The sequence below is a fragment of the Dipodomys spectabilis genome, unplaced genomic scaffold (assembly GCF_019054845.1).
Source record: "Dipodomys spectabilis isolate Male_0828 unplaced genomic scaffold, ASM1905484v1 ptg000295l, whole genome shotgun sequence".
NCBI classification, from domain to species: Eukaryota; Metazoa; Chordata; class Mammalia; order Rodentia; family Heteromyidae; genus Dipodomys; species Dipodomys spectabilis.
The window spans coordinates 5204850-5349028 of NW_024870972.1; the positions used below are offsets into that span (position 1 = coordinate 5204850).

Below are 144179 nucleotides of genomic sequence, written 5' to 3' on the forward strand. Positions count from 1 at the left end.
GTGATTTGTCATGGGCCATAGTCTTCATCCTTTATGTCTTCTACAAATGCTGTGATCAGAGCTAAGTGGAACTTAGGATTGAATGCAGGACATCATGGTCACTCCTGGAGTCTTGGTGCGCTCAGCCTTTGAAACATTGCTGCCTGTGTATGGCAATAGTGATGCTACCCTTTGGTTGTATAGTGCTGGACTGATCATTGTGTTCTATATGCAGCATCTCATTTAAGCAGCATGGTTTGGTTACCTTTTTTTTAAATTGCTGGTTTATATGTGGAAATCTAAGAATTGGAAGAGGAAAGGGCTAGCCATTACATGATACTTTTATATGCATTCTCTCTTTCAACCTTCATAATAGCTTTTGAGGTAAGCATATTCCTTCCTTACTAGTAAAATACTAAAGGTTCGTCAAGAGTGTGGTGGTACATGTGTGTAATCTCAGCAATCTAGGAGGCAGAAGCAGGAAATAGTGAGCTTGAGGCTAGCTTAGGTAAGCTTAGGGAAACATTATGTCAAACAAGTGGTAGAGTGCTTGCTTAGTATGTTCAAGGCCTTGGGTTAAATCTCCAGCCTAGCCAAGCTATCAATTGATTAATGAACCATTCAATCAAATCTGAATTTCAAAGGTGCTAATTAATGTTTGGTGCTGGTGGCTCACACTTATAATCCTAATTACTCAGGAGGCTGAGATATAAGGATCACAGTTTGAAGCCAGCTCTGGTAGGAAAGTCTATGAGACTCTTAATCCAGATTCCACTTGAGCTGTGGCTCAAGTGGTAGAGCACCAGCATAAAAGAGTTCAGGGACGGTGCCCTTTTTGCACCAGCAAGAAGAAAGTGCTAATTTAGTGTATGATTGAATTGATACTTAAACACTGGTACATTGGGCAATATAACCAATATTCATTGTGTTATCTAGTGGTGGGCCAAACTGTATTATTGAATCAATGTAGTAGAAAGATTTTACTTCTCAGGATTAAAGTTGTTGTTTGAAAGCTCCAGAAACACCAAAATGAAGAAGTGCTGGGGGACAGGGGACATCTTATACCAGCCCTCCTGTGCATCAGGTCCACCACAGAGAACTCATTCTTTACCATCCCAGTGTGCGCGGTGGCGGAGTTCAACACAGACAATTCACACATGGTAGGGCTGGCATGTTTGTTACTCCGCAGAACCCCTAGCTCCAGCAGTACTTGATAGTGTAGCTAAACTCAGCACCGCTCCCCAGTTCCTCTGTGCAGACAGAATGCCACAGACCTCCAAGAGGTAGTTCAGGAATGGCTGAGGAAGAGAACAATGGCTTTCCTCCCAGATGCTCTAATGCGCATTTCCAGGAAGTGTGCTCCCCAATCCTGAGAAATGACCCAGTTGACCAGACATGTGTTGGCGTCGGGGGGGGCTCTCCCACATGGGCAGTATCCTGCTTCCCTCCCCAGGTGCATCCCATCATTGCATGCTGAAGAGCCTGGCCTGAAGGAAGAATCTGGGCATGTGGTCAAAGTCATTGCTTGCTACGTCAAGAGAAAATTCATTTTCCTTGAGGTTTTTTTCTCCCCCCAGTCACATTTTATGGCTGGAGTTACTCAGCAAATTACTAGGTATAGAAATGCAAAGCTCTTATTGCATTCTATCGATCTGATTGCAGTGTCAATAATTGAAAGATGGGGGGGGGGAGCGCGCGGTGCTCTGCCCGGGTGCAGACCGAGGCTGCGGCCGAGGAAGGGGAGGAGTTCCTGGAAGATGGCGGAGAAGCTGGAATCTGAACAAGCTCTTGCATAGAAAGCAGTTTCAGTTCCAATGAACAGTCCCAAGCCAGAGAATCACACCAAGTGTGCCATCACAGGACAGAGAGTTAGTCAAGAGAGGGGAAGCCAAGCAGACACATCTGAGCGCTTGCCAGCAGCTGCACAGGCCCATATAAAGCATTGAAATAGAAACAGCAATAAGAGACCTCCCAGTTAAGAAAAGTCCAGGACCAGATGGTTTTACAGCGGAATTTTACAAGGCCTTCAAAGCAGAGCTCACACCAATTCTCCTCCAACTCTTCAATGAAATTGAAAGAGAAAGCTCACTACCGAACATATTCTATGAAGCCATCATAAACCTCATCCCAAAACCAGGCAGGGACTCATCAAAGAAAGAGAATTATAGACCCATTTTTTTGATGAACATTGATGCAAAACTTCTCAACAAAATTTTGGCCAACCGACTTCAACAATTCATCCAAAAAATCATACACCACGATCAAACAGGATTCATTTCAGGGATGCAAAACTGGTTCAATATACGCAAATCAATTAATATTATTCATCACATCAACAGGAGCAAGAATAAGAACCACATGGTTATCTCAATAGACGCAGAAAAAGCATTTGACAAGATCCAACACCCCTTTATGATGAAGGTTTTGGAAAAATTAGGAATCCATGGAACATTCCTCAATACAATAAAGGCTGTATATGACAAACCTACAGCCAGCATTATACTCAATGGTGAAAAACTAAAGCCATTTCCTCTTAACTCAGGAACAAGACAAGGATACCCACTCTCTCCACTTCTCTTCAATCTAGTATTAGAATACCTAGCTACAGCAATAAGAAAAGATGCAGACATAAAGGGGATCCAAATAGGGAAAGAAGAAATAAAACTCTCCCTCTTTGCAGATGACATGATCTTGTATTTAAAGAATCCCATAGACTCCACTCCCAAATTACTCAAGCTGATTAAAAACTTTGGCAAAGTAGCAGGTTATAAAATTAACCCCCAAAAATCAATGGCTTTTCTATATGTCAACAATGAGAAAAGTGTGGCTGAAATTAGGAAAGCAACTCCATTACTAATAGCCCCACAAAAAATAAAATAAATAGGAATTAACTTAACTAAAGAAGTGAAGGACCTCTATGATGAAAACTTTAAAATCTTGAAAAAGGAAATCAACACAGAACTTAAAAAATGGCAAAACCTCCCATGCTCCTGGATTGGAAAGAATAACATCGTGAAAATGGCAATACTTCCCAAGGCTATCTACAAATTCAATGCAATACCTATCAAAATTCCACCCTCATTCTTCAAGGAAATAGAAGAGGCAATCCAAAAATTCATATGGAACAATAAAAGACCCCGAATAGCAAAAACGCTCCTCAACGGAAAGAACGCTGCTGGAGGAATATCAATACCAAATTTCAAACTCTACTATAAAGCCATAGTAATCAAAAGAGCTTGGTATTGGCATAAGAACAGACCTCAGGACCAATGGAATAGAATTGAAAGCCCAGAAATGAACCTACAGACCTATAGCCATCTAATCTTCGATAAGGGAGCTAAAACAATAGAATGGAAGACAGACAGCCTCTTCAGTGAATGGTGCTGGCAAAATTGGTTAACTACATGTAGAAAACTTAAGCTAGATCCTTATATATCACCCTGCACCAGAATCAACTCCAAATGGATCAAAGACCTCGAAGTCAAAGCAGACACTCTGAAAACATTACAGGATGGAATAGGAGAAACCCAAGGTCTCCTTGGCTCAGGCCGAAATTTTCTGAATAGAGACCCGGAAACACAACAAATCAAAGAAAGGTTGGACAAATGGGATTGTATAAGGTTGCAGAGCTTCTGCAGGGCAAATGACATAGCTAGCAAGATCAATAGAAAGCCCACGGATTGGGAGAAGATCTTTACTAGCCATACAACGGACAAGGGTCTCATATCTAAAATATACTTGGAACTCAAAAAATTAAACCCCCCAACAACAAATCCTCAAAGAAACAACTGCCCAGTAAGTAAGTGGGCGAAAGACTTAAAGAGAAGCTTCTCTGAAGAAGAAAGAAGGATGGCCAATAGACACATGAAGAAACATTCAACATCCCTAGCCATAAAAGAAATGCAAATCAAAACAACATTGAGGTATCACCTCACCCCAGTTAGAACGGCAAAAATCAAGAACTCTAACAACAACAGATGCTGGAGGGGATGTGGACAGAAAGGAACCTTACTTCATTGTTGGTGGGAATGTAAACTTGTTCAACCACTTTGGAAAGCAGTACGGAGGTTCCTCAAAAGTCTTCACATAGAACTCCCCTATGACCCAGCAATCCCACTTTTGGGCATTTACCCTAATGTTCACAAAAAAGACCACACTAAATCTACCAGCACAACTATGTTTATTGCACCATTATTTACCATAGCTAAGATCTGGAACCAACCCAGATGCCCCTCAGTAGATGAATGGATCAAGAAAATGTGGTATATATACACAATGGAATTCTATGCCTCCATCAGAAAGAATGACATTTCCCCATTTGTTAGGAAATGGAAAGGCTTGGAAAAAGTTATATTAAGTGAAGTAAGCCAGGCCCAAAGAAACATAGGTCCCATGGTTTCCCTTATTTGCAATATCTAGTATAGGTATGAGTCAAGCGGAAAAAGTCAGATAATGTGATGTTAGGAAAACGAACCCTTAAATATGTATTTTAATGTTTTTGTTTCTTTCATGCATGTGTTTCTAATGCATTTATAATATTATTTCTTTGTTGCTTAGTATGTCCCTCCCCCACAGTGTAACCCCCGCTTTCACTATATTTGATGTCAGTATAACATGTGGAGGAGATGGGTACAAACAAGTCGTTTAAGGATTCAGGTGGACCTGTTGCAACAATGAGAAGTACAAAATGTCATGTCAAAACCAGCTTTACAATGTCGGTGGGGGGGGGAGGGCGGTATGATTGGGTGGGGGGGAGGCTGGAGGCTGGGAAGGGAGGTGAAGGGTAAACAAAGGAGGAGGCTGCAATGCTTGGTAAGAAATGTATGCATTATCCTGCCCATGTAATTGTAACCCCTCTGTACAGTATGCTCTCAAATAAAATAAAATTAAATTAAAAAAAAGAAAAAAGAAAGATGGGGTGAGCATGATGGATAGTTGAGAACAGGATTTTACATTCCTTTTGGGCTATTGGAAGAAAGCCGCATGGAGCAGACAGAAGAAAACCTTTAGGTCTGACATGAATGATTCTTTCTTTGTCAGTTCTTGTGAGAGCATTATTCAGCCCTAGTGAGATTTACAATGTGAAAGGGTGAACTGTGTCTGCCCTGAAAGGAAAAATCAAAACCCAGGTTGCTTATTTCTGGAGTTGGAAATAATCCATGTTGTATAACTTCCTCTTAGTGAATCCTTATAGATCACATTTACAACACCCCAATCTGACAACAGCTGATTTTAATCCATTTCACTTGTAATATTGCAGTATTTGCATTCATCCTCATCCCTATGACAGAAGTATGTGAAACTTTAGGAAAGGTGGTATGTGTTTGGGGATATTTGTTTTTAACGTTATTTCCCTTATTTGATCACTTGACCTACTATTCCTTGGAATTTGCCCATAAATTCAATCGAGGAGTTTTGTGTGTGTACAGAATTGTCTCCATACATATTTCATGGCTAGTTTGTGTGTGAAGGAAAAATTCTTCAGATTGGAAAAGAATATGCCAGATTATGTTTCACCTGTTTGCAAAGGCAAAGAGCATGTCTTTGCTTCCCAATTGATTGCATGTTAATGAGTCTGGGTAATTTTCTGACCTGTCCAGCAGGTTCAGTTATTCCTTAGGCTCGAGGAGGCGCCTCCTAAAAACCAATGGGGGTGAGAGAGAAAAGAGACCAAGCGCATAAAGGAAGACAAAGTCAGTCTGAGTCGCGTCAAGGTCTGCTTTATTAAAGTGAGGCAGGGTTTATATACCCGAAGGGACAGGGGAAGGGAAAGAATGAAAAAACTTTGCAGAAGCAAGTGTGAGAAGTCCCGGGGTCAGGGATGGGTCATGCTTTTCCTTTGGCTGTTGTGCTAGTCTTTCTAAGAAATATTTATGGTTAGCCAGGCGCCGTTTGCTTAGTGCTGGAGATGAGAAATATTTATGGTTAGTCAAATGTTGTCTGCTTAGGGCTGGAGGAATATTTATGGTTAGCCAAATGTAGTTTGCTTAGGGCTGGAGGAATCTTATCTTTCCATACACTTTCTTGGCTCCCAACAGTTTTCTGTTGTGTTTCTCATGGTAAAGATTTGAAGCTTGGAGTGAATGGGAGGAACAGCTACATTTAAAGCACATCTAAATAGGCCACAGGTCTTCATCCACTCTTCCTGAGCCACGTGCCTTTGAAAACTTGCAGAGTTTGGTCCACATTCTTAATGACTCACTTCCTGTCTCCTCCTCTTGGCCCTCCCATCCATGTTGTTCAGCTTGTCTCTCTCCAGGTGTGTGTTTTTTTTTGTACCTAGCTGTTTGCAGATGTGGGTAGGTAGGATGCAGACAGGGTCATGCCTGTGGCATGGTGTCTCTTTGGAGCACCTACTGAAGATGTAAGGACAGCTTTCTGAGCAGAGACAATGCGTGTCGGCTGAGGGTACCACCTCCCTGACCTTAAGTTTGGTGACAAATGGAAACCATTTCCTCTGGCTTGTCAGCTGCTCTCAGAGTGGAAAAGAGGCTGCACTCACGTTGGGAGGCAGATTCTGTGGCTGACTGCACAGGCTGCCTTCCCCATGAGATTGTGTCTAAAAAATACCTCCAGCAACAGGCAGGCATATGCTGGCGCCTTGGCGTGAAGGAGCTCACACCTGTGTTTCTTGCTCTTCCCATCCCAGTTCTGGAGTGAGGGGTTAAATGATCCCAGAAGCCCTGCCAGATTTTGATTTGCTATTGTCTCAGCTTCCTCATAGGTTGTCTTTCAATGGGACTAACAGGAAGTGGCCAGGCAAGATGCAGCTTCCAAGGAGACATTCCCAGCCACCCACTTCCTCCACCCAGACCCCATAATTTCCACCAGCTCCCAAGGGTCTAATCAAATCCTGAATCCATCAATAATTAGATCCACTGATCACATCATGATCCGATGAATCCACTGATGATCAGATGTACACTGATCACATCATGATCTGATGAATCCATTCACGATCATCACCCTGATATGATTGGATCATTTCAAAATCAATCACTGACATGGGCAGAAGTGAGCCTCCCCAGTCTCCCCCAAGCCCTATCACTGGGAGAGGAGGGAGGGGATGTGGGAGTGGTGATGAGGAGGATAGAGAAGAGGCTTTACAAAAAATGGTGTTCAGTAGACAGAAGTGGAGGAAAAGTCCTGGGAACATTCTATTAAAAATTAGGAGACAAAACCTATAGATTCAGAGCCAAGTCAATGAGAGACTGGTGGGAAGTAAGGGGGCAGAGGGTCTTCAGGTCTGGAGTCCCAGGCACTGAGCACAGGGCAGGAAGGCAGGACATCCTGTCTAGGGGCATGGGCCAAGATGGACACTGCAGTCCAGAGTGAAACTGCTCTAGGCCTCCCTGAAAAGGCAAGGAGAGGAGTTTATTCTACACAGCTCCCCACCACATGGAAAACATATGTGTGAGCAGCTCAGGCAGCCAAAGCCATGTCCCACCCCACTTGAGATGGAGGACTGCTGGGGATCTATGGAGGACTCTTCCAAATGCAGCTCCCAAGGCCAGCACAGAAGCTGCAGCACAGCCAGAGTGCCCTGCTAAGCCTCTTCCATAAGAGCTATTGGTCAATTTGGCTGTCCTCAATATATTACTCGGTATGTATTGATAGCACAATTGTCAGCCCAGCAAACATTTCCCATTTTAATAGTTCACATGAGATGCTTCATTGTTGATCGTACAGCACTAAATAAAAATCTCCTTTGTCAAGGGAACATGAAATGGCTTTTAATGAACACAGCCAAATACCTGCTACTAGTTATGGGAAGAAAAATAATCAGCCTGATAGAGGAGATTTGGCTTGGGATTTTCTGGCCTTTTGGTGACACTGAATATTCCTTCCTCAGCCGACCATCCAAAGGCTGACTCTCAGTGAGAGGAGAAAGAGGAGCCATTGGCCCGAACTTTGCAATGTGCAGGTGGCATGTTTTCTATGCCTCATCTTCCATAGGTCCCCCCACCTCCGTTACAGCCCCAAATGCATGATTCTATCCCCAATAAAAGCAGCTAGGCAGTGCAGACATTAACTTCTCACTCAGCCAAAATCTGTTAGTGGATGGTTCCAGGATAGATCCTTCCACTCCTTGGGTTTAGATCTCTGAGTCCCTATCTCTGCTGTCCTCTTGATTTGATCAACTGGTCCATTAGGACTGCAACCAGCCATCTCTGCCATCCCTTTATGTCATCTTCTTCATCTGGGAAGCATGAATAGGGTCCAAAGGCTCCTGGGTTGAAAGCTTGCTGCCATCTGGAGATGAGAGAGGTGATTGGGTCATAGAGGTTCTGACTCCACCAATGGGCTCATCCACCAGACATCATAGCTGAATGAACTGTCAGGAGGCAGGGCCTTGATAAGTGATTGGATTGAGGGCTCTGACTCTACCAATGGGTTCATCCATCCAGGATGTCACAGCTGGGTGGGATCTGGCTCCTACTTGAAAGACAGGGATCAGGAGGCTCACAATTTATAGCTAGCTCAGATACACACACACTCCCACAATTGCAATCAATAAGCAGGTTGTAGTGGCACCTATGCATGTGGGAGTATCAGACAAATAGGAAGTTCACACCAGCCCTGGCAACATGAGACCCTATTTCAAAAGTAAACACCCCATCCTTAACCTAAACAGTAAGAACTGGGACATGGCTCAAGTAGAGCATCTGCCAAGCAGGTGAGGCCCTGAGTTCAAATCCTAGTACCACCAAAATATAATAATAATAACTTAAGGTACCCTTGGAAAGTCTTGATCAACGTATGTTCTTCCTGGACATCTCCCCTGGGCTCCTCACTGAGGATAGGGGACAGCTTAATTTCCTGAGAAGGGATTAAGAGTTGTGCAATCTCCCTGGCCTTAACTAAAAAAAGACACTGAGCAGATAAATTTTACAGCAATCAATCTCATCATTAACAAGTGGTGGCCATTTATCTCCAAGATAAATCTCATCATTATAAAATGTTTCTTCTCCTTATGGAGCTGTTGAGTCATAACTCAGAGCTGAGGCTACATGTGTGACTTACATAGGGCAACAACACTCCTGGCACCTTATTTCCAAATGGAAGAAACCTGCCAAGGACTCTGGAACTTTACAAACACAAATAGACCCCCCGAGGCAGGAGAGATGCAGAAACAAGGAAATTGTATCATTTTTAATAAATATTAAAAGTGTCAAACTCAGAAATCAGAACAAAAAGTAGTTAGTACCCTTCCATCAACTCCATTAAGATGTCAAAACACAGCCCAGGGCACCTGTGACTCACACCTGTAATCCCAGCTACTCAGGAGGCTTTAATATGAGGATCATGGTTTGAAGCCAGCCCAGGCAGGAAAGTCCATGAGACACTTATCTCTAATTAACCACCAAAAAGCTGAAAATAGAACTGTGCCTCAAGTGGTAGAGCATCATCCTTGACCAAATGAAAAAAAAAAAATAACTAAGGGGCAGCACCCAGGCCTTGTGTTCAAGCACCAGGACTGGCACGAAGAAGGAGGAGGAAGAAGAGGAAGAGGGCAAAGAGCAGGAGAAAGGAGGTGAGGAGGAGGAGCAGGAGGAGGAGGAAAGCTCCAGTGACTGAGGGATCCTGTATAGTTCAGACCAGAGGCAGGCTCAGCTGACTCCCTGACAGAAGAAGGATGTTTCAGACTTTTATAAGTAGCCCAGACTGTCCTAGAACTCTTGATCTTCCTGCCTCAGCCTTGCAAGTGCTAGGATTTCTGGTGAGTGCTATCAAGCACAGCCCTGCCTCCCCCCCTTCCCTCAGGATGGGTTACCATAAGCAGTGAGACAGGCTGAGCCCATTCTAGCATCATCAACAAGCGGCTCCGTGAGCTCCCAGGGAGGAGAAAGGATAAAGTATGAAGGTCACTTTGGACCCTGGATCTCCCAAGGTCACACAGTGCTTAAACCAGAGCCAAGGGCCCCAAGCCACAGCACCAGGAGCCCCACATTCCATAGGGCCACTAGCTCCTCTGAGCCAAATAAAGACGTGTAGCGAAGGGCAGAAAAGGGATGTCTGTGTCAGGTAATAGATAATGACAGCTCTTCTGTATGTCTTCGGCCATCTTTGGAGAGAGATGTTTGCTTTAGGTTCAACAGAAAGAATCAGGGCGGGAGGAGAGGAGGTGAGCAGAGGGAAAGCAGGGCCTGGTCACCAGTGCATTCAGAGCTGGCCAGAGGTGGCTTCAGAAGTGGACTGACAGTTCGTGGTCTTAGGAGAGGTCAGGTAGTGGTCCATGGTCTCAAGAGGGGTCAGGTGACAAGCAGCTGCACCTGGCTCTTCGGATGTGAGGAGCCAGGGCCCTGCTGTTCATTGTGAAGGACGATCCCTACCCACTGCCATGGCCACGGTGCTCCAGACTCTATACCCACTGTCACTCCATGGCCACACTCTCCTAACTCCTGACCCACTGCCATGGCTAGAGCACTTCTGATTCCCCAACAGGTGACCATCTTCCTTGATAGCTGTTTGCAGCCATGGGCTCTGACCACCAAGCCCACCCCAGTCCCAGCCCCCCTGTGTGACCCTGGTTCCCATCGCCAACCCCTACACATGGAGTTTCTTCTGGGCAGAGCTCACCCCTTCTCCCCGTCCGGGCACAATGGATACACTAAGCGGACACCGAAATGCATGGGCTGGTTTTCCACAGACCTCATTTATCCTAATGGAGCACTAATAACCATGTTTTAAATGTGAATACTGTACTATATGTCTCCATTAGCTTGCTGTGAGCAGCAAGTACATGAAGGACAGGATTTTAGGGCATAGAAGGATGGGGAGCAGAGGAAGAAGGAACCCCCCTGGTGGGGGAGGGAGAGTCTCAAAAGAGCCACGTGGAAAATTACTGGGTTTCATTACTCTAACCTCGGGGCCTCAAGGACCTCCTGTCCTTACAGGAACTGCCAGTCTCAGCAAATTCTCCAGCTGCTGTTTCTTGAAAGTTCATCTTAATACCAAAAATGTCCCTTAGCAGGGCTAAGAACACAGAGGTCTCCAGGGGCCCATTCACTCACCCGCTGGCTTGGGGCTGGGGGGGGAGGGGGAGGGTGCTGTTTCATCTCTGTTATTGCATTAAAGCAGGTAGAAAAGAAAACAGTGGCAAAGAGTGGACCTCTGTTCTGTCTAACTGTGTGTGTGTTTATAATTGCTCCCCACCCCATCACCCCAAGCAAAGCTTCATTACTTAGTGGGGATAAAAAAAAGCTAGATCAACCTAACAATAGTCTATAATTACTTTGCAAATGGTTTCGCAGAGCAATTATGCCATTACTCCAAGTGCCTTTGACTTCAAAGAGTTCTCTCTGGCTCTCCTCCACACTAGGAAAGGAGGCTCCAGAGGAGCATAAATGAGTGGCAGGAGACCACAGCATGACTGCCATCCCTACACACATACACAGGGGCACAACATCCTGCAGAATCCCCCATGGGAAGGAGACCAGCAATGGCTCCAAGTGACAACCCAGTAGGGGTCTCAGCCCCTGGGAATTTCTGGCCACAGGACAAAGAAGGTGCCATAGATGCCCTGCTCCCAGCACAACTCTTCCATCATCCAGTAACTGGTCTTGGCTGATCCCACAAACTGAAGCTCAAATACGCACATATATATATATATATATATATATATATATATATATATATATATATACACACACACACACACACACACACACATACATATATACATATACATATATATGTACATATCCTGTAATTCTGCAATTCCAGCCACTAGGGAGGTGGAGTTAGGAATGTGGCTCTCCTGAGACATAGACACTGACACTGCTCACTGCCCTCAGAGCTCGGCACATGTGGCAGGATGGGAGGGATCCAAGCAGATGTTCACCCCCTGCATCATGGGCAGGAGGGTTGTTACACGGAGTACCAACTGTTGAATGTTGGGTGCTACAATCATAGTATCTACTTATGTGGTAATCTCCAATCAGTGTAAAAAAGGCGGCACAACCACACTACCTTGGCTACTAAGATGGGAGCCTATCACCACCAATCCACCCACCCACCCATTGATTGGTTTGGGCTAGCTGTCCTCTGGAAACCAGTGTTTTACACCCCAGATCCAAACCCCAAGAGCTCCACTCCAAATAAAGGGACACGGTGAGGGGCATATAAAGGACAATTCTTCCATGGTGGCCATGGGGTGGAAGACAGCTTGGGCACATCTTCAGCTATCTTTGGGGTACAGACATTTGCCTTAGGTTAAATAAGGAGACTTGGCTGGGAATGTGGCTTAGTGGTAGGGTGCTTGCCTAGTATGCATGAATCCCTGGGTTTGATTCCTCAGAACCCACACACAGAAAAAAAACAAAAGCAGTGCTGTGGCTCAAGTTATAGTGCACTAGCAAAAGAAGCTCAGGGACAGTGCCCAGGCCCTGAGTTCAAGCCCCAAGACTGGCAAAAAATAAAAAATAAGGAGACTTGAGGACAAAAGTATGCCAAGTTAAAATGGCCACCAGTCCCTGTGTGGCCTAGGTGGTGATCATTCTGGTCCTTGTTTCTGGTGGATTCTGGAGAGGCATGATGGCTGTCTCAGCTGGTCAGGATGAGCATATCCTGTGTCCTGTGGGGTGAGCTGTCCTGGGGGGCTCTGCCAGCCCTCAGTGGTGGCTTCATCCCTTGGCATTAAGAAATTATCAATTTGTCTGGTCCTTCCTGAACCCTAAAGTGATTGCAAAGCAATTGCTGGAAAAATGGTTCAGAGCAGAGACACATACAACATGAATTAGAGGTGCGAGACTCTGCCCCCACTTTTAGTTCATTTGTGGGCCCAACAAAAGTGGCTTTGAAGCAACTGTCACTTGATGCACAATGGGAATTAGTCATTTTTCTTTTTTCTTTTTGGCTGGTCCTTGGGCTTGAACTCAGAGCCTGGGTGCTATCCCTTCACTTTTTTTGCTCAAGGTTAGTGTTCTACCACCTGAGCCACAGCTCCACTTCTGGCTTTTAGGTGGTTATTTGGAGATAAGAACTTCATGGATTTACCTGCCCAGGATGGCTTTGAACTTCGATCCTCAGATCTCAGCCTCCTGAATAGCTAGGATTACAGTGCACCAGGGCCAGCAGAATCACACACACACACACACACACACACACACACACACATACACACACACACACACATTTAAATGGGCTTGTCTGAAATGTTTTTGGGGGCCATACTGAGGTTGTGCTTAGGGCCTCATGCCACACTCAAGTTCTCTTCACTCCAATTATCTTTGAGATGGGGTCTCAACCAATCATTTGGCCTGTCATAGTCAGTGGTCCAGCCCATGTAGGCCACCTCCCAAACTCCTGTAAACTTCCTTTAACCCTCCATGGACACCATCAGAGGGTTCCCTAAACAGGGGAAACTGATCCTTTCTCTCTCAGCTGCACATTTGAGTGATCAAGCTGAGCAGGACTGAATTTCCCACAGCCCCATGGAAGGCAGCCTGGAAGACTACTTCCCACCAGTGGCCTCAGGGGGACCCTGAAGCAGCCATGTCCTTTTGGCCACACCCCCACACAAACCCCTCTGAGAATGTCTCTTTCCCCTCCCTGTCAACATCCACCTGGGGCTTGACAGGACGGACGCTGTCAGTGTGAGCTATAGCCCCAGGCAGTCCTGGAAGCTGAGCTAAATTGCCTGTGCCACTGTGATGATGGACTCATTCTGCAGGGAATTGGATATCAATTCTTGTCATCACCCAACAGAGTTCCTTTATCAAGCAGTTACTGATAATGTGACCGACAACAAGCTGAAGGGAGACATGGAAATGGGGGGAGAGGAGGGAGGAAACAAGCCTCCATGTGTGTGTGTGTACATGTGTGTGTGCATGAACTGTATGTGTGTTTGTGTCTGTGCACATGTGTATATGGATGTGTATATGCCCATATGTGCATGTGTGCATGCTTGTGTGTGCATGCATGTGTTTGCGTGTGCTTGCATGTTGCATGTATGTGTGTGCATCCCAAAACACACCCTGATCCAATGCTATCCCACATGCTCCTCAGCCTCCCATCTGTAACATAACACCTGAGGTAATTGGCCTACAGGATGAAGGGTTTCTTTTTGTTCTTGCCCACTTGGCCCTGTTGCTTTGGGTTGTGGAGGGGTAGAACACCGTGGTGGAGATCACCAGGTGGGGCAAAATGGCTTCACCCCCGCTGGAGACAGACAGAGGAAAAGCAGGGCCAGGCTCCTAACAGCCCCTGCGTGGCCACATTCCAATGACCTCACTTCCTCCCTGTGGACCATGCCCCCATTAGCCTTTCTTCTCTAGGCCACACCCCCATGGCCTTACTTTCTTCTCTAGACCCCAATGCTCTTACTTCCTCCCTCTAGGCCATGTCCCAAATGCACGGCATCTCTAGGCCACTTTCCCAATACCATCACTTCCGCCTCTAGGCCGTGCCTCTTACAGGTTCCACTGCCTGCCCATGGTGTGGGGCTGCTGGCCAGGCTGTCAGCCCTGGGCCTTTTCTGGACTGGACTCAGGCCTTGCCCAGCCTCCCCAAGGGACACCTGGTTGGTGTGGCCCACGCCCAGCCCACCGCAGAGCTGGTATCTGGAAGCCAGCTGAGCTGCCCTGGCAAGCATCCACGCCCCATGCCTCACTGCTCCTGGGAAGCGGGGCAGGCCTGGATGCAAACTGTCTGGGCCCATATCATTTCAACTACCGGCTGAGAACTCTGAAGCCCAAGGCGAAGGCATCAGCCAGGGTCAGCCAGGCTAGGAGCTGCAGGGACAGTGCCCAGGCCCTGAGTTCAAGCCTCAGGACCCGTTCTCCCCCCTCCCGGCCCACAACTAATCTTCCCTAAGGTCATTTTCTGCTGCACTTGGATAAGTAATTTGTCTCCATTGTGCATGTCATGCAATCCTGGTAGAGCTGTGCTCATAGTAGGTCTGCAAGGAAGATCCATGACTCAATAAAGAAGAGACCAGGCTGCAATAATAAAAATAGCAACACACACAGGGCCAGGGCCAGCCTTGGCTGTTCTCCTCCTCAACACACACACACACACACACATAAGCTTTCCAGCCTCCTGAAGCAAAATCTGTAACCCAATAATGTCAGCCCCAACAGGGGGGATGAATTTGATCCAGGAAAAATACCATCCCTGGCAACCCTGAAGAATATTAAGGTCTTAACAACCCTCAGTTTAGAATTTTCTTGAAAGGAGATCTGGAAATAATTACACACCTGTTACTCAAAACTCAGCAGTAAAAAGGAATTTACATGAGTGTATAAATTACCTTCCCAGCGATATAAATTAAGATTTGAGGCCTGAATGACAACAGTGCAGGCTGAGATTTCCCAGGAAACTGAGTGGCTGGGGCCCATCCCCCAGGCACCTGAGGACCTCAGCTGAGGAGGGATCTAAAGACCACTGTCACCAGCCCTGCTGGAAGGTTCCATGGCTCCACAGACCACCCTTGGAGAGGAGTGCTGGCCCCTCAAAGTCCAGCCTGAGCTTTGCAGAGAACAAAGCAGTCTTCCTCCCTCTCCTCCAGTCTCTCCTGGACAGAGATTCTCCCAGGGTTTTTACAGCTCTAAGTTCACATTATCTACACTTCCTTACAGATGTCTGGGGACTGTCTCCTGTGGTTCGAGCTACCATGATGATATGGTACTTGAGGTGGGCTGGTTTATAAGACATGGAAGTTTCTTTCTCCAGCATTCAAGGTCAAGGGCAAACTTGCTGCACCAGGCCATGGCAGAAGATGCCAGATCAGATTGCAGGACAGAGGTGAACCTCAGCCTCAGGAGCCCTCCTGCCATACCTGACCCACTCTGCTCCATGGTAGCAGCATTAACGCACACCACAGACCCACTCTCCTCACTTGGGATTCAGTTCCCACCTTCAATCCTCAGCCATGACACCAACTGCCACTGGTCTGACTCATGGCAAGCATGGACCAAGCAGTTTGGAATCCCAGACTGTCCTTTGCAGGAGCTTCGGAGTCTGCAGAGGCATTTTCACTGGCCTTCCTTGGGTCTGCAGGAGACATTCCCATTGGTCCTCCTTGGGTCTGCAGGAGAAATGCCCATTGGCACTCCATGGGTGAGCAAGAGGTATTCCCATTAGCCCACCTTGGGTCTGCAGAGACATTTTTATTGGCTCCTCTTGGGCACACACCCACCTCCTGGACCAATCACTCCTTTTTTTTTGTTGTTTATTTATGCGGTGCTGAGGAATGGAACCCAGGGCCTCATGCAGGCTAGGCAAGTACTCTACCACTGAGCCACCTTCCAAGCCCCCAATCACTCTTGAGTGGGGCTGGAGTGCTGTGATTGGCTGGGCTTAGGTCACATGCCCCTCACTGGTGATGCTGGTGATGGGAAGAATGGTTTTGTGCCACCACAAAGGTGGAGAAATGGGACAGGACAACACCCAGAGGAAATGGGGCTGGTCCTGAGGCAACGGCCAACCCAGGTGCTCGGGGCATCAGTGAAGAAGGCAGCACAGGCCTCTGCCCTGTGGCAGGGTCCTTTCCCATGCCATGGCCACAACCTGGGGCCCGCCTGGTCTGAGGCAGCCAGCCTCTCTCCCAGGGAGCCTGGTGAGCCAGAGAGTAGCCCTGAGCTTGGGCAGGGGGCTTGTGACCTTCAGCAGATCCCCAGGATGCCCTGGGACAGAGCCATGTGGAAGGCCATCCAGTTAAGCCTGAGGCCCTGCATGCATTGCCAGTGGAAGGGCAGATGTGGTGTGAACTTCCTGGGAAGCTCTGCACAGAGCTGGGGGCATGTGAGCTGGGTTGAAAGGGGCAGACTGGACGTCTTAGTAGGGATTACTTACAGAGCAGGAGACAGCTATGAGCCCCTGGCCTGTGCCATTGAGAGAGTCATTACTAGGACCCTGGAAGATAGACACCCATATACCACCACCCCTAAATTCTCCTGTGACTGTGTCTTTAACAGAAATCTAGGTCAGAGCACCACCTAGTGTCAAGCTCGCAGAGTAGCTGCAGGTGGAATACGGGATGGCCTGCTTGAACCCTGCTTGCTGTCACCCAGGATCCATCCAAGGGAAGGAGGTCTTGTGTGCTGCAGTTCACCTGGTCCAACAGCTAAGTAATGACTTGCTACAAGATGGTGTTACTCCAACTCCAGCAAGGACAGGACCTATACACCTAGAGATCAGTGCTGTGACCTGGAGCTCAGCAGTCCTCATGGATAAACAAACCCCTAAGGGTTCACCTAGCCTCACAGAACGACTTCTCTGGGAAGAGAAGGCTGGATGGTGAACCCAATTTCAGAGGTGCAGGATAAGCAGAGCTTAGTTAAGGTCATGACAAGGACATGACTGCAGTGAGTCTAGATTCCTTCCTGACACCCATCTGCAAAACGGGAGAGGGGCTGAGCACATCAGGGCACACCTGTTATCCCGTTTACAGAGAGACATAGGTAGAAGGATCTCAGTCGGAGGCTGACACTGGGCAAAATTGCAAGGACTTTCTGAAAAAGTATCTATAGCAGCTGGGCACTGGTGGTTCAAGCATTTCATTCTAGCTAATCAGGAAGCTGAGATCTGAGGATCATGTTTCAAAGCCAGCCCAGGCTGGAAAGTCCATGAGCTCTTAACTCCAATGAACCACCAGGAAGCCAGAAGTGGTGCTGTGGCTCAAGTGGTAGAGTGCTCAACTTGAGCTGAATAGATGAGGTACAGCCCCCAGGCCCAGAGTTCAAGCCCCACAACTGACAAAACAAAAAACAAAAAAACTTAATGAAAACTGTTGCTGGTGTTCCAATGCTTCCCGCCACCATCCCCAGACTTCACCCCACCAGTCCTTAGAGAGATACCAATTGTCTTCCAGGGAGGATATGAAGTGTTTAACATGCTCTCTCCTAAATGACATGAATCTTTAACACATTATACCTAAAAAATAAATTCATATAGCACTTTTCTGAGAAAAAGAAATGCTCCAAGTTTGGATCGATGGATGGATGGATGGATGGATTGTGGACAAATGGAGAATGAATGGATGGATGAACAGATGGTAAAGAGGGGGATAAGGGAAGGAGGGTAGAAAGATGGATGATAGATGAATTGATGAGTGGGTGAATGGATGGATGGGTGGATTGTGGATGGATGAGATGGATGATAGATGGATAGATGATGGGTGGGTGGGTGGATGATGTGTAGATAGGGGATGGGTTAATGGATTATGGATGACTGATGAATAAAGGGGATTGGATTAATGATGAATGGATGGGTGGATGGACAGATGGCGGAGAGATGGATGAGGGATGGATGGGTAGATATATGGATAATGGATGAATTGACGGAAAGTAGATGGAAATATATTTGATCTTTGCTCCCCCTAGCACAGAACTTCAAAAATCTTCTTCAAGAAGATATTAAAGTGAATCATGTTTTGAGGATGAGATTCTTGCTAAGCCATCTTGACAGGATTCTTGCTAAATCTAGGTGATGATGTAAGGATGAGCGAGCGACCTGGAGAGACTTCAGAAAAGCCCCTAAACTTTGGTGCCATTGGGTTATTGTGGGGGAGCACTCCCACCTAGTGTCCACAGAGGTGAACAGCAGGAGCCTGAAGAGACCATGAAATGGTCAAAGCAGTGTGGTTGCCAAAAATATCCAATGAAACACTTCTTGCCATGTTTTTGGTGTGTGTGTGTGTGTGTGTGGGTGTGGGTGTGGGTGTGGGTGTGGGTGTGTGTTCTGAGCCTTGAACTCAGGGCATAGGTGCTCTTCCTGAGCTTTTGTGTTCAAGACTAGTGCTCTACCACTCAGTCCACAGCTCCACTTTCAGATTCTTTGGGTGGCTAATTGGAGAAGAGTCTCACAGACGTTCCTGCCCAGGCTGGCTTTGAACCGTGATCCTCAGATCTTGGCATCCTGAGTAGCAAAGATGATAGGAATGAACCATCAGTGCCTTGCTTTTGCCACTTTTTAATATTTGCAACTGGTTACATTTTTTTTTAACTTTGTTAATTTAGAGGTGATATACAGTGGGATTACATTTACATACGCCAGGTAATAAGTGCATTTCCTTTCACAGAGTATCATCTGTTTCCCTCATCCTCTCCCATTCCCTCCCTTCTATCTGCACCCACGAGTTGCATAGTTTGCTTTCATCCATGTTTAGTACACTCCACTGCCGCACTTTTTCACCCTTTTTCCTCAGATTCTATGCCTTCCGCTCCCCTTCCACAGATGTTCATGTGAATACACTATCTATAAGGTAAAGAACACAGAGTCATCATATAAATAAAAAAAACTAAGAAAAAAGTTAGTTATTTCCATATCTTTGGAGTTCATTTCAGTATGTTTATTATATAAATAAAAAGAGGTGCTTGGGTAATACACCTTTGTGATTCTCTCCTAAGGCGATCCTCTTTTGGTCTCACTGTATGCGAGGATCTGGAATTCTGTATAATTTGTCATATACCAGTGTGTTTCAGATCTAACCCACATATCAGGGAGAATATGTGCTATTTGTTTCTGTAATCTTGGCTTACCTCACTTAACATAATTTGTTCTAGTTCCATCCATTTCCCTGCAAATGATATTATTTTCCTCTTTCTGATGGTTATGTAAAATTCCATTGTACACAAGTACCACTTTCGTTGTTGTTGTTGTTGGTGGTGGTGGTGGTGGTCATGGGGCTTGAACTCTGGGCCTAGACGCTCTTCAGCTCAAGGCCAGCACTCTTACCACTTGAGCTACTTCCAGCTTTCTGGTGGTTTATTTGAGATAAGAGTCTCATGGACTTTACTGCCTGGGCTGGCTTTGAACTGTGATCCTCAGATTTCAGCCTCCTGCATAGCTGGGATTACAGGCATGAGCCACTAGCACCCAGCACCACATTTTTTTTTGATCCATTCATCTATTGTGGAGCATCTGGGCTGTTCCCATATCTTAGCTATTGTGAATAGTGTGGCAATAAACATGGATGTGCAGATGTCCTAATCATGATGTTCAGGGTAGATGCTGGGTATGGCTGGGTCATAGGGAAGGTCTACATTTAGTTTTTTGAGGAAGCTCCAGATTGCTTTCCAGAGTGGTTGTATTAATTTACATTCCCACCAGAAGTACTGTAAGGTTCCCTTTTCCCCACATTCCCCCTACCCCTGCCCCAGCATTATTTGTTGTCCAAATTCAGAATATTGGCCAGTATAACCAGGGGTGAGATGGTATCTTGTTTTTTTTTTTGTTGTTGTTGTTTTTGTTTTTTGGCCAGTCATTGGCTTCAACTCTGGGTCTGAGCACTGTACCTCAGCTCTTCAGTTCAAGCCACAGCGCCACTTCTGGCTTTTTCTGCTTATGTGGTGCTGAGGAATCGAACCCAGGGCCTCATGCATGCAAGGCAAGTACTCTGCCACTGATCCCCCTTCCCACCCCTTAGGGTTGTTTTGATTTGCATTTCCTTTATGGCAGGAGATGATGAGCATTTTATCTATGGACAGGGATGATGAGCATTTCTTCCTGTATTTCTTTGCTATTCTTACCTCATCTGAAATTCCCTCTTTTGCTTCCTTGCCCATTTAGTGATTGGTATATTAGGTTTAACAGCAGTTGGTTTCTTGAGCTCCTTGTATTTTTTTGGCTATTAAGCCTTTGTCTGATATATTTCTGGTAAAGATATTCTCTCAGTCTGCTAGCTGTCTTTCTAGGTGAATAACTATGTGCAGAAACTTTTTTATCTTGATGTAGTCCCACTTATCAAGTCTCTCTCCTCTCTGTTGTGCCCCTGGGACTTTATCCAGGAAGTTTCTGCTGTACCTGTAAGTTCTAATCTGTTACATTTCTTTAAAGACCCAAGCAAAAGTCTTTTAAAAATGCATACCTTGTTCTTATTTTCATTTTGTATTTTGAGAGGATGTTTTGTTATGTAGCCCAGGCAGACCTCAAACTCATGACCCTCCTGCCTCAACCTCCCAAGTGTTAGAATTTCAGATGTGCCCACATCCAGCTCCCCAGATATTCCTAGGCAGGACAAGCCAGTGGTTTAGAAGGAGGTCTCTTGATTTGGGTTTGTTTGGTGGTTTCACAAAATATGAAGCCAGGCATGGTGGAGCATGCTTATAATCCCAGGAACCCAGAGGTGGCGGGAGGAATTTAAAGACAGCCTGGGGGCTGGTAATGTAGCTCAGTAGGAGAGCACCTGCCTAGCATGCCTGGAGTTCTGGGTTCAATTTCCAGCACCACAAAAAAAAAAAAAAGATAAAAAAGAGATCTAAGTGTTTGCAAGTAGAATGTGTCTTAAAGTTGTAAAGTGCTAGCCTTGAGCACAAAAGCTCAGGGACAGCACCAGGCCCCAAGTTCAAGCCCCACAACTGACTAAAAAATAAATAAAAAATAAATAAAAACAAATCAAGCCAGCTTGGACTAACTGAACATTTCAATCCAGTTTCTATACCCCAGTTGGGACCAAAAGGTTTGTTGTTTTTTTGTTTGTTTTCTTTGTTCGTTTGTCTTTACCAGTCCTGGGGCTGGAACTCTGGACCTGGGTTCTATCCATGAGCCTCTCTGTGCTCAAGGCTAGCACTCTACCACTTGAGCCACAACACCACTTCTGGCTTTTTCTTAGTGGCTTATTAGAGATAAGACTCTCAAGGACTTTCCTGCCCAAGCTGGCTTCCAAACATAATCCTCAGATCTCAGCTTCCTAGAGAAGCTAGGATTACAGGCAAGAGCAACTGGCACTTGGCTTCAAGGATTTTTTTGTTTTGTTCAATGAGATTGCAGAATATCAAGAGTGGTAGTACATGCCTGTAGTATCAGCAACTCAGGAGACCAAGGTATAGTAATATTTAAACTCAAGAAGTCTACGGCCTAGCCTAGACATTATAGGAAGACCCCTTCCCAAAAGAAAGAGCTTCAGGGTGTACCCATGTCTGACACTGGGTGTGGAATGAGCCAGGTTGGTGAGCTGCATGGATGGTGTATGTCTGCTCTTCTAGACTCAGTGCCCCTTCCCCTTCATTTCATACTGAAATGCAATAGCTAAACTCAGATGCTCCTGACATCACTAACAGCATGTCTAGCAGCAAGGGACCAACTCAGACTCCTAAATACTTTAGGACAGCACCCAAAGAAGAGTTCCAAATGCTCAACATCAGAAAGTCCTTTTTTGTGCCAATCTTGGGGCTTGAACTCAGGGCCTGAGTGCTGTCTCTGAACTTTTTTTTTCTTTTGTTTTTGCTGGTGCTCTACCACTTCTGGCTTTTTGGTGGTTGATTGAAGAGAAGAGTCTCACTTTGGTGCCCCAGCTGGCTTCAGGCCATGATCCTCAGACCTCAGCCTCCAAAGTAGCTGGAATTCCAGGAGTGAGCCGGCAGCTCTGGACTGAGCATTAGCAATTCTTAAGACACTTCCTCTCCTGGGGGACTCCCTCGCCAGATGTTAGCTGTAGCCCCAAACCAAGCAAGCAACCCCCATTCCTCCCCCTGTATGCGCCTCATAAATATTTTATGCAGCTGTTCAATTGCAGAACGATGTAGGCAATTAACCTCCATCCTGGTTTTATTAAGGGAAGATGTTGCAATTGCAAGAACAGAGCAGGCATCCTTGGGTCAGGAGGCAGGGCCGCCGAGCCCAGGGGACAGGCTGAACAGGTACACACAGGCTGGTGGCTCCTGGCTAATGGGCTGCTGGAATCTGGCCCTCAGAAGGCTGGCACGCAGCCCTGGCAAAAGTTCTGGACAAGCTGGACTGAGCCACCTCCCCACGTAAGATGGGTGAAGGCGAGTTCACCCCCAGTGGGGTTTGAGTCATAAAAGTCTGCCTTGTTGCCTTTCTGGCATAAACTCGTGCTGGCACACATCCCTTCCCCCCATGCACATGCAACTTCATGTCAGATGTATCTACAGGGAGAGGGAGAGAGAGGAGGGGGGGAAAGTTGGAGAAGTGGAAGGAAGGAGGAGATAGGAGAAGGAAGGGAAGGGAGAGGAGAGGAAGAGAGGAAAGGAGGGAGAGGAAGAGGAGAAAAGAGGGAGAGGGAGACAGGGGAGAGAGGTAGAGGAGGGAGAGGGAAAAAGAGGGAGTGAGAAAGACGAGAGGGAAGGAGATAAAAGAGAAACAGAGAGAGGGAGAGGAAGATAGAAGAGAGGTAGAGAAGAGAGAGGGAAAGAGGGAGGGAGGGAGAAAGAAGAGAGAAGGGGAAAGAGAGAGGAAGAAAGAAGAGAGGGAGAGAGGAAAAGGGAGGGAGGGAGAGAGGGAGGGAGAGAGAGAGGAAGGGAGAGAAAGGGAGGGAGGGAGAGAAGGAAAGGGAGAGAGGGAGAGAAAGGGAGACAGAGGGAGAGGAGGAGAGAGGAGGGACAAAGGGAGAGAAGAGAGGAAGAGAGGGAGCAAGGGAGGGAGGGAAGGAAAGAGGGAGGGAGAAGAGGAAGAGAGACTGAGAGAGGGAGAGGGAGAGGAGATAGGGAGGAAGAGAGAGGAAAAGGACTTGAGTCCCTGGAAAGTTGAGCTCTGAGGCAGGCCAGCTGGGAACCCCGCCCCTCTCGCTGTAATTTGCATAGGTGTCTGGTTTCCTAGCAATGGTCTCTGATTGGCCCCAGCCTGTCTGCCCGCCCACCACCCGCCCCTCCCCTAGGGCGGGGCTAGTAAGGGTGACTGACACCAAAGCTGGGAGGCCTGGTCCCGCCCCAGAGTCCTGGTTGCTATCACCAAGAATCCTGCCAATTCCACAGGGTGCAGCACCTCCTCCTGGTGCCTCCTGGATGTGGGGGGAGGGAGGCACCTCCTGTCTTGCTGGGCCCAGGTTGGAGTGAGGCTGAGTTTGGGAGGCCCAGCGGGGAGGCTCAGCCAGGGAGGCCAGGCGTGGGAGAGGAAGGAGAGGGGGACTTTGCTGGGGTTCCAGAGGCCGAAGTTGGGGGCCTGGACTCCCACCACGCCCTCGACCTGGGAGGAGCGAGTGAGGCAGTGACAAGCAGAACCAGGACCACTGGAGCAGGGGCAGTGGAGAAAGAAGGTCCACATCAAATCCCCTCTTGACCACCTCTTCCCATCAAGCCAAGGGCATGTTGGAAGGAAGGGTGAGAGCTCAGCATGAGACACTTCTCCCAGTCCTGGACAACTAGAAGGCTATCTGCTATTAGAAGTGTGTTGTGGGGGGGGGGGGATGGAATTCCTGGGCCAAGCTTGGTAGCACATGCCTTTAATCCCAGTTACCATTGAGGAAAAGGGTACTAAGGCTCCCCAGGAAAAAGCATGAGACCCTATCTGAGAAAGAATCTCAAATAAAAAAGGGCTGGAAGCATGGCAGAGCACATGCCTAACAAGCAAGACATCCTGAGTTCAAACCAGCAAAGCAAAAAACAAAAAAGTCTGTCACACATGCTCTCCTGGCTCCACTGTCTTCTTACCCTGCCAACCCTTCCCTGATGCAGCCATAAAGTCCTGCAGTTCAAGAACACTGCTTCAGCACCCAGAGCAGACACAAAGACACTGGCTGTGTTCAAGGCCAGCTGCCAGGTGCTCATCCAAATCCACACTTTGGAAATATGACTCAGAGAGAGAGAGAGAGAGAGAGAGAGAGAGAGAGAGAGAGAGAGAGAGAGAGAGAACCAGTTAAACACAAAGAGAATAAAAAGAAGAGCCAGGCAGTAGTGGCTCATGCCTGTCATACTAGCTGCAACTCAGGAGGCTAAGATCTGAGGATCAAAGTTTGAAGCCAGCCAAGGCAGGAAAGTCCATGAGACTCTTATCTCCAATGAATCAACAAAAAAAGAATGAAGTAAGGGATGTGACTCAAGTGGTAGAATACCAATAGAATACCAGTGAAAAAGCTAAGAGACAGTGCCCAGGCCCTTAGTTCAAGCACTAGGACTGACAAGAAGGTGTAAAAGGAAGAGGGAGAAGGAAGGGGAAGGGAGGGGAGTGGAGGGGAGGGGGGAGGAGGGAGGAGGGAAGAGAAGGGAAGGGAAGGGAAGGGAAGCTGCAGCTCTGTGGGCCAGGGGCAAATACATCATGCTGACCACAAAGGGCAGGCCTTGGAGGCCAGAGGCAGCCAGAGAACTCTGTGAAGCCTGTCCCAGGAGGGAAGGAGAGGGGAGGGGAGGGAGGGGAAGGGAAGGAGAAAGGAGAGGAGGGGAGAGAAGGGAGAGCAGGAGAGGGGAGAAGAAAGGAAAAGAGAGAGGGGGAGGAAAGAAGGGGAAGAAGGAAGAAAAGGGAAGGGGAGAAAGAAGGGTTATAGGAGAGGAGATGGGAGGAAAAGAAGGAAAGAGTGTAAAGGGGGAGCAAAAGGGTGAGAAGAAAAGAAGGTAGGACAGAAGGACTGAGTGGCATGAAGGGAGCTGATAGGAGGAAGGAGAGGGTGGGGCTGAATGGTAGGGTCAGTGGCCTTAGAAGAAGAGACACAGTTCAGGCATGGTGGCTAGTATCTGTAATCACAGCTGTGTGAGAAGTGTAGGTTTGGAAGATCTCAATCAAGCAGAAGGGTGAAACCCTATTGGAAAGAAAGTAAGAAAGGAAAGAAGGAAGGAAGGAAGGAAGGAAGGAAGGAAGGAAGGAAGGAAGGAAGGGAGAGAGAGAGAGAGAGAAAGAGAGAGAGAGAGAAAGAAAGAAAGAAAGAAAGAAAGAAAGAAAGAAAGAAAGAAAGAGAAACAAAACCTTGCTAAGGCCATGGCTGAGGAGATGAGGGCTTGGTTCAAGGATGTTCCACTGGCAGCTGTGTTGACCCTGGACTCCTCAGAGTGAGGAGCCGTGAGAAGCTAATGTGTTCAGTGCTGAGCCAACCTCTGACCTTGTGACAGGAGCCCCAGCTAAGAGACCCCATCACATGGGGTACTGCTTCTCCCAGAATCCATTGGTGGGGAGGGCAGGCAGAGGGCAACATGACCCAGAAGGATCTCACAGTGAGGGGGGAAACAGAGCTATGGGCTCTTCTTATCTTCAATCAACCAGCAAAAAGCCAGAAGTAGAGCTGTTGCTCAAGTGGTAGAGCACCAGCTTTGAGCAAAAAAGCTCAAGGACAGCACTCAGGCCCTGAGTTCAAGCCCCAAGACTTGCCCCTCCCCCAAGAAAAGAGAATAAAAGAATCTGTCACAAGAGCTCCAAAAGTGACCTGGGCCCTCAAAGAGCAGCAGACCCTGGAGTGGGAGGCAGACAAGGCCAGGCTGCCCTCCAGGGCTGCCACTTTGGGACAGGCCTTCCCTGTGCCTGGGGTGGAGGGGCAAAGGCTCCTATGTGCCAAACACAGCCATGGTCAGGGATTGCAAATCTGCTTGACATTGTCACTCATCAGTTTTTTTTGGGGGGGAGAGGGGTTTTTTGTTTTTGTCAGTCCTGGTCTTGGACCCAGGGCCAGGCCACTGTCCCTGAGGTCTTTTTGGGCAAGGCTAGCACTCTACCACTTTGAGCCAATTCAATTTTCCAGGAGATGTGCTGTTCCATGTATCCCCAGCCCTAGCTCCACTTTGACTCTCTGGGGGTTACTTGGAGATAAGAGTCTCTTGGAAACCCTCAGATCTCAGCCTCCTGAGTAGCTAGGATTATGGGCAGGCATGAGCCACCAGCACCTGCTTGGCTCCCTCCTCAGCATTTAGCACTAGGAAGCCACATGAGCAGGAACCCAGAGCTAGGGGAGTACAAAGCAAAGGCAGATCACAGTCCAACACCAGCTCACATCTTCTTTACATATGGAGCGCTCTGGCAGCCCCTCTTCAGCGTTTTGGGGGCCACCAACTGTGCCAGCAGGCTGGGCCATAGTCTGGGATTAGCCACAAGTGCTGGGCTGGGCTGACGGGGACTTGAGCTGCCATTTCAGAGAGGCACTAGTCTATCAAGTGGCAGGTGTTTTCCTAGGGTCTTGATCCAGTCTTCCAGCCCCCTGGAGCACAAAGCTGCAGGGCCCTGGGAATCAAGCCCTACCCCCAGGTTTAAGCCCCGCCCCTGCTCCTCTTAACCAATGACTTTTCAAATTAGCACCTACATCACTGCAAGTTGTGACATTTCCACAGGTCTATAGCGCATCTTGATCAATATCTCCATCCATCTCCCCCATTACTGAGCCCTTCTTAAAGAAATCTCAGGCCCCAGGGCTGTGGGTTTCATCTGTAATTCCAGCTACTCCGGAGACTGAAATCTAAGGATAGAGGTTGGAAGCCAGCTGAGGCAGGAAATGCAAGAGTCTCTTATGTCCCATTATCTTAACAATAAAGCTCCATCCTTAAGCAGAAAAAACAGAGTTACAGGCACCAGTATATACAAAAAAAATGTGGTCTAGGCTAGCGAAAATCATGATCCTATCTCAAAAATAACTATAGCAAAAGTCAGTATACACTGTGGAAAATGAACTGTGTAACTTGCAGGCAGGCTGGGTGGGAGAAACTGAGGGAAAGCAAAGAAAGGAGTGAAATGTATTCATTGCCTGACTTATGAAATAGTAACCCCTTTGTATAACACCTTAATAACTGAAAAAATAACCACAAGCTGGGCACTGGTGCCTCATGCCTGTAATCCTAGCTACTCAGGAGGCTGAGATCTGATGATCATGGTTCAAAGCCAGCTTAGGCAGGAAAGTCTGTGAGGTTCCTATCTCCAATTAACCACCAGAAACCCAAAGTGGCACTGTGGTTCAAGTGGTAGAGCACTTGCCTTGAGCTGAAGATATGAGGGACAGCACCCAGGCCCAGAGTTCACCAGAAGACCACCCCCCCAAAACAAAAAGTTTGTCCTAGGGGCAGGGAATGTGGCTCAGTGGTAAAGTGCTTGCCTAGCATGCATGAGGCTCTAGGTTTGATTTCGTGGTACCACATAAGATTAATAAAAGAAAAAGAATCATTAAAAAAAGGTTTTCCTAGAGTTACAAGGATTTTCCCTTATGTTTATCTCTGGATATATGTATTTGATCCTAGGGCTTGAACTGGACCTGAGTGCTGTCTCTGAGCTCCTTTTGTGCAAGGCTAACACTCTACACTTGAGACACAGTGCCACCTCCAGTATTTACTGTGATAAATTGGAGATAAGAGTCTTATCTCCAACGCCCAGGCTGGCTTTGAACTGCAATCCTCAGCTCTCAGGCTCCTGAGTGGCTAGGATTACAGGAGTGAGCTACCAGCATCCGGTTATATTTTATTTTTAGTTTGCCTTTAATTCTGTGATCCATTTTAAGATCACTGATCCAATTGTGTAGGCTTGGTTACTGTTGGTGTTGATGATGATTAAGCAGATGTTTCGATGACGTGTTTACCTTCTCTTCTGAACATCCTCTGTCCCTACAGCCACACAGCTGTGCATTTATTTCTAATTTACTAACTTCTAATGCATGAAGAGCAGGATGAAGATTTGCCTGCTAAGAAGAAAGGAAGGAGAATTTAGATACAGAAAATTGTTGAATTTTTTAAACAAATATTCCTTGGGTGCCAGTGTCCAAAAAGAAATATAGTCATTACCTGACTTACATAACTGTGACCCCTCTGTACATCACCTTTATAATAATAAAACAATTTGTAGGCATCATGGCTCATACATGTAATCCTAGCTATTCAGGAGGCTAAGATCTCATGATTGCAGTTCAAAGCTAGCCTGGGCAGGAAAGTCTGTGAGACCCTTATCTCTGTTAAACTACTCAAAAAAAGCTAGAAGTGGAAGTGGCACTGTGGCTCAAGTGGTAGAGCGCTAGCCTTGAGCTCGAGCTGAGCAATAGTTCCCAGGCCCAGAGTTCAAGCCCCACAACCACCACCAACAACAACAAAAAATCCACTTCTAGACTCCTTATGGGGCTGAGACGGGGGCTCAGTGATAGAGTGCTTTGCCTTGCATGCTTGAGGCCCTGGGTTCAGTTATTCAGCACCACATAAGCAGAAAAAGCTGGTAGTGGTGCTATGGCTCAAGTGGTAGAGTGCCAGCCTTGAGCTGAAGAGCTCAAGGGAGAGTGCCAAGACCCAGAGTTCGGGCCCTAAAACTGAACAACAACAAAAAAGCCAGAAGTGTCACTGTGGGTCAGGTGGTAGAATGCTCATCTTGAACAAAAGACACCTGGAGGAGACAGCACCCAGGCCTTGTCTCCAAGCTGAGGGCAGACAAAAAAAAAAAGCAAAAGAATAAAAAAGAATAACAAATTTTAAAATCCACGTATTTCAACCATTTTGCTATTGTGGTCATGGGACGGAGATAGGACATTTATCAAGAAATGCCCTCCAAACCAAGTCCATGGAGAATTATTGAAAAAACTTGGCCAGATGCTGGTGGCTCACACTTGTAATCCTAACTACTCAGGAGGTTGAGATCTGAGGATCGCAGTTCAAAGCCAGCTTAGGCAGAAAAACCCTGAAAGACACTTATCCACAATTAATCAGCAAACTACTGGAAGCAGAGCTGTGGATCAAGTGGTAGAGCACCAGCCTTGAGCAAAAAGGCTCAGTAAGAGCACAAGGCCCCAAGTTAAAGGAGATGGAGGGAAGGAAAAAAGGAAGAAAGGTAGGAAGGAAGGACGGAAGGAAGGAAGAAGGAAGGAAGGAAGGAAGGAAGGAAGGAAGGAAGGAAGGAAGGAAGGAAGGAAGGAAGGAAGGAAGGAAAGAAGGAAGGAAGGTAGGAAGGAAGGAAGGCTTATCAAATGTCTTCCTGAACAGAGAGCCAGGCAAGGTGGTGTGTGTCTGCAATTCCAGCAATCAGAAGGCAGAGGCAAGAGAATTATAAGTTCCAGGCCACCTGGAACTCCATAGCAAAACCCTGTTTGAAAGAACCGGAGAGTAAGCCAAGTCCTGGTGGTTCCCATCTATAATCCTTGCTACTCAGGAGACTGAGATCTGAGGATCACAATTCAAAGCCAGCCAAGGAAGAAAAGTCTGTGAAACTCATTTCCAATTAACCAAAAAGCCAAAATGGAGCTCAAGTGGTAGAGTAACAGCGTTGAGTGAAAAAACTCAGGGACAGCACCCAGACTCTGTTCAAGCCCCAGTACTGGCATGAATGTGCGCATGTATGCACGCACACACGCATACACACACACACACAAACAACCACCACCACCACCACCACCACCACCACCACCTCCACCACCACCATCCAAGCCCCTCGCCAGGCAGACACTTCAGACAGCAAAATGAAGCTGCCATCACTAGTGCTTTCTCTGAAACCCACATTGCTAAGTGGCTGGGTGTATTTTCCAAAGATGGCTACAAGAAGAGTTTCACCTACATACTTTTCCTTAGTTTGTTTTGATTTTGAAACAGTGTCTCACTATATAGCCCAGACTGGCTAGCCCAGACTGGCCTGGAACTTCTGATTCTCCTGATTGCCAGCACATACCACCATACTTGGCTTTGAATATTTTTTACCAAGACCCATATTAAGAAATGGTTAGGCCGGGCACACACCTGTAATCTTAGCTGCTCAGGAGGCTGAGATCTGAGGAGTATGATTCAAAGCCACCCCAGGCAAGGAAAGTCCAAGAGACTCTTATCTCCAATTAATCAGCAAAAAGCCAGAAGTGGTACTCTGGCCCAAGTGGTAGAGAATTTGCCTTGAGCTGAAGAGCTCAGGGACAGAGTCCAGGCCCAGAGTCCAGGCCCCATGACCACCACCAACAACAAAAACATGTTTAGGTTAGGCAATGGTGGCTCCCAGCTATAATCCAAGTTACTCAGAAGACTAAGGATCTGAGGATTGTGGTTGGAAACCAGCCCAGGCAGGAAAATCAATGAGACTCTTATCTCCAATTAACCACTAGAAAACTGGAAGTAGAGCTATGTCTGACAAAAAAGAAAGAAAAAGAAAGATGGATGTTTAGGCCAGGTGCTGCTGGCTCACACCTGTAATCCCAGCTACTTAGGAAGCTGAGGTCTGAGGATCAAGGTTCAAAACCAGCCCTGGCAGACAAATCTGAGATTCTTCTTTCTTTCTTTCTTTCTTTTTTGCTGGTCATGGGTCTTTCTTTCGTGTATGTGTGTGCATGTGTGTGTGTGCTGGTAATAGGACTTGAACTCAGAAAATGAGCTTTTGCTTGACTTTTCTGCTCAAGGCTGGCATAGCACAACTCAAGTCAGAGCTCTACTTCTGGCTTTTTGGTGATTAATTGGAGATAAATTCTCAAGGACTTTTCTGCCCTGGCTAGCTTGGAACAACGAGTCTTACTTCTTACCCTCCTGAGTAGCTCAGAAAACAGGCATGAGCCACAGGCACCCAGCTAGCTCAATGATATATTTATCTAGTTGGACAGTTTATGATGTTTCCAGGTTAGTTTTTGTTGTTTTATTTTTTTGCCTTTTTAAAAGGATCTGAAATAGCACAGTTGTAGCTCAGTAATGAAAGCACATGCAATTCTTTCTACAGGGTGATTTCTTAGTGGTAGAATTTCTAGGCTAAAGGAGCAAATGCTTTTCTTAAACAAACAAACAAACAAACTTATTTTCTGCCAGGCACCACTATAATCCTAGCTACTCAGGAGGCTGAGATCTGAGGATCACAGTTTGAAGCCAGCCAAAGCAAGAATGTCTGTGACTCTTGTCTCCAATTAACCACCAGAAAACCCGGAGTGGCGCTGTGGCTCAAGTGGTAGAGTGCTAGCCTTGAACTGAAGAGCTGAGGGACAGCACCCAGGCCCAGAGTTCAAGCCCCATGACTGACAAAAAAATTAATAATTCTATACTCTTCAGAAACACACAAATATACATATCACCTTACAATTTCAAAAGGGTGATCTCATATTCTCAGTCACTAGTTCATTCAATGCTCATGACTCCTCCAGAGGGAGGAGACCATTATGAATCCCAACTTTTCAGAGAAAGCAAAGAGGTTTCATTGAGTGAAGCCAGTCGCTTAGTGTGACACATACAACCAGCCAGTTGCTGAGCCTGCCTCCCCTTTATGTCACCTGTTCAACACTCCTCCATTCCACCACCTCATGTCCACTCCTCACTTCATAACATTCCTGTAATAGAGACCTTCTAGACCCCTCTAGATCCACAATGGATTGCTGACCTTGCAACCCCCATGAATGGAGCCAGAATGGTTTCTGTAAGAGCAAGTGGATCTTGGCCAATTTACTTTTGTAGGATGATGTTCAGGGGCTCCATTCAGCATGAAGTAGGTAATTTCTGGGGCACAGATGGTTCTAGCATTGCTTTCATGGAGCCCAGAGAATGCCCTTTGGTCAATAGATCCTTGTCAGTTCACTAGTATAAATTAAAAATTCCACCATAAGATTTATTTACTGATTTATTTATTTTTCCCCAAAGAAGATCATTGTGATTCTGGTTAAAATGCAAACCTGCACAAAAGGGCACAGAGTCTGACCATTCGCTTACACGCCTCGATCTCCTTCTAGCTGTCTTGGTTTCCTGATTGTCAATGCTACAGCACTGGAGCCATAGTACCTGTCATACCTTACTGAAGGCAGTGCAGATGTAGCCCTCAGCAAGGTGCTCACAAGAGTCCCTAAGTGCTAAATAAAACCAGGTCTTCTGGGTGCTGCTTGGTTGTGGTAGCTGCTGGGTAAAGGAGCTGTAGGAGGGTCAGGACCGAAGAAATAGCAGTGCACCTGGGAGGAGCAGCTCGTGGGCCATGTGAGAAGGGATGTGGCCCTGGTGGGAGGTGGGGGCTGGTAGAGAGGATAGATGGATGGTAGGGAATTCCAAGTGCTGTTGTCCTGCTGTCTGGGAAACCCATATAGGTGACAGACCAAGGCTGCTTTCCTCTTTCCTTCCCATGTCAGCAGGTGGGGCCCACCCTGGGTGGCGGGGGGAGAGAGGGGAGGAGGAGGAGGAGGAGGAGGAAGGCAATCAGGTTCTGGCTAAGGATAGGTTCACACTCTCCAGGAAACTATAACATGGGCTCTAGAACAGCCTGGTGCAGAATTTGGTGTAAGGCGGCCAGGCGTGGCGCATGGCTGTGGATGATGGCAGGCGTGGGTGTTTTATGGCTGTGGTGGTGCAGGTTTGCCAGTTTATATGACTTGCCTTTTAATGTTCTGCATCTCAGGCATTGTTTCTGCAGTGTTCGCTCTTTTGCTTTCTCCCTCTCCCTCTCCCTCTCCCCCCTCTCTCTGTCTCTCTGTCTCTCTGTCTCTCTCTCTCTCTGCTCCTAGTCATCTTCCCTTTGTTTCTGATCTTTGGAAATGCAGAGGCATTACATAGAAGGGCAGAAACAATGCAGTTCCTATGGCATGCACCACATGTCCATACACATAGGTCACCATTGTGGTCCACTTCATCCTTCAGCTCAAGGATATCCACACACATAGGACCAAGGATCAGGCTTTGTTAAAGCAGGAAGCAGGCAACTTGCAACTCAGACTTTGCCCTGAACCTTCTCTCCTCCAAAGATCTATTAAATGTGCAGACACAGAAATATGCTTATGCTGGCAATGAGGCTTGAACTCTGGACCTTATGCTAGTGCTTAGCTTGTTTTGCTCCAGACTAGTGCTTTACCCGCCATTCGACTGACCCCTCCAATTTTGACCTTTTTCTGGTTAATTGGAGAGAAATTTTCCATGGATTTGGCTGCCCTGGCTGGTTTTCAACCTTGATCCTCAGGTCTCACCCTCTTGAGTGGCTAGGATTAGAGACATGAGCTATTAGCACTTATGTGAGAAAAAGTCTTTTCTATCAAAGGAGTTTTCTTCATTTGTGTTAATATTGAGAAATTTTCTTTTCTTTTTCCATTTTGTCCACTATGAGCCTGGGCGCTGTCTCTGAGCTCTTCAGCTCAAGGTGAGAGCTCTACCACTTGAGCCACAGCGCCACTTCTGGTTTTCTGGTGGTTTATTGGAGATAAAGAGTCTCATGGACTTTCCTGCTCAGGCTGGCTTTGAACTGTGATCCTCAGATCTCAGCCTCCTGAGTAGCTAGGATTACAGGTGTGAGCCAACGGTGCCTGGTGAGAATGGTTTTTCTGAAGGGTTCCTGCTTTGGCCAGGTGGCTTGGCCTTTGTTAAGTACACTTTACTTACAAACTTCCTTTTCCTGAGCACCTGAGAAGCTCCTTGAATTTTAATTACATCTACATCCCTTTCTACATTGTGAGCCTGACCTCAGCCAATGGGACCAGAGGGGTGGTGCCTGCTGGATCAGGGATAGAAAGGGAACAGCCAGCATGCCTGCTCTGTGTGGTTGCTTGCCAGCTTTATGACTGATGGTGCATTCTTCTGTAGAAATAAACTTAGCCTTGGTGAGTTCCTTTGGAGATACCCAGGAACTGAAAATCCACTTTACTGTCCAGGTCCTTAACCTACACAACCTGGAAGTCTGCATGTACACAGAAGATGTAAGGCTTGCTGCCTGTCCTGAGCACAGCAGGGTTGTTCTATAACTGACCATAATGCACTAGTACTGAGACAGGAGACACATGGGCTAGACTAGAATCTCCATCAGCTCTGTGATAGTTCTAAAATACAATGGCAGACTGGCATGGAATGCACATCCTCGGGCTGGGAAGGTGGCTCAGTGGTAGAGCGCTTGCCTTGCATGCCTGAGGCCCTGGGTTTGATTCCTCAGCACCACATAAGCAAAAAGAAAAAAGCCAGAAGTGGCACTGTGGCTCAAGTGGTAGAGCACTAGCCTTGAGCTGAAGAGCTGAGGGACAGCACACAGGCCCAGAGTTCAGGCCCCATGACTGGACCCCCCCCCCCAAGAAAAATGTACATCCTCATTTCTAGAGGGCTACATAGAACAGAAGAAAGGAATAGCCATTAAGTCTCCAAAATCCAGCAGAGTAAGCAACATTAAATCTCAAAGCTGGAGAAGGGTCATCTTAATGAGATTCCATTTCATGGACACTCAAGGCCTCAGGAAGACTTTCCTAGGTGATGCTCAAGATTCTGCTCATGCTGAAATTTCATGCCTATGACTTCTTTAGGCTGAGGCTGTACATTGTAGCTCTGTGCTTGTGTGTGTGTGTGTGTGTGTGTGTGTGTGTGTGTGTGTGTGTGTGTGTGTGTGTGTGTGTGTGTGTGTGTGTGTGTGTAGCCAGGTCTTCCTTCAGTCCTCTCAATATTGTCCTAGCAGAGATCTTGATAAGACTCCAGTGTCACAGCCTGCTCTCTATAGCAGCTCTGTCCCTGAAGTAGGACCCTGCCTGGTCTTCAAGGTTTTTGCAAGCATCCTTTGAAATCTGGCTGGAGGAAGCCATGCCTCCATACCTCCCACCTTCAGATTGCCTGTGGAATTCACTGTATGTGGACACTATACAAACAAGGCTTGCATTGTGGTGGCCTGAGGCACATCTTGGCCCTCGGAGCCACAGCTGGGGGTGTGGTAGAGGAGTGCTGTGGCAGAATGTAGGGATCAGAAACTAGAACAAATCTGGGCAAGGAGCCCCGTAGGTCCCACAGGTACTCTGGGCCTGTGAGGGGATGGGTAACCCTAGAAATCTCTGAAATGCCTTCTAGAAGGTTCTTTCTATCCTTTGCTAATCTCCATATGATTACTTGGTCACAACCTTGCTTTTCTGTCCTCAGCACACTTTGTTTATGTGTGTGTATGTGTGTGTGTGTGTGTGTGTACGTGCACACTTGTATGCATGCATGTGTGCATGCTGGTCTTGGAGTTTGAACTCAAGACTTTGTGCTCTCACTTAGCTATTTCGCTCAAGGCTGGTGCTCTGCCACTGGAGCCACACCTCCATTTTTGGCTCTTTGCATGGATACTAGGACTTGAACTGAGGATTTTGAGCTCTTGCTTAGCTTTTATGCTCAGGGCTGGTGCTCTAACACTTGGGCCACATCTCTATTTCTGGCTTTGTTTTTTGGCTGGTTAGATGAAGATAAGAGTCTCATAGATTTGTATACCCAGCCTTGCTTTGAACGGTGATCATCAGATCTCAGGCTCCTTGAGTGGCTAGGATTACAGGTATGAGCCACTAGTGAACCGTGATCCTCAGATCTCAGCCCCCTGAGTAACTAGGATTACAGGTATGAGCCACTAGTGCTCAGCTTGAACATGCTTTTTTGACTCTTTACGTGGACAGTCTCAGAACTTTCCAGATCTTTCCATGCTTATTCTCTCCTGAGTGTAAATTCTGGGCTTCAGATCATTTGATACTTCCTCTCTTCTTGCATTTTACAAGAAGCTGTTCAGAGAAGCCACATAGGTTCCCTAACCTTTGCTGCCTGGAGAAATTTCTCCTGCCTGATTCCAGAGCATCACCCCTCACATTCTGCCTTCTATAGCATCTGAGGAGAGGGACAGAATTCACCCAGCATCTTTGCAAGGTCACAGCAAGGCTGGCCTTTCCTCTTGTTTCTTTCTCACACTTTGCTCAGCATGTCTAACTGAGGCTCCATTTCAGCTGATTCTAAGTCCTGACTGCAACTGTTGAGAACACAGTTGTTTTCCCTCCCTACCACTTTATTCTCACAGAACCCATTGCCTAATGCTTCCTTTACAAAAAAGCAAGACTTCTCATGGCATTCATCTCCAAACCCTTCTAGCTTGGGCCCTGTATCCAGCTCCAAACCCACTTCCACATTGTTAGATATTTAGGAGTGCCACCACAGTGTACCACATGGCTCTGGGCCCCATCTTTGTCATCTTAGTCCATTGGTATGACTATAACAAAATACCAGAGGCTAGACACTTTATTAACAAGAGAAACTTGTGTTTTATGGCCTTGAAAATGGAGACAAGTTCATGGCCCAGCTGTCAGAGGCTCAATTGTCAGATGATACTACAGCTTCCAACATGGTGCTTGGAACAGAGCATCTTTGGATGGGGACGGAGACTTGCTGAACATGGACACCAGTGGTCAGACTCCCCATAGATTCCTTTCTGATAGCATTAATCTCTCCACAAGGTCAGAGCCCTCCTGGCCTAAACACCTCCCCAAGTCACCACCTTCTAACACTGAGAGGATGGGGCTTAAGTGTTCAGCGTGTGAACTCGTGTGTGTGTGTGTGTGTGTGTGTGTGTGTGTGTGTGTGTGTGTGTGTCTGCACTCAGACCACAGTGATCTCACTTTCCGCATCTCTGATATAAAACATTCTGAGTGCTAAACAGGTATATTAAGGACTTTCATGCGACATCATATGAGCACCAGGAAACATGCCAGGAACTTTAGATAGAGGGAGAAGGGATGATGGCTAGGATATTTTTTTTTTTTTTTTTTGCCAGTCATGGGGCCTGAACTCTGGGCTTGGGCGCTGTCCTTGTACTTTTCAGCTCGAGGCTAGCGCTCTACCACTTGAGCCACAGCACCACTTCCTGTTTTTCTAGTAGTTTATTGGAGACAAGAGTCTCACGACTTTCCAGCCTGGGCTGGTTTTGAATCGTGATCCTCAGATCTCAGCCTCCTGAGTAGCTAGGGTTACAGAAGTGAGCCACCAGCGCCTGCTTTTTCTAGGATTTTTATCCCTTTCTCCTGAATAGAATTAAACACACTGTGAACAAAAGTGTCAGTTTGTCCTCTGCATCTTGGTATTATTTCCAGGCCACCATTGGGATTTCTGAGTACTGGGATAAAAAGATTCATGAAGCCAGCTTTCCAAATATATAGCCTGGAGCTATATTTGGTGATGTCCATTCAAACATAAGCTCGTTTATGAATTCTAATTTGTATTTCACTCAGGAATCACATGGAATTAGACACCAGACTAAGGTGAGCTATATGGAAATAAAATGGACAAAACTCGGGACTTCAAAATTCTGTTGGTCAGCCAGGCCCTGGGGGCTTATGCTTGTAACCTAGCTACTGAGGAGGCTGAGATCTGAGGATTGCAGTTCAAATCCAGCCCTGGTAAGAAAGTCAATGAGACTCATGAACCACCACAAAACTGGAAGTGGTGCTGTGGCACAAAGTGGTGGAGTGCTAGCTTTGAGCAAAAAGAGCTCAGAGACAGCATCCAGTCCCTGAGTTCAAGCTCCACAATAGACCAAAAAGAAAAGAAAAAAAAACAAGATCAAGGATACTAGCCAGGCCCCAGGATACTAGTTCAAGCCCCAGGACAAGCACAAAATAATAATAAAAATAGATGCAATCATGGTTCTAATGTCTGAATTAGCTCTGACTTGTTGGAATTCTCTTTATAAAGGGATTGAGCTATTAGGGGATACTTAGAGGAGGTGAGGAGTACAGAAATCAGGCCATTCTCAACGTTTTTGTGTGACCCAACACGCAGTTCCATAACCTTGATGGCTGAGCTGTGGGGTGAGTTTTATAGTCCTTGCCTTCCCTCTCAGGGGTGCAAAGCATTCATTGAGTTCTTCTGGTGCAAAGCATTCATTGAGTTCTTCTGGTAATGATGATATTGTGCATGCTCTTAGGAGGTCTTCTCATCTCTATAATCATGTGAAGTAGAAATGGTGTTTCCACAGCCCTGCAAAACCACCTCCATCAGAACATTGACCCTATGGGAAGTAAAAACACTCAGGCTGAGTCTGAAGCAGTGAGACAGAGGGCCTGCACCATGCACAGCTCCTCTAGGGTGGAAACCTGCAAGTTGGATTTCTATCTCTATCAGCAGAAGACTTGACATCCTACAGGGTCTTCTCATGACAGACAGGGTTGCTCCTGGCAACTGTAGGGTCACAGATCAGTCCCACAACACTGATTGTTGGTTTATAGTGGGTCTAGTAAAAAAAAAAAAAAAAAGGAGACAAAGCATTCTCCCCCCTTTCTTCCGTTCTTCCATTCCTCCCTTCCCCTTTCATCGCTCCCTCACTTCCTCTCTCTTCCTTTCTTCTTTTCCTCCCTCTCTCCCTTCCTAGCCTTTCTTCCTTCCCTTCCCTCCCTTCTCTCATCCCTCCTCCATTCTTTCTTCCTTCTTTGTTTTTCCTCTTCCTCATTTTCTCTTCCTCTTCCTCTGTTTCCTTCCTCTTCTTTCCTTCTTTCTCCTTCCTCCTTTTTCCTTCTCCTCCTCCTTCTTTCTCTTCCCTCCTCCTCCCACCTTTCTCTCCTTCCTCTTCTCTCCTGCTCCCTCCTCCTTCTCCCCCTCTTTTGTCTTCTCCTCCTCCTCTTCCTCCTCGTTTTCTTCTCCTTCTCTTGTTCCTCCTCCTCATCTTTCTTTCTCTGTGCCAGTCTCAGGGCTTGAACTCAAAGCCTGGGCCTTGTCCCTTCATTTTTTAACTCAAGGCTAGTGCTTGCCACAGCTCCACTTCTGGCCTTTTGGGTTGTTAATCTGAGATAAGTGAGTCTTACAAACTTTCCTGCCAGAACTAGCTTGGAACCATGATCCTCAGGTCTCAGTCTCCTGAGTAGCTAGGATTACAGGTGTGAGCCACCAGTGCCTAATTCTCACATTAACTTTAGCCCACTTAAAAAAATCTGAATAAAGAATTTGGAATTCTCTCACATCTATTTTCCCCCTCTGTTTTCTCCCAACAGTGGCACCTATGTGCTGCCTTAAATCAATGCCTTTTACAGAGTCCTGGGAGAGAAGATGAGGCAACCTCCTGCCTGCTTCCTTGCCTCTGGTCTCCATGCACCTTCCAGTCATAAGCTGAGCATGGTTGCCAGACTCCAGTTTCTACAGCTCCCTCCCTTCCTTCCTCCTAAGTATTCAATCACTCCCTATTGCCAGAATGAAGAGTGAACTGCAAAGGAAGTACATGCCAGGTTCCAATGTCTATCTCTAATTTTCAATTTTTCATCTATCTATCTATCTATCTATCTATCTATCTATCTATCTATCTATCTATCTATCTATCTATCTATCTATCCATCCATCCATCCATCCATCCATCCATCCATCCATCCATCCATCCATCCATCCATCCATCCATCCATCCATCCATCCATCCATCCATCCATCCATCTATCTATATTGGTTCTGGTATGAGGACTTGAACTCATGGCCTAGATACTGACACTGAGTTTTCTCACTCAAGGCTTTTATTCTACCACTTGAACCACAGTTCCACTTCTGGGCTCTTTTGGTGGTTCAATGGGATAAGAGTCTCACAGACTTTCCTGCCTGGTCTGGTTTTGAACCAGGATCCTCAGACCTCAACTTCCTGAGTAGCTAGGATGACAGACCTAAGCCACAGTTCCCAGCAGATAGTATTCATTTCCATTCTTACCTATAAATAGATTTATGGACTGTAAGATGGGACATAGAACATTGTCTTCGGAGTAATGGCTTTGCCAAGATTTAGGAAATGATGGAAGCATAGCCTCTGCTAGCCAGCCTCTAAAGAAAGCCCTTCTTCTGGCTTGCTCACACTAGAGATGAGAGTACAGGAGCTCGAAATGCTGCTCCAGGAAGGACACCATCATGTTTTTCTGTGAGGGGAGAGATGTGGCCCTCCATTGGGCTGTGTCTTCCTGGGAGGAGAAGACTGTCTGGCCCAAAGCCCAGGTAAAAATCTACTTCTCCCACCATGCATCATTCTTGACTGCCAACAGCTTTTTTGAGTGAATAGCTAGGCGTGGTGATAGTCATGGGAGAGCCTGGGAGAACAAGTGAGGGCCTTTGGCCTTGTGTAGTCTAACCCCAACCCCTTCTTATGGGGAAACTGAGCTCCTGAGAAGTGCCTCTGTTCTCTCATCTTCTCTTTTCTTAATCTGAGGCACTGAGGGGTTGATATCACCTTGAAAAAGCAGAGGGCTGTGTTGACCTGCTCAGCCAAGGGCAGAGAACACTCCAGAAATACTCCTAAATCCAAGGAGAGCAGAGGCAGAGAAGAGAATAGGAGAGGAGAGAATAGGCATGCCTCTGTTTCAGAGAAATAGAATGCAATCCCAGAGCAAAGATAAGAACAGGAGAGACTTCAGAACCTATGTGGAAACTTTCCTCTTGCTTGCTTGCTTCCTTGCTTTCCTTCCTTCCTTCCTTCCTTCCTTCCTTCCTCCCTCCCTCCCTCCCTCCCTTCCCCCTTCCCTGCCCTACCTTTCCCTTCCTTTCAGTTCCTTTCACTCCTTTCCTTCCTTCCTTCCATCTTTCTTTCTTTCTTTCTTTCTTTCTTTCTTTCTTTCTTTCTTTCTTTCTTTCTTTCTTTCTTTCTTTCTTTCTTTCTTTCTTTCTCTTTTTCTCTTTCTTTTTCTTTTTTTTTGGGTCAGTGATGGGGCTTGAACTCAAGGCCCAGGCTCTGTCTCTAAACTCTTTTGCTCAAGGCTAGCTAGCACTCTACCACTCAGAGCCACAGCATCACTCTGGTTTTTTGCTGGTTCACTGAAGATAAGAGTCTCAAGGACTTTCCTCCCCTGGCTGGTTCTAAACCACAATTCTCAGATCTCAGCCTCCTGAGTTGCTAGGATTACAGGTGTGAGCTGCCAGCGTCCAGCTTAGAATTTCTTATTATAAGAACAGAGTCAGGGGCTGGGAAGGTGGCTCAGTGGTAGACCGCTTGCCTTGCATGCATGAGGCCCTGGGTTCGATTCCTCAGCACCACATATGCAAAAAGGAAAAGGCTGGAAGTGGCACTGTGGCTCAAGTGGTAGAGCACTAACCTTGAGCTGAAGAGCTGAGGGAGAGTGCCCAGGCCCAGAGTTCAGGCCCCACAACCGGATCCAAAAAAAGAAAAGAACAGAGTAAGGGGCTAGGAAGGTGGCTCAGTGGTAGAGCACTTGCCTTCATGCATGAGGTCCTGGGTTCGATTCCTCAGCACCACATAAGCATAAAGAAAAAAGCTGGAAGTGGCGCTGTAGCTCAAGTGGTAGAGCGCTAGCCTTGAGCTGAGGGACAGTGCCCAGGCCCAGAGTTCAGGCCTCACAACCAGACCCCCCCAAAAAAGAATAAAGAACAGAGTCAGGCACCAGTAGCTCACACCTGTAATCCTAGTTGTTCAGGAGACTGAGAATTGATGATCATAGTTTGAAGACATCCCAGGCAGGAAAGTCCATGAGACTCTTTTCTCTAATGAATCAGAAGAAAACTGGATGTGGAGATTTGGCTCAAATGGTAGCATGCCAACCTTGAACAAAAAAAAAAAATTCCCTCAGATACAGTGCTCAAGTTTCAAGTTCAAGCCCCAACAGTTGCACAGACAAATGAAAAAAAAAAAGAATAAATTAAGAAGCAGTGATTGCTTTCTACCGAAAACCTGAAAGGGATGAAGAGGTGAACCTGTTAGGGATCTGTGTACCAGAGCTGGAGGTGTGGCTCAAGTGATAGAGTACCTGCCTGTCCAATGTAAGACCCTGCGTTCAAATCTCAGTTCTGCCAAAAAAAAAATCTAAGCATTGCTCTGGGCAGTATTAAGTTGATCAGAGTGTTTGTCAAGGGGAGTGTTTGTGCCTTGAATCACAATGGGGGCAGGCATTCTCTGTCATTAAAATTTGAAGATAGATAAGCAGTAAATATTGCTGGCGATAATTACTGCAGTGAGGAAAGACATGGAAGTTCCAACTCTGGTTGGCCCAAAGCCATAGTGCCAGGGGTATTTATCTAAAGCTTAGCCAAACCATCTGAGCTGCAGAGGTGAGGTATAATTTGGAAGGCACTCTTTTTACACAGTTACGTTTGAGAGGTATAATAATAACAGTTTGGCTGGATGCTGGTGTCTCATGCTTATCATCCTAGCTATTCAGAAGTTCAAACACAGCCCAGGCAATATAGCCCGTAAGACTCTTATCTCCAATGAACCACCAGCAAAAGGAAGTGTATCTATGGCTCAAAGTGGTAGAGTGCTAACCTTGAGCAAAAGGGCTGAGGGACAGCACCTAGGCCCTTAGTTCAAGCCCTGAGACTGACAAAAGAAAAGAGAAAGTGGGGGAAGGGAGAAAGGAAGGAAAAAAGGAAGGAAGGAAGAGAGGAAGGAAGGGAGGAAGAAAAGAAGGAAGGGAGGGAGGAAAGAAAGAAGGAAGAGAACTATAAGAAGAGTTTTTTTCATTCATGGAGGAAAGTGGCTTGAATGGCAGAATGCTCATCGGATGCGGTCTTAACCATTGACTTTGGGAAATTACTTAATATCTCTGACTTTGAACGTCACCTTTACAGTGTGTGAATGATTCTGCTGCATATCAGGATCATTGTGTGGATGGGCAGCACACAGTAGGATTTCAGTTGATGGATGTCCCTCCTTTCCAACTATCTGTTGTCCACAAACTTCCACCAGCACCTCTCTGAGATGTCTGTCTGTCTGTCTGTCTGTCTGTTGATGAGCTGGCAGAGAGGCCTCTCTGCCAACTTCCACAATGCTATAATATGGGATGCAGAAACAGTTTTCTGCCATTAAACCTGTGAGGAATGAAACTTGCTCATTAGAACTGCTCAGTGTGACTCACCCAAAGATCATCTCAGTTCTGCAATCCAGACTTGTAGGTTCTTGACATAGACCACTTTGTGCCTCTTGACCTATAGAAACGAAAACCTGATACAAACATCTAAATCCAGATCTAGGCTGCAGAAGCAATTTTCCTTTCTGGATGGATGGCACAGTCCCAGGTCTTTTGCAGTTACCAACAAATGGAAAGCAGCAGGATTAATCAAGAATGGGGAACTTTTATACCCACAGAATTTAAAAGCAGGGAAGGGGAAGTTGACTGACACATGTAATGATAAATCTAGACTATTTTGGCTTCAGGTATGGCTTGATCCTGGTACTCAATATCAGGATTTCTTAGCATTAAAAGTCTTATTGTACTTTTGATCACCCAAGGTAAATACAACTACTGGAATTGACCCATGAGTTATTAGGCTGTTGGAATTCTTCTGTGACCACCTGCCTAGATGATCATTGTCTTCCCAATTGATGGCTTTTATGAGACCGCCTCCAGGTCTCATTAGAATTTTAGAAGAATATCACTGTACAAAACCATAAAAGACTATGTTACTAGGGTAGAAAAATATCAGTGTACTATACACACCTACTCCAAACTCCAATGGTTTCATAGAGGATTAAATCGAGACTTAAAGAAGTAGTGATTCCCTCTCCCACCCAAATATACAGAAATTCTATGACGTATCTGGTATTGTAATGTAGATTTCTTGATCCTAATGGAATCAGCTTTTTTTTCTTCTATATTTTTGCTGCAACTCGGGTGGAAATAGGGTTGATAATAATAGCCTCTGGAAGATGAAACTAGCTGTCTTTTTTTTTTTTTTGCCAGTTTAGGGCTTGAACTTAGGGCCTGGGAGTTGTCTTTGAACCTGTGTGTGCTCAAGGCTAGTGCTCTACCACTTGAGCCACAGCTCTACTTCTGAGCATTTTTTGGAGTAGTTTATTGGAGATAAGAATCTCATGGGCTTTCCTGCCCAGGATTGGTTTCGAACTGTGATCCTCACATCTCAGACTCCTGAATTGCTAGGATTACAGACTAGCTGTCCCATTCGGTTCCCTTGCTGAGAATTAGGACTCTTCTGGAAACTCTCAGCAAACAGGAGTCAGCTGTGGAGGGCAGTGTTGGCAGATGGCAGCAGGTGGATGTCAAGCTGCAGAGCACAGGGCCCTGTCCATGGTGCTGACCCCTCTCCCCTGTGAGCCAGAGGCTCCTGGATCTGGTGTGACTTGTTCCTGCTTGCACTCTCCAACACGTCTTCCATTAAATGATAATATTGTCCCCACATCCTCCACGGTGGTTATGAACACTCAAATCTCGGTTCTGCTGTGCAGAAAGACCTAGTGGGCTAGAATCTCAAATGTTGCTTCCATCTTGGTTTTGTTATCATCAGGACTGAACCTCTTTGAGGGCTCACTTGGTCCTTTTAAGGAATCTTTTATTCAAGATCACCAGACAAAAGAGACAGACCTTCCTTCCCTCTTTCAATGAATTATCTTCCAGCCTTCCATATCTTCTTGGGGCTCACACCTGTCATCCTAGCTACTCAGGAATCTGAGACCTGAGGATCATGGTTTCCAAACCAGCTTGGGCAGGAAAGTCCATAAGACTCATCTCCAACAAACCACTCAAAAGCTAGCAGTGGAGGTGTGTCTCAAGAAGTAGAATGACAGCCTGGAACAGAACAGCCAAATGAGAGTTGGAGGTCTTGATTTCAAGTCCGAGTACTGGCACATACACGCAAGAAAATTTGTCTTGTAGACTTGGCCACATATGTCTGAAAATTGGTTCTTCATGGGAGCCTAGTGTCAAGTCTGTCTAGCCTTGGGTTTGCCTCATGTTTAGCCTTTTGTTTTAAACATTTTGACTCTTAGATCTTATATCTGTAGTTCCGTCAGAGAGAGAGATCGTATTCCATTCCATTGCAAAGTCTAAAATACTACACATAATGCCACATTCATCTCAGTCACAACATCTTATCACATCTTCACAGGAAAAATGACTTCCTGAAGTCTAATTTGCTTCAAGTTCTATCTGAACTGTGTGTGTTTGTGTGTATGAATCCTGGGGCTTGAACTAAGGGCTAGGCACTGTCCCTTAGTTTTTCACTCAAAGCTCAGTACTCTACCTCTTGAGCTATATGCCTCACTTCTGAGGGAGTATTTTTGGTGATTCATTGAGACTTAAAAGTCTTACAGACTCTTCTGCCTGGGCTGGCTTTGAACTGTGATCTTCAGATCTAAGCCTCCTGAGTAGCTAGGATTACAGGTGTGACCTACTAGCACCTGGCTCTGGCTCCATTTGAACTAATTCTGTCTAAGAGAGAGAACGAGAGAGAGAGAGAGAGAGACAGACAGACAGACAGACAGGCATAGATAGAAAGACAGAGACAGAGACAGAGAGACAGAAAGAGACAGAGACAAAGAGAAAGAGAGAGAGAATGACTTCTCTTTGGCTCCAAAGTTTTCCCTTTTTGTTTTGATTTTGGTTTCTGAGAAGTTAGCAGTAGGTCTAATTAATGTCATCAAAAGGAGAGCATTTAATTAACTAAATAACATGTTGAGTCTAATGAAAACATACTTCAGCACCCACAAGGTGGTAATGGTCTCTGAGGCTAATTCCCAGGAGGCCTGTGATTGGATACAGAGAAATCTCTGTCCAGCAGTGTCAGGGATCCCCCTCGAGTTGCCAGAAATGGGGCAGCCATGGTGCCATGCAGGCAGGAGAGGTCTTGGCTTTGCAGTGCCCATCTGGAGAGGGCAGTAGGGGCGATGGTGGCTTCATTTGGAAACCCACAGGCATGTGCAAACGAGCATTGCTTCTCAAAAGCTCTTTCTATTCCTTGGTGCTTTCCAGTCCCCACTGAAGTCTGACCATGACCTGGTAAGGAAGGGGCTGTCTGTCTGAAAGCTGTGATCACCCACTTCATTCCCTTTGGTGCTGCTGAGTGTGTGAATGTGGGTGCCCTCTGCTGGACACTAGCGGATCAACACCCACGTTTCTTCAGACCCCAGAGCCCTTTTACCACCTGGGGTTAAACCTTCTGAATAAGGCCTTATAGGGAGCTTAAATAGGAACTACCATGATGCATTCATTAAAAGAAAAAAAAGAACAAATTATAAGGAACCTCAGATCTTTTCAGGCACAAACAGACCCCCTGAAAGGATATCCCAAAGAAATGAACTTTTTGTCTGGGGAATGACATGCATCTGTTCTCCCTGCGTTCATGTGTTTACTGAGACCTCCATCTTGGTCTCCCATTTTGTTTCCCCACAGATGTGAGAATCTTTTCCTATAAAGTGTTCCTGACCCAATGACATAGCTAGCAAGATCAATAGAAAGCCCACGGATTGGGAGAAGATCTTTACTAGCCATACAACGGACAAGGGTCTCATATCTAAAATATACTTGGAACTCAAAAAATTAAACCACCCAACAACAAATCCTCAAAGAAACAACTGCCCAATAAATAAGTGGGCTAAAGACTTAAGGAGAAACTTCTCTGAAGAAGAAAGAAGGATGGCCAATAGACACATGAAGAAATGTTCAACATCCCTAGCCATAAAAGAAATGCAAATCATAACAACATTGAGATATCACCTCACCCCAGTTAGAACGGCAAAAATCAAGAACTCTAACAACAACAGATGCTGGAGGGGATGTGGACAGAAAGGAACCTTACTTCATTGTTGGTGGGAATGTAAACTTGTAAAACCACTTTGGAAAGCAGTATGGAGGTTCCTCAAAAGACTTCACATAGAACTCCCCTATGACCCAGCAATCCCACTTTTGGGCATTTACCCAAATGTTTACAAACAAGACCACACTAAAGCTACCAGCACAACAATGTTTATTGCAGCATTATTTACCATAGCTAAGATATGGAACCAACCCAGATGCCCCTCAGTAGATGAATGGATCAAGAAAATGTGGTATATATACAAAATGGAATTCTATGCCTCCATCAGAAAGAATGACATTTCCCCATTTGTTAGGAAATGGAAAGGCTTGGAAAAAATTATATTAAGTGAAGTAAGCGAGGCCCAAAGAAACATAGGTCCCATGGTTTCCCTTATTTGCAATATCTAGTATATCTGTGAGTCAAGCGGAAAAGGTCAGATAATGTGATGTTAAGAGAATGAACCCTTAGATATGTATTTTAATGTTTTTTTTTCTTTCATGCATGTGTTTCTAATGCATTTATAAGATTACTTCCTTGTTGCTTTGTATGTCCCTCCCCCACAGTATAACCCCTGCTTTCACTATATTTGATGTCAGTATAACTTGTGGAGAGGAGATGGGGAAAAACAAGTCGTTTAAGGATACAGGTGGACCTGTTGCAACAATGAGAAGTACAAGTTGTCATGTCCAAAACGAGCTTTACAACGTTGGTGCGGCGAGGGGGAGAGAAGGGGGGGAAGGAGAAGGATTGGGATGGGGGGGGAGGGGGAAGGCTGGGAAGGGATGTGAAGGGTAAACCAAAGGAGGAGGCTGCAATGCTTGGTAAGAAATGTACGCATTATCCTGCCCATGTAATTGTAACCCCTCTGTACAGTATGTTCACAAATAAAATAAAATTAAATAAAAAAAAACAAAAAATAAATAAATAAAGTGTTCCTGACCCATATTTTGGAGTCCTGGGTCCTAGGTTTGACTTTGTTATGTAAGAGCTGTGTATAAGGTTGTTGTTGTTACTATTATTTGCAAAAGAAGAAAGGGGTTTGTTTGGGATCTTCAGAATTGCAATTCAGGAAACTAACATCTGCATAGCTCTACAGCCATTTTCTGCAGAAATCAGGAACGTGGTGATGGAGCCTCTATTGAGCAGCTGGTGTTGGTTTCTTGCTAGGTGAGGGAAGTTGGTTCATGGGAAATCTTCTATTGGAGTTGGGTGGAGAGACTGTGTGACAGGGGCCATATTACTAATTGGAAGGAAACTCAAGAATGCAGATACATAGTCCAAGGGCCAGAAAAGTAATTTAAAAGAAAGTCTTGGAAGGCATTTTGAGTCATCTTGTCAGCCAATCTTGTTCTAAATGAGAACGCAGAGGTGGCCCGAATTTACCTTCCCAGCAGTGGCTGGTGTTCTGCCTAAGACCCACTTTACAATGGTCTCCTGATTCCCTTTGGGAAAAACCTCTTCCAATGACATCTTCTCCAGGAGCCCATGGCTCCTGTCTGTCATCCTAGCTACTCAGGAGTCTGAGATGTGAGGATTGTAGTTCAAAGCCAGTGTAGGGCAAGAAAGTCTGAGAGACTTAAAAATCTCTAATGAATCACCCAGAAAGCCAGAAGTGGAGCTGTGTGGCTAGTGATAAAGCATCAGTTTTGAGTGAAAAAGCTGAGACACAGCATCCAGGTCCTGAGTTCAAGCCTCAGTACTGACACCAAAAAAAATTTTAAGATGATTTTATCATGATTTTTTTCCTATTTTCCTCAAATGGAAGCATCTCTCTAAACACCTGTTTCCTTTTCTCAGGTGTCTCAGGGGAGGAACTCTGCTGATGATTTACTTTTCCCAGATTTCCCCGTTATGATGGTGCCATAAAGGCAGCCTTGGTGCCAGTCATCTTCTCAAGCATCTCACATCGAATAGTTCACTGGTGTTATCTCAGGCCCAACTTCTAGCCAATGTGAGGTGGAGGAGCAGAGGTAGGAAGGCCAGGGCTCTCCACCTGTCTGTGTCAGTGTCTTTGGTTGACAACATGCTGGTTTGAGAGATCTCAAGCATTTGAGGCAGGGAAAAAGTTCAGCATCATGTCTGACTGATAGAAGGTGCTCAGTGAAATTTCTTATTCCTTCTAGGACTGGCCATGTGGATTCACTGGAAGGCATTGCCAGCGGTTCTGTCAAGAGTTCTAGAATAAAGTTCATTTTCAACAGTGTCTTGCACAAATAGACACTGTAGAACATCCAAAGTCTTCTAATTAAATACGGAAGCGTGCCCTCCTTCTGGGGATAGCGATTCTGGGTGTGAGGGAGGGGTGCAGAGAGTTCCGGGAGATGGTTTGAGTTGACTGATGCTTAGGCTTCAAGCTATGGCACACAGGTGGCAAGGAGTCTGGTGCTAGCAGGTGGGCAGCCTTCAGTGTAGGATGTAGCTGATTCCTGCATGGACTGAGGGGGCTCTGGCTGGTTACAGAACGAGGCCATTTTCTCCTTCCTGTTCCCTATATGGCATGTTTCTTTATAACTGGGATGCAAAGGCTGACAATCCCGCCCCCCCATCAATGGTAGCTGTTCCTAGAATGCATGTGCACACAGACATGCCCACCGTCAGCATTTTCAGTATTCCATTCACCTTGGTATTGTCACCAGGGAACACACTGTGTCTCCCAGCCATGGCAAAAATGAACATTGAGGGCTGGGAAGGTGGCTCAGTGATAGAGTGCTTGCCTTGAATGCCTGAGGCCCTGGGTTCGATTCCTCAGCACCACATAAGAAAAAAGCCAGAAGTAGCACTGTGGCTCAAGTGTTAGAGTGCTAGCCTTGAGCTGAAGACCTGAGCGACAGCGCCCAGGCCCAGAGTTCAGGTCCCACGACAGGACTTCCCCCCGTAAAAAAATGAACATTGAGCCTGGTTGTGAGGGTCGCCTGGAGGAGGGGTGTGTGGCTTTTAAATGGAAGGTTGGGGTGGGGAAAATCACTTGGGGAAAAAATGGCAAGATGTTGGTTATGGGGACTGGAAGGAGGTACCCATCGCCTGGACAGGGGGGATAGGAAAGAGAGCTACCTATTCACATCAAGGAATTGTCTGCTGGCAAGGAAAGCTTCTGTCCCTTCTGCTCCCTGAGGACACACACAGGCTCCCGCTGCCATCCCTCTTCCTCCTTTTGTGGGTGCCCCAGTATTGGGGCTTGAACTCAGGGCCTAGGTGCTGTCCTTTAGATTTTCCTGTGCTCCAGGCAGCTGGTGCCTTACCATTTGAGCCAAAGCTCCGCTTGTATATATATTTATATATATATATATATATATATATATATATATATATACACACACATATGTATTTATATCTGTATATATGTATATATACATGTATATGTATATATATACAGATACATATTCAAATATAATGAAACCTTTATTTTTTAATATATTTTTTGTAAAGATACTGTACAGAGGGTTACAGTTACATGAGTAAGGTAATGAGTACATTTCCCATGGAAGCATGGTTACCTCCTCCTCTGTTTTTCCCATACCATCCCTTCCCACCCTACCTCCCCACTCCTCCCTCCCCACCCTCCACCAGAAGTTTTAAACTTCATTTTAACAAATTTTCTTGTACATCTCATTGTTACAATGTGTCAACCTGTATCTTTATTTTAGCATTTTGTTATTTCCCTTCCCTTCCCCAAATTAGAAAATTGTATATACAAGATGCAGGGTGCTACAATCAGTGAACCAGGGGTTATACCATGGGGAAAGAACAGACAAAAGAAACAAAAAAAATCACATAGTACATTATACATACATTAAAATAACAGCAAGAAAGATAAAACCTCTTGTTTCCCTATCTTGGGGTGGTGGGGAGTTCATTTCACTTAGCATCATCTTATATGGTCATATGACAGGCTTTTTTTGGGGGGGGTCCGGTCGTAGGGCTTGAACTCTGGGCCTGGGCACTGTCCCTCAGCTCTTCAGCTCAAGGCTAACGCTCTACCACTTGAGCTACAGCGACACTTCCGGCTTTTTTCCTTTTGCTTATGTGGTGCTGAGGAATCGAACCCAGGGCCTCAGGCATGCAAGGCAAGCGCTCTACCACTGAGCCACCTACCCAGCCCCATAGGCTTTTTTTTAACCTGGGCTTTGAACTATGATCATCAGATCTCAGCTCAGATTAAAGGTGTGAGCCACCCATGCTTGGCTTTGCTCAGAATTTTTATCCCGAGGGTCTTCTGCCAGCTCTCATTTGGCTGGGGGAGGAGGAGACAACAGTGGGAAAAGGAAATGTGAGCTTTTGGTGGAGGGGGCTAGTGGAAGCTCAGTAGAACTTTCTGGAAGATGGAGTTCTGTATCTCCATCAGGGCTTCAATGCTTTGGACTTCCAGTATCCACAATCACTTTTTTTTTTGTGCTATAAGTGGGGCTTGAACTCAGGGCCTGGATGTTGATCTTTAGGCTAGCACTCTACTACATGAGCCATAGCTCCACTCCCATCATTTTGGTGTAAATTCGTGATAAGAGTCTCATAGATTTTTTGCCTAGGCTAGCTTTGAACCTTGAGCCTCAGATCTCAATTTCCTGAGTAGCTTGGATTACAGGCCTAAGCCACCAGTGCCCAGCTTACAATGACTTTTTAGCGAGAGGTAGCTATAGGCAGCCTGTAGGTAGATGACTTGTTGGATGGGTTTGGTTTAGTACCAGCAAATTGTTCCTGGAACTTAAGCTTGGAGCTTGGGTGCTGTACCTGAGTTTTTGTGCTCAGGGCTGCTGCTCTATCACTTGAGCCTCAAGTCCACTTCCAGCCTTTTGGTTAATTAGAGATGAGAGTCTCATGAATTTTCAGGATGGCTTTGAATCATGATCCTCAGATCTCAGCCTCCTGAGTAGCTAGGATTACAGGCATGAGCCACTGGTGCCTGACTTTAAAACGAGATATTTTCACATGCAATTCATATGTGTTTCTGGCTCCTCTGGGACACCAGATTTTTTGATAACATTGGTCTTTTTTTGTCAGTCCTGGGGCTTGAACTTAGGACACTCTCCCTGAGCTTCTTTTGATCAAGGCTAGCATGCTACCACTTGAGCCATGGCACCACTTCCGGCTTTTTCTATTTACGTGGTACTGAGGAATTGAACCCAGGACTTCATGCATGATAGGCAAGCACTCTACCATTAAGTCACATTTCCAGCCAATATTGATCCTTATATGTCTTCAGTAGTATACTATGAGAAATTGGTGTGTGTGTGTGTGTGTGCGCATGCATGCATGTGTGTGCATGTGTGTGTGTACATATGAATGAGTATACACCTTGCTTTGCACTTGCCCAGAGCTCTCTAGTTCCAGACCTCTTGACCTGTCTAGCCATTTTAATACTTGATGGCCAATCATTTATGACACCTGATCCAGGCAATCATTTCACCTTAGAAGTAAATACATGAGGCCCAGATAAAGTGTGTGAGTTTATCAGAGTCACACAGCCTCCACCACAGACAGAGTAGGCATTGTTTACATAATATGAAGTGGCCCTGTGGGTCAAGTGGTAGAGTGCCAACTTTGAGCAAAGGAAACCAAAAAGCCAAGAGCAAGTGCAAGGTCCTGAGTTCAAATCCTAGTACTGGCACAAAAGAAAAGGCTTTCTCTGCATCTCTATGTCATGGCGTCTCATTTACCTCAGAGATGATCGTTGTTAAGATTCCTGAGTGCTTACCTCAACATTTTATTTGCATGAATCTAATAAATTCTTTCTCCCCCAGTATTTTAACACAACAGTAATTAGGCCACTCATGGTGTGTGCAGACCTCCTCCATTTTTACTTAACATTTTTGCTTTCATTTCAGCACACAGGACTCTTTTATTTATCTCTTTTTTTGGCCGGTTGTGGGGCTTGAACTCTGGGCCTGAACACTGTCCCTCAGCATTTCAGCTCAAGGCAAGTGCTCTACCACTTGAGCCATAGCGCCACTTCTGGTTTTCTGGTGGTTTATGGAATATAAGAATCTCATGGACTTTCCTGCCTAGGCTGGCTCTGAACTGCAACCTCAGATCTCAGCTTCCTGAGTAGCTAGGATTACAGGTGTGAGGCACTGGCACCTGGCTTTATTTATCTTTGCTGGCTGCTTATGACAGATGAACTTTAGGCTATTACTCAGGACCAACAAAGTTAATCCACCAAGACAAGAAACATCTTAGACTTTGTGGATCCTAGGATCTATGTACCCACTCTTCTTCCTTCCTCGTTTTTTGAACACTGCTTTAGCAATGCAAGGATTATCACTAGCTCACACCAAGAGTCTGATGCGGCTACTACCTCTGGTCTCGAATCACAGCTCATTTACTCAGGCCTAAGGTAGAAAAAACAAAATGTATCTACCAGACACTTTGGGGATACATTTCAAGCAAAATCGTGACCAGTCTTGCCTCAACCTTTGCATCTCTGAGTAAGAGAAGAAATCATGTGGAGACAGTGATTCACAGACTCCGGGCTATTCAGTGGGTACAGCAGAGCTGCTGGAAGCTCTTCAGTCATTCCTTCAGAGAGCTCTGTCCATTGTGCTGAATATTCGTCCCCTGCTAGAAGCTTACGTGGAACTTGTCTTGGAATACAGAATTGGAAAGACTCACCTTTTTCTCAATTTGAGAGGGAGGTTCAGAGCATAGCTGCACCCCTCCCCCAATGCTGCTTTATCTCTTTCCTCCTTTTTTTTTGGTCCCACTTCTGTTGTTCACAGTCTTTGGTGATAGCCCTGCTGCCCACACTTTTAGAGCCAGTGAGTGAATCCATGTGGTCAGGAGGGGAAAGGAGTTGTTTCATCACTTTGGAGGCTTCTGGCTACCATGAACAGAACCCCCTGGCACAAATGAATTTAAATAAACAACATATACCACATCAGGTATATACCATGTGTAGGTACAGAAGGAGGGATGTGTCAAGGTAAGACGCAGAGAGTAGCTGGGTGGGGATGCATCATGGTTTATTTTGACATATCTATTCAACATATTATTTCCATCTTTGGGAATAAGATGGGTGGCCTTGCTCTAGGAGACATTGTCTGCTGCTGCTTCACAGAGATGGGAAACTTCTCCCCTCCTCCCTTACACCCTTGACATGCATTCCCTCATTGGCCAGAACTGGGTCACCTGGCCAATTGCTGAGCCAATCATTGATTTAGCAAACCAGCCCTGGCTGAGAAAAATTCTCTGGGGTTGAATAGATAGCTGTTTGGGCTGCCACTGCCCTTTTTAAAAATTCAGTGTATTTTTGTTTGTCAAGCAGATCACATCTGGGGCACTGGCAGAGAGGAAAGTGGGAAGAACTTTTCTTCTTCAGGGGAGAGATAGGGAGAGTTCTTTCTCTGCAAATCCCTTATCTGAGCAAACCTAGGTCCTGGGGATGAATGGACTTGGAGGAAGGCATTAGAGTGACAAGGAGGAAGAGGAAGAGTGAAGCTTCAGAGTGAAGCCTGCCTCCTACTTCATTTTCCCTCTTTCTTTGCTTTTTCTTCTTCTAAAATTTCTGTTCTCTGCAGAGACCCAAGCATCCAGAATAGAAGCTCCCAATAGGTTTATCTACTCATTTATCCTTCTCAGGGAACAATTGCTTTGTTAGCATTGAAAAGATTTATTCACCCCATCTTTGTTTTCACCCTTGTGGGTTTTCTGCTTATTGTTTGTTTTTGTTTTTTTTGTTTCTTGCTTTTTCTTTTTGTACCAGTCCTGGACACTGTCCCTGAATTATTTTTTGCTTAAGCCTGAACTCTACCACTTGAGTCACATCTCCACTTCTGGTGGTTTCTTTTGTTTAATTTTTTTTGGAGGGTCCGGTCGTGGGGCCTGAACTCTGGGCCTGGGTGCTGTCCCTCAGCTCTTCAGCTCAAGGCTAGCGCTCTACCACTTGAGCCACAGCACCACTTTCTGGCTTTTTTTTGCTTATGTTGTGCTTAGGAATTGAACCCAGGGCCTCAGGCATGCAAGGCAAGCACTCAACCACTGAGCCACCTTCCCAGCCCTGGTGGTTTCTTTTGGTAGTTAATTAAAAAGAAGGGTCTCACATGCTTTCCTACCCAAGCTGGCTTTGAACTGCGATCCTCAGATCTCAGCCTCCTGAGTAGTTAGGATGACAGGAGTAAGCCACAGGTACCTGGCTCTGCTGATTATATTTTAAGCTTAAAATGGAAAAGCTTCTCTTTGAAACCTTTGCTTATGTATATCAAATGTCACTGTAGAGTTGGAACCAATTTACCAAGTGTTTATATCATTTCATTCATTCCCTAATGCATTCATTCTTTCATAATCTTGTAATATCATAAGCACAAGTCCAATGCTGGCCCTTCTTTCTTGCCATAGGGGGTATTTGGGCATGACCTTTGAGGCCAGACTCCGAGGAGAGTCAAATGAAGAAATACCAAGGACTGAGGCAAGTACTGAGAAATATAGTCCCCAAATTCCTTCCATGGAATTTTGCTCCAGGATCCATGCTGCCTGAATCCTGGAATAGGTCACCTGCCTAATCTTGTTTCACAGACAAAGTTGGCACAAGTCAGCTGATGCTTTCTGTTGATTTCTCCTCCACATCTTCAGGAAGGAGACCACATGATTACATGACCAGAAGAACATGTGATCGTGTGACCACACGTCTCTTTCACTGCTCCAAAGATGGCAGACACGTGGGATGGGGAACCACATTGGTTTTTGCGTCAGGCTGACTTATTCCTTCTGTCTCTACTACTGTTCTTCAGTTTTCTGGTCTACCTAATGGGAACAAAGGTAATATTTAACACTGGGTGATTGCAAAGATAACTCATGGGAAGTCTCTGGTCTAGGCCCTGCCTCTAACAGTGCTCTATACAGTGTATTCTTTTACCTACCTGAAAGTGTATTTTAGTCCCAAAGTGTACTTTTTTCATAAGCATAGAAGCATGATCATATGCTGTTGCTGTTTAGAAGGAGGTCATCAGCAAAAGGTTGTTGCTCAGACTGGGTCTCTGTTCCGCCTGGGGGCTGGAATTGTTCTGTCACCCCATGCCTGTTGCTACCTCAACATGTTAGAATTGAGCTGCATGTCTCACTTTGAACTATGATTACTGCCAGTAAACACTGGGCAGAAGACTGCATTGGAAATGATTCTTGAAGAGTTCAGCGGGACAGGAAATACACAAATGCAGAACATAGGCAACTAGACTAGAAGCCTTGATCATTGCCAAATGTAGAGTAACAAAGAGATCAAGGAAAAAGCTCCATGATTATTTCATCCACAAAAATACCAACTGGTTGTGGAAGTTTGGGTACATGGATCTCTCTGCCTTCGCTTGTGTGTGTGTGTGTGTGTGTGTGTGTGTGTGTGTGTGTGTTTAAAAGAGACAATATTATGATGATATTATATTGTGCTATAGATCCCCCAGATTGTTACCCACAGATGGTTTTGCTTGACCCACAGAAGATTTTAGACTTTCAAATTAGTTTGTCAGGTCTGGTGCCTCTGGCTCACACATGTCATCCCAGCTACTCAAGAGGCTGAGATCTGAGGATCAAGGTTCAAAGCCAGCCTGAGCAGACCAATTGGAGAGGCTCTTATCTCCAATTAACCGGCAAAAAAGCCAGAGGAAGAGGTGTGCCTCAAGTTGGTAGAGCTAAATCAGAGCATGAAACCCTGAGTTAAAGTCTCAGTGCCCACTACCACACACAAATTAGTTGTCATCATTTAAAGAATAGATGGTTTCATTCTGCATCTGGAGGAACAGATAGCTGGAGTTGAAAATTGCTACCATTAAAAAATGTCATTGTAGCCAGGGGCTGGTGGCTCACGCCTGTAATCCTAGCTACTCAGGGGGCTGAGATCTGAGGATCTCCGTTCAAAGCAAGCCCAGGCAGGAAAGTCCGTGAGACTCCTATCTCCAATAAACCACCAGAAAACCAGAAGTGGCGCTGTAGCTCAAGTGGTAGAGCGCTAGCCTTGAGCTGAAGAGCTGAAGGACAGCCCCCAGGCCCAGAGTTCAAGTCCCATGACTGACAAAATAAAGAAAAAAATTCCTTGTTATTATAAAGATGATGTACAGAGGGGTTACAGTTCCATAAGTCAAGTCATGAGGACAGTTCTCCTTGGCCAGTGGTCACCCCTTCCCATGCTCTCTTGCAGTGTTCCCTCCCCTCCCATCTCCACCAGTAAGTTGGATAGTTCATTTAAAAGTGTCCATTGAGTACTGTTACAGCATTGGTTCACCCTTTGTCCCTCCATTTCTATGCCTCCAACTTCCCACCATTTGAAAGGCCAGAAAGGTGATTTTTTCGGGGGGGGGGGCAGGGGAACTTCATCTCCACTCACCCAGATGGCTCAGTAGAGTTTGCTGCCTGCATCCCTGAGCAGATCATCTGCTTAGCATGATCCAGATTCTCCTGAGGGTTCTAACTACAGCAAGGCTTGTTCCATTCTTCCAGCCAATAGGGGAAATAAAGGCAGATTGATATTTTCCTGTCTGTCTGACATTTCACCCCCTCTCCCAGAAAGAATGTGTATCATTAACTTTATTGTTCATAACAGCCATTATTTAGTAGAATTTAGGATGATTTCAACACCATCTCTCAATGGATTCTTTTGAGTTGTAGGCATTAACATCTCCCACTTGGTAGAAGAGGAAACAGAGGTTCAAAGAAGCTAAGGAATTTACCGGGCCAACCTCTGATGCAGATTGACTGACAAAACACAACCCCCTGACCTGGAACCACTAGAATCATCCAACAGCAGAGATAGGGCCAACTGCTCATCCAATTAAATAACACAAATAAGGCGAGTTTTCAAAGCAGGAAGTTTCCATCTGGGATAGATTTCTCATTTCACATGTCATAGGAAGGAATCCTCAGCCCTCTGAATATACCATCCACGGGCTTGGGAGGAGACAGTGTCCTCCAGAGAGGTCAAAGTTTGGCATTGTGATGAGATACTAGCTGTCAGGCTGAATGTAGCCAGGAAGTAAAACATTGCTTGCAATGTCAGGGAGAGGTGAGAAAAGAGCTCAGCTCCGTGACACTGGCAGAGACCTGAGGCTGGTGCTCTGGGCAACATTTAGCTCAGCAATCTCTGGTGAGATTTGACCAACTGGGCCTGTGCAAACTTTGCACAGTTACAAAACTAGGAGATGTTATAAAGGTCATCTGGACCCATAGCTATAGGGAAGATTTTCTTATAAAAGCTCAGCAGTGGACTGAGAAACTCAGCATAGCCTGGTGCTGGTGGCTCACAACTGTAATCCTGGCTAATCAGAAGACTGTGATCTGAGGATCTAAGTTCAAAGCCAACCTGCAAAAGAATGTCCATGACACCGTTAACTTTAATTAACCCTGCAAAAACCTCCACCTGTAGCTGGGCACTGGTGGCTCACACCTGTCATCCTTGTATTTAAGAGACTGAGATCTGAGGATCATGGTTTGAAGCTAGCCTAGGAGGAAAGTCCATCATGAGATTTTTTTTTGGGGGGGGGAGCGGTTGTGGGGCCTGAACTCTGGGCCTGGGCGCTGTCTCTCAGCTCTTCAGCTCAAGGCTAGCACTCTACCACTTGAGCCACAGTGCCACTTCCGGCTCTTTTCTTTTTGCTTATGTGGTGCTGAGGAATTGAACCCAGGGCCTCAGGCATGCAAGACAAGCGCTCTACCACTGAGCCACCTTCCCAGCCTCATCATGAGATTTTTATCTCCAATTAATCTCCCCAGAAAGCTAGAAATGGAGCTGTGGCCCAAGTGGGAAAGTGGTAGCCCCGAGCAAAACAAAACAAAACAAAAAAGCAAAAAAGATTCAGGGACAACTCCCAAACCCTGAGTTGAAGTCCCAGTGCCAGCCTCCAGAGAAGACAACAACAAAATAAAGCAGTATGCTACAGCACACTCTTCTACAGATTTGGTAGAGATGTGCTTGACCTTCATTCAAATGATGAGAACTCTGCTTGATGCTGCTCAGTGGGGCAGTGGGGAACCTCTCCTTTCTCTGCGGGTGTCAACCATTCACGTCGTGCAGTGAAGGTTCTCTTCCCACTGGTTACCATTCCTCGGCCAAAGCTGTTCTATGTGATTGAGTTTTCAGCTCTCTCCAACTATTTTGAAGCTCTTCTGACCAAATTTCTCTCCTGGGAGATTGGTCCTTCTAGGACACTTCACCTGGATGAGTTTTGCTGGTTGGTCTCACATGGAAAGGGGCCAGTGAACCATTACACTTGGATGTGTTTTGATGGGCTGGGTCAGTGGGAGGCAGGAAGGAGGCCTAGGCCCTTCTCTCTATTGCTTTCTTGATTCAGTGTGACATTGGTGATCATCATGGCTTCCATCTGTGTGGTCCCTGATGGACGGTCCCTTGTGCACAAATCTGACTCTCTGTGGACTCTGATAACACTTCTTCTGAGCTTTCATCTCCTTTGACCTCGGGGAATCCACAGCTCTCTTTTGCTGCCAATCTCCATGTGGCTCAGTGGCCCTTGTTTATTCTTTAACCTCCTACCTATCACTTCTTTCTTCCAGTTGGTTCACACAAGTGAACTAAATTTGTGTGTGTGTGTGTGTGTGTATGCAAGTACTTAGACTTGGGTCTCTTTGCTTGTTTTGAGTCCACTCAAGACTTGTGTTCTACCCCTTGAGCCACAGCTCTACTTCCTGCTTTTTGGTCAATTGGAGATCAGAGTCTCACAGACTTTTCTGCCCAGGCTGGCTTCAAATCTTGATCTTCAAACCTCAGCTGCCTGAATAGCTAGAATGACAGGCATGAGCTACTAGTACTGGGCTTTCCATGGGGCATTTTGTTTCCTGCTGAGACATGGAGCAGATGCTCCTGCTGAATTCACTCCTATGTGTTCCAAGTTGTTTTTCGGTTATTTCACAACAAATTAGGTCCAGCCCATCACCAAGATCATCACATTGGCTGCCTGCCCCTGGCACATATCGTTACCCCTCCCTGAGTTCTTGGTCAACGAGAAATGTGAGGTCATTATGATGAGGTCATTCTTTTTGGAACTTGATTTCAGAACTAGGTTACCCAGGCTACTGGCTTGCCGCCATCTTAAGGACTGTTTATGAGTGAGTTACTGTATTCCTTCATTCTCAACTTTCTGCTCTTAAATGAGAGTATCGTAGCATTCCTTTCAAGCTAATTACTGCTAGGATGAAGTGAATTGACATACATGACAAACTTCATACAGGACAGTGCTTAGTGCTTCATACGGGTGGCCTTCATTGACAAGGTAACCATGCTTTACAGTGCTTCATACGGGTGGCCTTCATTGACAAGGTAACCATGCTTTACATACTAGAGCAAACATCTGATCAAAACACATCGCTTGTCTTTTATAGGATGCTGATTGTCTCATGGACACTGCAAACAGTGATGCTGTGGTGCTTTCTGGAGCCAGGTATCTTGGGAAGAAAATGGTGAGCCATTGTGTGCGTGTGTGTGTCTGTGTGTGTGCACGCACGGGTGCATGTTCTGGTCCTGAGGCTTGAACTCAGGTCCTGGGCACTGTTTCTGAATTTTTCTACTCAAGGCTAGTATTCTACCACTTGTGCCACAGTTCCACTTCTGGCTTTTTGGTGATTCATTGGAGATAAAAGTCTTAGGGACATTCCAGCCTAGGCTGGCTTTGAACCATGATCCTCAAATCTTAAGTCTCCTGAGTATCTAGGATTACTGTTGTGAGCCATCAGTGCCCGAATTGTAATTGTCTTTTTTTTCTTTTCCCCAGCCTTGTTTGAGTTTTCTCAGGTGCTCCCTAATGCGTGATGGAGTTGTATGTGAAAAGATGATTATAAGCAAAAAATATTGTGTGTTGGAAAATGTGTTTAATTCACCCTGACTATCTTTGCCTAGCAACAATGTGCTAGAGTGGTTAGTTATTAACTCTCAGAATTTCTGGGCTGATCTGAAACTGTAGGTACCATCTCTGTTCAGCTTTGCAGGAGAAAATCCCATTCATCAGCCTGAGAAAAGATTCACATTGAAAATTCAAGATATGAGCCAAGTACTGGTGGCTCACGCCTGTCAACCTAGCTGCTCAGGAGATTGAGATATGAGGAGTATGGTTCAAAGCCAACCCAGGCAGGAAAGCCCATGAAACTTTTATCTCCAATGAACCACCAAAAAGCCAGAAATGAAGCTATGACTCAAGTGGTAGAGTGTTAGCCTTGATCAAGGGACAGTGCTCAGGTCCTGAGTCCAAGCCCCAGGACTGGCAAGCGTGTGCATGAACTTACCCTCCAAACCCCTTACCCACAAATTCAAGATATGATTTCTACTAAATGGTTGTCATTTTCTGCCATCTATTACAATCAAAAAAAGAATCCATATTTGGGATAATATAGGCAGGGTAAGGTGATAGGGAAGCTAGAAAATATATTCAAAAAATTAAGCTGGAATTAGGAGTGAGGGTATAATCAGGCTAAAAAAATAAACACTCTGGCTGGGTGCTGGTGACTCACATCTTTAATCCTAGCTACTCAGGAGGCTTGAGATCTGAGGATCCTGGTTCAAAGCCAGCCTGGGCAGGAAAGTGCATGAGACTCTTATCTCCAATAAACCAAAACTGGAAGTGGCACTATGGCTCAACTGGTAGAGTGCTCGCCTTGAGCTGAAGAGCTGAGGGACAGCACCCAGGACCAGAGTTCATATCCCACATCATCAACAACAACAACAACAAATAATCGGTGGAAAAATCATTAGAACCACAAGAAGTTGAATCAAAAACTGTTTCAAGAACCCACAGACCTGCCTTCTTTCTAACACTTTCATTTTTTCTTTTTTCTTTTTTCCACATGTAAAGATTTCTGTGGGAATAAAAAGTGCCTTTTTTTGGTAAATCTATGACCAGAATGAGTATCTTAAATACGATCATGAAGAGCAGACTTCCATGTCACAAAACCCCTTTGCCAATCCAGATCCACTGTGCCAGTCTTGCATAATAGTAGCAAAATGAAGAAAAACAACCAAAGGATAATTGAGAAGTTGCTAGGCAACCCTTCATCCAGGTGACCAGTTTGTGAATAAGGAGCTCCAACCCTCATAGAGACATGAAGGTCACCTACGAAGGCCCTAATTCTCTGTTTAGCAGAAGCCGTCAAATTTTCCCACTCCTGACAACTGGCAAGATACTGTCAGCTAACTTGTGTGAGGGTTTGTGGATGACTTCAAGCTTGTATTGTTAATCTAAGTTCCTCAGGGGTCACAGTGAGGCATGGAAAATCTAGTAGGGTTCCCTTTTCTTTCTTTTTCTTTCTTTTTTTTGTCAGTCATGGGACTTGAGCTCTGGGGCTGGGTACTGATCTTGAGCTCTTCAGTGCCCTACCACTTGAGTCACAGCACACTTCTGGTTTTCTGGTGGTTAATTGGAGATGAGTCTCACAGATGTTCCTGCATTGGCTGGCTTTGAACTGTGATCCTCAGATCTCAGCCTCCTGAGTAGCTAGGATTACAGGCATGAGCCACCAGTGTCCAGAGGGATCTCTTTTCTATTCGGGAAATCTCTTTTCCACATACCTTCCCAAAGATACCTAAGAAACCAGAAACAGAACTTGATTATTTTGTGGCCCTTGGGATTGAATTTAAAGTCTCACATTTACCAGGCAAGTACTCTACTATGTTAGCTATACCCTCAGTCCTGTTTACTTTTAGGGTTTTTTTCTTTCTTTTTTTGTTTCCCTCAGATAGGGGTCTCATGTTTTTACTCCTACTGACCTTGGACCACAGTCATTCTACCTTTGCCTCCAGAGTAGCTGGGATTATAGTCATGCATTATCATGTCTGGATTGTTTTTTAAGTATTTGTATTAAAGTTTGAATTCAGGGCTTTGAGGCTCAAGGTTGGCATTCTACCCCTTGAGCCACAATTCTACTTCTTGCTTTTTGCTGGGTGGTTGGATATAAGACCCAGAGGATTTTCTGTTTGGGCTGGCTGAGAATTTGATCTTCGGATCTCAGCCTCCTGAATAGCTAGGAGTGCAGATGTGAGCCACCAGTGTCTTTTCCTTCTCTTCCTCCTCCTCTTCCTCTTCCTCCTCCTCCTCCTCCTCCTCTTCCTCCTCCTCCTCCTCTTCCTCCTCCTCTTCCTCCTCTTCCACCTTTTCTCCTCCTCCTCCTCCTTCTCCTCCTCCTCCTCCTCTTCCTCTTCTCCTCTTCCTTCTCCCCTCCTCTTCCTCCTCCTCCTCCTTGTCCTCCTCATCATCATCCTCCTCCTCCTGCTCGTCCTCCTCCTCCTCCTCGTACTTCTCCTCCTCCTCCTCCTTTTTAGGTAGGTTCTCACTAAATTTTGTCTTGGCTAGCCTTCAACTATGGTTCTCCTATCTCTACCTCTAAAGGAGTTAGTCAGCATAGCTGGAAAGGAAATAGAACTTTTGCCTGACTCACTGGGGTGACAAGAGCAGCAGGAATTCATATCATCTCAACTCTCTCTCAACCTTTTCTAATTCATTTCTTCCTCCCTCTAAACTTTGTGTGTTTGTGTGTGTGTGTGTGTGTGTGTGTGTGTGTGTGTATGCACATTTATAATTATGCTAGTACTAGGGCTTGGATCAGGGCCTGGAGCTCTCATTTGGCTTTTATTGCTTAAGACTGTACTTTACCATATCGAGCACAGCTCCATTTCCAACCCTTTTTTGCCAGTCGTGGGACTTGATCTCAGGGCCTGGGCACTGTTCCTAAGCTTCTTTTGCTCAAGGCTAGCGTTCTACCACTTGAGCCACAGTGCTACTTCTGGTTTTTCTGTGTATGTGGCACTGAGGAATTGAACCGAGGCCTTTAGCCATGCTAGGCAAGCACTCTACCACTAAGCCACCTTCCCAGCCCCTGTTCCCAATTCTTTGCTGGTTGATTGGAAATCAGGCTCTCACAGACTTTCCTGCCTAGGCTGGCTTCAAACCGAGGTACTTAGATCTCAGCCTTCTGAAAAGCTAGGATTATAGGCACGAGCCACCAGCATCCAGATTCACACCATGTTTTTTTGTTTTTGTTTTTTTTTTGTTTTTGCTTCTGATCCAGATTGTAAACATGTTTTGGATGGATTTATATCCTGCTTAGGGCCATAGCCCACACAGTACAAAGTAGAGTTTACCTTCACATGAGGTGAATTCTCATTTAGTGGTGAGGATTACATAATGTGGGCTATTATAAGACCCAAGCAGTATGTGATAAAATGGGAAAACACACAGCAGAGACCCTGGCATCTCTTTGATGGCCACAAAGGGAAAGTCTGGGTTTCCTCCTTCTTGACATAAGTTCCTTTTTGGATTCTCCACATGTGAAGTTGCTCTGAAGTGATCCTTCTTTGATCTCCAACAGAACGCGCTTTGTAGAGCATCTCCATCCCTGACCCCCTGTGCCTCTCCTTCCCACAATAGCCGGATATTCTTCAGAAATAATGCCATCTGCACAGTAGCTTTGTGTCTCCTTCATGTCCCTCAGAAGTAGGGGAGGGGAGGCTTCAAACTTAGACACCTACAGCATCACTGAAAAATCTTTGTTGCTTTTCCTTGAGATAAATGGGTGCCGGTGTTTCTGGGCAAAAGGAATCAAACTTTGCACAGTGATTCTCAGATCTCAGACTCCTGAGTAGCTAAGATTACAGGTGTGTATCACTGATAGCTGGCTGGATTCTTTTTTCTTTTTTGTCAGACCTGGGGGTTGAACTCAGGACCTGGGCACTGTCCCTGAGATCCTTTTGCTCAAGGCTAGCACTCTACCACTTGAGCCACAGCCCCATATCCAGCTTTTTCTGTGTATATGGTCCTGAGGAATCAAACCCAGGGCTTCATGCATGCTAGGCAAGCACTCTATCACTAAGCCCTGCATTCCAAGCCCTGCATTCATGTTTGAGGATGGTTTTCTTTCTCTTGTCAGCCCTCTTTCCTTCTTGTAGTTTCCTGAGAACCTCAATTCCTTTCTCCTGAACACCACCAGTTTCTCCTCCAAGTGGAAAAGAGATGGAAAGGATTTAGAGTTTTGTAATGCTTTGTTTTGGCTTTATTTTTCTCCTATTGATTTCTTTGTAATTAAAAAGGTCATAGAAATGTGAGGGGCTGGGAAGGTGACTCAGTGGTAGAGTGCTTGCCTTGCATGCCTGAGTCCCTGGGTTCTATTCCTCAGCACCACATAAGCAAAAAGAAAAAGCCGGAAGTGGCACTGTGGCTCAAGTGGTAGAGTGCTAGCCTTGAGCTGAAGAGATGAGCGACAGAGTCCAGGCCCAGAGTTCAGGCCCCGCGACCGGGCCAAAAAAGAAAAAAAGAAATGTGAGAGAAATGGTAGAAAGATGGACGAGATCCTAATAGATGAGGTGGGTGGAATATGGTGAATAATGGTGAAAGCATGTGGTTGTAGAGAATGTGGACTGACAATCATTCCTTCATGCTGAGTTTTTGGGGTAGGAAAGCCTAAGGCCCAGGGAGGGGACTTGAGTGGCCTGTGGAATTTCTGTGGGCAGGGCTCTCAGCGAACAGCGCCCCTGGTGGCCAAATCCAGTGTAGCAGCGCATGTTACTTTGGGAAGCAAAGAACTGTCTGGCCTTGGGCTCCCCACTCACCATGCAGAGACAGGAGAAATGAATACACCCGGGGACATTTTTTTAGATACAGCCATAGAATGCATACATCTTGCTAGAGAATCAGCCTCTGTGGGCAGCTGGTTGTTTAGCTAAGAAGTGCAGGGTTGTAGAAGAAAGGAGGGAGAAAGAGCCAGGGAGGTTGGTTTCTTATTTTTAGCTCTGTTAGCGTCTTCTGTCCCCTGTGCTAAGCAAGGTATTGTCAAGTGACTTTTTCAGAAGTACAGTGTTGGATTGCTCTGCTGGTACTCAGAGACTCTCAGACAAGCATCTTCTTCAGTCTTCTATTCAGTAGTTTTCCTGCTGACCCATAAACCACACATCATCTCTGGGCATGGTTCTGTTTCTCTCTCTCTCTCTTTTTTCTTCTTGGTGCTGGTTTTGGGGCTTGAACTCAGGGCCTGAGTGTTGTCTCAGAGTGCTGTCTATCACTTGAGCCACAGCTCTACCTCTGTGGTGTGTGTGTGTGTGTGTGTGTGTGTGTGTGTGTGTGTGTGTGTGTGTTTGGTGCTTAATTGACAAAAAGAGTCTCATACATTTTCCTGCCCAGGTTGAGCTTGAATGATGAGATCTCAGATCTCAGATCTCTCCTCAGATCTCAGCTTCCCATGTAGCATTACAGACATGTGCCACTGGTGCTCGACTATGGTTACCTCTTCTTCCTTTTCTCCTGTTTCTGTGGTTCCTTTTGTTCATTCCTGGCCACCTCCATCTGGTGAAGAATGTTTTAGCCATCTTCTTCCCAATCCCTTACCCTTTCAAGAAGCCATGTGAGATATGATCACCAGATGCAATCTCTTTGATCATAAATAGGATCCCATTTTGCTTCCTGAACTGCCTGTTACACAGTGGCCTCCACAAATGGCCTATCTCCTTCTGTTCTCACAAAAAGCCTACGATCAAAGCAGTTGTTTTTTATAAAAATTGCCAAACTGTGGGCCAGTGGCTTATACTTACAATTCTAGCTGAGATCTGAGGATCATGGTTTGAAGCCCGCTTGGGCAGACAAATCTGAGAGCCTCTTATCTCCAATTAACCACCAAAAATAAAGAGCTTTATGTACAGCACCAACCTTGAGCTGCAAAAAAGCTCAGGAGCAGTGCCTAGTCCCTGAATTCAAGCTCTAAGACTGTCAGATGCACACACACATACACACACATGCACATTCACACACACACACACACACACACACACACACACACTTGTCATTTTATAGTTAAAAAATGGAGACACAGGTTAAGCAGCTTGTCCAAGATTAACTCACTGACAAACAGCAAAGCTAGGGAATAGACTCATGCCTCATGGGCTCCATCAGTCATACTTGTTCTTCCTGGACCGCCATACCAGCTGCAGAGCTCTGCCTGGTTGTTGGCAACATGAATTATGGCATCTTGAGATGGGTGGTAAATCCCTGTGTATCACTTGGCAGGGCTGAGCCTGGTGAAGCTATCTGGGTCGCCCAGGTGGACATTGTCTCAACAACAGTGATATATTCAGGTCCCATGAGAGAGAGAGACACCAGGACCACTTCCTTCTTCTGCTTTGGTGCAGGAGGAGCTACAGCTTCAAGGAGAGTGAGAATTTGGCTCTGGTCCCTGGACTACTGCCAAACCAGCCTTGTAGAGGCTGCTTCTGCTTAGGGATTATCACAAATTGCTGGGCCCTGCACCTGACCTCAGCCAGCTGCACGATGTGTTCAGAAAGCCAATAGAAGCTGCCACTGCAGAAGCCTTCCGTTTATGTTCCGATCCTCCTCATCCATCATGCCAGACAAAGGAGTCAGTGCGACAGTCACCTTCGTCCCAAATGAGGATTCAGGGTTGAGGGGTCACATCTCAGGGGGACAGAGGGCCTTAGCTCCCTCGGGGAAGGGCAGTCACCTCCTTCTGGCATGTTTAGCAGGCATTACCTCATTCAACTCCCATTTGTTAATGCGTGTATTGAGCAAGTTGCTGATGCCTAGCTACTGGTAGCAGCCAGTAGTCTCTGACCTCTTCTAAAAGATGAGAAGAAACAAGTGCTACCATTCCTCCAGGGTAGTCAGCAAGAGTCTGAAAGTTTAGTTCCGAGATTGTGGCTAACCATGTGTGTGTGTGTGTGTGTGTGTGTGTGTGTGTGTGTGTGTGTGTGTGTGTGTGTGTGTGTGTGTGTGTGTGTATGCGTGCACGCGTGCGCTTGCGCATGCATGCCAGTACTGAAGCTTGAACTTAGAAACTTCTGCTTGCTCTTGTTCAACTTTGTTGCTCATGGCTGTGTTCTACCACTTTATCCATACCTGTACTTTCTTGTGTTGGCTAATTGGAAATAACAGCCTCCCAGATTTGTATGCCCAGGATTCTCAGATCTCAGCTTCCTGAGTAGCTAGGATTATAGGCATGACTGTCAGCACACAGCTTGTTGCTAATTTTTGAATAAAAGTTCAGAAAGCCATTTTCATCCTTGGAGCCAGAACTAATCCATTGCTTTTCATGCATGATCTCTCTCTTTACAATTGGTGATTTAAAAATAAATAAATGAGGGCTGGGAAGGTGGCTCAGTGGTAGAGCACTTGCCTTGCATGCCTGAGGCCCTGGGTTCGATTCCTCAGCACCACATAAGCAAAAAGAAAAAAATCGGAAGTGGCGCTGTGGCTCAAGTGGTAGAGCACTATCCTTGAGCTGAAGAGCTGAGGGACAGCGCCCAGGCCCAGAGTTCAGGCCCCATGACTGGACCCCCCAAAAAAATAAAAAATAAAAAAATAAATGATCCTTAGTTATGGTGGGCCACGAAGTCTTTCAAAAGGCTTAGAAAGGGACTGGGAATGTGGCTCAGTGGTAGAGCGCTTGCCTTGCATGCATGAGGCCCTGGGTTCGATTCCTCAGCACCACATAAGCAAAAGGAAAAAAGCCGGAAGTGGTGCTGTGGCTCAAGTGGTAGAGTGCTAGCCTTGAGCTGAAGAGCTGAGGGACAGCACCCAGGCCCAGAGTTCAGGCCCCAGACCGGACCCCGCCCCCCCCCCCCCCCCCCCCCCCCCCCCGCTGCAAAAAAAGATACATTTCAAAAGGCTTAGAAACCAAGCAAAGGCTGGAAGTGTAGCTTGATGGTAAAGCATTTGTCTAACGTATATGAGGCCCGGAGTTCATCCAACAGCACAAAACCAAATAGCAGCCAACAAAAGTTCTTCCTCCTGAGCTCTAGCCTCTCTCCAAAGTGACAGCTTTTCCTTTCTGGAAAGCAGTTTTGGGACACGTAAAAAAAATATGAGGGTGTTCTGTATAGAACCTTGATTTTCTTAGCTAAACCATTTATATTAGAAGCCTTTCTGTGCCAGTGCAATATGGTGAATTTATTCTTTTTAAAGATTGTGCAGGATTATATTGTAGGGATGTGCAATACTTAATGATGCAACCCAATGGCTCTGTGTGTGTGTGTCAGTACTGGGGCCTAGCACTACCACTTGAGCCATAGCTCCACTTCTACTTTTTGTTGGTTAATTGGAGATCAGATCTCACAGACTTTCCTGACTGGGTTGGCTTCAAATTTTGATCTTCTGATCTCAGCTTCCAGAGTAGCTGGAATTACAGGTGTGAGCCACAGGTGTCTAGCCCCATTTGATATTGACAGATGCTTGTGGTTTTTTTTTTTCTTTTCTGGTTGCTTTATATACAGCTCTACAATTTCCTTGGCATACTTTAGGCTAAATGCTTAGTGAAGAAACTGCTGATTCAGAAATGTGATTTAATTTATTATAGCTGTTTCCATATTGTCTTCCGAAGCTTGAATATTCTCATAGCATCCTACTGTATGAGACTATTTTTTCCTTACGATTTTCCTTCTTTTGGCCAATCTTGCAAAACCCATTTTCTAGTATGTGGAAGGAATATCCTGTTATCTCTAAAAATGACTTACAACTTCATTTAAAAATTTCTTTTGTGCTACTATATATGTTTGTATTCTGTCCTTTTTTGGAAGGGAGCTTAGTGAAAGTGTTATTGTTCATCTGTGTATTCATAAAGGTATTTTTGCTTTTTTTTTTTTGGTCAGTCGTGGGGCTTGAACTCAGGGCCTGGGCACTGTCCCTGAGCTATTCAGCTCAAAGTTAGCTATCTATCACTTTGAGCCACAGTACCACTTCCAGTTTTCTGATGGTTTATTGGAGAGAAGAATCTCGGAAACATTCCTTTGTGGGCTGGCTTTGGACCTCAATCCTCATATCTCAGCCTCCTGAATAGCTAGGATTACAGGTGTGAGCTACCAGCACCTGGATTATTTTTATTTTTTAAGTTGTCTAATAAGAAAAAGGGCTTAGAGAAGAAAGTCCACCTATATGAATGTAACCAAAAGCTGCTTGGCTCTAATTGAGGAGGCCAGAAGGAAAGGTAAGAGTGTGAGAATCATTTGATTGTAAAACAATCCCATCTCATTATTCTATAGGGACTTGGCTTGTGATGGCCTTGATCCTTTGTGAGTTCCTGTAAGTAATGTGCTAGTCTGCTTTTCCCAGTACTTGTCGCTAATTTGCAATTGTCATAAAGCAATGGTGTTTGGGGTTGGAGGCATGGCTCAGGTGATAGAGCACCAGCCAATGAGCAAAAACATCAGATACCCAATTTGAGTCCCAGTCTCAAAAGAAAAAGTGTGAGGAAAATAAAGTATTACCTGATTGAAATATTACATATAAACATCATAATCACACAGTTTCAAATCTTCATTTAAATCATGGATCCATTTGAGTTGATTTCTTCTTTTAAAACTGCTAGAGGTAGGAATCTGATTTTATTCATCTGCAGGCAAGATATCTAATTTCTCCAGTCTCATGTATTGAAAAGATTGTCCTTTTTCCAGTACCTGCCTGTCTTTTCTGGGCATGGTCAAAAATCACTTGGCTCTAGATGGTGGGGTTTATATATAAGCTCCATATTCAGTTCCATGCATCTAAATGTATTTTTAAATATATTTTTTGCCTGTCCTTGGGCTTAAATTTAGGGCATTCAGTTCCATGCATCTAAATATGGTTTTAAATATTTTTGTGCCTGTCCTGGGGCTTGAATTTAGGGCCTGGGTGCTGTCCCTGAGCTTCTTTTGCTCAAGGCTAGTTTGACCACTTGAGACACAGCTCTGCTTCCAGCTTCTTTTTGCTTCAGATTAAGATCCTCAGATCTCAGGCTTCTGAGTCTCTAGGATTAAATATATGAGCCACCAGTGGCTGGATAGTTTTTCATTTTGAATAAAAGTTTACAGAATCAAATACTTCTTTCAAGGATAATTGAATATATATAGTAACCAACAATTTCAATTTTGTACCTTTAAAAGGGTGTGTCAGCTGGGCACTGGTGACTCACACCTGTAAGTCCTTGCTACTCAGGAGGCTGGAGATCTGAGGATCATGGTTCAATGCCAACTCAGGCAGAAAAGAAGTCCGTGAAACTCTTATCTACTGTTAAACACCAAAAAGCTCCAAAAAGTGGAGCTGTGGTTCAAGTCGTAGAGTGCTAGCCTTGAGCACAAAAGCTCAGTGTCAGGGTCCAGGCCCCGAGTTCAAGTCCCAGTTCTGGCACACATGCTCCACTAAAGAGAAATAGTAGTTATTGGTCATCCCCAATACCCTTTTAATGCACAAATCCCATCTTCCTCATTTGAATCCTTCCTGTGAGTACTATATAGGTGATTGCTTGAATATTGGATGCATACTTTAGGTGAATGTCATTCTTTGCTAAGCCACAAAGACATGATTCTAACTTTATTTTCTGTGGACTTGCCTCTACATATATGTATATAATTTGTGTATCAATACAAATATATATGTATAATTTAATGTAATTATAATGTAATATATGTATAATATAATGTATAATATATGCTGATGTATATGTATACATAAATTATATAAAATTATATAAATATATAAGTAAATGTATACATAAAATTTATGTATAAATTATATACATATGTAATTTAAAATTAAATATAATTTAAAAATTAAAATTAAAGATTAAAATATGCCTCCATCAGCCATACTGTCCTTATGTGTTCTAATTTCTCTTCACTATTTTCAGACATATTGAGTGTACAACTGATTGTAGAAAACATTGTACAATAGATTCTAGAATATGTTCCAGATCCAATCCTGGAGACTATTCCAGTGTCTATTCTAGAACCCATTCAAGAGCATACTTTCTGGAAATGTTCTAGAACATATTTTTGGAGCTATGACCTGTTGAGTTTCTGACTTGTTTGAACCTGTATATGTCCCTGTTTCTCTCTGTGTTTTCTGTCTGCTCTCCTATTGGGGTCTCTCCTGTTGTCATCTTTGTGAATTCCTTTTCTTCTTTTCCCCAACTGAACCTCATGTCCATCATCTTGCTTTTTTGCTCTTGTCATCTTGGTGAAGAGCTTGTTTTTTTAATATATATTTTTATTGTAAAGATACTGTACAGAGGGGCTATTGTACAGAGGTTACAGTTGCTTGAGTAAGGTAATGAGTACATTTCTTATCGAGCATTGTTATCCCCCCTTTGTTTTTCCCCTATGGTTCCTTTCCTCCCCACCTCCCCAACTCCTCTCCCCACTCCCCTCCTCCGTGCCTGAAGTTGTAAAGTTTGTTTTCAACATAGTGTCTTGTACATCTCATTGTTAAAATGAGCCAACCTCTATCCCTATTTAAGCATCTTGTTTTTTTCCCTTCCCCTCCCCAAATTAGAAAAATGTTTATACAAGGATCAGGACACTAGAATCAAATACAGTGAAAAGAGGGGTTATACCATGGGGAAGGAACATACCAAAGAAACAAAAAAACCCACATACTACATTATAAATATGTTAAAAACAATAGCTAGAAAGAGAAAAAAAAACATTGTCTATCTTGGGGTTCATTTTGCTTAATATCATCTTATGGTCATATGCACACAGCTTTTGACCTTTGCTGCGTGTCCTAGACATATACCAGTTATTGCAAATAAGAGAAACCATGGGACCTATGTTTCTTTAGGACTGGCTTACTTCACTTAATATAATTTTTTCCAAGTTTTTCCATTTGCTAACAAATGGGGCAATATCATTCTTTCCAATGGAGGCATAGAATTTCATTGTATATATATACCACATTTCTTGATCCATTCATCTACCGAGGGCATCTGAGTTGGTTCCATACCTTAGCTGAGATAAACATAGTTGTGCTGGTAGCTTTACTGTAGTCTTGTTTGTGATCATTTGGGGCCCCAAAGTGGGATTGATGGGTCATAGGGGAGCTCTATGTGGAGTCTTTTGAGGAACCTCCATACTACTTTCCAAAAGTGGTTGAACAAGTTTCCACTCCCACCAATAATGCAGTAGGCTTCCCTTCTGTCCACATCCCCTCCAGCATCTGTTGTTATTAGCTTTCTTGATTCTAGCCATTCTAAGTGGGGTGAGGTGGAATCTCAATGTTGTTTTGATTAGCTCTTCTTTTATGGCTAGAGAAATTGAGCATTTCTTCATGTGTCTATTGACCATAGTGAAGAGCTTCTTTGGGGAGTTTTCTCAGAATAGACACACAGGAGCAAAAATTGAAAGGAAAACTGTTTTCTGAAATATTACTGGTTTAATCTCTGCACTTCATTGACCTTTGACTTGGGAAGAGGACTCTGAGTTAGAAATTATTTTCTCTTCTCATTGAAAAGGCCTGGTTTCATTTTCTTTAAAGTTTCATGAAGTTCTATTGAGTGAGCATTGGTATGTATTCATGTGTTTTTTTTTATAGGGGAATTTTTAGCTTTTTAAATATTATTTTAATTTAATATAATTTAAATTTTAATACAAACATTTAAATATAATTTTAATGTAATTTATTGTTGATATATTTTAATATAATTTTAATGTGTTGTACAGAGGGCCTACCATTTCATAAATCAAGTAATGAGTACATTTCTTGTTTTGGAAACTGTCACCACTTCCTTTACTTTCTCTGTTTCCCCCTGCCATCCCTGCCAACAAGTTATGTAAGTCATTTTCCACATAGTGTCTACTGAATAACATGAGTTCATTTGTTTATTCTCCCTTCCTCCCTTTCTAGGCCCCTTCTTTACTCACCTCACAGAAGAAGAAAAAGTCAAAAATACCATCACCCCCAAAAACAACATTTGTATCTTTTGCTCTTCATCTGGAGAAATCGGAAATTTCTGTGATCATTGATTGTTGAGCACTAGCCTTGACTTAAGTCTGTTTTATCCTGTACTGATCTTTTTGTTGTTGTTGTCTGTTGTGGGGTTGAGCTCAGGGCCTGGACACTGTCCCAGAACATTTTTGTGCTCACAGCTACTGCGCTACCACTTGAGCCACAGCACCACTTCTGGGTTTTTGAGTTTTAGAGATAAGAGGCTCACAGGGACTTTGCTGACCAGGTTGGCTTTGAACAATGATCCTCAGATCTCAGCCTCCTGAGTACCTAGGATTACAGGCGTGAGCTTGTAATTACAACTCAGCTTTGCTGAGCCTCTCATTGTGGAAACTCAGGTTATTTCCTTATAGGAAAGAATTAGAAAATATTCTGTGATTACTGCCTTTCTATTCTTCCCCCATTTCTGTATCAGACTTCCTATTACACAGGTGCTGGAATTTCTGGATGGATTATCTGTCTTTCTAGTATTTTCTTCCTTGTTATCCATTGTTTAGTCTTTTATGTATTTATATTTGCTAGATTATTTTCTACTCTGTCTTATGATCCTTAGGTTTTTATTTCTCCAATCACATCCTTATTTTCCAAGAGTTCTTTCAGGTTTGTTATGACTCCTTTAATAGAATCATATTTTAACTTTATGGATTCAGTGTCTCTGGCTGCTCTCTCTGACAGGCTACTAAGGACAGATTTTGTTTTTCTCTTTCAGTTTTTCATCTTCCTGAATAGTGTATGTTCCTCTCTCCTCTCACCTCTGACCCCTCCAAAGTATATGTTTCCTGTCTTGTCTTTTTCTGTTGTTGTTCAAGTCTTTTCTCTTACATCAATCTTCTTTGGTTATCTGCTTATATTTAAGCATGGATATCACTGATAGGATTCATCCAGAGCTTTTTGTGTGCATGTATGTTTGCATTTTAAGAAGATTGGTTGGGCTGACTTAGGAGAATTCTGAGGGGTATTTTCTTCTTGAGGTCTTTTCTCCGTGAGATGTGGGTTCTGCAGAAAACAATTTCTCATATCTTGCTGAGAAAATGTGGCTATCTCTGCTTTGGTATTCCAATTAGAAATAAATGCTAAGCCCAGCAATGGTGGCTCATGCCTGTAATCCTAGCTACTCAGGTGGTTGAGATCTGAGGCTCTCAGTTCAAAGCCAGCCCAGGCAGGAAAGTCCTTGAGGCTTTTATCTCCAATAAACTACTCAGAAAACCAGAAGTGGTGCTGTGGCTAAAGTGGTAGAGCGCTTGCCTTAAGCTGAAAAGCTGAGGGTCAGCGCCCAGGTTCAGAGTTGAAACCCCACGACTGACAAAAACAAAAACAAAAAAAAAGGCAGAAGGAAAGAAATACTAGAGTCTCAGCAACCTCAGGCTTCCTTATCTACTCTGAGATCTTGATTTTATTCATGCTTCAGAATCAATTGTCAGCATGGTTTGGGACACAACTCCCCTAATTTACGGAGGACGTGTGGAATGGTTTTTCTTCTTTTTTTCCCCCCAAGTTTTCCTTTTATTATGAAAATTTTCAACCTTTGGTTTTTTTTGCTTATCCTGGAGCTTGAACTCAGGGTCTGCTTGCTATTCTTTAGCTCTTTTGCTCAAAGCTGGTGTTCTTCCACTTAAGCCGGACCTCTACTTCTATCTTTGTGTTGGTGCATTGGAGATAAGATTCTCTCTGATTTTTGGCTTAGACTGGCTTTGAACCATAACCCTCAATATCTCTGCCTCCTGCATAGCTAGGATTACAGACGTTAGCCACCGATGCCTAACAATTGTGTTTTATATGCCAACTCTTGGATCCTTTCACCCTTTTATGTTTTACACATAAACCCTTGCAATCTCCGATTTCGATACAGGCACAGAGAGGCAGTTTTACACAAGAAGAGATTCATGTCATGGAGGCAAGGAGGAGGAACCAGGAATGGAGTCCCAGTTTTCTACTTCTGGATCCTGGCAGGTAATAGCTATTTCAGATCCAATTGTACAATAAACGAGCACATTTATTCTCACATGTTGGGATCACCAAACTGATGAGTGTTTGGGGGAACATATGAGGCTCCAACTGACCACTCCTCCAAGAGATTTCTATTTGCCTGAGGCACTGGATATTATATTTACAGTCCAATGATAATGGAGTCAACACTGATGATATTCGTAATGGCGTGCATTCATCTGTTGTCTGAACTCTGGACACCTTCAGAATCAGAACCTGTTTGCTCAAATGAGTTCTAGATTTAGTCCACATCCTGATGTCATACAGAGTCCCTCAGAGTGCCCGACATTTAGTAGGGTCTTCAGTTATTTGTTGAAGGATTGCCATAAATGACTCAAGTCCTATTAATCAAATTGTCAATCTTTTAATCATTAAGTTGTCAAGTTGAAAAGGCCTTTTAGTCTGTGTCATACCTGAGGTCTAAACATTTTTAAAAATGAGATCAGGCATTCACTCTACCCTCTTGTACTCTGTTATTATCAATCTTCTTTATCCTCGCATTGATCTCAAATGTCTGGCTCCAAATTCTATTTGTGTGACTGCCCCTTTCCCCAAGAAAGCCTATCTGCAATAGCTTTGTTTTATTCTATTTTTTTTCTTTCCTTTGGGTTCTTGAGCATAAGGTCTCCGTGTATAAGCCAAGGTTGACTTCTAAGCAGTCCAGAGTGGCCTTGAACTCATGACTTTCTGCTGATTGGGATTATAGGCATGTACTTTTTCATACCCACCCTGCAACAAGTTTTTCCTGCATATCAATTAACTAATGTTTATATCATCAAACATACCTGCAGAATGGCTTTTGATGATAATAGGAGTTTCAGGACCAAACAAGTAGCCATGAGCCTTAGAGATTTTGTGCTTTCTCCTGCGGTTATAGCCTGATAAGCATTGCAGAAAGCCTAGCAATATTTCTGCCCTCTAGAAACTCATAGTCTGGATGGAAACAGTAAATCCAGACCAATCAGGGGAGCTTTTGTTGTGGTTTCTCTGAAAAGGGACTAGTAGCGTGGGCTCAGATTGAGTGCACATGACAGGAAGTGTACACCCCAAACAGCAAATTTCTTCTTTATATTTGCCTAACATTCCACAAAAATGTCAAGACTTTGCCTACTTTCATCACTTGTATGGCCAGTGTCTAGAACAGTACTCAGATATTTCAGGGAGGAGGAGGAAGAGGTGAAGGTAGATGCATGGGGTAGATTCAGAGACTAACAGCTATAATAACTTTTCTTCTGAGGATATGTGTTTATTGTTGCCCCTAGTAAGTTATCTCATGAACACATATCCAAAACAAAATCAAACAAAAAAAATCCCTTCCATCTCTGAAAGCATCTCATTCTATGACTTTATAAACTGTACAAGTGCTAGTGGTTAGTAATAGCAGAAGTTTGGTTATTTCAATAGCTGGTGAAGGACAACATAGTATGTATTTTTGAACTGGATATTGAGCTATTTTATTCCCTGAGGTTATACTTCTGTTAGGTTTTTTAAAAAAAATGTAGCCAAAGGTAAGGAGCGTCTCCTAGTCTATCGCCAGGTTCTGTTGGCGGGTCTCAAGGCAGCTGCACACCGACCTGGCTAAAGTCTATGATGTTAAGACAAGGACTAGAAGAAAGTCCAGCGGCATACCCAAAGAGATTACAGGGAGCTTTTTCACAATATAACACTTATGATTTGAACACTCCTGAATCTGCTCAAATGCTAATGTTTTCATACATAAATCAGGCTGCCCTGGACATAAAGAGAAAATTACAGTCATTACAGAGATTAGGAGAAAGAAATGTGAGGGAATTCGTTGCCGTGGCAGAGAAGGTGTACAATAAGAGAGAAACTCCAGAGCAGAAAGAGGAAAGGAAGGAAAGGGAAAGAGAAGTGGAAAGAAAAGAGAAAGAAAAAGAATAAGAAAAGAATCTGACCTGGGTCGTGCAACAACAACAGGCAGTACATAGGAAGGAATTGAAGGAGATTCTGGCTGTGACTCATGTGGGGGCTAGGGGACCCTGGAGACCCAGAAGGAATGGAAATGATTTCCAAAAACCCAGGCTGAGACTGGGGCGAAACCAGTGTGCATATTAAGAATAAGGGCATTGGGCCCATGAGTGTCCCTTTAAGAAACAGGAAGACAAGAAAACCAGGAAAGCAAAGTCCTTTCCACCCAAAAGTCCCCATGTCCTAGCAGCCAGAGAATTAGACAAAGACAGTGACTGAGGGGGAAGGGGCTTGGAACCCTTCCCTGAGCCTAGGATAACCTTAAGAGTGGAAGGGAAACTTGTGACGTTCCTGGTTGATACAGGGGCTGAAAACTCAGTATTAAGGGCCTACAAGGGAAAAATAAAAAATAAGAAAGCTATAATATAAGGTGCCACTGGTATCAAAACTTATGATTGGACTACAACCAGGACAGTGGACTTAGGAAATGGCCGAGTGACACATTCCTTCCTAGTCATTCCAGACTGCTCATATCCTCTTCTAAGAAAAGACCTCTTGTCAAAAATGACAGCCCAAATCCAATTTACTGGAGGAGGAATGAAGGTTCTAAATGAAGCAGGAGAACCAATGAAAGTGTTAGTGACTTGTGCCCAAACAGAGGAATATAGAATTCATCAGACTGAATCCCCCAAGAAAATAGAGTCTGAGGTTGAATTATGGTTGATATAATACCTGAAAGCCAGGGCAGAAACAGGAGGAATGGGGTGGGCACAGCATAGGCCTCCTATCTTTGTGGAGCTGAAATCAGGAGCAGACCCAGTTTAAATAAAGCAGTATCCTATGTCCATTGATGCTTTAAAAGGCATAATTCCACATATACGGAAGTTGATAAAAGGAGTCCTCATACAGACTCAATCAGCCTGGAACAAACCTTTACTGCGCATTCGGAAGCCCAACAGCTTCGATTATAGGCCAGTTCAGGATCTGAGAGAAGTAATTAAAGAGTAATGGACATTCATTCAACCGTGCCAAACCCTTATACTTTGCTGAGTTCCTTACCTCTGGACAGGAAATGGTATTCAGTCTTGGACTTAAAATATGCTTTTGTCAGCCTTCCCCTGGCCCTTAAAAGTCAGGTATTGTTTGCATTTGAGTGGTATGATCCTGAGGGAGGTGTCAGCGGACAGCTAACGTGGACTAGACTTCCCCAGGGATTCAAAAATTTCCCCACTCTGTTTGATGAAGCACTTCATGAAGACCTACGTGAGTATCGGGAAAGGAACCCAGGGGTGAGTCTGTTGCAGTATGTTGATGATCTACTGATAGCCACTAAGACCGAATTAGAATGCAGAGAAGGAACTGCCAATCTGTTACAAACTCTGGGAGAGCTTGGGTATCAGGCATCGGCCAAGAAAGCCCAGCTTTGTAAACCAGAAGTACAGTATTTGGGATATATCTTCAGAGATGGGCAGAGGTGGCTGACTGAGGCAAGAAAAGAGACTGTGTTAAAGATACCAACTCCAAAAACTCCAAAGCAAGTGGAGTTTCTGGGGACTGCAGGATTCTGCAGAGTGTGGATACCAGGCTTTGCAGGAACAGCCTGTCCCATGTATGAGGCCACAAAACTAACACAACAGCAGGCCTTTGAACTTCTGTAGTGATTCCTCTTGCAGGCCCCAGCATTGGCCTTGCCAGATGTATTTAAACCTTTTACCCTTTTTTGTGGATGAAAAGGAGGGAGTGGCTAAGGAGGTGCTAACCCAGAAGCTAGGACCACGGAAAAGGCCTGTAGCCTATTTATCAAAAAGGCTGGACTCTGTGGCAACTGGATGGCCACTGTGCTTATAAAAAATAACAGCAGTGGCTCTCCTGGTTAAAGATGCCACTAAGATAACGCTGGGACAGCCCTGACTGTGGCCAGGATGACCCATTATCAGGCTCTCCTGCTCACCCCAGGACACGTAACCTTTTGCATGCCAACTTCCCTCAACCCAGCTACTCTACTGCCAGATCCTGACTATGAGAAGCTGCTACATTAATGTGAGGAAATACTAGCTCATGTCCATGGGACCAGAGCAGACCTGCAAGACCAACCACTGCAGAATCCTGACCTGACCCTGTACACCGATGGAAGCAGTTTCATCAGGTTGGACACAGGTATGTGAGAGCTGCAGTGACCAGGAAGATCAGGCAGTTTGGGCAGAAGCATTGCCCAGAGGGACCTCAGCCCAGCGAGCAGAGCTAGTGGCATTAACAAAAGCCTTAAACATGGCTGGAGGGAAAAGACTGAATGTCTACACAGACAGTAGGTACACTTTTGCAACAGCCCATATACATGGAGCTATATATCAAGAAAGAGTCCTGCTAACAGCAGAGGGAAAATCTTTTAAAAATAAGGAACAGATTTTTGGGACTGCTTAGAGTTGTGTGGGAGCCGGCATGGTTGGCCATCATGCACTATCCAGGGCATCAAAAAGGGGACACCAAGACAGTGAAAGGCAACAGATTGGCCAATCCGACTGCTAGACAAGCAGCAGCAGGAAAATTAATCGCCTTGGCGGCCAGATACATACATCCTGGACCTAGAATGCTACCAGTACAGGCATACTACACTAAAGAAGAAGAGGAATGGGCATCAAAACTTCCTATGGCCCAAAAACTAGATGGATGGTGGCGCCTACCTAACTCAAAAATTTTAATTCCCCGAGTTCTAGGACTACAGATATTAAAAAGAATTCACCGTGCCTCACACATGGGAACCAGGAGGATGCAAAACTTGCTAAGAGGCTCAAAGATCAAGATAAGAGAAGGAAATGCACTAATAGAAGACATTGTTAAAAAATGTAGAGCATGTCAGCTAACTAATGCCAGAAGGGGAAAGGAAGTTAATGGAAGCCGAATAAGGGTGACTAGGCCAGGAACATACTGGGAGGTGGCTTTCACTGAACTTAAGAAAGGAAAGTTTGGTTACAAGTATTTACTGGTGTTTGTAGACATCTTTTCAGGATGGACTGAGGCTTTCCCAACTAAGCAAGAGACTGCCTGAATAGTGGCCAAGAAGATTGCAGAGGAAATTCTCCCAAGGTATGGGTTTCCTGCAGTAATAGGGTCGGACAATGGACCAGTCTTTGTATCCAAGGTAAGTCAGGGAATAGCCACTGCACTGGGGACAGATTGGAAATTGCACTGTGCTTATAGACCCTAGAGTTCAGGACAGGTTGAAAGAATGAATCTGACACTAAAAGAGACCTTGACTAACTTAGCCTTGGAGACTGGCGCAGACTGGGTGACCCTTCTTCCCATGGCCCTGTTCAGAGTTAGGAACTCTCCTTACCAGTTAGGATTGACTCCCTTTGAGATCATGTATGGCAATCCATCTCCAATGATCCTTAGCCTCCAATCAGAATTATTGGTGGAGCTGGGTGATGGAGATTTAATAACCACTGTTCCATCCTTGCAGAAGGTGCATGGAGAAATCTGGCCTAAGATAAAAGCCATTTATGAATCTGCTTCTATACCCAATCCTCACTCTTTCAGGCCTGGGGACAGGGTCCTGGTCAGAAGGCATCACCCAAGGCACTGGAGCCCAGGTGGAAAGGGCCATATATGGTGATTCTGACCAGTCCTACAACTTTAAAGGTGGACGGAGTAACTGTGTGGATCCACCACACCCACACCAAGCCAGCTGATCCCTTCAATCCTGAGGAGGAGAGCCAGGAGCATCTTCAGTGTCAGCATGGGAGGGTGTGCCTCACCCAAACAACCAACAACAACAAGATCAGATCACCCAACAACAAGATCAGAAGATTGTCCAAGGACTGTTTCTACTATTGATAAGTACTGTGGTAAAGGGAATTAACCCTCATGCCCCTTACCAACTAACTTGGCTGGTGACTCCTAAATGGGGCAAACCTATCCCTGTGGCAACAACAGAAGCCCCACTTAATACCTGGTGGCCAGACTTAACAATAGACTTTCGTGATTTAGCAATTGGGAGTTGGGATATTCCCTACCATTATGACCCTAGCAAACTGCCTGAATGCAATGGCCAAACAACTTGTACAGCAACAAAAAGACATTGTAACTCACATGGGCTAGACAACAGGCCAGGAGGATGTGCCACCCCAGCCAGAAGATATTACTTAGGGAGATGGCCTATCTATGTCTGTCCTAGGGATGGGAGGATCCTAGATCTTGCAAAAGGTGAGGTTATGAACAAGACTATTTTTGCAAAGAATGGGGTTGTGAAACCGCAGGAGATGGACATTGGAAGCCATCCTCTAACTGGGACCTTATTACTATGGCTAGAAAATGGACCTATCAGGGTGAAAAAATTTGTGGAGCAATTCTAGATGGACCGTGAAAACAATTCCAGTGTAATCCTCTAACTATTATGTTTATTGAGAAAGGGAAACAATTTTCTGGTTGGGCCCAAGGGAGGACATGGGGAGTGAGGCTACATAAGGATGATTATGACTATGGATTAATTTTCAGAATAAACCTTAGACAAGAAGTCATTAGAATAGCCCCGGTGGGCCCTAATCAGGTTATTCAGCCTATTCAGCCCAAGAAAGCCCCACCTGTACCACCCCAACCTGAAAACTAACTAGCCTTATAGTTACAGAGTAACACCCTACATTAGTAGGGCAGCAACCCCCAGAAAAGTAGAACCAGTGAACCTAGTACTAGCATTGCCTAAAAATCCACTAATATAATTGGTTATAGGTTCCTTTGCATTATTAAATGCCTCTAACTCAGAATTAACTAACTCTTGTTGGCTATGCTATGACACTGTGCCACCTTATTATGAGGGGATAGCAGTGGTAGGTAATGTAACCAGGACTGTGAACCAAAAGGAGTGCAGATGGACTAGTCAAGTTGGATTAACAATGGGCCGAGTTACAGGTCAAGGGATCTGCATAGGTGAAGTACCTCAGGATATGAACTGGATATGCAACAAAACCATAGAACTGCCTGAGAAGGAGAATGAACAGATGAAATATTTGATCCCTCCTAGCAACACATGGTGGGTGTGTAATCAATCTGGACTAACTAGTTGTGTGCATATAAAAGTTATAATGAATGCGGGGGAATATTGTGTGATGATAAGATTGTTACCAAGACTTTTTTACCATAGTAATGAGGAATTTTAAGATTTATGTGAAGCTCCAAAATTTAAGAAAGATTGATATAAAAGAAAGCCTTTCACAGCTATTACAATTTGCCTGCTGTTAGGTGCAAGCATTGGAGGGTTAGGAACAGGAATAGCGGCTTTAACAATACAGGAACAGCATTATTCAGCTTTGAGGGAATCAATAGATGAAGATATGAAAAGGATAGAAAGCTCGATTTCCCACTTGCAAGATTCCTTAACTTCTTTAACTGAGATGGCCTTACAGAATAGAAGAGGACTAGACTTACTATTTTTACAACAAGGTGGACTATGAGCTGCATTAGGAGAAGAATGCTGTTTTACGTAAATCACTCGGGTAGTAAAAAATACCATGGCAAAAGTTAGGGAAGGATTAGAAGAACGAAAGAAAAAATGAGAGTTTGGACAGGGATAGTTTGAATCATGGTTTAATTTTTCTACTTGGGTAACTACCTTAATTTCTACGTTAATTGGACCCTTGCTTATATTACTGCTATTGCGTACTATTGGGCCTTGCTTGCTAAACAGATTGTTACAATATATAAGGCAAAGGTTGGGGACTATACAATTAATGGTACAACACACCTATACTCCTGTAAACACATCTGATGTTGAAACTGAGATGTAATGTCATCAAGATTGATAACTGTGCCAAAACTCAAGGGGGGAATGTAAGAACCAAACTAAAGCCATATTGTGATAGCTTCTAAAGTTGACTTGTGTCAGTCTTTAATTCCTGTTCCAAGTTAATGTTGCAAAGGTTGCAAAAATGAGATGAACAATAACATGTTTGTGCAAAATTTTTGAGAACTGTTATTTAAAGATTACAGAACACCCGAGAACAGGATGGTTTTGCGACCCAGTCAGCAGAAGATTAAACACAAGAGTTGTCTGCCTTGATGGCTCAAGCGGACACCTGGTCCTGACCAATCAGAATTGAACTTGTCCCTAAACCATAGCATTGCTGTAATTTTGTGGTTTTTGCCTTTATAGGCCCAGCTGTACAGTTGCTCGGGACCCCCTCCCTTCCTCTGCTGCGTCTGGGGGTACGGGACGAGGCCTGAGCCTTGGCTTGTTGAATAAACCTTACCTTTTGCAGTTTGGTTGCCTGGTCTCTCGGTGGTCGTTGGAGGGTCTCTGGGACTTGGGTATAGCACATTCAAGTGGGAAAGGGAAAGAGGAAATAATAGTGGTGGGAGGGATAGTGGCAAGTGCTTTGCTAGGGCATGCCTGTGTGCAGCTGAGTGGCCACCCATGATTCATGGACACACCTCAGCCTCCAAGACACCACCTGGCTTCCTGGAAATAGCTCCATTCCATCCCCACTCTTCCTGAGTTGTCTTCCTTGGGCCACCCTTCTGAGGGGACAGTGCTGTCAGCTCTCAGTTTGGTACCACAGACCATGCACATCAGCCATGCTAAGGACATTCAGATTGTGTCTGCTGGACCTACTGACCCTGTGTCCATCCTACGAACACATGCCTGGTCACAGCATTGTCAACTACTTTCCACATTCTGGGTCTACTTCCCCTTCACACATCAACAACTGCACAGACCAGGAATACATTGGGCCTCTCACACAGACACTTGTGACTTCAGTGGTAACCTCCCAAGCCTCTCACTGCCCATTGGGTCTGGGATTTGAGGCAATGAGTAGGGCCAGACCCCTATGCCCACTGCATGAGGGATGATTCCCAATGAACACCTGAAGTTTCAGACTTAAAGGCTCCCATCTGCGGTTGTTTAAACAACATCTCTATATGGGCACTGTCATGAATAGGACTTTGTAACTGGGTGGCAGTGGCTCATGCCTGCAATCCTAGATACTCAGGAGGCTAAGATATGACATGTTTGACACCAGACTGAGCAGGAAATTCAATGAGACTCATCTAATTAACCACAGAAAGCTTGAAGTGGAGTTGTGGACCAAGTGGTAGAGTGCTATCCTTGAATGAAGAAGCTGAGGGACAGCACTCAGGTCATAAGTTCAAGCCCTAGTTAGGCAGGTGGTAGGGATCGAGAGGTGGTGTAAATAGTTAACAAGGCCTAAAATAAGCTCATTATCAAAAATGAGAAAGACATTAAGAGAAACTAGTATGAAGAACGGGAATGAAGAACGACATACCATCATTGGGTATCCTACAAACAACACCAATAGCTCCAAACATTAAACACCATGGAAAAATATCTAGAGGTTACAAAAACTGACTTCAGAAATTTCAGAACATATGGGTGGCTTTAATTACTAATGCATGATATCCTTTTAAAAACAGAAGTACTGTGGCCCACATTTGACTTCTTGATGAATTCTACCAAATATTTATGAAATGCAATTTGTAAAGAAGAATTTGAAAGTTACCTGGGTTAATGGTTATGTGAAGAGACAGACATATTGATGAACATAGACAAGATAGCCAGGCCCCAGGGGCTTTTTTTTCTTTTTGTCGGTCATGAGGCTTGAACTCTAGGCCTGGGAGTTCTCCCTCAGCTCTTCAGCTCCTGGCTAGTGCTCAACCACGTGAGCCACTTCTGGTTTTCTGGTGGTTACCTGGAGATGAGAATCCCGCAGACTTTCTTGTCCGGGCTGGCTTTGAACCACAATCCTCAGAACTCAGCCTCCTGAGTAGCTAGGATTACAGGTGTGAACCACCAGCGCCTGGCCCCAGGGGCTTTTACCTGTCATTTTAGCTCTTCAGGGGTGGGGAAGGAGAGCTTAGGATCACCATTAGGAATCAGCCTGGACAGGAAAGTTCATGAGACACTCCATGAACTACCAAAAGGCCTGAAGTGAAGCTGTGGTTCAATAGTAAAGTAGTGGCTTTTAGGAGAAAGGGAAAGGACAGTGCTCTGAGTTCAAGTTCCTGCAGTGGCACAAAGCAAAACAAAACAGAGATCAAAGTAAAAAAAAGTAAATAGTGGAAAATGTGTGCTTATGTAGACCTCTGACATAAGGACTGGACAGGCCTACGACAAATCTTGGCTAAGTCACCTATGCCAATACACTGGCAGGGCTGACCATGGCCAGTGCATGGTTCCTTGAACTAAAGGCAGAGGTCCAGAAGCAGAGGTCCAGAAGCAGAGGTCCAGCTCCTGAGTAGCTAGGATTAAGTGCACCAAGCTAGGAAATAGACTAGGATTTGAGCCAGAATTAAGTGCAGCAAAGGGGTTAAGTGCAGCAAATCCGTCTGCCCAGCCTCTCAGCCTCTAGGATGATAACCTTTTGTCCTTCAGGGTTCTGAAAGGTCAAACTGAAAGGTCAGAAATGTGCTTCCTAAGTCTTATGTGATAAGAAGTTACTTGTACTTTAAATGTTATTAGACTTCTTAATCATCTAGAAGCATAAAAGAGACATCATTAACCAACCCTGGGTTCAAATGAAGTTCTCAGGATCCATCCCATAGCTGTGTTATCAGGAAGAAATCTTCAATGTAAAAGTTTGTTTCAAGAATAGAGAAGTTGGGCTAGGAAGATGGCTAAGTGGTAGAGTGTTTGCTTTGCATGCATGAGGCCCTGGGTTAGATTCCTCAGCACCACATAAGCAAAAAGAAAAAAGCCGGAAGAGGCGCTGTGGCTCAAATGGTAGAGTACTAGCCTTCAGCGGAAGAGGTGAGGGACAGCGCCCAGGCCCAGAGTTCAGGCCCCACAACCAGACCCCCCCCCCCAAAAAAAAAGAATAGAGACGTTTCACAAAGGCAGAATGGGTGCAGAGATCTAGGTCTGCAAGATTAGGGGGCAGAATTTCAGGTTCAAAACAGAAGCAGGCTGTAAAAGAAACTTAATTGGTTACAAGGACAGCATTAGCAGGCAACTGAAAAATTTGTTACAGAGTTACACAAGAAGTCAGGCTTTTTCTCAGCCTGTTCAAGTAATGACTTTAATTAAAAATGCCTCCCTCAGGTTCTGAGAAAGCCTCAGGGTATCATTAGGTTAACAATAGTGAGGTAGTTCACTAGAGCGGAAGCCTACAAGGGCCCTACTCTCTGGCCTTTGAGAATTGGTGTTTTACTGTGAGTCAGATTTGAAAGTCCTCTAACTGTGCTAGTACATTTTCCTTCTTTGACCCTATAAACCATTGGAATTGGTGGGAGGGAGCCAGGTGAACATTCTCAATGTAATTTCCCACTCCAATTAGACGAGCAGGGCCCTTTCTCTGCTGTCTCCATGTACTTAAATTAGAATCCTGGCTCTGCCCACTTGACTCTGGTACCTTAGGCTGAGAGACAGTCTGGCTGACCTGTGGTTGTGTGAAGTTTATGCTGGCAGCCAGGCACACTGCCTAAGGCCTCAGCACTGAGAAGTGATCCTTTCTTTCCTCCTGAGGTCCTTGAACCATTTTATGTGTACTTTCTCCAAGTTTTCAAGATGAATGACAATTTTAACTCTACTTCTAGAATTTATATATATATATATATATATATATATATTATATATATATGTATAATATATATATATATAATATATATATATTTCAGAAATAATTTATCACTATTCACTCTAGTACATGGAAAGATAGCCTTAGTTATAATATGATAACAAACACTGTCTGGTACATTTTAGGTAACAGTTGAATAATGTGCTACATTTTTATAGGATTTTTCTCTACTAATAATTCTTATATAATATATATATATATATACATATATATATATATTAATTGATTGATTTTTGACAGTTGTGGGGCCTGAGCTCTGGCCTTGGATCTTGTCCCTCAGCTCTTCAGCTCAAGGCGAGTGCTATACCACTTAAGCCACAGGGCCACTTCTGGTTTTCTAGTGGTCAATTGGAGATGAAAGTCTCACAGACTCACAGACTTCTGTGCCAGGGTAGCTTTGAACCATGATCATCAATATCAGCTTCCTGAGTAGCTAGTATGACAACTGTTAGCTACCAGTACCTGGCATGAATCTATTTCTTTTTGGACAATGTTATCACTACCCTTTCACTCTCCCAGTTTTTCCAGTCATCCCTTCCCACGAGGCCTGTCTTTTGAGCAAAGATTTTCCACATTAATACCTTGCATGCGTTTATTGTACAATATGAATTCTCTGTGGTTGTATAAAATGTGGAAGTTGAATAAAGACTTTAGCACATTATTTACTTTGCTATGGTTTTTATCCACTATAAATTCTATTAAAGGGAGGCTGAGTAACTATTCAGGGCTTTGCTCTTTACATGTATAGGAATTCTATCCCACAGGAACTCTGTAGGGGTGAGGAATGTTTGTAGTAAGATAAAGAGGCTTTAAGGTTATGTATTTAGAGGGCAGCTCCAGGATCAATGGCTTCTGTTCTTTAATGCTTCCTTAGTTAGAAAAGGCTTTGTCCATCTTACAGTTGCAGGCTTTCTCACTAGTATGAATTTGATGTTGTATAGGAAGGTCTGAAAGGTGCTTAAAAGCTTTGCCTCAGTCTTAACAGGTTTAGAGTTTCTCACCAATATAAGCTTTCTGTTGTCTATCATTTGACATCTTCCTATAGGGCTTTTTTAGATGGGTTATGGTGATAAACCTTTTCTTGAGGATAGAAAATTGATGGATAAAAATGTGAGGGTGGATGAAGTATGTTCTGCATTTGTTGACTTTGAAATCATTCTCTGGAAAACAAATGCTGATTTACACCAGGACATCACCAGAACAAAAAAGATGGCCTGATGCATTCACATGAAACTTGCAAAGCAGAGGACAACAGCAGTCAGTCAAATGTGGCAGGAGAGGAAGGAGAGAAGTGCAGCCCTGAGAACTGTTTGCCATGTTTTGACAAGGTAGTTCCTGACATAAGTTCCTGATACAGGAACTTATGTGCAAGGACAGGAGAGGCTTCTAGAACTAAGGGTGGCACCAAGCTTCAAGCCAGCAAGGAAACAAGAACTTTGTGGGAAGCTCTCTCCCCCACCCCTCACCCACAGGGAATTAGATTCAGAAAGCAAATTGACTGAGCTTGGATTCTGCCCCCAGGCTCAAACTATGCTATTTAAACATTATCACTGGGATTAATGAATAATATATTATTAACAGAGTGGTGCTATAGCCCAGATTAGTTGTTTTTTAGGAAACTCATGTAGGATTTCTGACCAACATAGACTATGAGATAATATGTTTGCATTGTTTTGAGCCTATTAAGTCTGTGGTAATTCAGAACAGCATCAATTAAAAACTAATTCAGTCATCAAATTCCCTACAGAATGGCATGACATCTGCCTTAACTTCTGGCCAGAACATACCCACATTTAGAAATAGTCTCTGTACTGGATGTAAGGGGAGGTCCTTCATTCATTGAATTCTAGATAAAAGGCAAAAAGATTGCTATGATCTGCAGAGAACTCAGAATGTCAAGTGAAGATTTGGATACTTAAATGTTTAGGCTTATAATGGACAATATTCAAATATTTTCTTGTGTGTGTGTGTGAGGGGGGTGGTCCTGGGATTTGTACTCAGTGTCTCGGCCCTGTCTCTGAGACTTTTTGCTCAGAGATTGTGTTCTATCACCTGAGACACTGCCACATTTCTGGCTTATTTGAGGGTGCTTAATTGGACATAAGTCTCAAAGCCAAGAGCTAGTGACTCATGCCTGTAATCCTAGTTACTCAGGAAGCTGAGATCTGAGGATCATGGTTCAAAGTCAGTCCAGGCAAGAAAGTCCATGAGACTCTTATTTTCCATTATCCCACACCAGATGCGGTGCTGTGGCTCAAGTGGTAGAGCACTCACATTGTGCTGAAGAGCTCAAGGCAATTCCCAGGCACAAAGTTCAAGCCCCACAACTGACCAAAAAAGAAAAGTCTCAAGGATTTTCCTGCCCAGGCTGGCCTCGATCCTCAGGTATTACAGGTGTGTGCCACTCTTTCCAGCTTCAATTAATTTTTAACGGAGTATTTAACTTTTCCTAACCCAATGTGTTAGTGAAATGAGCTCCCTTTCCATAGCTTAGTCCACTCCTTCCCTTCTCCACAGCTTAGCATGCTCATTTCCTAGGCAATACCAGACTCTTGTAGTAAAGGCAGTAAATAATCAACTTCCAACTCTTTTAACCTTGGGATGGCACTTCTCTGCGGCAGCTACCACCACATAAGGCAACATGAGCCCCTTAGAGTGACAAGTCTGGGCAGTGCAGGACCCCTTATCTACTATTTGGAAAGCAGCCATAAATCCTAGTCTGCCATGATGAAGCCCCTGGCCCACACTTCCACACCAAGGTCTCTGCCTCTTATCCCCTTCTAGCCCCTCCTAAACCTCCTAGGTTATATAGGTCACCACAGACAATAGCTGGTGCTGCTTCTCACTTCTCCCCTGTGAGAAGGGTTCTTGCTGGCCCCTTTCCTGGCAATAAACCTTCCTTTATTCTCTGTACCTGGATGTCTGCATTGTTTTTCCAGGAAAGTCTAATAATCTAACATGGACTTTCCTGCCCAAGCTGGCTTTGAAGTATGAGCCTTAGATCTCAGCCTCCTGAATAGCTAAGATTAACAGATGTGAGCTATCAGTGCCCAGCCTGGATATATTTCTTTCTTTCTTTCTTTCTTTTGGTTGTTGTTGTTGGGGGGTGGGGGCCTGGGTGCTGTCCCTCAGCTCTTCAGCTCAAGGCTAGCACTCTACCAATTGAGCCACAGCTCCACTTCCAGTTTTCTGAGTGGTTTATTGAAGGAAGAGTCTCACGGACTGGCTTTGAACCGTGGTCCTCAGATCTCAGCCTCCTGAATAGCTAGGTTTATAGCTGTGAGCCACCAGGCACCCAGCTCTGGATACATTTCTTAATCTCTTTCTTCCTGGCAGTAAACCATTCTTTGTTCTCTGTACCTGGATGCCTGCGTGATTCTCTGGCAAAGTCTAATTAATCTTTTTTGAAGCTTTCACAAGGCCTGACTTTTACTTAAGTAATAATGTTTTCCTGACTGGCCAAGTTCTATTTTGAATACAACAACATTCTTGCAGGTGTACCAAAGGATTATATCTTCAAATTCTAGCACTATAGTATGATTTCCCCTAAACCCTAAAAAGTGGAGTTGGAGAGAAAGAGTATTCTCTGATAGGAAATGTTTACAAATTATCACTAAAACCATTTTCTGCCAGGACTTAATTAATCAGGCAACATTTTATAATTCATTCTCAATTAACAAATATATAGAGCTGATGATAGAAATATTGTGGCATGATACACTTGTTTTCTGCAAGCAGAAAACAGTTAATGAGACACTTATATTAAAGAGCAAGTTGGGCACAGTGGCACAAGTCTCTTACAGGCTACATGGGAGAAGTAGGTAGGATCATGGGCAAAAGCCAGCCCAGGTAAAAAGCACAATACGGGGTTAGGAAGGTGGCTCAGTGGTAGAGTGCTTGCCTTTCATGCATGAGGCCCTGGGTTCAATTCCTCAGCACCAAATAAGCAGAAAAAGCCAGAAGTGGAGCTGTGGCTGAACTGGTAGCAAGCTAGCCTTGAGCTGAAGTGCTGAGGGATATCTCCCAGGCCCAGAATTTAGCCCCCACAACTGAAAAAAAAGCACAATACCATATCTGGAAATGATATGGGAATGGAGAAATCAAATGGTCTATTAATAAAGGAATAAGGGCTAAAAGCATGGGAGAAGTGGTAGAGCACTTGTGTAGCAAGCCAGAGCCCTGAGTTCAAACCTTACCACTACCAAAGAATAAAAAGGACACAAAATATCCAGCCAAGTGCCAGTGATTCTCACCTGCTAGCCAGATTTGAGAATCGTGGTTCAAAGCCAGCCCAGGCAGAAAACTCCATGAGACTCTTAGAGAAAATGGAAATGGCATTTATGACTTAACTGTTAGAATGTTCACCTTGAGCAAAAAAAGCTCAGGGACAGATACAGAACCTGAGATCAAGCCCCAGGACCAGCAAAAAAAAAAAAAAAAGAAAAAAGAAAAAATCAAATCCACATGACATAACTTACTTCATAAAACACATTTCAGAACACAATGAGATTATATCCATTATCTCTGGTCATTTTCTATGCTACTGATACAGATCTGTAAGGTTCAAAATAATATTAAATGAGAAGAAGGGCTCTATTCCAAGAACAACTATCAAAAATGAAGAAGAAATCAAAACCCAATTAGCTACTAACTTAACAAGGAGGTGAATATTGACTCAGAGTTCTAGGCCAAGTTGTAGGAACAGTTCTATAACTGTTGCTCAAACTCAATTTCATATGAATCATAAGGGAGAAAACTCATAACCATGTAACTGATGTGGTAATGCCTTTATTTGAATTTAACATTATTCAACATCAGAGACTGCATACAGTACAATAAGCACATATATAAATGAATATAATTACACATATTACATTTAATATTATACATATACACCGCATATTTATCATATATTAATTTGGAACATATACCAAAGTAAAATAATAAATAATTTCTTCCTATTTAGCTAATTTGCTTGACTTTTTTTGTCGGTCATGGGGTTTGAACTCAGGCTTGGGTGCTGTCCCTGAGCTCTTTTGCTCAAGGGTAGAACTCTACCACTTTAAACTATAGCACCACTTCCAGATTTTGAGTGGTTCATTGGAGATAAGAGTCTCACAGGGACTGTTATACCCCCAGCTGGCTTCAAACCTCGATCCTCAGATCTTAACCTCCTGAATACTAGGATTATAGGCATAAGCCACAGCCTCTCAGCTGGCTGTTTAATTATTTTGCTTTTAAGGATTACTGCCAAAGTCTGGGATATAAAAAGAAAGAAAAAAAAACACAGCATGCCTATAATCTTAGCTATTCAGTAAAATGAGAATTACAGGATTGTGGTTCAGTGCATGCAGTAAAGTCCACAAGACTCCATCTCTAAAATAAGCAACAAAAAAACTGACTGGAGACATGGCTCAAGGGGTAGAGTACTAGCCAAGCAAATAAGTTGAGCAAACACAAGACTGAGTCCAAACCCTTGCACCATAAATTTAAAAAAAAAGTGTTATAAGCCTGGTGCCCATGGCTCACGCCTATAATCCTAACTACTCAGGAGGCTGAGAGCTGAGGATCACAGTTCAAATCTAGCCTGGGCAGGAGACTCATATCTCCAAAAAACCACTCAGAAACAGGAAGTTGCACTGTGGCTCAAGTGGCAGAACGCTATCCTTGAGCTGAAGAGCCGAGGGACAGCCAAAAGCCCCACCACCAACCAAAAAAAAAAAGTCAATTATGTGCCTTTCTTGCAATGTATCTTAGATTACATGTTATCTAGGTTATATCACATCTGCCGAGACTGACCTAACAGCTATGAAAATCTTTTGAGAAGGTAACTTATTAACTGAAGAAACATTTCTTTAAAAAATAAAGGTGTTGGCTGGGAAGGTGGCTCAGTGATAGAGAGTTTGCCTTGCATGCTTGAGGCCCTGGGTTCGATTCCTTAGCACCACATAAGCAGAAAAAAAAGCCGGAAGTGGCGCTGTGGCTCAAGTGGTGGAGTGCTAGCCTTGAGCTGAAGAGCTAAGGGACAGCGCCTAGGCCTAGAGTTCAGGCCCCATGAACGTACCCGCCCCCCAAAAAATAATAATAATTTTAAAAATGGTGTATGGTTTAGTATTTAAAAGGTTCCCTGCCTTACACCTAGTTTTCTGCTGACCTAAAAAGGAGGGGGGGGGGAAGCTTTTGTTTCCAATAATGCATTTATATTCTTTTTTCCCCATACTGAGTCTTGAACTTCAGGCCTAAAACTCTTGCTCAGCTTTCTCACACAAAACTGGTGCTCTACCACCTGAGCTACAGCAGTTTCTCTATTTGTTTGGAATATCCAAGTTATTATCCTCTGACATCATCCATGCTGACATAAAAGATCTAAAAGGCAAACCAGAATGACAGCATAGGATATTCAAAACAGCAAATGGAGCTGGGCGGGGTGGCTCATGCCTGTAATCCTAGCTACTCAGCAGGCTGAGATCTGAGGATCATGGTTCAAAGCCAGCCCGGGCAGGAAAGTCTGTGAGACTCTTATCTCCAATAAACTACTAGAAAACTGGAAGTGGCACTGTGGCTCAAACGGTAGAGCACTCGCCTTGAGCTGAAGAGCACAGGGACAGTGCCCAAGCCCAGAGTTCAAGTCCCACTAGTGACCAAAAAAAACAAAAAATAACAACAACAACACAAAACAGCAAATGGACACCTGTCATGTCTGTGGCCAATGGGCAGAGCAATTTGTTAAGACAAAATAGGTAGTTTAAGTAAGGCAGTGTAAAGGAAAGATCACTAGAATCTGGGCCACAGTTTTCTGATGTCAGCTAAGTCCTGCTGAGCTCTGTAACCTGACTGTATGACCAAGGACATTCCTGTGACTATCTTCAATAATGGCCAACAACAGAGACTGACCCATGACCTCACAGAGCATAGGGAAGACAGCCTCTAGGCTGTGCTCTTTCTGAGGACTCTTAAAGTAGCTTTTTCCAAGGGATTCACTGAAGAGCTGCTCTGTACAAATCTTTGTCTAAATCTTGACAAAGATTAGAGAAAAATAGAAACATGAAGATGCCTCTATCATATTCTAGATACTTAAGGTTGGAGGCACAAATGACAACTATTAGATCATTTTACAGGCAGAAGGAATGATATAATAGAATGAAGACCACTCCAGCTTTCAATCCTCTTGTCCTGAGACAGTAAATGGGCTGCAAATTGATACTATGGGACAGAATTGGCAAGTTGTACTGACATTTCTCCCAATTCCTGTGACAGTCATTTCTCCCATTTTGTTTGAAAACAATTACCAAAGTGAAAGATGAGGTGAGAAAAATCCTTCTCAGAGAAAGTAGCTATAAAAAACATGGGGTAGTTTATTTATGAATTCAAAACATTGGAATGACACTATAAAGCATTCAGATTTTCAAAATTAAAAAAGAAGAAAAGAAATCCAGGTGCCAGTGGCTCCCACCTGTAATCCTAGCTTCTCAAGAGGCTGAGATGTGGAGAATCCAGGTTCAAATCCAGCTGGGGCAGCAAAGTCTGTGACACTCATTTCCAATGGATCCCAGAAAAAAACAGGTGTGGGGCGGTGGCTCAAGTGGTAGAGTGTTATCCTTGAGCCAAAGGAGCTGAGGGACATTGCCAAGGCCAAGTGTTTAAGCCCCATGACCTGCAAAAAATGGCAATAACTCTATGTCTTTTTGTATAAATGGATGTATTTTTACTGGTGAAGCTCCTGAGTAGTACCTATGATGAAAGGTACTAAGCTAGGAAATATACTTGCAATATAATTATTTTATATGACAAAGAATGCTTTCAAGACAGTGAATGTTCCAGGGCTCCCCTAACTATTCCCCATTTAGCCTGAGAGTTTCTCTGTACCCCAGGCTGTAGAAGGAAGTCTGACTCATTGTTTGAACAGCAGACAAAAAGGCCACTTGGGTACAACTATGCAACAAACGTCTCCATCTGGGCCAATGAGTATGGATGAGTGTAAGTGGCCACTGAAGGCCAGGAGATACATGCTTCTTTGTACTCCAAGCTATAGTTTACCCAGTCCTCTGTTTTGAGAAGAATCCTTCAATTCTGTCTCATCCTGTGGCAGGAAAAGTTCCATGCACTTATCCTGCCTGTGTGAGACTATATTCCAAAGTTCAAATGAACTTCTAAATATAACTCAAGAGTCTAACAGAACTAGGGAACTGAACCCAATAAAAATTTCATTATGGGCGATGATGAGCCAATGATGCTTCTTCAAGGATTCCAAAGGCTCTGGTGGCTCATGGAGGTACTGCCAGCTATGCAGAGTGCTATATCTCTCCCTAAGTATGGAAATATGAGAAACATTCATCTTGGAATTTCCCTATAAATATTTACAGTGTCAGAGCTTTTTATCTCTGTAGGAACCTTACTCAAACCCACAGAGTTTCTACTGGAGAAAAGTCCTACCCATGTAGGGGCCCAACCTAGAGCTGTTGCTCAAACTCAATTTCATATGAATCATAATGTATAAAAACCATAACCATATGGGGTAATGCCTTTATTTGAATTTAACATGTTACTGAATATCAGAGACTTCATATGGTACAATAAGGACATATATAAATTAATATATATTAAACGTATATTACATTTAATATTACAAATATATATTGCCTATCTATCACATGCCTATTACATAGCTATTGCATATCTACTCCATATATTACATATCTATTCCATGTACATGTATAATATATTGTATATTTTAATTGACATGGGAAAGCTTTGTAATACTTACGTTCTTTGTCATTGGCATTAAAATAAAAAAGAATCCACTGGAAATTCTTGTCATTCAGTTGAAGTTTCCAGTCATCATTCATTGACACAGGATCCAGATTCAACTGGGTGACTGGGAAACATTGACCACATGAAGGCTTGAGGGCCCAGAAGGGAGAGAGTCCTGAGGGCTCTATCTATAGAGGAGGGTAATGGGTTTCTTATATTTATCTCTGCAACCTGTCCTCTTCTCACATTCCTTCATCTTACATCTAGCCATTAGCTTCTGTCACTCCTTATGTCTGCATCAGTTGGGTATTCACCCATAATTCTGCATGAAAACAGCAGTCTAAAAAAAAAAAAAAAAAAAGAAAACAGCAGTCTATAGTCCCTGGACTCTGTTTCTGCAAATCCTGGAGGATGTGACACAAAGTAAGGGAACAGATAACCTCAAGCCAGAGGGGCCTGTTCAAATCTGGTACTACTCTGCAGTTTCAGAATGTTCATTGGCCACTATTAATTTGTTCAATTAAATCATCAGCTCACGGCCATCCAGGGCAGGAAAAGATGAGATTCCATGTCTAAGTAACCAGTAAAATGCCAGACTAGAAGCATGGCTCAAGTATTAGAGTGCCATTCAAACAAGCCAAGCAAATCTGAGACCTTGAGTTCCAACCCTACTATTGATAAAAATAAGTTTATTAATTCATGAGGATTTTATATTGGTCTAATACATTTCCCATAAATCCAGAACCTAAATGAATGTGTGATTGTGTACAAAAACACTCTACTATGTACAAGGGATTGAGTGAGCTTGTAAAGTAAGATAAAATGTTTTGATGTAATTGGGGGTTATTTAAAAAGCTATTAAATTTACATAGGCTCCTGGCAATAGTCACTAAATTGAGAATGATTCTGCATACTATATGTATATTATATAATATATACTGAATTAGATATGAAAAAGTATCATCTTAGGAATATTAGTACAAATCATATTCAGCTTTAGTATGATTATACTGTTCTAAAGGTGCTAAAATAAACCTCCTAGTGTTTGTCCCATTCCATGGTTTTATTAACATGAAGAAACTAGTATATATAGCTCAATTAGTCTGAGAAACAGGCACCATTCAAAATGCCAGAAAATGAGATTTTATGAAACATATCTTTTAGTCATATAAGAGACATTCAATGCCAAAAGTTAATCCAATAAAATAATGAAGAGAAATACACACAAAATAAAAGTATCAGAGGTCTAATATAATTTGCTTGTGCCTTGCAGCTGTCTAGGTTTTTAGTATTGCTCTGGCAACAAAATCAGACTTTAAATATATAACATATATTAATATTACATTAAGCATATTAATGTGTATTAATTAATATATGACATAGTTTAATATATTTTATATAATTATATTGTATACATTTATATTATATTATAATATACTTAGTTTTATTAAATATATTTATGTATTTTGCTATACATAAATATATATTTAGTATTATTTGATAATTATTATATTTTATATAATATATAACATATATTAATTTGATAACTTTATATTATTAAGATTATATATTAGTGCCCTCCCTGCTTGACAGTACCTTCCAAACCTCAGGAAAAGTTTTTCATAGTAACCTGGCTCTAGACTGACATTTACAATTCCTTTTAGCTGTAGAGAGTGCACAATCTCTTCCATATTAAATTAAAATCTATTTAACATCCAAATACCTCACTCTCCCTGGCAATCATCTTCTAATTTACAAACTAGAGTATCTTTCTGGACATGTGTGTATGAACTCTAGATGGATGGAGTCTGCTGGACAGAGGGGTGTTCATTTGTTTTCTCCTCGAGTCTCATTCATATTTTTTGTATGTTTTTGTATGTGGAGCACTGGTGCTCATGTCTCAGGATTGGCACAAAAATAAAGAGAAAATGAAAAAAGAGGAACATGGAGCGGAAGTCCCAACAAACTTTTTGTGCTTTTGTTTTGTTTTGTCATTTATGGGGCAGTGGTGCTCCTTCTAGCTCCCTCAGGAAGCTGAGATCAGGAAGATCTCAGTGGGAGTCCAGCCTTGGAAGGAGGAAAGGCCACAGAAAGCATGTCTCCAAACAGCTAGCCCAAGCCAGAAGTAGAGCTGTGGCTCAAATTTTAGAGCGCTACCATGGAGTGAAAACACTGAGGGAAAAATGCAACTCAGACCCTGAACAGCGTAACTCAGACCCTGTGCTCAAATCCCAGGAGTAGCAAAAACAGAAAGAAAGAAAAAAGGAAAGAAAAAAGAGAAAGAGAATGTAGGGCAGATCATAACAAAGTTTTTGTGGGGTTTTTTTTGTTGTTGTTGTTTTGTTTTGGCCAGTCCCAGAGCTTGAACTCAGAGCTTCTTTTGCTCAAGTCCAGCACTCTCTCTTCCACATCACAGACAACCCCAACAAATTCAACTCAGACCCTGAGTTCAAATATCAGGAATTGCAATAAAAAAAGAAAAAGAAAAATGAAAAGAAAGAGGATAGAGGGACGTCCAATAAGTTTTTTTTGTGTTTCTTTTGTTTGTTTATTTTTGTTTGGCCAGGCCTTGGGTTTGAATTTGGGCCTGGGAAATGTGCCTGAGATTTGTTTGCCCTATGCTGGCATTCTACCATTTCAACTACATCTGAACTGGGCAACCCAGGCCCTAGGTTCAAATCCCAGGAATGTAAAATGAACGGTGTGGAGGTCACAATAAAAGCTTTACATATTTCGCCCCCTTCCAAGTCCTGAAGCATTTTCTCTTTCCCAGTCTTGGGTCTTGACCTGGGAACTGCCTGAGTTTTCTTAGCCCTAGGCTGGCACACTACCACTTGTCCCAAAGATGAACTGGGCAACTGAGGCCCTGAATTCAAGCCCTAGGACTGGCAGAAAACAATGGCCAGGAGGTCTCAACAAACTTTCTATGTTTGCTTTATGTTTTTCCCCCTTTGCCAGTCATGGGTCATAAAGTGAGGGCCTGGGGACTGTGCCTGACTTTTTTTTTTTTAGATTTCAGCATTATATAATTTAATTTTTATCATACATGTAAGAAAAGAATTTTAAATTAACAGCAACCATATACTACATAAAAGTAAAATTTCTCACTGAAATGTCTGAGTGCAAGTAGAAGGGAAATTCACATTTATCTGATTTTTAATATTTAAATTATTGAAAAGCTTATGCTTTATTAAACAATTAGCACTATCAAAATACACCATCAAAGTACACTATCACATAAGTGTGGTTTCTATGCCTAATAACTTAAATGCATTCATTTTTCAAACTCCTGATGAACTACGTACAATATCAATATTAAGGAATTCTTTAAATTTGTCATATAACACTAACACCAAAACACCCCTGTACCTCGAAGGATGTTGGAAAAGGCCCCACGAAAAAATGCACCAATTCCCTCATGTTGGTATATTTTCATAAAGCAGTCTAAGGTTCCTTTATTTTGCCACTGAGACTCACCACTCTGCATCATCATACGTCTTCTAACTGTGTCAAAGGGATAAGAGAGTATTCCAGAGCATGTAGTCACAATTTGAGCAAAGATAAAGGAGACAAGAAATGGGGTTTCCTTTGGTTTGGGTAACAAGCCCTTAACTGTATCATAAGCTCCAAAGTAAGAGGCTCGGTACACAATAATGCCCTGAACTGAAACACCAAATCCTTGGTATAAGCCAATAATTCCTTCTGATTTTGCGATTTTCATAATACAGTCACCTAAACCCTTGAACTGTCTCTCTTCAGGACCTTTTCCAATATCAACACCTAAACGGGTTTGGGCAAAATCCAGTGGAAATACTACACAAAAGGATATTGCTCCAGCAGCTCCACCAGAAGCCGGATTTGCCAAAAACCACCTCCAGAAATGTTTTTCTTTATTAACTCCCGACATGAAAAGCTGTTTGTATTTGTCCTTGAAAGCAAAATTTAGAGCTTATGTTAGAAAATACCTGATAACATTCACAAATTGCCACGCCAATAACTGAAGAAACCCTGCTCGTGGGGAATCTATACCAGGCAGTCCAGTTTCTCCCCCTTTTCCGGCTTCTTCCTGGACTCACTCTGCATGGTAAAGAGGCATCAGAACTGGCAGTCACAGGGGCCAGGAGAGAAAACCGCTGCAGCTTGGTCCTGGCGGGTGTGCCTGACTTTTTTTTTTTTTTTTTTGCTCAAGACTGATGCTCTACCACTTGACATACAACTGAAACAGGAAACCCAGACCTAAGTTCAAATCCCAGGAATCCAAAAGAAAAAGAAAAGGAAATAGGAAAAGAAAAAGTAAAAGAACAGCAAGGAGGTCTCAACAAACACTTTAAGGTTGCTTTTTAAAAATTCATTATTTATTTATTTTGGTGCCTTGAAGTCATGGGCCTGGGAATGGTGTTTAAATTTACTTTGTCTCAGGCTGACACAGTAGCACTTGACACACAGCTGAATGAGATAACCCAGACCCTGAGTTCAAATTCCAGGACTGGCCAAAAAATGGTGAGGAGAACTCAAAAACTAAGTTTTTTGTTTGTTTGTTTGTTGTTTCCAGTCCCAGGGCTTGTTCTCTTCCCCAGTCCTATGGCTTGAAGTCCGGGCTTGGAACAGGTGCCTGAACTTCCTTTGCCATATGCTGATGCAAGAGAACTTGACCCACAGCTGAACCTGGCAACACAGGTTCTAAGTTCAAGCCCCAGGACATGCTAAAGGAAACAATACCGGGAAAGTGTATGAGTGATTTATTATTGTTGTTGTTGTTATTATTATTAAAAGAATAAATGGCATTTCATTCCTCAAATGAATAACAATGGTCATCCTGTTGGCAGCCAATCCATACTTATTACCAGATTCTCTGTTTCTCAGAGAACACTATGGTGCCATAAGCCTGAGGGCAGCTGGAGGAGTGTCCCTGGGCTATGCCTGCCTTTGTGCCCTACAATAGCCAGATTGAGCCCTCGTGGTCACCCCTGTGGTATTTGCCTTCCACCCCTGCCTGGGTGGGAGGGCAATTAGAGACCTCCTCCTCCCTTCCCCTTGCTCACAGCCAGGTCTCCGTGACCACTGCCTGTGGTGGTGGGTCCCTTTGGTCTCCATGTCCACTGTGGGATCCATCATGGAGAGACAGAGCCATCAGGTGCTAGGGCTCAGAAGATAAGAACTTTGTGACCACTGTAGGGAACAGAGATCTGCCATTCTCCTACGCAGGCCAGTGATGGGCCTGTGCTGTGAAGATAAGCATGGAGCATGATGTGGGCCTGTGTGCAAATTCTGGGAAGCCACTACAAGTCAGCATGCTCAAGGATGTCTGAGCTTAAATCTCAAAATATGTGGCCTGGTGGATGAGATGGAGGGTGCGGAGAGGTGGAGAAAACAGAATTAAGCATTGCTCCATTTTCTCCTAATGTTTTCATTCTTCCCTGCTCTGTAGACCAGACAGGAGGCTCAGAGAGGTGACAAGACAAGGCCATGGTCATACAGAAATAGTACTGGGATGCTATCAAGTCTGTCGGACTGCTGTGTCTAGCCCCTTCCTTCGGCATAAGTTGGTGGTGTGGTCAGAGTCTGGAACTGGCTGTTGGTGCACAGAGCCAACTTTCAAATAACCCCTGTCCTTCCCCAATCTGAGACTGTTTAGAAGTCATCATCTCTTGCTTTCTCTTCCTTTTCTACTTGAGGCTACAAGGGCCTGTGGACTCAGTCACTTTTATGGGTTCCAATCTTCCCTTAGCATCTGTAAATTTATGAAGCCTTCATATATTCATAATGGAATTTCACCAGCTTAAACTTCTAAAGTCAAGACTCTGATGACCCCTGCCTCAGCTTGTAATTACCATTAAGGACAGTGGGCCTAGAATTGCCCAGATCTTGCATATTTATGTGCTGGTCCTCAGGCTTGAACTCAAGTCCTGGACTCTATCCCTAAGCGTTTTTACTCAAAGGTAACACTCTACCACTTGAACTACAGATTTACTGCTGGCTTATTTGTGGTTAACTAGAGATAAGAGTCTCATAGACTGTCTTGCCCTGGCTGGCTTCAAACTTCTGTCCTATATCTCAGCCTCCTGAGTAGCTAGGATTATGGTGTGGGCCACTGGCATCCAGGAGATCTTGGAAATTTTAAGAGAAGTTAGAATTGTTGCCGGGCACCGGTGGCTCACAACTATAATCCTAGCTACTCAGGAAGCTGAGAATCTGAGGATAAAAATTCAAAGCTAGCTCAGGCTGGAAAAGTCTCTAAGACTCTTATCTCTAATAAACTTCTCACAAAAAGCCATAAGTCATGATGTAGCTCAAGTGGTAGAGCATCAGCCTTGAGCACAAAGAGGCTCAATGACAGTACCCAGGTCCTGAGGCCCAGGACTGGCAAAAGAAAACTTGTAGATGATGGGTTTATGAACTTAGGGCCTCTTGTTCTTGCTTAGCTCACTTGCTGATGGCTGGTACTCTAACACTTGAGTCATGTTTCTAGTCCAGCATTTTTGCCTCTAATTAGAGATGGGCTTCTTGTGGACTTATCTGCCTGAGCTGGATTTGAACACCAACCCTCCAGATCTCAAGCTCCTGAGACGTTAAGATACAGATATGAACCATTGGTGTTGGGTTAGGAAGTGTAAATGTTTATATTAAATACATGTTTTAAAATGGCTCATGCCTGAAATCCTAGCTACTCAAGAGGCTGAGATGTGAGGATTGTGGTTGGAAGCCAGCTTAGGGTAAGAAAGTCTATGAGACTCTTATTTCCATTTAACTAACAAAAACCTTAGAAAAGTGGAGGTATGGTTCAAGTGGTAGATTGTTAACCATGAACATAAAAGCTCATGGCCCTCAGTTCAAGCCTCAAGACTAGCCCAATCAAAAAGATGAAAAAGATTTACTTCCGTGTTACAGAACAGGATGAAAACAAAACTACTGATTCTGGTATAATTTTAATTAGCCCGGCTGAAAACGATTCCACATAATCTATCCATTATCTGAAATTCACGCACATCATGGAAAATTTCACAGTTGGAAGAAAAGAATAGGAAAATCTGTATGTATATGGTGTGATCTCCAGGATGGTTTATATAAGAAAAGCAAAGTGTAGCCCAATGCACTGAAAATTGCTATTCAAACTTGAAGCTGAAGCCAGAATGCATGTTCGAAGCATACTGCACTGTCTGCCTTTTGCTTAGGGGGTAGGAGAGAGAGAGAGAGAGAGAGAGAGAGAGAGAGAGAGAGAGAGAGAGAGAGAGAGAGAGAGAGAGAGAGAGAGAGAGAGGGAGAGGGAGAGAGAGAGAGAGAGCATGAGAGAGAGCAAGAGAGAGAGAATATTCAGTAACAAGGGACAAGAGGGTCATTGGCTAAACGAACCAGTGTCTCCCTTGGTGAACAGCCCAAGTGAGTTAGCATAATGGAACTTTTCCTGAATATTGAACTTAGATTCCAGCAGTACTGAGTTCTAATACTAGATCTGCTCCTAACAGCCATAATGACTTTTTCCCTTGCTGCTACCTAACACAATTGTTATACATGGATTGACTTATGTGAGACTGGGATCCATTTGCCTGCCCATCATTGAATCCTAGCACCTGCTAAAGAGCCTGGTGTGTGATAGGTTGGTTTGTGGAAAAAGAACCTTTTTTGTTTGTTTTTGTGCTAGGGCCTTGCTTCTTTCACTTGGCTTTTTCTGCTCGATACTGGCTCTCTACCACTTGAGCCACAGTTCCATTTCTGATATTTTGGCAGTGATTGGAGATGAGTTCAATGGATTATTCTGCCCAGGCTGGCTTTGAACCTCGGTCCTCAGATCTCAGCTTCCCAAGTAGTTTAGGATTACAGGCGCGCACACCAATGCCAGGCATGGTAAGTTATTAAATATGTGTTGAATAGATGAGTAAATAAGTGTGAAAGGGGATGGCTGATTAAGTTTTCTCATCTGGAAAATGGAAATAAGAATAGAACCTACCTAGGATTTGGTGGGAATTAGTGAGGTTATATCTGTAAGTGCTTCCGTCTTTCCTGTGTGTTCTTTGACCTCAGAGTCTGAGAAAGTCAAAATGGCTCAGCTCATCCTCCACCTTCTGATCCCAGTCAGGCAGATCGTAGGTCAACGTCTAGCCCATAGAGGAGTTGGAGGCCAGCCCACAAAGCATACTAGCCACAAAGCTAAATAGCCATTTTAGAACAGGGTGCCAACCAGGAATTCTTTCTGCAGACATCTGAAATATGTCTCCTAGAGCAGGCCTAAAGGGGAATTATAAATTTCCATTTATAAGGCAATAAAAAAATCAGCATTATTAGGTAATTTTTGTGTGGGAGCTCAGTTGGAGTAAAGACACAGATAATGTCAGGGGTTGAACTGGGTCACCTCTCAGCTCCACTTTCCTCTGACTTTTTCTCAGAAAAAATTAGGGGCTTGGTATTCTCACTCTGGAAAGTTTGAGGAGAACTGAGTAGAACAACAGGATAAGGTAGGGGTGATTACAAGGGATAATGTAGTCACATTAGACTAGAAACAGTATGGGCTGCTCAGCCCTAGAACTGTCAGGTGCTGGGAAGGGCAGTGATGGAAACCCAGAGACAAGGTAGTTTCAAGAAGGTTGTGTGAGAGGATCTGGGGCATTGCTTGTGGACAAAGCCAACCCGTGGCACAATTCTAGATAGAGATCTGGAGAAAAAACAAACCACCACCAACAGAACATCACTTTACTGTGGCTCTGAGCCCATTGTGTCCAATGACAGTAGAAAAGACTTCTGTGCATGCATTTGTCAAGGGAGAGATGAGGGGAATCTGGGATAGAACACTTGAGCTTCTGTCCTCTGCTTTTAATGGGTCAGGGAGGATGTGTTAGCTTGAAGTAGTCTCAGTTTATGATCAAAGGGCAGATTCAAGAGGTAAATAACAGGATATCAGGAAGCAGTATGGATTAGGGTTACTCAGGGACAGGTCTTCAGCCAGGCATCAGTGGCTCATGCCTGTAATCCTAGCTACTCAGGAGGCTGAGATCTGAGGATCATGGTTCAAAGCCAGCCCAGGAAAAAGTCCCAGTGAGACATTTCTCTCAAATTAACCACTCAAAAACCAGAAGTAGTGCTGTGGCTCAAGTGGTAAGCACTAGCCTTGAGCACAAAGGGGCTCAGGAACAGCACCCAGGTACTGAGTTCAAGCCCCTTACAAAAAAAAAAAAAAGAATAGGTCTTTACACTAATCACTAGGGTAATGTCATGAACTTCCTGATGTCCTGTTATCTTTCACAATCCTGTGTAAACACAACAGGGCAAACACACAAACCAGCAGGTTTCTGCTGGCATCAAGTTTTCCCTGAACACACCATTCCATCATGCTTTCTGCAACAGTGTTAGTTCCCACGGGGCTCCTGGGCACCACAAGAAACCCTGGCCCTGACAGCCCCCCCCCACTACTTCCCCCTGCCTCAAAGGCTGAACCCAACAGGAAAACAAAACAAAGAAGCTCATGGAGGAATTCTGTATGGTCTGTCTGAGCCTAAGCAAGATGTCCTGGATAAGCCTCACAAGGGGAGTTACATCCAATGCTGTCTCATCTGACTGGAGAGGCCACTATTTCCTTGACTTAGTCTACATAACACCTGCAGAATTGCACCTCTTGTTTCATATTTGCCTTCTGGAGCCCAGATGCTCCCCTCTGGACTGATCCCTGTAGCAAAAGAATAGAATGTTCTGATTGGCTAAGCCAGAAGTAGAGAATGGAGTCAGTTCTGATTAGATTGGAGCTATCTCCTTTCCTGGCCACAGTTTCGAACAAGAAACAGTCTTATCTTTCTGTGGCTCCTACACTCACCAGCCAGTTGCTATCCAACAAATTCAATCTTTTCATCCACGGCAGACCCCTTATTACCAGCAAAGACCACCATGCCCTGCTTTCTGTATATCCTTTGACATTTGAGCCAGAGCAAGATCTCTCTGGTCCCACAGAAGTTTGCTGGAAGGTGCCACCTAGTGGAATGTCAGCTGATCTACTGCTTAAATGAGAAGGCCTAGTGGTGTTTTAAAGCTCAGAAATGTGAAGGGTAAACAAAGGGGGAGGCTGCAATGCTTGATAAGAAATGTACTCATTATCTTGCCCATGTAATTGTAACCCCTCTGTATAGTATGTTCACAAAGAATAAAAATTAAAATAAAAAAAAGAAAAACATTGGTGGAACAGTGGCCTCTCAAAATAACTATCGAGAGAAATCACTAGGTGATGGCTGGGTCAAGTTCCAGCCTTATTGACTTATCGGCCTGGTATAGAGGGTGAACAACTAAGATTTGTTTTGTTTTGTGTGTGCTGGTACTAGGGCTTGAACTCAGGGCTTAGGCACTGTCCATTAGCTTTTGTGCTCAAGGCTAGCACTCACCCATTTGAGCCACACCTCCACTTCTGGTTATCTGCTGGTTAAATGAAGGTAAGAGTCTCAGAGGTTTCCCTGTCCTGGCTAGCTTTGATACACCATCCTCAGTTCCCTGTCCCCTGAGTAGCTAGGATTACAGGTATGAGTTAAGCCACCAGCACCCGGCTTAACACCCAGGATTTTTGGCTTTTTTTTGCCAGTCCTGGGGCTTGAACTCAGGGACTGGGCACTGTCAAGCTTCTTTTTGCTCAAGGCTAGTGATCTACCACTTGAACCACAGTGCCACTTTTGGCTTTATATTTACATAATACTAAGGAATCAAACCCAGGACTTCATTCATGCGAGGCAAGCACTCTAAGGTGGTTCAACCTTCCCAGTCCTATATCCAGGGGTTTTTAAGTCCTTACGAGATTCTAACATGCAGTACTGGGTCCTGCATAGTATCCAACTCCCTCATTTATAGGGATGCCCATGGAAGGGAGACACCCTTAAAGTAATTCAGATTGCTAGGAAGATCCTTTTGACTGGCACTCCACATCTATCTTTAATTTGTACTTTGTTCTTCCTCATACTGAAATGAAAAGTAATTTAACAGGCAACACTCTTTTTTCTAAGTTCTGACAATTCTGTGATAGGGCCAACAGGCCTTTATGTACCTAATGTCTGAAGCTGATTCTACTGGTTGATGTACCTACCCAAAAGACACAGTCTATTTTTTGAGATTTGTAGCCTTCTCTGTTTGCTTTTTCAAGGACTAGCCTCCTTGAGGCATCTTACAGTATCTTTTTTCTTGGTCAGTCATGGGGCCTGAACTCTGGGCCTGGGCACTGTCCCTCAGTTCTTCAGCTCAAGGCTAGCGCTCTACCATTTGAGCAGTGCCACTTCCAGCTTTTTCTGCTTATTTGGTATTGAGGAATAGAGCCCAGGACCTCATACATGCAAAGCAAGCACTCTATTATGAGCCACCTTCCCAGCCCCTCTTGCAGTGTCTTGATGGAATAATTTCCCTTTACAGTTGGCAGGTTTGGTTGATTTAATTGGCATTGTATTGTGGAAATAACAAAGTAGACTCCAGGAGACCGAGAGGCAATTCCCTGAAGGTCATTTCAAATGCATACCCTGAAAGTCTCTTATTTTTATTCAAAGTAGGAGCTAAAATGCCACTAAATACAGACTCTAGAGTGGTGTTCTCTGTCTCACCCTTTTACTCCCATCCTGCTTTGCAAGACTGTGCCCCAGAAGTTTAAATAAGAAGACTTGAAAGAGGGCTGCGAATGTGGCTCAGTGGTATAGTGCCTGCCTAGCATGCATGAAGCCCTGGGTTCAATTCCTCAGTACCATACATATAGAAAAGACCAGAAGTGGTGCTATATAGCTCAAGTGGTAGAGCACTAGCCTTGAGCACAGAGAGGCTCAGGGACAGTGGCCAGGCCCCAATTTTAAGCCCCAGGACTGTCCAAAAAAGAAAAAAAAAGACTTGAAAGGGCTGGGACCTTGCACCTTATGCCTATAACTAGCTAAACAAAGGGCTGAGATCTGAGGATCATGGTTTGAGGCCAACTTAAACAGGAAGTATGGGAGATGCTTATAACCAATTAACCACCAAAAATACCAGAAATGGAGCTGTGGCTCAAGTGGTAGAATAGAGTGATAGCCTTGAACAAAAAAAGCTCGAAGACCTGAGCTTGAATCTGAGTTCAAGCTCCAGGACTGGTGGACATGCACATGCATGCCTGCACACACACACACACACACACAAGTAGAACCCTAAATGCAATTTGTAAATAAATGATACTAATTCTTAAAAGTGTGTGTGTACTTTTAACATTGGCTTGCTTAAAATAAGTATGATATGCCATAAAAGGAAAGTTAGATAGCCAGCAAAAAAAGTTATGTACCCCATAAAAAGATCAGTGGTTGCCACAGGTAGGGTTTGGGAAGGAGGAAGAGGAATAAAGAGAGAAGAATAGAAAGGATTTTTTTTGTTGTTGTTGTTGATCATGGGGCTTGAACTCAGAGCCCTGTCTGGTTTTTTGGTGTTTAATTAGAGACATCTGTCTTACAAACTTTCCTGACTGGGCTAGCTTTGGACTAGTAGCTGGGATTACAGGTGTAAGCCAGTCCCACTGGGAATTATATGTGAGAGCCACAACCACCTGTCTGCAAAGAATTTTTCTTTTAGGGCAGTGAAACTCTATACAATTCTGCAATGGTGAACATGTCATTACACAATTGTCCAAAGCCAATGAATGCACAACACTAAGTGTGAACCCAAATGTTCACTATAAAGCTCTGGATAATAACATGTTAAGTAGTGTAGTTAATAATGTAGTGAGATAAGAATCTCACAGACACCCAGTGTTAGTGGCTCAAGCCTGTAATCTTAGCTACTCAGGAGGCTGAGATCTGAGGATCAGGGTTCAAAGCCTGCCAGAGCAGGAAAGTCAGTGAGTCTCTTCAATTGATCACAGAAAAGACCAGAAGTAGCTTTCATCAATGTTAGCATGCATGCTTTCATGAGTGTGTGTGGGCGGAGGGGTAGAGGAATACAAAACATTTAAGTACCTTCTCCATTTGGTTGGGAACTTAAAATTGCTGTAAAAAATAAAGGCTACTAAAACCAAACAAGAAATAGCAAAATGTGCACATGGTCCTCCTCGTGAGGCTTACAGCCCAATGGGAAAGCCCAATGTCAAGTGTTACACAGCAGCCATTAATGGTGTGTCCTTGAGTAAGCAAGCCAGTGTTAAAAGTACACACAGCAGGGTGTGGTGGCTCATGCCTGTAATCCTAACTACTCAGGAACCTCTGGTTGGAGGATCTTGGTTTGAACCTGGTCTAGACAAGAAAGTCCAAAAGACTCTTATCTCCAAATAAGCATACATACACACACTCTCACACACACACACACACACACGTGCACGCACGCCATCAATGGAGCTGTGGCTCAAGTAATAGCGTGCTAGCTGTAAGTGCGTGCATGCACATACACACACACACTCACACAGACTCACACACACACAAAAACCATAAGAAGTGGGGGAGGGGAGATTTTCTTTTGTTCAAGGAGATCAGGTTTCTCCGGGAATGTGTCAGTTGAGCTTGGTGAGCCCCAAGAGAGGAGGAGGACTCACTGGAGATCCAGAAGACACGTTTTTTCAGGCTTGCTTTTGGCTAAACAGATCTCTCTGTTTCCAGCCTGGAAATCATACCATTACACTCCTCTTTACTTAGTAGATAAGGAAATGGGGGCTAAAGATTTCTGATGATTAGGTGGGAAACTGGAGACACAGTCTGTGAATAAGCAGTTTGTTAAACAATATTAAAAACAAGCCACGCACTGTTGACTCATGCCTGTCATCAAAGCGACTCAGGAGGCTGAGATCTGAGGATTGTGGTTCAAAGTCAGTCTGGGCAAAAAAACCTTATCTTCGATTAACCAGTTAAATAACAACAGCAATGAAAAGCCAGACATGGAGGTGTGGCTAAAGTGGTTGAGCAGAAAACTAAGTAAGAGAGCAAGCCCTAGTACCAGCACACACATACACACAATCAATCAACCAATCAATCATTAATCAATAAAATATGTTAAAAACATGTTGATCCATATACAAGTGCCTCTAGGCTGGTGGATCCACTCTTCTTTCACAACCCTTGGCTCAAGGCTTTGGCCTCATTAGCTTGAGGTCCCATGATGAAAGTCACCCCGCTCAGCGTGCACCAGTCAGCGCCCAACAACCCAACTCCTACACTTTTTCACTGCTCCTCCCAGTAGGGGAGCAGGGGCAGAGAAGGATGCACCATTGCGGCTCAGGAGCGGGGAGACCTATCGTTAGATGTCAGGGTCGCCCCGGGTAGACTGAAACCTTTCCGAAAAGATGGAGGTCGACATCCACAGGTGTGTGCTAGGAAGTCTGTAAGAGGGTGTTGCAGGCCTGGTGGCTCCACTGTGCCCGACATTGGTATTGGAGGTGGAGACTCCCCCCCCCCATGGCGGTGACTTAATGGTAGCATCCTGCTCCCTGGCCAGCGAATGGTGGATGTGCAGCAAAGTTGGAGCTGGGCTGGCATCTAGGCCCTTGTACTCCTGGAGCTGCTGCTGCCCTGCCAGGTGGACGCACACATGGGCACAGAGTTTGGAGCGGGCTGCGCGAAGGTGCTGGTAGGCGCGGTGGGGCTGACTGTCTCAGGTGAGGCAAGGAGAAGCGGCTTCTGCAGGCAGTGGCTCTGGTACTGGAGGCCCTCATCTTCCTGCCCAGCATGGGGCTGTGTGGGCTCTGTACCACGAGCGGCAGCCTGATGGCATCCCTGGGAGGTCGGGGCAGCGGCAGTCCCCTCAGTGGGACAGGTGAGTGCCTTGGGTATGGTGGGGCTAGGGATGCTCCTGTCCCCCTCCCCCCTTCTCTGGTTTTAGTTCAGACCTTCGGCTCCTTCTCTCTCCTCCTCCTCCTGTTGGTGTCCTCAGAGGCAGCCCCTGAAGAGTCTGCCCTTCTTTCTATCCCCCCCCCCCAGATGGGGTAAATTGAGGCTCTGAGGACAGGGATTTGCCCACTCGGCAGAGTCAGAATTAGAACCCAGGGCCCTTAGTGCCCATTATGGGACTCTTATTTCTATTTTCCATACTTTACAGTTTGTCCACCTTTCCGTTGCCCTCTTCTGTTGTCTCACCTGGTCCAGCGTTCTTTTTCTGGGTAGTACCCTCTTTGCACGTGCAGGTATCCCCAGGGTGTGAGGCTTTCTGTAGGACCGGTTTGCCCATCACTTCTGCTCCCCTCCCTCACCCCCACCTGCTGATCCTGATGTATTTACTCAGGTCAGTCCCTTTCACGGTTTGCCATTTGCACAGGGACCTCTGGACTCTCTGCCCCTTTTCCCTATTCTTTCGTCCTATTTTTGTCTCAGATCCTGTGAATTCCTTGGGGAGTGAGTGCAAAGATCCTCTTGGAGCTTCCAGTCCCTTGGATGCGGTGAAAGGTGAATTTCTGGTTCTTGAGGAACGTGCCACCTTTGACCCTCCCGGAGTGTAGAGGTGTCCAGGTAGAGGGATCCCCCAAAATGTCCCAGAGCTCTGTCCCCTGAGGGCAGAATGCCACATACCTTCCTTCTCTACTTCTTTCTGATAAGATGTGGTATTTCTTGCAGCCCAAACTGTGATAATAATTGTTTTTGCCTCTTTGAAACTCACTCATGTCTCATGTATCTGTACATGTATATGGACTAAATTGGCATTTTTCTTCATGTGCATGTGTGTGCATGCTCAGATCGTGGCTCTTGAACTCAGGCCTTGGGTGCTGTCCTTTAGTTGTTTTTCACTCATAGCTGGTACTCTACCACCTAATCCACAGCTCCACTTCTGGCTTTTTGGTGGTTCATTAGAAATAAGAATCTTACAGACTTTCCTGGGTGGGCTGGCTTAGAACCAGGATTCTTAGATCTCAGCCTGCTGAGTAGCTAGGATTACAGGTGTGAGTTTCCAGCACCTGGCTTGGATTAACATTTTCCTGCTCAATCACATCAATCTACCTCTCTCATCTCCTGGCAAATCTATGCATGCTTGAATTGCTTTGTATATTGGGACATTTAAGATTTGCTTAGGGGATTTTTGTGGTCCCATGGGAAGTGGGTAATGTTCATATCAGGGTCAGAATTGACTGTTGGCTGCCCTCACGGGAAGAGGCTGACTTTTTGAGGTTGATGGGTTTTCCTTTCTCCTCAGTGTCAGGCTGCTGCCTGGCCATTCTGGTATCTTGAGCACAGACAGTTCTTTGCCACAAGGTGGATCAATTGGAGTTTAACAATTACTCTAGTTAATTGTTGCAAACCATCCAAGAGGAGTTGACTTGGTCATTATGGTACACCTTAACTGTTCAGAAACTGAGGAAAGTTAGCAATGGTCTTTCCTAAACCCTGAGTTCAAACCCTGATAACCAGCCTAGCCTTTTCCCCCTTAAATACTGTGTCTTGTATGTTTTTCTTTCTTGAAATCTCCTTCAATTCCTATCCTGTACCAGTATCAGGGTGAAGGGGCCAGGGCTGTGTTTGGCTTTGTCATTAACTTGCTATATGTGCTTATCATTCGCCAACTCCATTTCTTGGATCAGTTGCCAGCATTCTGTGATGTGATTAGTGAGTGCACACAGGGTTACTGCCTTTTCCTGGGATTTTGTCTTTGACAGCCTCCCTAGGTTCAGGGGTTCTATATTGGCAAAGCCCTAGGCAAAGGGGGTGTGTCCTGCCCAAGTGCACATCTCCTGTGGAATAGCTGTGACCAGGTCTAAAAGAGCTCTTGACAGTCTATCTTTGCCTAAAGAAAGTTGTCATATTTCAGTTAAGGCAGGTGCCAAAGAAGTTCTGATTTTCATTTCCTATAGACCTAGATGTGTAGAGAGAAGGTCAAGGTAAACTGCCAGTTTGGTCTGAGCTTTCAAAGAAAATTACTCACATGTACAAGAAGGTATTGATTGAATAAAGCAGCCTTAGGGGCAGAAAGAGTGGAGAGCAACAGCTGGATGGATGTTCCTTGGAACTCTGACCTGCAGTGCGTGGATAGCTCATGGGGCAGTTTTAATTCTTGTTTAATTTCTTTTTCTCTGGAATAGCATAAAGAGGAGGAGGAAATGGTGAATGGGACTGGTGTTTCAAGTCTTGTCAACTGGCTGTTCTTCCCATACAGAAAATTTCTCCTTCCTGGGTGCAGCAGAAGAGCTCTTTTGCAATGATAGGCTTTTCTAGTGCTATAGGATGCAGCATTCAGCTGCTGCCTTTCAGGAAGATCCTGCCAAATTTCCACACAGCCCTTTTGTGTTCTACTCTCTTTGCAGAGGCAGAGCCCTGGGCTTGGCCTCCCCAGTTACTTCCTTGTTTGAATGGCATCTGGCCTTGAAGGAAGAGGCTGACTTTCTTCCAGTCCTCATTCCACACTATCCCTGAGCATGCATGTAACACATCAGGCTGCTGTCTGGGAAATCTGCTGTCTGGAGCACTCTGCGCTGTTATGAAGGGTTGAACAGTTGGTTCTAAGCTCAGTCTGTCACTCTGGTAATTGTTGAGAACTTTCCCACAGTACCTCCTCATTGATCTTCCTGGCAGAAGTAACCACAGAGCTTCTGGAAGGAAGTCTTAACAGGACTTTTGTCCAAAAGAAAATTAGGTTCCTTGTAGATTTGAGAGAAGTTTATCTGAGGGCAACATATCCACTATTTGAACAGTCCTCTTAACTCTTTGATTCCTCCATTGAAGATTAAAAGAGCATTTAGCTGTCATCTGCTAGAATGTAAGTCACAGAACTGCCACCCAGTTCATCCTCAGTGTATCTCTGGAACTGGGCAAGACATCTGATTTATAAAGGACACATAATGCTTCTAGGGTTTCTGAATTCATGTGGTCAGACAGCTGGCTTCTCAGAAAGCTGCAAACCAAGTAGGAAAGCCAGCCATGTAAAGAAATACCTCGAGGTGAACTTGGTTAACTGGAAATATGTCCTGTACCAGTTAATTGTTCCTAATGATGTTTGAGCTGTATGAGCCAGTTCTGTGCATGTCTTTTGTATTTTGTGTATACCTGACCTTCTGCATCTTGTACTTGGATCATGGTCAGAAAGAGAAAGACTTGAATGAGACTTTTGCTTCTCCAACAACCACAATGGCATGGGGAATGGAGGTAGCTTTTGTAGCCTTTGTAGCATGTACAATTCAATGGGGAAAGGGTGTAGCCTCTTGTAGTTCCTGTTGCCAAGAAGTGCATCGTGACCTCAGTAGGTGAAGATGTCTTGACATATTGTGTTTTTAAAGTACATAGCACATGGTGTAGCACTTGGAAAAATGGATTTTTGCTGAGTGAGTGTTAAAGTGGGAGGGAGGTGCTTGAGAAGTCACTAGTCCATTATGGAAACAGGCAGCAAAAGGAAAATCACTTACTCGAGTTCTCACAGGAGGAATGCAGACATGAACGCAGTGCTCTTCAAGTCATCTGTTTTCTGCTGCAAAGACTTTCCCTTGTGAGTCAAATTTTCATGCCGCAGTTTTGGTAGCCAGTACTTAATTACACCATTTGGTGCTGGAACCTCCCTACCCAACACAGACACACACACACTACCTGTTGTGTGTATGTGTGAGTGTGTCTGTGTGTGTATGTGCCCACACGTGTGCCAGTCCTGGAGCTTGTACTCAGGACTTGGGTGCTGTCCCTGAGCTGTTTTTGCTCAACGCCAGTGCTGTACCATATGAGCCACATCTCTGTTTCCCAGTGGGTTCCCTCCCACTTTTAGTATTTAACTGGACATCAGAGTTTCATGGTCTTGTTACATGGGCTGCCTTTGAACCATGCATGATCATTAGATCTTAGCCTCCTGAGTAGCTAGTGATACCTGATATTTTCACAGATCCAGTGTTGTAAATTTTCTTTCCAGCCTTTTTACTTTATATTATTTTCAGTGGTACTCATGTTTGAATTCAGTGCCATGCATTTGCTCACTTGCTTGCTTGGCCAGGCTCTACCACTTCATCCACACCTCCAGCTTGCAGATTCTCTCCCCCCCCCTCTCTTTCTCTCTGTTTTTTTTTTTTTTGGTAGATCGTGGGGCTTGAACTCTGGGCTTGGGTGCTGTCCCTCAGCTCTTCAGCTTAAGGCAAGTGCTCTACCACTTGAGTCACAGCGCTACTTCTGGTTTTCTGGTGGTTTATTGGAGATAAGATTTTCATGGACTTTACTGCCCAGCCTGGCTTTGAATGGTGATCCTCAGACCTCAGCCTCCTGAGTAGCTAGGATTACAGGCATGAGCCACTGGTGCCCGGCTTCTGGTTATTTATTTATTTATTGGGGGGGGTCTGGTCGTGAGGCCTGAACTCTGGGCCTGGGCGCTGTCCCTCAGCTCTTCAGCTCAAGGCTAGCGCTCTACCACTTGAGCCACAGCACCACTTCTGGCTTTTTTCTTTTTGCTTATGTAGTGCTGAGGAATTGAACCCAGGGCCTCAGGCATGCAAGGCAAGCGCTCTACCACTGAGCCACCTTCCCAGCCCCTCTGGTTATTTTTATATGTATTTTATTGTACAAATATTGTATAGAGAGATTACAGGTACATGAGTAAGGTAATGAGTACATTTCCTATTGAGCATTATTGTTACCTCCTCCTTTGTTTATCCCCTACCTTCCCTTCCCTCCCCACTTCCCTCAGCTCCCCCTCCACCTCCCTCAACTCCCCCTCCCAGCGAAGTTGTGTCTTCTACATCTCATTGTTACAATGGGTCAACCTGTATCCTTATTTAAGCATTTTATTATTTTCTTTCCCTCCCCCAATTACAAAAATATATTTATGATATTCAGGGCACTGGAATCAAATACAGTGAAAACAGGGAGGAGAACAAAAAAAATATTACGTTATAAATATGTTATAAACAATAGCAAGAAAGGAAAAACCACTGTGTACCTATCTTGGGGTTCCTTTTGCTTAACATCATCTTATATGGTCATATGTACATAGCTTTTGACCTTTCCTGCTTGTCCTAGACATATACTAGTTATTGTAAATAAGGGAAACCATAGGACCTATGTGTCTTTGGGCCTGGCTTACTTCACTTAATAAATTTTTTCCAAGTCTTTCCATTTCCTAACAAATGGGGTGATGTCATTCTTTCTAATGGAGGCATAGAATTCCATTCTCTCTCTCTCTGCCCCCCTCTCTATATATCATATTTTCTTGATCCATTCATCTACTGAGGGGCATCTGGGTTGGTTCCATATTTTAGCTATGTAAATAATGCTGCGATAAACATAGTTGTGCTGGTTTGCTGGTTAATTTTTAAGATGAGGGTTCATGAATGTTTCTGCCCTTGCTAGCCTTTTTTTTTTTTTTTGTCGGTTGTGGGGCTTGAACTCTGGGCCTGAGCACTGTCCCTCAGCTCTTCAGGTCAAGGCTAGCACTCTACCACTTGGGCTACAGTGCCACTTCCGGTTTTCTGGTGGTTTATTGGAGATAAGTTTCACGGACTTTCCTGCCTGGGCTGGTTTTGAACTGTGATCCTCAGATCTTAACCTCCTGAGTAGCTAGGATTACAGGTGTGGGCCACTGGCGCCCGGCTTCCTTGCTAGCCTTAAACTGTGTCCTCCTGCTCTCAGTCACCTGAGTTGCTAGAATTATAGGCACTTGGCTTATAATTTTTTTTTTAAATTTGTTTATATTGAGGATTAAACTTGGGGCTTTGCCCTTGCTAAGTAGGAGCTTATCGCTTACTCCATGCCTCTAGCCTTATTTTGTATTGGTTACTCTCAAAGTAGGATCTCATTTTATGCCTGCAATGTGATTCTGTTGCTTCCTTTTGTCACTGGGAAAGATAAGCATGTGTCATTGTGCTTCTCCCATAGTTGAGATATCAAGCATGCCCCACTGCTTCAAGTCGTTGGTTGATATGAAGTCTCTCAAACTTCTTGTTTTGGTTTTTTGACTAAGGCTGACTCTGATCCTTCACTTTTTACCTCCTCTGTAGCTAGGATTACAGGCCTGAATCACCATGCCTGGATTTACTTTTAAAGTAAGGGAAAGTACAATTACCTGAAGGCTGAATAACCTGAAGGGCATCAATAGGAAAGTAGAGAAAGTAAATCACACGTGCCATGTGGCACTGTCGCTGCTATGCATGGAAAGTAGGGCCAGTTCACTATCAGACGCAAGTAATAAATTGAGCCATGCAGGCTTAAATGATTAAGAAGACACACTAGCTCTAGTTGGCTTCAGGTATGATCTGGAGGTTTGTGGGACTGTCAGGGCATGGGCTTTTTCTCTCTGAGTTCTCTTGGTTCTGCCTTTATCTTAGACTGAGCACTCTGTACTCCTCTCACCCCTCCTCACCTTGGTGGTAAAATATGATAATGCTTTCTGACATTATATCCATATGCAGAACCTAGAAGAGAGAATCTGTCTCTGTGGCCTCTGTAGAAAAGACAAGAAATGTCTTTTCCTATTATCTTAGCATGATCTGTTTAAATCTTATTGGACCACTTTGGATCTGATGTGTTTATTATGATAGGATTCATTCTCAATCACTAGTCAGGAAGATGGGCTGTGCTGGGTGACTTATCCTACCTTAGAGCTAGGGAAGGGATTGGGCCACCCTGGTCATATGGAAAGAGCATTTACACAGAGAGGCTGGCCACTCCTGGTTGTGGGGGTGGGAAAGATAGTTGAGAAGAGGCTGACAGATGTCCATGCCAGATCCCTGCCGATATCGAGGAGACTAGACTTGACCCTCAAAAGGCCACCACTTTGCCACTCTAGCCCTGTCCTTGTGGAGCACTGAACCTGCATCCTGTAGATCAGCACTCTCTGACACCCCTGGGCTGAGATGCCAATGGCAGGGGCCTCAGTTTCTCACTGGGGAGAGCTTGGGTGTTAGGTTTGCCAGCCTTGTTGCCTCAAGATGAGTAGTTGAAAGCTGTCTTCATTGAGAATTATCATGTCAGTTCTGTAGCTGCCTTCCTCTCCCTGCTCTGAGAGTTGCCCCTCTCTCATTTGCATGCAAAGTCAGCTCACTGAAAATCCTTTGAGCTGAAAAAGAGCTTCTGTCTCTTCAACTTCCAACATCCCCTCCCTCCTCTATTCCCCGCCCTTCCTAGCTGGAGGAGGTGGAATGTTCATACTTTGAAAGCTAGAGGAAGCTAAACAATTCTGCTTGCTGTGGGTGGGTGGGTGTGTATTTATGAATGTGTAGCTGTTTCTGCATGTGGCTCTCTTTCTCACTCTTTATCTTTCTATGCTTCCTGTTTGCTGCCCTCTGCTGAATAGAGATAGGAGAAGGAAGGGCCAAACAAAAAGCAGCCCCAGTTTTTCTTCTTTTTCTTGGGTTTTTGAGAAGTTGAAGCTGTGAATGCAGAATTTTCCTCAGCTTTCATAGATGATGGAAGACACAATGTAAAATACTACTAGTAAGAATTGTAATGAGGAGGATATATAATATATAGGTCTATTCATTTAGCTGCCATTCATTTAGCCCATCACTTCTTTTTTTGTTTTGATTTTTGGTCAGTGGTGGAGCTTGAACTCTGGGCCTGGGCTCTGTCCCTCAGCATTTCAGCTCAAGGCTATTGCTCTACCAATTGACCCACAGCTCACTTTCTGTTTTCTGGTGGTTAATTGGAGATAAGAGTCTCACAGACTTTCCTGCCCATGCTGGCTTTGAACCATGATCCTCAGATATCAGCCTCCTGAGTAGCTAGGATTACTGTCATGAGCCACTGGTGCTTGGCTTGTTTGGTTGCTGTGTTTGACTGAGTTCAGGAGGCCAGACATTTAACCTCCCTGGAGCATCTGTTTCCTGGCCTGTAAAGTAGAGCTTTACCTGTCTCCCATACCAGCAGAGTACAGCTAAAATTGGGCTTGTCAGAGCCAGAAGCTAGTGACTCATGCCTGTAATCCTAGTAACTCAGGAGGCTGAGATCTGAGGATCATGGTTCAAAATCTGGGAGACTCTTATCTCCAATGAACCACCAAAAAAAGCCAGATGTGGAGCTGTGGCTTAAGTAATAGAGCACTATCCTCCATCACAAAAGCTTAGGGCCAGTGCCCAGGCAGGCCCCTATGTTTAAGCCCGAGGACTATCGTAGGAAGAAAGGATAGGGTGGGGCTTTTTCGTTTTATGACCCATACCTCTTCCCACCTGGCTTTCCTTGGGGCAGCTGTTAGGTGCTGTGGCAAGGGGGTGAGTCATCTTTTCATCTGGGGTGGGCTGTGGGAAGAGGGTCTTCTAGAGGCGTCATTGCATGGGTCTGGGTGCTCCTGCCTTTTTCTCCCTCCTCCATGCCGTCTCCTCCCTATGCTCTCTGCTTTCCCCTGGCAATTGGCAAGACAGCTGACTGCTTCTGTCACCAATGCCCTGCCAGGGAACAATGGGCCACATTAAGAAGGGCTGCCAGGTGCCATGCCAGAGGTATTAAAGGGACATTTGATGACTTTTAACCTGAATCATCAGGTTTAGTACTCTTTCACTCTGCAGCAGGTAAAGGGCAGGAAAGCCCAGGTATGGATTCCTTCCCCCTGGGCTTGTTGGGTTCTCCTTGTGGTGTTACTGTGCTTCTTTTACCCCAACCCTGCTTTCAACCCTCTCCTTTCTCTGTGTGTATTTGTGTCATTCCTCCTCCCCCTCATTCCCAGTTGGTGTTAGGCTGTATGTGTGTGTGTGTGTGTGTGTGTGTGTGTGTGTGTGTGTGTGTGTGTGTAGTGGCTATAAGACACCATTTTGGAACACACAATTGCTCCGCTCCATGTCCTGTCCCTCCTTCTTCATTCCAACCTCCTCCCCCTCCTCTCTGTGACAGTCCTGGGACTTGAATTCAGGGCCTGGGCACTGTCCCTGAGCTTCTTTTTGTTCAAGGCTAGCACTCTTCTACTCGAGCCATAGCATCACTTCTGACTATTTCTGTTTATGTGGTGCTGAAGAATCAAACCCAGGGCTTCATGTATGCTAGGCAAGCACTCTACCACTAAGCCACATTCCCAGCCCTGTCCTATCTCTCTTTATCTCTATCTCTCTTAACTTTTTTCCCTGTCAGATGGACAGCCATCTTTGACTTGAATACATCCCAGTGTTGGGGGTCTCACTCAGTAAAGCTCAGCAAGGCTTAGGTAATCTGCTGTGGCCCATAGTGATTTAGAGGTTTTCATCATTTTTGTCTCCTTCTTTATCTTTCCTGGCAGGTAGAATTCATCTCTGTCATTTGGAAATGCTTATAGAATATAATTTGTACAAGCATAGTGGCATGGATGTTATGGTGTGTTTGTCATTTTCCTAAGGCCTTCCCAGGAGTGAAGTAATGTTGAAGGACTCTTCTCAGCAGGACAGCCTCTTTGGTGAGCCTTTGGCTGGGGAGAGAGGATCCCCAAGATCTACCCTCTGAACCTTACACTTCTTTTGTCTCTGGAAGCTCTAGTTCCAAATTTAACCAGTATGTTGTCTGTGATCATTTAGTCCAGAGCCTAATTTAGGTTTTGTATATAATACAGTCTCCAGTATAGCCACTCACTTCTGCCACTGTAGTATGTATTGCTGCACATAGTACATTCATCACCTGAATATGCTGTGTTTCAATAAAGCTTTATTTGCGAATTCCTCTTCTGATTTCTTCCTGGTAGAAGTCCTGCATTGTGAGGTGGGGGTCATCCTGAACTGTTTGATTCTGGGTAGACCCTTGAATTGGCAGAGCCTCTGTGTCCTTATCTGTATTTTGTGTGAGTTGGGAGAATGAGTTCAGCCCTGGGATCTCAGTTAAGATCTGAGTTCCCTACTGAGTCTGGCCCAAACCTTGATTCTGACTCCACCCATTTCTCTCCTCCTACCCTGTCTAGCTTTCCTGGATTCCAACTCAAGGCTCCCAGCTCTTATCCCCACCTCTGCTGGAATCTCAGTCCATTCTTAACACCGAGCCAGAGAATGCATTTATGGGTAAAATCAGAGGCTCCTTTCTCTTTTCTAAAATTCATTAGTGCCTTGTAGCTACTGCTCAAGTCCAAGCTCCTGCCTTGTCTGGCTCCTGTGTATCCCTCCAGCCTCATTTTGTGTGTGTTGGTTGTGTTCACTATCGCACTCCAGCCTGTTGGCTGTATTACACAGGAGGCTCACTTCCTCCCTTAGGTCTTTACTCAGAGAATGAGTGAATGCTCTTCCTAACAACTTTGACTTGATTCTTTTCACCTTTGAGGTCTCAGCACTAGTGTCATCTCAGACAGCCTTTTTTGTTGTTATTGTTTTTTGTGTGCTCATCCTGGGTCCTGAGCTCAGAGCCTGGGTGCTGACCCTGAACATTTTTGCTCAAGGCTGGTACTCTTCCACTTGAGCTACAGATCCCCTGCTGGCTTTCTTGGTGGTTAATTGAAGATAAGAGCCTCATGGACGTTTCCTACCAGGATTGGCATCGAATCGTGGTCCATTATAGAGCAGCCTCCTGAGTAACTTGGATTACAGAAATGAACCATAGACATCTGGTTTGATAAGCATCTGTTAGAGCTGACATTTGGAAATTCCCTTATCACTCTGCAACATACCTATGAATGATCCACTGACTAGAATCACCTTCCTTGTTGGTTTACATGTTTGTTTTTCTGCTTCAGTAGGTCGTAAGCACCGTAAGATTCAGGACCTCATCTGTCTTATGTACTGCTTCTTCCATAGTAAAGACAAGCATATAGTAGCACTCAGTATCTTGACTGACTGCTGTGTTCCTGCTGAGATTCCGTGTGTATGTGTGTGTGTGTGTTTATGTGTGTGTGTGTGTTTCTTAATATTGGGGGTTGAACTCAGGGCTTAGGCACTGTTCCTAAGCAGTTCTTTCTTTTATTTTTTGTAAGTCGTGGAGCTGGAACTCTGGGCCTGAGCACTGTCCCTCAGCTCTTCTGCTCAAGGTAAGTGCTCTACCACTTGAGTCACAGAACCACTTCCAGTTTTCTGGTAATTAATTGAAGATGAGAGTCTTGCAGAATTTCCTTCCCAGGCTGGCTTTGAACTGTGACCCTCAAATCTCACCCTCCTGAGTAGCTAGGATTACAGGCATGAGCCACCGGCTCCCATCTGCCTTTAGCATTTTTTGCTCAAGGCTGTGAATCTACCATTTGAGCCATACTCTACTTCTGGCTTTAAGGTGTTTAATTGGAGGTAAGAGTTTGATGGCTTTGTCTTCCCTATCTGGTTTCGAATCTCAATCCTCAGATCTCAGCATCTTGACTAACTAGGGTTATAGTGTTGAGCCATGGATGCCTGGCCATCCAGGACTCTTGTCTGCTGCTGTTCCCTTTTATGTCATTTGGAAGTTATTCTGCTCTTGGTAATAGGTGACACTGCACATTTTCCCTCAAGAGGCTGCATTCTTGTGCTCCCATCTCCTCTGGTGAGATCAGAGGCCTCAGAAGGATTAGCTTTCTGGAGGAGCAGCTAGTTCTTAGTCTGAACTTTGATTGGAGACTTCCTCTTAAAATTGTCCATTAGCATCAATCTGTCCAGCCCTTTGGCCTACATGGCTTTGTGGGTGGTGTCTCTGAGTGAGGATCTGTCTAGTTCTCTCCCTTCAGATGTCTTTTAAAACCATTTTTTACTACTATAATAAAGATGATGTAAAGCGGGTTATAGTTTCATAATTCAGATGGTATTTTAAAGCACAAAAGAGTCTCTTTGGGGTTAGATTTTGTTCTGGAAATGTGGAGCTCTGTTTACTGTGTTGGGGGGAAGGTGTTTGCTACAGCCGATGTGAATGTCCTGTGGGTCCAGAAATAGGTCTTAAGCAGAAAGGCTGCAGTCCAGTGACTCTGTCTTTTCTTAGGCCCACAGCTCCCACGAAGGGATAAAAAGAGTCACAGATGGAATTGTTTCTTCAAATAAGATCTGTGAAGCTAGGCATCAGTGGCCCACACCTGTAATCCTAGTTACTGAGGAGGCTGAGATCTGAGGATCATAGTTCAAAGCCTACTCAGGCAGCAATGTCCAATTAGTGTCTAGTTAACCACCAAAAAGTCAGAAGTGGAGGTGTGGCTCAAGTGGTAGAGAACAAGCCTTAAGGGACAGCTCCCAGGCCCAGAAGTCAAGCCCCAGTACCAGCACAACACACACACACACACACACACACACACACACACAAACAATAACAAACTTGTTTAAATTCTAAGCCTCATTCCTCAGAATATGGCCTTAGTTGGAAATAGGGTTGTTGTAGTTACATGGTTAAGGGGGTGTTCCTGCTGGAATAGAGTGGGGCCTTAATCCTACTTTGCTGGAAAGACTAGCCCTGCAAAGACAGAGGCAGAGATTGTTGTTATGCTACCATCAGCCATAGCACACCAAGGGACCCAGAGGCAAGGATAACTGTCTTAATCTCTTCTAACTCCTTCTGTTCCTTTTTTAATTCTTAGAAAAGATCCTCCTTTCCACAGAGGATTAATGAAGCCCACTGCCCATACATGTTCTTTAACTAAAGCCACTCTCCTGATTGAGAGAGCTCTACCAGAAGCATTGAATACCTGTGTGTGAATACATGGTCCTTGTTCTTTGTTACTTGACTGCAATATCTCTCAGTTTGATCTGAGTTCCAGCTACGTTGACACAAACAGTTTTGTTCTGGATCCAAACTAAATACTGTGTGGTAGGTACAAAAAACTGCTCCCAGGGCTGGGAAGATGGCTTAGTGGTAGAGTGCTTGCCTAGCACGCATGAAGCCCTGGGTTCCTCAGTACACATAAACACAAAAAGCCAGAAGTGGTGCTGTGACTCATGTGGTAGGGTGCTAGCCTTAAGCAAAAGAAGCTCAGGGACAGCACCTAAGCCAAGTTCAAGTTCCTTCCCCTTTACCTCCCTTCCCCTTCTTTCCCTTCCACTGCTCTCCTCACCTTTCCTAACAAATACCTAGAATCTGGTGACTTATAGTACAGACACCTCATAGTTTCTATGGTTCCGGGATTTGCACGGTGCTGTATGATGTGGTCTGGGTCATGTGAAATTATAGTCATGATGTCTAGCACTTCATCCTTCTGGGGTCTCAACTGGAGCTGGGTGGTCTGCTTACAATATTGTGTTGTAGCTTGATTTCCCTATAGCAAGTTATTCAGAAGGAAGAAGAGATCAAGCTGACAGCTCCATTCCTTCTTTGACCTAAATGTAGTCTGAACATGTCCATGATACTTGACACTCTCTTCTCTTAGTTAGAAATATACCTGAAATGCTGCCTCTGTGCAGAAAGAGCACCAGACTCCAGCTCTTCAGGGGAGGAGTGTGACAGAATTGGAGGCCATTTGAGAGCCTGGTGTGCTTGACATCATGAATGGTACAAGGGATCCAAGGTGCAGCCCCTGATCTACACTCTAGAAGTTTACATCTGCCAGAAAAGTTATGCTCTGCTCTATAACTGATGATGAGAAGGGAGACAGTCTTCTTAGAGAGTTCTGAGAAAGTGAAAATCAGAATGGATGGTAGCAGAGGGAGGCTCTAGGGAGGAGCTGGCTCCTGCCTTCATATATTTGCAGCTTTCCCCTCTTTTCTTTTATTTATTTTTTGTCAGTTGTGGGGCTTGAACTCTGGACCTGGGCGCTGTCCCTATGCTCTTCAGCTCAAGGCAAACACTCTGCCACTTGAGCCACAGCACCACTTCCCATTTTCTAGTGGTTTATTGGAGATAAGGGCCTCATGGACGTTCCTGGCCCAGCTGGCTTTGAACCATGATCCTCAGATCTCAGCCTTCTGACTAGCTAGAATTACAGGTGTGAACCACTGGCTCCAGGCTTACCACTGCTTTTTGTTCATCCTTTGTCCCTCCATTTCTGTGCATTTGTTTTATTTTTATGCTGAAGAAAAATAGAAAGCTATTATTTATCCTACTTCATGAGGTTATTTGACTATTGTACCTAATTTGGTTACTGCAAATGAGTATTGTGGGCTTTAGACAATGGTCAAATGCAAATAAGATTGATTCATTGGTTGTTTGATGAATCTAGTCATTCATCCATTCATTCAGTACATTTATTGTTGTACCAGCTATGTAACCATCAAGATATGTGCCTTACATTCTTGTAGAAGAGACATCTAGGTAATAAACAAGCAAATTAATAAATATGACAGTGGTTATTAGAACTACGGTTTTTTTTTTTTTGTTGTTTTGTGCCAGTACTGGGGTGTGACCACAGAGCCAGAACATTTTCCCTTAGTTGTTGTGTTTAAGGTTGATGCTCTAACATTTGAGCCCCATCTCATTTCTGGCTTTTGGTGGTTAATTGGGGGTAAGGTCTCACAGACTTCTCAGGTTGTTTCTTTTTTTTTCGCTTTTTTTTTTTTTTTTGGTAGGTCATGGGCGTTGAACTCTGGGCCTGAGCACTGTACCTCTGCTCTTCAGCTCAAGGCTAGTGCTCAGCCTCCTCAGATCTCAGCCTCCTGAGTAGCTAGGATTCCAGGTATGAACCACTGGCACCCAAAAATTAAGAATACTGTTAAGGAACTAACCAGACTGGTACTTCAGAGTAAGATGGTCTCTGAAAAGCTCATAGGATGCAGAGAAACCTTTTTTCCTTCCAAAGGTTTAAGTCTGCTGAGATCAACCAACTGGTGACAAAGATACACTCATCCTATTTTGTTGTTGGAGATGATCAATCCACAATCCAGTGAGATTTAAAAACAAAAAACACTTAACCTATGCTCTGCACCATGGAGTGGGGGAGTATGGGTAATTTAGAGGGATGGTAAATGATTTTTAGGTAAAAAGAACAGTATTTGCCCTTTGCCAGAGAACCACACAGACAGCTATGTACAGAGAACAAAGGAAAGTTTATTGCTGGGAGAGGGGCTGGCAAGACCCCTTCTCACAGGGGAGAAGTGAGAAAAATCACTAGGTATTGTCTGAGGTGACCTGTATAACCTCAGAGGTTTAAGAGGTGATACAAGTGGCTAGGAGGTGGAGACCTGGTGTGGACATGAGGGCCAGGGACTTCATCATGGCAGACTAGGCTGCTGTCCAAATAGTAGGTAAGAGGCCCTGCATCTTCCCAGACCTTAAGGTCACACTAAGGGGCTCTTGCTGCCTTATATGGTGGTAGCTGCTCCAGAGAAGTGCCATCCCAAGTTTGTAAAGGGGGGTGGAGCCTGATTATTTACTGTCTTTTTAAATGGTCCTAGTGCTGCCTAGGAAGGGAGCATGCTAAGCTGTGGAGAGGGGAAGGAATGTACTAAACTATGAGAAGGGAGTTCATTTCACTAACATAAGGAGTCTGGGACAAGATTCCCCTGGGCTGTGGGGGAGGTGGTGACAGGCTCTGAGAAGATGAAGACAGAATTTTCCTAGCTATCTTACCTGGTAGATAAATCTCAAGGAGACCTTGGAGCTGCTGTAGAAGAATAGATAAAAGTTGGACACTGGTAGCTCATGGCTATAATCTTAGCTAATGTGGAGGCTGAGATCTGAGGATCACAGTGTGAAAGCAGCCCAGGCAGAAAAATGTGTGAGACTTTTCTCTCTAACTATTAAAAAGCCAGAAGGGGAGGTGTGGTGCAAGTGGTAGAACAGCAGACTTGAGGAAAAATGCCAAGTGAGAGCACAAGGCCCTAAGTCCAAGCCCCAGTACCAGTACTAATTTTTTAAAAAGATGTGAATAGACTCCTATCTTGAAAAAAAAAAACAGAAAAAAGCAGTATTGGAAGTATGGTTCAAGTTGTAGAGTAACAATATTTGGTAGAGTACCAGCCTAGCAAGCACAGGCCCTTCACAGTTGAAACCCTAGTAGGTACTATCAAACCATTCTTTCAAACTTCTTTAGAATGCAGAATGGAGAATAATTGTAGAGTGGTTAGTGTGGGGGAATCACTTATTACCCTCCTTTCATGTCACCCCTGACCCCTTCCCTCCTTCCCTCCTTCCCTCCTTCCCTCCTTCCCTCCTTCCCTCCTTCCCTCCTTGCCTCCTTCCCTTATTTCCTCCTTCCTCTCTGTCTCCTTTTTTGATGGTACTAGCATTTGAAATCAGAGCCCGCTGCTTGCTATTCAGTTGCTCTATTACGTGAACCATGCTCCAGCCCACTTATCTAGCCTTTCTGAGCCTCACTGCCCTTATCTGTAAAATGAGGACAATTATCTCTGAGTTCTATCATTTGGAGTATTTTCAGGAAAATTTTATAAGAATAGTTGAAATAATCGATATGAAAACACCTAAATGAAAGGAGCATTATTGATGAGAAGGAGCACATCTTTTTTTTTTTTTTTAATACATTTTTATTGTAAAAATATTGTACAGAGGGGTTATAGTTACATGAGTAAGGTAATGAGTACATATCAAGCATTGCTGCTTCCTCCTTTGTTTGTCCTCTACCATCCCTTCCTTCCCACCTCCACAACTACACTCCACACCCTCCACGCCCCCACCCCCGCCTAAATTGTAAAGTTCAATTTTCAACATAGTGTCTTTGTACATCTCATGGTTACAATGGGTCAACCTATATCCCTCTTCAAGCATTTTGTTTTTTTCCTTTCCCTCCCCAAATTAGAAAAGTGTATATACAAGATGCAGGGCATCGACATCAAATACAGTGAAAACAGGGGTTATACCTTGGGGGAGGAGCATACAAAGAAACAAAAAAGTCACATGGTACATTATAAATACATTAGCAAGAAAGAAAAAACCACTTGTGTCCCTATCTTAGGGTTCATTTCCCTTAACATCATCTTATCTGGTCATAGTACATAGCTTTTGACCTTTTCTGCTTGTCCCTGACATACACTAGTTATTGCAAGTAAGGGAAACCATGGGACCTATGTTTCTTTGGGCCTGGTGAGAAGGAGCATATCTTGACTCCAGATTTATCCTTTCTGTCCTAGGCTTGCTTTTTTTTAATTTTTTTAACTTTTTTCATCTTTAATAATTGGATGCTCTCAGATGAGATCTCCTGGTGTTAAATCCATTTTGCCTTTAGGTGGGTGGGCAGGTGGGCGGCCTGTTCTAGGATTTGTCCTAGTTTAGCAGCAGTGGTGTTCCAAGGAAATGAATAAGAAATGAATTTAGGCTGCTCCTGCAAGAGTCTGTGTTACAGGAAGCTCAGCAAAAAGGAGATGGTGTCTCCTATCTCTGCTGGCTTCTTAGAGACAGTGTGTGGCACCAAAGCCCTGGTGCTGGGTTATCCTACAGGTCACCAGTGGCACTGAGAGCACATTGTAGTTCTTTTCTCATTGATTGGTTGGTACTGGTACTGGGACTTGAACTCAGGGCTTCCCACTTAGCTTTTTGCACATTACTGGTGCTCTCCTACTGGAGCCACACTTCTACTTCCCAGAGATTTGGCTTTTTCAGAATGCCACCCCAGTCAGTCTTTGTACCCCTGCCCTTGTTTACATCTGGCATTGTGTAGCAGTCATTCATCAATTTGTGATTGGTCAAGTGCCTGCCCTGTTTCTGAAAAGGACAATCAAGATGTCAGGGTGTTCCCCCATCTCTGCCCTCAGGGCTAGGCAGCAAAGCTGGGCTGTTACAGTGGAGCAGAATGGCAAGACCTGATGGAAATACCCCCAGGACACATTGGGGAGAATACAATGGAAGCTCCTAGCTAGCAGGTGCTAAGCTGAGTTGGGTTTGATTTCTGTCTTCAGAGCTGGAGAAAGCAAGTATAAGCAAATATCTGGAGGAGCAGTAGTGCTTGTGGCATTGGTGAGAAAGAGGTTGCAGGCAGAGTAGCTCCTTCCATCCAGGCTTGGCCTATCTGGCCCTGCTGGCCAGCTCCTAGGCTTTGAGCAGTGAAGGTAGCACTTGATAAGGTGCAGGGCCTTCAAACAGAAAGTAAAGACTTTGGATTTTCCCTGCAGAGGTAGTGAAGCAGGAGGTGACACGATTCTGTGTTCTGCCAAGGTGGAAGCTGCAGCTGCTCTGTGGAAACAAGCCCAGAGGGGGCAGGGTGCCAGGTAGGCCACCAGCTGTGAAGCAGGAAGGTTCTATGGGGAAGAACGAGATGACTGTTCAAGAGATGCTGGAACTCAAACTCATGTCTCATATCCACACTAGCCCCTTCCATATCCACTAGTTCCAGTGTCCTGGATTCCTCCCCCCTCTCTCCCTCCTTCCCTCCTTCCCTCCTTCCCTCCCTCCCTCCTGACTTCCTTCCTTCCTTCCTTCCTTCCTTCCTTCCTTCCTTCCTTCCTTCCTTCCTTCCTTCCTTCTTTCCTTCCTTCCCTCCTCTTCCCTCATTCCCTTTCCCCCTTTCCCCTTTCCCTTTCTTTCCTTCCTTTTTCCCCCCCTTCTGTTGTTGAGACTGGAACTCCAGGCATCACTTGTCAACACAGTTTTTTTCTCAAGGCTGATGTTCTCCCACTTGAGCCACACCTCCACTTCCAGCTTTTTTTTCTGGTTCATTGGAAATAAGAGGCTCATGGACTTTTCTGAACAGACTGCCTTTAAACCATGATTGTCAGCCTTCAGCAGCCTGAGTAGCTTGGATGACAGGTGTGAGCCACCAGTACTGGTCTAGCACTACTTTCTTTTCCAGTTCAGTCTAATCCATGACTTTTGACATTCTGAGCTTGGGTGGTGGCCAGTGTCAGATTCAACATAGGTCTGAGCCACTTCCCTTCCACTTTGAGAATCTCTTAACAATTGGCCATCTGATATAATGGTGGATCCTCCTCTTTAGTGGTACAGGGGACACAGGAATTTTTATGATCTTGCAATGGGAGAGTCCAGATGGGCTGACATGTCATCACTTACTGATGTATTCTGAGAGTGCTTTAATTTCATATTTTTTTTAATTTTTTTAATTTAATTTCATTTGTGAACATACTGTACAGAGGAGTTACAGTTACATGGGCAGGATAATGCGTACATTTCTTACCAAGCATTGCAGCCTCCTCCTTTGCTTACCCTTCACATACCTTCCCAGCCTCCTCCCTTCCCCCCATCCCCAATCCCAATCCTTCTCCTTCCTAATTTCATATTTTTTAAGGAGCCTCTCCCTGCCCTCCAGCACCTCAGCATTGGATCCCACAAAACTGGCTCCAGCCTCAGTGATGGCTGTGATTCTTCTTGCCTGGTGCCTTCGTGGTCTGCAGAGGTGTCAGGAACCAGCAGCTGAAGAGCAGTCTGCATCTTTGAAATGAGGTGATATTCAGATTACTCCTCAAACTTTCTTTCTACCTAAGTGTGTAACTTTTAGCATGCATTTCAGTGCACAATTTTGTTTTTTAGTCATGGGTCCTGATCTCTGGGTCTAGGCTCTATCCCTCTGCCCTTTTTTTATAAGTTTTTTTTTTTAATTGTGAAAATACTATACAGAGGGCTTACAATTACATGAGCAAGGTAATAAGTACATTTCTTATCAAGCATTGTTGCCTCCTCCATTGTTTTTCCCCTTTAATCCCTGCCTTCCCATAACCATATCCCTCAGCTCTTCATCTCAAGGCTAGTGCTCCACCGTTTGAGCCACAGTGCCTACACTTCTGGCTTTTTCTCTTCTGTGGTGCTGAGGAATCAAACCCAGGGTCTTACGCATGTAAGGCAAGCATTCTACCACTGAGCCACCTTCCCATCCCCTCAGAGTACATCTTAAAATGCAACTTGTAGTACTTATTTTGAGGCACAAAAATGGAGTTTACTCTGAATTCTAAGATTCCTACAGAGTTAACTCATTTATGCCCCAGAAATAGATATTATTACCTCAACTAAGGAAATGACTAGTAATATTAGCCAATAGATGAATTCAGGCCCACTGACTTGAACATCAGAAGCAAGGCTTATAATTAGGCTGGGTGCTAGTCACTCATGCCTGTAATCCTAGCAACTCAGGAAGCTGAGATCTGCAAAGCCAGCCCAGACAGGAGAGGCCGTGAGTCTCCTATCTCCAGTAAGCCACTGGAAAACCAGAAGTGGTGCTGTAGCTCAAATGGTAGAGTGCTTGCCTTGAGCTGAAGAGCTGAGGGACAGTGCCCAGGCCCAGAGTTCAAGCCTCACAACCAACAACAGCAACAACAACAACAACAACAACAACAAAATGCTGGAAGTGGTGCTATGGTTCAATGGTAGGGTGCTAGCCTAGAGCAAAAAAAGCTCCAGGGCAATGCCCAGGCCCTGAATTCAATTTCTAGAGATGACACATGAAAAGGCTTACTCTTAGTTTAACCTTCTCCTGTTGCTATCTGGAAAGTATTAATATTTGAACAAATGGTGCTGTGTTGTCACTTTGCACTGGGCCCCTCTACTCTGTAGTAGTCCTGAGGAAGGTTCATGTGCCTCATCCCTGCTACATTATCTGCTTGCTGTATCATGCCATCTGGGTATGTTTGGGGGAGTATTAGCTGGTCCTGGAAGTACTGAGCTCCCCATCCTTGGAAAAATTCAAAGTTGAAACTGGAGGAAGTTGGAGTGCCAGATGGGAGGAGTTAGAGTAGGCAGTCTTTAGGATATGAGTTCCTATGAGCCCTGATTCTAGGATTCTGTAACTTATCCTTCCACAATGTTACTGAATGTCAGAAAATAGAGGAGATGGGGACTGAGGGAAATGGTCTAGTGTGTAGGATTCTGCAAGTACGAGGAACTTGGAGTTATTTCCTTAGACTGTTGGCAGTACTGGGTTGCTGACCCTCTGCTTTCCCCAATGTTATCTGTAAGGGAGGAGTTGTGTCCCTAGTGCTGGAAGTTCTCCTCTGGGTAAAAGGTAACAGTAGTGTTGTAGTGAGCCTAGAAGTGCTAGTGTCCTCCTTCTGAGACCTAGCAATTACTTGCCCAGCACCTTTGTTTGCTGAAGAAGGGTGTGTGTATTTGCATGTGTATACAGTGGTGAACAGGATGGACTGGAAAGCAGGAAGAGCAAATGGCACTCCAGACTTCCTGCCGTGTATATAACATTCCTTCTCAGTGTTGGAACTTTAGGCAAGTTATTTTCATCTCTTTTCACCTCTTTTCTGCCCCTGTAAAGGGGACTTGAGAGAATGAATTTTAACAACTTGACTCAGAGAATTTTTAGGGATTCTCATTAATAACATAATTTATATAGCATTTTGAGGTTTTCAAAGAACTTTTCACATAAGTGATCTCACCAAAGTTGTCTTAACAACCAGAAGGTGGTATTTGGGCCATTTAAATGATAAAGGAATGAAGGCCAGAAAGACAGTTTATGGCAAAGCTAGGCCTCTGTGTCCACAGTTTCATATAGGGATCTTGGCTACTTTCTAAAAGTTTATCCTTTTGTTCATTGAGCTAATAATGACAGGTTCCCATAGTCCTTAGGCTTCTCCTGTGCACAAGGATTGTTTTTCTAAGACAGGATCCATCTATCTAGCCCATGTTTGCTTCATACTCTTAGTATTTTTCTTGCCTCTGCTTCCTGAGTGCCACAATACATGGCCATAGGGATGGTTTTATTGAGGTCCTCCATCTTTCTTTAGTCCGCTTTGACTGGGAGTGTAGCAGGGTGAGAGCCAAGCCCTGAGTTCTAAAGTTAGCTTGTATTCACATCTCCCAGTTTGTCCTTCTATAGCTGAGTGGCCTGGGACCTGAATGTTTTCATGTGTACAAGAATGGTAAACTTACCTTTTTTCATGCAGGGCTGGTGCTCTACCACTAAAGCTGCACCTCCACTTTCTACATTTCTTTCTAGTTAGACATAAGAGTCTCATAGATTTTCCTGCCTGGGTTGGCTATGAACTGTAATTCTCAGATCTTAGTCTCCTGAGTAGCTAGGATTACAGGTATGAACCGCTAGCATCTGGCCATTAAGTATATATACATATAAACATATACATATACATACACATATACATATACATATACGTACACATTTACATATACATATACATATACATATATATATATATATATATATTTGGTAGTGGTGGTGATGGTGGTGGTCATGGGGCTTGAACTCTGGGCCTGGGCACTATCCCTCAGCTCTTCCCTTGAAGACGAGCGCTCTAAGGCTTGAGCCACAGCACCACTTCCGGTTTTCTAGTGGTTTATTGGAGATAAGATTCTCACAGAATTTCCTGCCTGGGCTGGCTTTGAACCATGATTCTCAGATCTCAGCCTCCTAAGTAACTAGGATTACAGGTATGAGCTACTGGCGCCTGCCTAATTAAGCATATTTTTGACTTGTTTGTAGGCTTGTACTTGTAGGCTTCTGTTAAGTCATTTTCAAGGTTCTACCTGAAATCTCAGGGAGTCCCTGTGAACCTACTTGAAAGAAGATCTCATCAATTACAAAAAAGAAAGAAAAAGAAAACCACCAGAAAACAAAAAATTAAAAAAAAAATCCCAAAACCCTGCTCAATACCTCTGTGATTATTGGAGAGCAAGGAATGTAATTTATGACATCCACTTCTTGATCCAATTTGGCATTTTGCAAACTGCCACTGCTATTAGCAGTCGCTTTTGAGTATTTATGATCTTGCAATTGGAGCAATTTGATTCTCATAACAGAAACAGGTTCATATTTAGAAAATGTGCCCTACAAGGAGCTGGAAAATGAGATCCCTCAGAGAGGCTGATAGATGGGGCCCGCACAGGGGAAGTGTAGCCATCTCACCAGCCTGGCAGAACTTTGCCTTTTCCACAGACCCTAGTTAGCTGTTTTTTGTTGTTGTTGTTGTTGTTGTTGTTGCTTGTTTTTATTTTTTTCTGGTCTTGGTGCTTGAACTCTGGGCCTGGGCGCTGTCCCTTAGTTCATCAGCTCAAGGCCAGCACTCTACGACTTGAGCCGCTTCTAGCTTTTTCTGTTTATGTGGTGCTGAGGAATTGAACCCAGGGCCTCATACATGTGAGGCAAGCACTTTACCACTGAGCCACCTTCCCAGCCCCTTGGAAGCTGTTTGTTTATGTCTGGATCTTTACCCTGCCAGGGATGGACTTTCTGTGTAGCCCTGGCATAGTGACCCATGGCAAAAGGACATGTAGCTAAATACCGAACCACTTTCTACACATATGTCCTTGCACCACACCATCCACAATGCTAGCAAAGACCAGAAGCTGGGATTTGACAGAAATTTATTCAAGAGTCCTAAACTGGTTCTTGGTGTGTCCAGGATAGCAAGGAGAGTTTTGGATCTGGCCCGTGTGGAAGCATCAACCTCACTAGAGCACCAGATCCTAAACTAGAAATTGGAAAGACACTGGTTCCCACTTTGGGCCTCAGTTTTGACTCTTGCTACATGGTGCTCTGTGGTCCATGAGGTGCTTCAGTGCCAAATTATACAGGACTTGTGTTCAAGAGAAGGAGGATTTGCATTCAATGACAAATTTACATAGGCCTTGTCAGTGAGAATGTCTTCATCAAGAGGATTTGAGGGAAGGTTAGGGTTCCTGCTCTGTCTGTGAGACTTTAGCTGGGCTCTGGTCTTCTCCGGCTTGTTTCTACTTCTGTGAAATCCTTCCAAGAAACCTCTTCACATTGAGTTGCTATGGCACCTGGGGCTCCTCTTGGCTGTGACAGCTTTTGACACTGCCCTTATTTGGGGGCAGCTTGGATGGTTTTGAGGAGCCCTAGTCAGACATGCCTTAGAATCTGTTGGGATTCATCTTGTGTGTTTTCGATTTTAGATGGAAGTTCATGGGTTTGGGAGAAGAAAACTAGGGAAGTATATGCCATTCTTAGCACAAAGTTGATGTATTTTTATGGTCAATTTGACCTTGATCACCTAGTCCATGGGTCTTCATAGTTCTCCAATGTCAAGAATCTCTTTTTTTCATCCTTTTTTAAACTTTACTCCCCCCCTATCCCCCATTTGTCTCTTTCTGTGCCAGTACTAGAGCTTGAACTCAGTGCCTGGGTGCTGTCCCTTAGCTTTTTCATTCAAGGCTGGTGCTGTACTACTTAAGCTATACCTCCAATTTGGGGTTTTGCTGATTCATTAGAGATAAGGGCCTCATTGATGTTTCTGTTTGTGCTGGATTTGAACTTCTTTTTTGTTTTTTGATTTTTTTTTTGTTTTGTTTTTTTGGGGTCCGGTTGTGGGGCCTGAACTCTGGGCCTGGGCGCTGTCCCTCAGCTCTTCAGCTCAAGGCTAGCACTCTACTACTTGAGCCACAGTGCCACTTCCGGCTTTTTCTTTTTGCTCATGTGGTGCTGAGGAATCGAACCCAGGGCCTCAGGCATGCAAGGCAAGCGTTCTACCACTCTGCCACCTTCCCAGCCCTGGATTTGAACTTCTATCATCAGATCTCAGCTTCCTGAGTAGCTAGGCATGCCCATCTCTTTTGAGAAGGCCTGGTGATGTAACACATTATTGGCTGTTTGCTGTGCACCTGGTACAGTGTTGTGTGGCAGGGCTATGAAGACACGCAAGACATGACCTGTGCTTAAGCATCCCAAGAATGAACTGCAGCTCAGATGTGTGCAACAGCACTTAGTGCACCGGGGAATGTGCAGTGAGAGTGTTCATAGGGGCTCCAAGGAAGTTAGTTACCTGACAAGGCTTTCCAATTTCCTGATTTTTTGCTTTCAGTGAATTTCCATAGTTCCCTTCCATTTCCTTCAAACCATAACATTTTAAATGTTACAAAAGGGAGAGAAAATTAAGGAAGCTAGCATATTTCTTTTGGAGACATATCCAGAGACTCGTTATTTTTAAGCATTTGCTTAGCATTTTGTGTTGAAAGCATTTTCACATCATTAATTAGTAATCCACATGAATATGTAGATGGAATTAATCTATTCCAGGCAGAAGTTTTTCTTGAGGAAATAAAAAGAAACTTAAGTGCTATTCCTTTCCACCTACATGTCTCTCCTCCCCTCTGCCACACTTTATCTTGATCATTATTTGGATGATCGCTCTGATTATTGCTCTGATTAAGCGCCACAGGTGTCTGTGGAGCTTCCACAAAGTTCAGGTTGGGTGCTTTCCCTCTCTTCTGGACTCTAGGCTGTATGCCGGCTGCTGTGTGGACTCATTATCATTTGAAAATGAAATTGGCCTCATAAATAGTCATCCTCAGGAAACAATTGGCTCTCCCATTTTTATTTTAGTTTCATACAGCTGAAAGCCTCTTAGGTTGTATTCTTGTTTAAGGAGAGGTTTTTTTTCCCCTCCTTTTATCCTTCTTGCTGGTCCTATGGCTTGAATGCAGGGCTAGGTCTTACATGCAAGGCCAGGAGATTTTTTGTTTGATTTTGTTTGTTTGTTTTCCCTCAAGGCTAGTGTTCTACCACTGGAGTCCCAGTTCCACAACTGTCTTTTTGGTGGTTATTTGGAGTTATGTGACTCAAGGACTTACCTTTCTTTCTGAGCTGGTTGAAAACCATAATCCTCAGATCTCAGCCTCCTGAGTAGATAGGATTTCAGGTGTGAAACACTAGTAGCTGGCTAGGAGTTTAGTTTTTACCTTCAGAAAAAAAATCTCTCCCTTTCTGTGGAACAAGGGCTTCCTTGTCCTCGTATTTGATCAAGACAATAATTTTCCACCCTGTACAGATGAGGAAACTGAGGCCCCTGAGGAGCAATCTCAAGACTGGTAAAATTCAGAGGTGATATTTGGAGTCTTAACCTCTGGTGGGAGAAGCTTCCAGAGGATGTGATGGTCTCCTCATTACACTCTTGTCTTCATTTTGTCACGTGGTGAGCTGCTTCAAGAGCTGCCTGTCTATGAGGCCCCCTGTCCTCTTCCTTCCTTCCTGTCCTGGCACAGAGGACGTGTCCTGAGTACTAAGACTATGACATCAGTCATGTATAGAATCAGCCTATTGTCCATGTGGGGTAATAAATCTGGGGATTGTATCCCTGTCCTCAGGGAGCTCTTAGTGTGATCAGGGAAGAGATGCCTTGTACTCCTGGGATCCCATTCATTGACCCCCTCTCTTTCTGCCCTTGCAGGACATGCCTGTTTCAGTAAGCAGTTATTATATGCCAGGCTTCATACTCACAGACTGCTCTCTGTGACACCCTACTTATTAGTAGGTGAAATTATTGTTCCTCTTACCAGATAGGGAATGAAGTTCCTACAAAAATCATTTTAGGGCCAGGCGCCAGTGGTTCATGCCTGTAATCCTAGCTACTCAGGAGGCTGAGATCTGGTTCAAAGCCAGCCTGGGCAGGAAAGTGTGTGAGACTCTTATCTTCAATAAACCACTAGAAAACCAGAAGTGGTGAGGTAGAGCACTTACCTTGAGCTGAAGAGCTGAGGGATAGCACCCAAGCCCAGAGTTCAAGCCCCATGATTGACAAAACATAAAAAATAAATAAATAAAAAGTAATCGTTTAAGGAAGGAGCTAAGAGAAAGAAAATATAGCTAAGAAAAATGAGGGCAGCCGGGGTTACTGATCTCCATATCTAAGAGATATAAAAAACATTCAAGTTAAAAAAAAAAAAGATTGTAGCCAGGTGCCGGTGGCTCAGAACTGTAATCCTAGCAATTCAGGAGTCTGAGATCTGAGGGTCCTGGTTTGAAGCCAGCCTAAAAAGAAAAGTCTGGGAGGGTCTTTATCTCCAATTAATCTCAAAAAGCCAGAACTGGAGGTGTGGCTCAAATGGTAGAGCACTAGCCTCGAGCAGATAAAGCTAAGGGATAGGTCATTCCCCAGCTGAGTGGGGCTCAGTGCCCCAGCTATGAGTTTACTCTCCAGTACTGGCACCAAAATAGGAATAATATTAATAATTACTTAAGAAGCAGGAAATACTTAGAATGTGGTAGGTGTTGAGTCCTGAAGCTCCCTGTTGAGTTGCCTTGTTTCCTTTGTAGTACTGTTGCAGTGTACATGGTGTGTGTGTGTACACAAGTAACCCTATTAGTTGTTTTATTGTGACCGTTAGGACCCATGAGTAAGAACTATTACAAGAAAACAGATGTGTTGAACAATATGCTGTAAGCCACAACAGTAGATTGCCAAGCCAGATGGACCCAGGTATCCTTGATTCTGGAATGTGCACAGTTAACCAATCACAGACAGTATTGGCACCTTGGTTAAATCCCAGAGAAAAAGCTTCTTTGCTGTGGAGGCTACAAGATAGACAGGTAGCCCTGGAAAACTGGCCAAGTGAACATCCTGTGTTAAAATAGGGAGAGGCAAGTCAGTAAGGTGGAGCTCTACAGTGCTCTGAAGGAAATGGGCAAAAGCGAGAATACCTGTCCTAGAGGGCCTTGTTGTAAGTCTTCCCTCCACCCCCACCCCAGAAGTTGTCCCTCAGCTTTTTGCTCAAGGTTAGCACTCTGCTACTTGAGTCACAACTCTACTTCTGGCTTTTTTTGTTGCTTTATTGGAGATAAGGAGCCTCATTGACTTTCCTGCTTAGGCTAGCTTCAAAGCGAGGTCCTCAGATCTCAGCCTCCTGATTACGATTACAGGCATGAGCCACTGGCACCCATCCTACAATATTGTTCTTAATGGCAGTAGCAGTCAGATGGGACCTTCATCCATGTTTTATATGATCTCATCCTAATAGATACTGTCCTCAGGCTAGAGTCTAAGGGACTGGCTGGAAAAGCTCAGGCCTGGCCACAGTGACAATTCAGTGAGTTACATTTCTTGGATTTGGATGCAGGCCATCTGCTTTGCTTCTTGGGCTCCTGCTTTCAAGTGCTCTGCTCGACTATAACTGGAGTTTCTGGTAAGACTCATGGGTGAATGTGGGTACTTTCTCTCAGGTGATGGCCATATGGGGAGGAACAGAGGACAGTGGCCCACCCTGGTTTCACTATCCCTTATTACTGAGAGCAGAAATACCAGCTTGTGTTCAGAATGGCTTAGAAGCAGCTCTTGGTGGCTTTGCAGCTTGGCTTTCAGTTCTGGCATGACAGTGCATTGGGAAGGTTCTGGATCCAGAGTCAGGCTCAGCTTTGGGCTCAGTGTCTGCCACGTGCTAGCTCTTGCTTCCATCCCAGATGAGTCACTGTCCATCTCTAAGCTGCCCTGCCCTGTCTCCTCCTCATATACCTTCTTCTGATGAAGAAATTCCCTTCAGATAAATAGAGATTCCATGGAAGGAAATTGATCATGTACAGCTGGTTTCTCCCCAAACAGTTGTTCAATTTTATTTCCCTTTCATTTTTCTTCCTCTTCCCAGAGATCACTGCCTCTAAGAACTTGATAGCAGATAGACTTAGATGATTACATGTAAATTGGAGCTGGCTTCTGAAACTCCAGGCGAGTTTCTGCCGACCTGGGAGAATTTTTTAGGGCCCTATGCACCTAATGCATTTTAGTCTTTATTTTTATTTTTCACCTATATTTTTCTTCTCCTATTACTTCTAGGTGCCTTTTATTTTCCTTTAGGACTCATGCATAATTTTGGCTGCTTTTAGGTATAATTAATAGAAGGCCCAACTCATTTCAGTGATAGGAAGTTTTATTATTTCACATAATAATAACCATGACACAAGGGTAACTGTAGAATTCATTAATTCAGTGGCTCAGTACTGTCTTCTTTTTTTTTTCTTTTTTCTTTTTTGTTGGTCATGGGGCTTGAACTCTGGGCCTGGGCAATGACCCTTAGCAACTCAGCTCAAGGCTAGCACTCTACCACTTGAGCCACAGTGCCACTTCTGGTTTTCTGCTGGTTTACTGGAGATAAGAATTTCACAGGTTTTCCTGCCTGGGCTGGCTTTGAACCGTGATCCTCAAATCTTAGCCTCCTGAGTAGCTAGGATTATAGGCATGAGCCACCGGCACCCAGTCCGTCTTCTTATATTTATATTCCTACCATCTTTTGAATTGACCATATTGGGTATATTCTCCCCAGCTAAAGTTCATCGTCACAAGTTAGCTATTGCAGCACCAGACATCCTATGTAAACACAGAAACCAACAGTATGAATGATGGGACAAAATCAGGATTTGTTTGTAAAGAGGAATGAGAAGTGACTGCTGAGGTGATATTAATCCTTGATAAGAAGCATGTACCTTTTCTCTTTTGCCTACAGGTTAAGAACAAATATGTTGTCATGGCATAATGTGATATACATACTGTGCCCTCAACTATTATTTCCTCATTTTACTTCATTCTGTTCTCTACACTAGAAGGCCAAACCAGACCACTAGCTATTGCCAGTACTAGGTACACCTCATTTTTACATCCGTGTTTTAGGCAGGCTGAGCCTGTGCCTGAACCACACCCTGCCCATTTGCCCTGCCCTGCAGCTGTAGCACAAGACAAAAACGGCTAGAGTCAATAGTAGAAGCAGAACTCTCCCTTGCTCCCTCCCAAGTATGTATTTTAGACACAATCTTTTTATTTTTCTTGTAAGATAAAACAGAAAATACAGCTGGCGCTGTTGGGTCATGCTTGTAATCCTAACTCTTCAGCAAGCTGAGATCTTAGGACTGAGTTTCAAAGCTAGCCTGGACAGAAAAGTCTGTGAGTCTCTTCTCTCCATCAAACCATCAAAAAGCCTGAAGTAAAGCTGTGGCTCAAGTGGTAGAGTGCCAGCCTTGAGCGAAAAAGCTAAGGGACAGCACCCAGGCCTTGAGTTGAATCCTCAGAACTGGCATCCCCACTCAGGCTCCATCCAGGATCCTGCTTTCCCTTGATCTGTCAGACCTCCTCTGCCTCCTCCAGTCTGTGACATTTCCAATGTCTTTTCTTTAGCATGAGCTTGACACTTTTGGAAAGGGCAGCTACTGATCTTGTGGGAAGCCTCCTAGTATGACTTGGGTGAGTGTTTTTTTTTTATTTTGGTATGTCCTGGGGCTTGAACTTAGGGCCTGGTTGCTATCCTTGAGCTAGTTCTAGGCTATCACTCTACCACTTGGAGCTAAAACACCACTTCCAGTTTTCTGGTGTTCACTGGAGATAAGAATGTCACAGACTTTCCTCTCTGGGCTGGCTTTGGAGCAATATCCTCAGATCTGAGCCTCCTGAGTGGCTAGGGTACCATGGGTGAGCCACTGAGACCCAGCTAGGCTGATATTAGTTAGTTTGTTTTTTTATGCCTAATTTTATGACTGAATGAGAAAACTCAGTACCTCATATCAGTTTCTGATGTCTCATTGCCTGGGTGTATCTTTGGTCACCTACTTAAGGTGATCCTTGCCACTTTTTTTCAGGATGAGGCCACTGTTTCTTACATGGTAATGGGCAAATAGTCCAAGTCTACAGTTCAATTGCAAAGAGATTTTCTTCAAAGGGTATCTCTGTGCAGGTTTAGCTTAAGAAACAGATGGGAACCAGATACTATGGTTGAGAAGGACATGGGCCAGGTTGGTATCCCAGCAAGATCTTCTGCCTCATCTCTAAATGGCCCAGCTGATGAAGTGCCTGTGCTTCAACCTCAACTTCTGTTTGAGAACCTAGCCTGATATTGTTGATTTGCCTATAAGGTTTTCTGCACTTGAAGTACCCTGCAAGATGGTTTCCTTCCAAACTGAGATTCAATAAAGTGAGTTAGGTTTAACATGAGCAACATAAAATGGAACTGGTATCAAGAAGCATTTATTTAGTGTCTCTGTTTATCTGCTACTATGTTAAATCTAAGGAAGGTGAAAGTCATAGTCTCTGTCCACAAATCCAGCACCTTTTCTTCAAGGGGAGGACTTTGTTTTCGAGACCTAATGAAAAAACATTAAAAAAAATCCCCCTGAGGGAGAGCACTAGCCCTGAGCAAAAGAAGATCAGGGACAGAGGCCAGGCCCAAAGTTCAAACCCAGCATAAAAAAAAAGTTTATGGGTGATTTTCACTATCTATGAGATGAGCTTAATATTCTAGTTTAGAAGCCTGGCACTAGTGCTCACACCTGTAATCCTAGCTACTCAGGAGGCTGAGATCTGAGGATCATGGTTCTGAGCTACCTTGAGCAGGAAAGTCCGTTAGACTTTTAGCTCCAATTAACCAGTAAAAAGCTAAAAGTTGAGGTATGGAACAAGTGGTTAAGTACCAAAATCCAAGGTAGAGTGGGAGGCCCTTAGTTTAAGTCTTATTATAGGTGTATGTGCAATATACATACACACACATGAAATTTTAAAAGTTCCAGTTTAGCCCCAATGATTCTTCAGGAGATTAAGGTGACATAATGATAAGGAACCAGAGTACTGCAAGAGTGCACAAACATACTTGTTGACATGGATTTAGAAGTCTGGTGGAGTCTTTGGTGGCACCTGCACCTAAGTCACTAATTAGAGCTGATGTGCTCCAGTAGTGTTAGTTTTCTGATTTGGATGCTGATTATCATTATAATCCCTTTCTTTGCTTAAATTGTATGATCTTTTGAGCTCCTGTTCTGACACAATGGTTTAACTACATTTGTTTTACTGTTCTCTTTAAATAGCTTTTCACCTGTGAGACTCTTATCTTCAATCACACACACACACACACACACACACACACACACACACACACACACACACATACACATAGCTGGAAGTGGAGCTGTTGTTCAAGTGGCTGGGCCCTAGGCTAGAACAAAAAAGCTCAAAAGCAATTCCCAGGCCCTGGGTTCAAGCCCCAGAAATGAGGTAAGAGGAAGGTAGCAGCTACTAGATGAAACAGAAGGATAAGAGGCCAGAGCTAGAGTTGTCAAGCCTATGATCCTAACTACCTAAGGAAGTTGAGATCTGAGGATCCAGATTTGAAGCCAGCCCAGGCAGACAAATCGGAGATTTATCCCTAAATAACCAGCCTGGGTTCAATCTCCTCACCTGACAGAAACAAAAACATAAAAGTAAAAAAAATTTCTGGGGAAGGTTTATTTCTTATGATGGCTCTTCTGAAAACACTGAAGCAGTAGAAAACATGGATTCTCTTTTTCTCCTCTCCTGTCTCCCTTTTTCTTTTTTTTTCTTTTTTCTCTGTGCTCTCTTTCTGTCTAGCACATGCTAGGCAAGATATGTAACCACTGAGTTTCATACCCAGCCACATGTTTGGATTCTTAGATAATCCAATTCTCACCGGGTGCCAGTGGCTCACGCCTATAATCCTAGCTACTCAGGAGGCTGGATCTCAGGATCACGGTTCAAAGCCAGCCCGGGCAGGGAAGTCCATGAAACTGTTATCTCCAGTAAACCACCAGAAAACTGGAACTGGCTATATATCTCAAATGGTAGAGTGCTCGCCTTGAGCTGAAGAGCTGAGGGACAGCACCCAGGCCCAGAGTTCTAGCCCCATGACTGACAAAAAAAAATACAATTCTCTTTACCTCAGAAAAGTTCCATTTTCCTTATATTTATAACCTTATGCCTTTCTAGCTCCACAAGTCCAGACTTCACACATTTACACTGCTGAAGGATAAATAATGAGATGCATCTTTTGATGAGGGAAGGGTCGGGGGTCATCCTAAAAACCACAAATCAAAGCATCTTACACTTCTGCTTAGAAACTTACTGCCATTTCCCATTAAGTTCCATATTAAGAGTTAAAACTATCCTGAGCTGGGTGCAGGTTGCTAATGCCTATAATCCTAGCTACTCAGGAGCCTAAGGTTTAGGGATCATAGTTCGAGACAAGCTTGGGCAGGAAAATCTGAGATTCATCGCCATTTAACCACACATACGCATACGCACGCACACACACACACACACACACACACACACACAAACACACACACACACACAGAAAATAAAAAGAAAACTTCATCCCATCTCATAAGCCTGACAAGACATGGTATCCAAATCCCAGACCTCATCTTATCTTTTTGCAACCCCCACCCCCATTTTTTTGTGCCAGTCCTAGGGCTTAAACTCAGGGTCTGGGAACTGTCCCTGTGCTTCATTTATTCAAGGAACATACTCTACCACTTGAGCCACAGCATCACATCTGGCTTTTTCTGTGTATGTGGCACTGAGGAATCGAACCCAGGGCTTCATGCATGCTAGACAAGCACTCTACCACTAAGCCACATTCTTTTCTTGGATTGCTAAAATTTGTTAAGGCCTTTGCATTTGCTAGTTAGTCCTCCCTCACCTTTTCCTGTCCCATTCATATAACTAAGCGTCCTTGCAAACACTTTGCTACTGGCCTGGACAGCCCTCTTCTGCCCATTTGGGCCTTGCCAAGTCAGTGGCTTGGGTGACCCCTGACCTCGGGATAGTGTGGGAGGGTACTTGGTACTCAGTACCTCTCGGATGGTCAGATCTTCAAAAACACAAAGGCAGTCTCCTTTTCCAAGCCAACATCACTCCAATGACTATGGTCAGCCAAATTTTAAACCACTGGTTGGTGCCCAAACTCAACAAACCAGACCCCAGCCGCATCAGATCGAAGAAGAAGCAGGACCAAGAAGTATACACGGCCAGACCCGCCCCACAGGGGGAAGTATTCCCCAGGCATTGGGAGCATGCTTTGGAGGTGTCAGCAGCGGCTGTGGTGCTGGCTGGGTGCATGGTACTCCCCAAGTTGTGGTTGGCAGGAGCAAGGTAAGTCCCAGAGTAGGTGCTGGTAGCCTTGATTGCTGAGAAGGGTAAAGGAAGGAAAAGGTGGCCTGAGGGTGTATGGTAGGTGTGAGAGACACAAGCATATGCATTTTGGTTCCTTAAAAATATGAATCCCTTCAGCTTATTTTTTTCTTAGTTCACTGGTGTATTCTCTTCCAATTCATCATAAAATACCCAGAAAATTTAGGAATCCATTAAATAATGCAATTTCACTTTCACCTACCTGTTATTCATTTACGTTTGCTGTGAGATGATGAATTCATTGAGAGTAGAGTATCTACATTCCTTCTACTAATAATATTAACAGCATAAACAATATAAACTCATAGTCTTCCAGTCTAGAACATTCTAGATGATTTTTTTGGTCGGTCCTGGGGCCTGAACTCTGGGCCTGGGCACTGTCCCTCAGCTCTTCAGCTTAGGGCTA

The 144179-nt window shown here is 44.3% G+C and overlaps 1 pseudogene; it reads right to left on the bottom strand.

Moving 5' to 3' along the window:
- Positions 1–98915: 98915 nt before the first annotated feature.
- LOC122126983 lies at positions 98916–99717 on the bottom strand (annotated as a pseudogene).
- Between the last annotated feature and the right edge of the window lie 44462 nt (positions 99718–144179).